At 33.2% G+C, this 135,191-nt stretch overlaps 2 protein-coding genes across 6 annotated transcripts; one reads left to right on the top strand and one right to left on the bottom strand.

The window, feature by feature from the left end:
* Window positions 1-3,467: 3,467 nt before the first annotated feature.
* Window positions 3,468-27,687, top strand: LOC127730986 (SCO-spondin-like). Of its 5 annotated transcripts, XM_052239679.1 has the most exons (9): window positions 3,469-3,599; window positions 10,522-10,580; window positions 13,432-13,560; window positions 20,195-20,335; window positions 20,599-20,739; window positions 21,654-21,794; window positions 24,024-24,152; window positions 26,261-26,401; window positions 27,510-27,687. In XM_052239679.1, the coding sequence occupies exons 2-9, from the start codon at window positions 10,535-10,537 to the stop codon at window positions 27,644-27,646; spliced, it is 1,005 nt and encodes a 334-aa protein (XP_052095639.1). In that variant the 5' UTR covers window positions 3,469-3,599; window positions 10,522-10,534; the 3' UTR covers window positions 27,647-27,687. The 5 variants fall into 5 exon arrangements, with proteins under 5 accessions (XP_052095643.1, XP_052095639.1, XP_052095640.1 ...); XM_052239680.1 differs by lacking the exon at window positions 20,599-20,739; XM_052239683.1 differs by lacking the exons at window positions 24,024-24,152; window positions 26,261-26,401; window positions 27,510-27,687 and adding an exon at window positions 22,426-23,361 and having other exon boundaries at window positions 3,468-3,599.
* A 21,373-nt stretch (window positions 27,688-49,060) lies between these two features.
* LOC127730987 (calcitonin gene-related peptide type 1 receptor-like) lies at window positions 49,061-106,884 on the bottom strand. Its single transcript, XM_052239684.1, has 14 exons — window positions 106,731-106,884; window positions 84,206-84,539; window positions 72,280-72,399; window positions 66,557-66,663; window positions 62,721-62,812; window positions 60,856-60,982; window positions 57,350-57,503; window positions 57,063-57,129; window positions 56,271-56,334; window positions 55,724-55,809; window positions 54,281-54,419; window positions 53,034-53,075; window positions 51,343-51,543; window positions 49,061-50,666 (listed from the first exon to the last, which is right to left on the bottom strand). Exons 2-14 carry the CDS (start codon window positions 84,330-84,332, stop codon window positions 50,628-50,630), a joined length of 1,365 nt encoding a protein of 454 aa, XP_052095644.1. The 5' UTR covers window positions 84,333-84,539; window positions 106,731-106,884; the 3' UTR covers window positions 49,061-50,627.
* Between the last annotated feature and the right edge of the window lie 28,307 nt (window positions 106,885-135,191).

Below are 135,191 nucleotides of genomic sequence, written 5' to 3' on the forward strand. Positions count from 1 at the left end.
AGACAGCCACGTGCCATCATAAAATGACAATATTTCTTAGTTTGAAATCATGTTTTAGATTAAAATTTATGTAAATCATCGTTTTACCTGTATAAAACGATTCTTTTGTATGCTGGAGCAGTCAACGAAATGGATGGTTATTCCTGGGGGCTCCCTTTAAAAAAAATGTTTTCAATTTTGACATTCTTTTCTCTTAAATGAACGAAAACGCTAACTACATGCTCAACACATGCGCAGCCAATCTCACTAGAGTCCAGTTGACGGTTGCATAAATACGAATTTAAATTAGGTTGAATTATTGGCTTGCAAGTAAATAATACATTAGCGATATGTTTTATTTTATTTTGACGAAATTGAAACAAAACGACTGCTAATAGCGAAATCTTTTTAATACATTACGCTTTTATAAATGTTTGAAACAAAGCAAATCATTTTTTTTTTTTGTTTATTTCATAGTTAATGCCCCTTTTAGAAATAGTTCATTCAAAGGCATGAACTTTTATCTTAAATTCCGGATTCTATAATAAACTCATTAAAGAAACAGGCTTAAAATTGTGAACGCCAGACGCGCGTTTCATCTACAAAAGACTCATCAGTGGCGCTTGAATAAAAAAATTCAAAAAGGCCAAATAAAGTACGAAGTTCAAGAGCATTGACATATAAACAACATCACAATAAAAAAGAATGTGAAATATCACTTTTAATAAGGTTTTTGTCTCGCCTTGACAAAGTCAAAAAGCGAGACATAGGTATGCTGTTTCCGGTGTCGGCGGCGGCGGCGTCAACAATGTATTAGTTTGTGATTAGGTCTAGTTTAAGGTGAACCACTAGTGGTTGGTGAATGATATTTGGTATGCAGTTGTATTAACACTGGCACATCTCATTTCCTTGTAGATTATTTGGCCCTGCCCCCTCAGTCAGGTCTATTGACTTTGAAACTTTTGCTTAGTTTACATGTATTAGTTTGTGATTAGGTCAGTTTATGGGGAACCACTAGTGGTAAGTCAATGATATTTGGTATGCAGTTGTATAAGCATTGGCACATCTCATTTCCATGGAGATTATTTGGCTCCGCCCCCTTAGTCATGGTCTATTGACTTTAAACCTTTTGCTTAGTTTAAATGTGTTAGTTTGTGATTAAGTCAGTTCAAGGGGAACCACTAGTGGTAAGTCTATTATATTTGGTATGCAGTTGTATAAGCATCGGCATATCTCATTTCCATGGAGAACATTTGGTCCCGCCCCTGCAGTCATGGTCTATTGACTTTGAAACTTTTGCTTAGTTTACATGTATTAGTTTGTGATTAGGTCAGTTCAAGGGAAACCATTAGTGGTAGGCCAATGTTAATTGGTATGCAATTGTATAAGCATTAGCACATCTTATTTTCATGGAGAATGTTTGGTCCCGCCCCCTCAGTCATTGTCTATTGACTTTGAAACTTTTGCTTAGTTTACATGTATTAATTTGTGATTAGATCAGTTTAAGATGAACCGCTAATGTTAAGTCAATGATATTTTTTACATAGTTTACAAGTTAATGTTTGTGTTTAGGTTTGTTGAAAGGGAATGACTTGTGATAAGTCTATGGTATTTGGTATGCAGTTGTATTAGCATTGGTACATCTCATTTCCATGGAGATTGTTTTGCCATGTACCTTCAGTCAAGGTTCAATGACTTTGAATATTTGCATAAATTACATGTTAAAGTATTGCTATTTTTATTTCAACATTTGCATTATCAAAAGTACAAAAAAGCGAGACATATCTCTGTGTTAACAGTTTATTACAAGAACATCATAACATCCAGACACAAACATTGCATTTATAAAAGAAATTGAATAAGATTGTAAGTAATTTGTTGCAACAACAACCTTTAATAATTTACAAACTATACAGAGAATACGTTTGTTGAGATGTAAAACGTTACTATAAACAAGGGTCAGTTCCCTTGGATAAATTTCGGCAGTATAATTATGATTACTTAAAAGAAGGATATTATTTAATGATTTCGAAAAATTCTAGTTGATGATTGCGGGAAAGTGTAGTGTAGAGAGTGGAAAAGTCGTTATATTAAACTCGAATTGAAAGGACCACCTAAATCACACAAACAGCTTTTTACACTTCAAAAATATAGATAAAAAGTAACATAATAAAAATTCAAATCGGAAAGTCCCTTATCAAATGGCAAAATCAAAAGCTCAAACGCATCAAACGAAAGGAAAACAACTGTCATATTCCTGACTTGGTACAACTGTTCTTCACAGAAAGGACATAAAGATTAGTGAATAACACTTTCTAGAAGCCGATAATAAACGATATTTTATGGGGGGTTTTTGTATGTAGTTTTGATAGCCAATAAAAAAATAACTACGAGCTCAAAATTCTTTGCTAATTTTATTAAAATCGAAATGGCGATTATGATGGTCTGACATTTCATTGAAAAGTTCGTATCCAAATGATTCTAATGAGTACTTATTGTATACCTCTACTTGTCAAGGTCATAGTTACTAAGAATAGAGTGAAATACGTGCAGAAAAAGGGTTTCCAGATAATTTTACAACATAACGATTTTGCCACATGACTCATCGGTATTAGGGATATTAATAAAAATTAGATAGGGCACAACTCAAAAACAAGGGTGGTTGATGCATATTTCAGGAATACTTTTTAATTAGCTGTAAATCAAATACCTTGTTCAAAATTTTAAAGAAGTCATTTACCTCAGAATTAGAAAGATGTGTTATTATTTTTGAAAGGGATGAAATTCTTCTCAAGACTGGTATTTTTTCGCAAATACTCCGCTGAACATGATATATCTGTTCAACAACACCAAACATCAATAGAGATGTTTAAGTTAAGCATTCGAATTTAAAATTACTTATCCTTTGCAATCAAGATGTAGCATAAACAAGAAACAGCTACATCTGATAAAGCGCACCAATGATCAAACTTGTTGAAGGATAAAAAAAACACGTTTTGGCACGACAAAAAGGGCACAAAAGGCAGATCATTGTGTACATGCACCGGTTATGGTGATAGATAAACAATATTCATCTTGTAAAAGAAAATACATGAAAAAAAACACTTGCTTTTAACCATTCAAAATCCAGGATAGTTATATAAGCTGTAATTATTTGAAAAATCATACAAAATACAGAGATGTACCTCATACCGACAATGTCAGTTGAAAAATGATATAATGCAGATTTTCTCACATAAAGCTTATGTTTTTCAGTTCTCTATTCGGAAAGAAAAAAAATATGCGATCTTAATACTTATAAACTGACATCACTTATCCATTGCACGTAATTTCTATCAGTAAAATTATTAAAACTTGAAAAACTTGAAAAATGTCAAAATCAATTAATTATAACCTTTAAAACCTATTGTGACGACTAAAATTGAGCTATCAATTTTTAAACGTTATTTTGAATTAACTTAATCGTCATTTAAATGGTCCCGTCTATTAAGTCATTATATAGAATCATGCGAACTATATAATGATGCTACAGATAATGAGGAATAAAATTTAACTTCGTGAGCTTCTGACTCCCATATATTTCTGCAAAGGGAATTATTTTAACATCTTTCACTTGTTAGGTAAGTAAGTAAACAATGGCGTAGGGAGAGAGAGAGAGAGAATTATTCTAACGTGTATTTGCTTTGCATTATAATATTATATGACTTATAAATATTTATATTATTCTAATATCCGTTATTTTTGTTTTACATAAAGTAAACTCATGCTCACTAAATAATTGTATGTATCACTAAAATGTGTGAGTGTTGGTTAATATCATAATATTCTGTCATGTATATAGACACCGTTTCTCTTGTATTCCTCATACTCGTCTCATTTAAGCGCACTGGTTATCTTTTTATTTGTCACAATTTAAAACAAAGAAAGAGATTTGTTAATTTACATTTTGATCGTAATTCCATGACCAGGATGTCCCCTGTCAAAATGTGTAAATCAATCTACGCATTTCTTTAGAAAAATGAAGAAAAAAAAGGGACTAACTCAAAACATTAGTTGAAGTTCGCATATTACATTTGTAATGTCCTAGTAAACTGTCATGATCCATTTATTCGTCTCATTACTTAATAACAATAACGGTAGTATTTTTTTGCTGCACCAAATGCACATTTCGACAATTATTCTCATCTTATTATTTTGTGTTCTTTAAAGAATGGGGTGTAACTAGAGATTGTTAAATAATTTACAACCTTCTACAGCCGATTCCAACGTAGATTCCTTGCTAGCTCAACCATGAAATCATTATTAGGTAAGGTACATCCAGCCTTTGTGTGGAGTCAATAGTTAAGCAGAGAACCAATCAGAATTAAGTGACAGAATTATAAACATTGTAAAACTAGTTTTACAAGTCTAGTTTTACAAATCAGTGTGAAAATAAGTTTTCAATCTAAATTTAAAATTCAAAGATAATTATAAGCTCATTCACAAGCATGTTGTAGGTGTGTTTGATTTGCCAATTTTATTTGGATAAATGGTGAAAAGTTAACTGAAAGCTGAAATTCCTAAAATGTTTTCTTCTTCGTCAGACATTACAAATAATAATATATTTTACCTGTCTGTTGAATTTGTTACTTCAAGTTAATAAAATGTAGTTGGATATGATTGACAAGTGCTGACCGTATTCACTTTTATACATACACATATGTTTACAATACACCCGCACAGGTAAAAAAGATTGGAAGGTGTTCAAAAGTACATATGACCTGATCATTCAATCTAGGTCAGATTAAATCTAAGTAGAGACATAAAAAATGGTCTTCATGGCTGCATTATTTATCTAAAACTAATTAGTAAGGTAATGTTAACAAACCAAGTGGATGTCCTTAAACTTTGCAATATTTTCAATTCTAAACTGCAGTTGTTTGCTGGTGTTTTTTTTTTCGTTGCATTTTTAACTTAATATATGCACTTAGTACTTCAACCGTGCATGATATTAAGTAGTATAATAATTTTTCTTTTCTGTGTGAACAAGGATTTGTATATCTCACTATACAAATCCTTGGTGTGAATATAAAAGATTTAAGTTCTAAAAAATATGCATATAACTATAAAGAAAATACATAACAATGATTTATGCGTGGGTATTACACCAAAAGACATTAATTAACTAAACTGCCTATTCACGGCGTAAATATTTAAAAAAAAAAACGTCACTCCGCTTCTGATTTATTGTAATAAAAAGATTTTTTAATTCAATCAAATACTAAGAAATGAAATTTCATTTGCACCTTTGTATGAAACATACATATCTTATAAATAATAAACAGGCCATTGATACAAATGTTTTCATTGGATGATAAAATAGCGCTTTGCTCCTCCCAATTTTAAGGTAATAATCATTTCATGGTTGAGCTAGCTAGGAAGCTAACCAAAGATTCTACCTTTAGCTACACACTCGTTGGAATCGGCTTTAAGACTATGGCTGATTTAGAGCATGAGGCATATGGACTTGTCAATTAATACTCGGGCTGATTCAGATCATATGGCATAGGGACTTGTCTATTAAAACTCGAGCTGATTCCGACCATACGACATATGGACTTTTCTATTGGACTAGGCCTGATTTAAAGCATACATCAAAGTGATGAATCTATTAAAAAAATTAAAACAACACTTTAATAAATTTCATGCGTTCGAAACTCTTTTATGGATTAAACTTCATCAGGAACGCTCAAAGCCGAATATTTGAAAGCCACGGATTTATAAGAACCGCAACAATTGAAGAGCTGTATGACCAAAAAGGAGCTAAATATAATGGTCAAAATCCATCTAAGGTCAGCTTACCTGAGGTAATTGAAATTTGATTTCTTAATAATTTATAAATTTAAGTAGAGTTTTATATAAATTATGTCAGTACCGAAGTACTGACTACTGAGCTAATGATACTCTCCGGGACTGATAGTCCACCAGCAGCGGTATCGACCCAGTGCTGTAAAAATGAAACAACACATTATAAATTGTATGCGCCCGAAGAGCTTTTCTGGATTAACTTTCTTCGGAAACGCTCAAAGCCGAATATTTGAAAGAATAGGATGTATAAGAACCGAAACAGTTGTAGAGCTTTATGGCCAAAAAGGACCTTAGGGACCGGTCAAAATTTCTTGATGCATGGGACCGGTGCAAACTGTAATGGGACAAGCACTTTTTGCAGTGTTTACAGGAATGGGACTCAATGTTTTTTCATTATTGGCAAGCATGGGACATGAACTTTTTGAAACAATGTCTGTATATGAAAAAAAAAATATTTGATAAATCTATAACAAACAAAAATAACATCATGAACATCTAGCAATGTGAATTAAACAGTTACAACATACCAAATTCATTTTCAAGATTTAGGGACCGGTCAATATTTATTGAGGGGAGGGACCGATGCAAAACGCAGTAGGACACACATTTTTTTAACTTAATTTTTGATAGGACTTCTACTTTTTTAGTTTTCAGCACTGATAGGACAGCAATATTGTTATGGCATATGTATGAATGTAGAAAATAGTCTATACAAATTTAATTACAACAAAATAAACAAGATTAATTGAGGAACAAACAAGTAACATATGGTGTAAATCAGCCCATCTAACTAAATTAAATATAGATCTATCAAAATTCCAGTTTTTTGGTAGTTTGGTTCATTGCTGTGAAATTAAAGAATTAAATTAATAGGTAAAAAAAATTTGATGAAATTCAGATAGTCATCTTTAACTATTTTTATAACTTTTTCAAATCAACTTGGATTTTCATCAAACTATACAGCTATCTTAGTTATATATTGATCTTACTGAATCCCAGGTCGTTATGTAGTTTGGTGTACTGCTGTCAAATTTAAGGATTAAATTAATCTAGGTAAAAAAAGATAGAATTTGCATTTTGGACTAAATTCAGATAGTACACTTTAATGTTTTTTATAACTTTTTCAAATCAACTTAGATTTTCATCAAACTATACAGCTATCTCAGTTATACACTGATCTTACTGAATCTCAGGTCGTTATGTAGTTTGGGGTATTGCTGTCAAATTTAAGGATTAAATTAATCTAGTTCAAAAAAGCTAGAATTTGCAGTTCAGACTAATTTTGGATAGTTAACTTTGAATTATTTTATAACTATTTCAAAGCAACTTGAATTTTCATCCAAATCTACAGCTATCTTCATTATATTTTTATCTTACAAAAAACAGGTTATTTGGTAATTTGGTTTATTGCTGTCAAATTTAAATATTTAAATTATAGGTTTCTATCTGAATTTTGTCAAAACTGAAAATTTTAGCCTTTTTTTACCTATTAACTAAGTCCTTAAATTTGACACAATACACCAAAACACAAAACAACCTGGTATTTTGTAAGATAAATATATAATAAAGATAGCTGAAAAGTTTGATGAAAATCCAAGCTGATTTGAAAAAGTTATAAAATTTTAAAAATGACACCTTTGTTTTGTTAAAACAAGAATTTAATATAATCATGATAATAGAACTTTCATAACAATCCTTGATAACCTTTTAAAAAAGGAAATGTGTTCGAAAGTTACAGTAAAAATTTATTTTAATCAAATTAAATAAATTTTTGTCAGATTTAAAGACATGGCATACATGAGGCACTTTAATAAGGTTTAATTACATCAGTACATGTGTGTTTTACAGGTAGAAAGAAAGCCCTACTTTTCTTAAACTCGTGTATCACTTATCAAATGTAGGACAGAAAGTCACAGGACAAAAAGTCACAGACAAAAAGCCACAGGACAAAAAGTCACAATTCAGTTTTGAGATTATTTTTCTTTAACAGAAAAACACTTATTTAAAAAAAATACATTTTTGTACTTTTCTTGAACTTTAGTATATAAAGCAACTTTGTAAACAAAATTTATATAAAAAAAGTATTTATAATGATCAAATAATTGTTATGAAAACAAAATGTCAAAGTGGGTTGGTACTTAAACGGCTTCATGGTGCCAAGAAATATATCTTTTGCATGAATTAAATTTAATAAATCTTTATTTATCAAGTCTAATGAACAATTTCCTCAACTGTAAAATAAATATATGTAATAAAAAGTAAATATTTAAAGATCTTTCTCTAAAATATTCAAACAAGTGTATACATATTATTTGTGACTTTTTGTCCTATCAAATTTGTGACTTTTTGTCCTGTGACTTTCTGTCCGTTTACCTACTTATCTAGTGAATTCAAAAGGCCTTGCGCTTTAAGTTTAACAGGATGTTGCAATTTTGAATGAATGTTATTTAGAATTTAATACTCTCTGGTAGGTGTGATCTTTTTGCCCCAAGCAGGAGGTATTGCTTTATACTTCACCACTCTAATCAGAAGGACAATTTTAATAATTTCTTTAATGTTTGATCCCTTTTTGATATATTCATATAATATATATCAACATGTCGAGACAATGTCGAGACTAGTCAAGTAAAATGTGAGCACAAAATCTGGTCTTTTCAGACTCTGAGCAGTTTATAGTGTAGACAATGAACAAATCCAAAGTGATGAAGAAGATGACCTTGTAATAAGAGCCTATGACAGTTCTGACAGTGATAATGACAATGATGATAATAATACTAAATGATGAATACAGTAGTAATAGTAGTATTAGTGGCAGTGAAAGTGAAAGTGAAATTGAAAAGGAATCTTATTTGCCTTCTTCAAGGAGGAGATCATTTAAAATTCCAGACAAATTCAAAGACTACTATACGTGATCTATGTTAATCTGATAAAAATGAAGTTAAACATAAAAAAAAAGATGTGGTATGATTGCCAATGAGACAACTCTCCACAAGAAACCAAATGACACAGAATTTAACAACTATAGTCTGTTTGATTTATTCATAGATTAGATAGGACATATACTTATTTAGTAGATATTTCATATAGGACAGAAACTTTAGTTGGTATATTCAGAGGGTAGGACATAGCTTTTTGTAAGTGAGAAATATGAATTACACCGATCCCAACCCCCCAATAAATATTGACCAGTCCCTTAAAGAACAGTGAAGGCAACAAAAAAAAACTTTGGAACAGAATAAACATGAAAAAATACTTTGATATAAAATTAAAAAAATATGTAAAAATTTGGTTAGATATTTTACATGTATAACTGTTTAACAAATGTAAAAAAAACGAATTCATGGATAGTGTTTCTGCACAAAAAAGCATGATTGTCAAATATATTTCTGTCCTCCCATAAAGCAGAATTTACCTACCCACTGTTAATTTAGAATAGTCAGATTCTAAATTAAGCTGCAATTTTTTTTGAAAAAATGTATTCTACCATACACTTCATACATGTTAATTGTTTAATATTGCATGTATCATTTATTATAGTCAATAACATATTGTCATCTGTTTTGGTTCCTGTGTTGGCAATGAAGTATGCTTATGTATTGTTTTGTTTACTTTATAACAGCAATATAGATACAGTTCACACATAGTAGCATTATTTTTCAGCTATCCAAATACATTGTAGCATAAAATGTAGCCACAACTTTGATCATGTTTTTTGTGCTTTAACATGGGACACACACTTTTTTATTAGGTAAAGTGCATGGGACAAGCATATTTTTATTCTGCCAGCAACCATGGGATCAAGAGAATTATTTCAGACAATTTTCTTTTTGCACCGGTCCCATGCATCAAGAAATTTTGACCAGTCCCTTAATATAAAAGCCAAATCCATGTAAGGTCAACTTTGTTTGTTAGTTTCTTAATAATTTATAAATTTATAGACGGTCAATTTAAGAAAAGTTTGATATAAATCTAGTCAGTAATTCATAATGAATTACTGACTACTGAGCTGATGATACTCTCAAGAACTTATAGTCCACCAGCAGCAATAGTTAAGACTCTGGCTAATTCAGGGAATACTAAATAAGGACTTGTCGTTTGCTGTCTTAGACGCTTGCTGTTTTAGAGCATAACGTAGATGGACCTCTCTTGTAAGACTCAGGCTGATTTGGAGCGTGCATTAAAGGGACCGGTATTTTTAGAACGTGGACCGATTTGGAAAGTACGTTAAAAAGTATTTTGTATAACTGAAAATGGCAAATTGGTTTGATTGCTTTCTCATTGACTTGTACCACTTATTCTTTTTATAGCTTAGAAAAGGTACTTTTCACGGTTTTAAATTTGGTTATTATGTAATATCATGAACGATTGCATTCACGAAAAAAGCACGTGGGTTTAAAACAGGCAGGTACTTAAACCCAGCTGTAAAAGACAATGAGATTCAAAACTATTTTATAGAGAAATTGGTTAACCCTTTATTTACAGAAGTCGTAACACTCTCTATGAATTATTCATATGCACACGTGTTAACCTTTGTTATCAATTAAAATTTCTTAACATTTCAGCCATATACCTAATGCCGTTCCTATATTTTTAATCGTATTTTTCAATATGTTTTATTTGTTAACACTGAAATTGCAAACTCCCTCATAGGCAAAGTTGATATTTTTTTTCTCTCCATCTTTCATTATATTTTAGATAGACGATAACAATGATAACAGCTGTTCTTGTGGTAATTATTTCTTTTGTTGAAGCAAGTAAGTTGCTAGTAAATGTAACAAATAAGTGGGATAGATATTTTGTTTTGTATTGTTTAGTTTGATCCCAAATAATGATTTTAAAAAATATAGGATAAGCCAGTTTAAACGTCAATGAGAGAGAAACCAAAGTAAAATATGAACTAAAAGTTGTTTTGTTAAGCTCTGGTGGATGGTTGTCTCATTGGCATTTATAACACATCTCCTTATTTCTATAAAAGTCTTCACATAATCCCCCATTCTATGGAGATATGTCCTAATATATATTATAACCATAATATCTTAGATAAGTTTTCACAACCACTGCTGGTGGACGTTAAATCTAGACCACGGTACACCTAAGATTCTATTTTGATAAATTATAATTAAGATAGTTACATAATTTAAATGATATTTGCAGCTGCCTTTCCTCGCTTATCATCTGTCAGATAGAATAAAAAAAAAGTTTATAAAAACAAAATCTATCCTGCCTTTCCTTTCCTTGTCACCAACAAATATTTACTGCATTTACTCAATTGAATTATTTTGTAATGTTGAGCACATCAATGTATTCCAAATAAAAGTAAGGAAAAATATACCTCACTGATTTATAAAGTGTTAGTCTCATTTAGAAAACGTTTGGAAATGGAACCGTTTAAGATACTATATGTATTTCTTGACATTAAAACTAATGCATTTCAATTATGTACATCAAAAATGATTGTTGCAAATTTTCAAATTTAAATACAAAAGAAACTTTGTGGATATACACGCGATACATGAGGGAAATACATTCCTTGATATTACTACTAAAGGGTCGATGCCTCTGCTGGTGGACTGTAAGTCCATGCAGGTATCACTAGCCCAGTAGCCAGAACTTCGGTGCTGACAGGAAAATTGGTTGATTTAAATCTACTATTAAAAAATTTCGATATCATGTTGACTTAAGGAATGTATATTCCTCATGCATAGCTCAGATTCCTTGTTCTTGTTTGGGTGTACTTTTTGTCCTTTTTTTTTTTATCTTATCAGCTCTTCAAAGTTTGTATTAGGGTTTGGACTTTCAAATATTTTGGCATCGAGCATTACTGAAGAGAATCTAATTATCTAAAATCGAAATGTGCATCTGGTGCAGTAAAATTGGTTCCGTTAATATTGTTAGTGTGGAGAAATATGACAGTTATATCGGCTACCTACATGATGACGCTAATTCGTGAAGGAGACGCTGAATATTTATCTATTAGGTCTTGATACTTTCCGATGAACTTTTAGAGAAAAGGGACGAAAAGTTCTTTCAAAAAACCCTGGCTCATTATTTTTAGGCAATGATTCCGATGTCGTTTTACAAAGTCTGAGTAGCAGCTGCAAGCTCTTAAATATCGTATGAAATGAGAAATGTATACTCCATACGCGGGGGAAGTTGGTATATTGCTGCTGAGGTGAGGAAAATTTATAATTTCAAAATTGAAATGGTCTCGTTTGTCCCCGAGGATATCACCAGCCCATTCATTAGTCAGCACTTCAGTGTTGACATGAATTATCATTGATATGGTCATAATTATAAATTAACTATTTACAAAGGAGTTGGTTCAATAACTTATAATTTTGGCCCTAAAAATCTGAAAATTTTTAACTACGACAATGTTCGTAGAATTTGATCAAAACATATGACAAAATGTCTTATTATTTATGCCGCGTGCTCAGCGGAGAAGCAGCAAATACCAATTTTAAAGTCCTTGGCTTGACCCGGTCGGGGGTCGAACCCACGACCTTTCACACTCGAGGCGAACACTCTACCACGAGACCACCGAGGCTGTTCAGAAAAAAAGGAGGAAAGCATTGTGGATTATTTCTTTTAGTAGAGTGTTTTTAATTTTTCATGTGGTAATTGGGTGTGAAGGGTGGAAAAATCGAAGGTTTTGATAGAATTTATTTCAGAGAATGATCGATATTAAAAAATTTCCAGAAGTTCGTGTCAGTTCTTTAGAATCTGAATTTTCGTGAAGATCGTTTTTATTCACAAGTATAATATGTTGCAGTCGACTCAAATCATTTGAAAGGTTTATTCAAACTTAAGAATTATTGTTCGTAACTTAGTCATACATGGATTCCAATTTTCAATCAAAGTCCATCACTGTTCCGTTGAGTTGTGTTCAAATACTTTCCAGATGATTAAGACATATTGTAGGTGAACAGAGTTACTTATGAACAAGGAAAACATACCATTAGTAGAATTCAACTAACCAAACCAAGTCAGTCATAGCTTGTTATATCGTTTCATTAGTTACAGTTCTCCTATAACGGACTGCATGCTTTTCATTTCATTTTTTGATTGGACAATATTTTATTGTGAATTATTTAACGTATTTATTTTATTTCCAGCAGCGGTCTATACTTAAGTGTTGGACAATCGTCCGGTTGGAAAATGAAAATATCATTCTAAACCAATTTCGGTAGAGCAATAACACATATGATATTTGAAGTCTTGTAAGCAAACCAAATTACAATTTATGAACTAAAAACAGCAAACGATCATTTAAATCATGCCAATGCACAAAACACTGTATACTAGATAGGTGATACTTATGGGAACTGGTAGTACACTGGCTGTGGTATCAACCTTGTCATCAAGCAAGCAAAATCAATGATCTTAAAATTATTTTTACGACGTTAAACCTTTTAAGGTTTACTCCAAGTTAATGATCTGAACACTTTGCTCTCTTCAGGACAGTAAGGCAATACCAAAAACATAAATCGACGAAAAAAATATACAATGAAAAGAAATAATAGATAACATAAAAACAAAAGCAAGTATATCTTTTAAATAATGTGTGCAATAAGAAAATTTCAATCTTTTTTTTCAATTTTTAAGGTAAAAATTGTCAAAGTGGTTACACAAAATGTAGAGACGGGATCCAATGTTTTCCTTTGACCTCTCTCTGTGACGGACGACACATGCATTGTACAGATGGCAGTGACGAAGACCCAGATTTCTGTAGAGGCAAGTCTCATATACAATATAAGAAATATTGAATAATGATGTATCTTTCTATTTATGATGAGAGCATGGTGAAGATTGCAGTTATAAACATTGAAACAGATTTCTCTAAGATTAACAATAAAGCAAAAAACTGACGAAAATCACCTTTTTAAAGGTTGAACACGAAGTGCCATGTTTTAATGAAATTAGTGAACGTTTATTTCAAGGCCATTACAATTGTGTTTAGAACTATGACAACAAAAACAAAAGAATAGTGTAAACAGTGAAATTTTCGCGCAGTTTTATTTTCGTTATTTTCGCGGTAAGAGTTGAAACGCCAAAATAAAACAGCCGCGAATAATTCAAGGAAAGTCGATTCATAAGCTAAAGGCCATACATGAACGTATATGAATAAAATATGTACACGACCACTGCAGAACACCGGATTTGCACACCACATATCGTTACCGAAAATCACAACTTTAGATGTATTTCTAAATGAAAGGCAATGTAAGAAATCACAATTTAACTCATCTTAGCCTAATTAATATGAAAGACATCTCAAGCAAACGGATACTACAGATATTGTTATATAAACAATTGTTTCAAATATGTACACAGCTGTCAATCAGTTTTACAATGATTACCTCATTATATCTGCTACACAGACTAATCAGATCAAAAGATCGATTTATTAATTCGCAGTAATCCTGACAACATAAAATTCATTCTTTATATGAGTCGATATGTCATTTGCTTTGTTTATTGTGTGTGTGTTTTATAAAGCAAACATGACTAATAACTTTAAACTACTTTCACATTAATGAACCGACAAAAAGGATTTCTGATTGATTTTATCACTTGATTTACGACACATGTAAAATTGCTTACCTTCCAAATCATTTGTTATAAAATACTTTTGTAGGGTACCGGGATATCGCGAATTCAAAACTGCGGTAATTTATATTTGGTTGGATAATCGTGAAAAAAACGGAGCGAAAATTTCCCGGTTTACAGTATTACAACTTTTGTTTTCCGACTTAAAAATTGATTATATTGACTTTGTTATCAGTATATTAAAACCATACTAAATATTATTGTTGTACACATATAAACATTCACGGTACTACAATCTGTCGATACCTATATTTTGCCATTGCACAAGGTCATGTTTTTCTCTGACTGTTAATGACGTTTTTACGTTAAATCCATTGGATGTTGGGTGTGTACTGATTGATATTTTAGTCATAGATACTTTGATTTTTTTTAGTTGTTATTGGCTTTGAACTTGATGTCAGTAACTGCTAGTACTCATAGATCTTTACTTACTGTCCCATGTTAGGGGGTGGGTTGGCGCCAGAAAACTAGTTTAACCCACCATATTCTATATGTACCTGTCCCCAGTCAGGAGCCTGTAGTTTAGTGGTGGTCGTTCATGTCTGTCATATTTGTTTTTCGTAAATTGTTTTGCTATAAATTAGCCCATGGGTTTTCTCAATGAAATTGTTTCATATTTTTCATGTCGGAGCCTTTTATAGCCTACTATACGGTATTTTTTTTCTTCTGATTGTTGAAGACCGTATGGTTGCCTATAATTGCTTTCATCCGCTTAATTAAAACTTTGATAGATAGTTGTTTCATTGGCAATCATACCACATCTCCTTATTTTTATATAAGAATATATAGCAATATTTAAGGGGGAGTTATGAAAAGTTTTTTAATTTCTGTTAACCTAAGCGAGTAATGCTTAAAAAGGGAATTAATTATTCCTAACATTACATTTTAAGCGTCTGTCTCGACCATTTTGATTGAGTTGATTGAACATGGTTAATTTAGAAAAATACATAGAATCTATAAAAATGGATTGCATTAAAATATTAACTTCAAAGAACTTTAAGAACTGGACTGAAATACCAAAATTAATTTTAAGCAAATTTGGAAACAATATATACTTTATCTTGATATAATCAAGGTTTCGATTAAAATAAAAATATAAAGACAAACACCCAAATAACTTCAGACTAATCCGCCAACAAGTTAATTGGAGAGATCAGTTGATTACATTTCTGAAAAAAAAAATTATTTCATAACTGAATAGATAGTAATATACAATGCATAATCTTTATCATCGATGAAAATGAACTATTACAGAAATTTTTATTAGACAAAAGCTAAATAAAAAGACAATTTGGATTACTGGATTCTTAAAATTAGAAAAAGCTATACCGAAAGAGTGGGTTGATATAGTAGCTGGAAAGTGTTCAAGGACAACTAATGCACTAACAGATTATGTATTTAATATTTATGACATAGATCACTGCAAACTGAAAATAACTAAAATAAAAGCAAGTGAAATTTACTTCATTTTTTCTTAAGCGGTCATCTCGGTAACAGACATAAGCGGTCATCTCAGTACCAAAATCTATGGCAATGAATCTATAAATTGGTCAAAACCATCAGGTCTCTGATAAAACGTCGGTATTCAGAGTCTCGGTATTCAGCACGAAAGAAGCTGTTAAATGTCTATCATCTCTTCACGATAAATATGTTATAGTTCTTGCGGACAAAGCTTTTACTACGAGTGTCTTGTAAAAGAATTAAATGGAATAAATGAGCACACAGGTAATCTCACATAAAAAAATATATCATTTGACAAGGATGAGATTTTGACGAATCATAAGTCCTTCATGGCCTCAATGAACATTTCATTGAACAGCAAATCTGAGGACTTACCCTGTTTGTATTGGAAACCTAAGCTTTACATAATTCCGTACAAACAATGGTACATTACCGGCTCATCTGCATGTTCTACAAAGGAATTTTCCATTAGATTGACAAAAATTCTGTCCGCAGTGAAAGAAAGTCTTCAGAAATACTGTGACATTGTTAACTCGCGTAGTGGTATTAATCATATGTTGATTCTTAAAAACTCAAAAGAACTTCTGGATAATTTTCTCGATCTTTCTCCGAAATTAATCCTTTCAAAACTTTTGATTTCTAAACCCTTTATACTACTATTCCTCATGTTATATTGAAAAATCGTCTTAAAGAAATAATCCACAATGCTTTTCAATATAAAAATGGTAGCGTACGCTATAAATTTATTGCTTTGGGATACCATACGGCATAATTGTTAACACTGAACAAAAAGGTAAAACATGCTACACAGAGGAACAAGTGATCATTATGCTGGAGGTTCTTACATATTTGACCTTTTCAACACATTGTCGGCATTCCTATGGGAACGAACTGTGTGCCTTTCCTTGCCGACCTCTTCTTATTTTCATATGAGTCGGAGTTCCTTCAGACACTTGACAACAAGAAAAATATCAAAAATGCCAGATCACTTAAGTATATTGATGATGTTCTTTCAATTACCAATCCAAACTTTTCGGATTGGGTTCCATTGATATATCCTCCAGAACTAGAAATCAAAGAGACAACAGACACGGTTTCCTCCGCCTCATTTTTAGACTTATACCTCAAATTTGACATAAGAGTTCATCTCAGTACCAGAATCTATGACAAACGAGACGATTTTAATTTTGAAATTATATATTTCCCCCACCTTAGCAGCAATTTACCAACTTCACCTGCATATTGGATAAACATTTCCCAACTCATTCAGTATTTCATAGCTTGCAGCTGCTACTCAGACCTTATCAAGCGCCACCAGTGTCTGAGCAGGAAGTTGATGAACCAGGGTTATGTCAAAGAAGGTCTCGTCCTTTTTCTAAAAAAGTTCATCGGAAGATTCCCATAACTTGTTGATAAATATTACGTATCATCTTCACAAGTAATACATGATGGTTTTGAAGTATAGATTCTAGGAACTGACGCAGTTTATCATCTCAATTACGTTTTATAGTGTTCTTTTTATTTGTCTTTGTATTTTTTTAACCTCTGCTGTTTATTTCATTTTTGGTAATATCCTTTTGACGTGGCTCGGGGTTTATACATCCTGCCATTGTGTTATTGTGCTATACCCGCCTATAGTAATTTTTATTGTATTCTTGTCTTTCATTTTTGCTTATGTGCTTTGTCTATATAGTGTCTTTATGCCATTTTTCTGTGTTGAAATAGTTATTTGTTTTTATAGTGGTTAAGATTATAACACAATGTTGACTGCTGTATCCAAATTTTTTACATTTTTACCTATTATGTCTGTTTGTTTTGCTCATACATTGTTGTCAATATATTCTTCCAAACAATTTTTTTTGGAAACAATGGAAAATTGTCCAGACTCAGACTGTAATCACTGTAACATTACAGAATAGTATAACCTTTTTTTTTTTATTACATGCCACTTTCTTGAAAAGTTTTGGAAAGAAATATCAACTTTGTTTACCCACAGTGATTAGGTTTTCAATACACAAAATACATTATTTGTCTGAATTTAGAACAAAGAATATCAATATATTTTCTGTATTCAGAACAAAGTTTTAAAATGGGCTAATTCTACAAAACAAATTGTTTAACACTGAAAGAAAATGTCTATAAGAAAAGATGTTTAGGTGTATTTAGATTATATGATTTTTTAGTAATGTGAACTTTGTGTATTAATTGATTTGTTATTTAATTTTTATATATTAATTAAGATTGTATGTACATTGCAATAGTTATATAATCTGACACTTATGTGTACAAGAACACAACATTTTTTTTATTGGTTACAGTATGACTTTCAATCTTTTAAAATTTATAACTGACTTACCTGAATAATAATCTAGATATAGCTTATATACAATATATTCTAAAATTGTTTAAAAACAACCGTTAACCTAAACTGGTTCGTTCAAACAATCGGTACGTCCAAAGCTTGAATGAATTATTTCTCCGGAGATTTTACCGAGGTTTGACGGTACTTTGTTACATAGCAACGTATATAATATCTAAAATTTTACCCGAACATGTTAACAAACAGAACAATTTGTTTCATGTTGTATAAAGCATAAAATTAATGCAAAAAAATCATATTCTAATGCATTACAAAAAGAAATGATACGTTAGATATTGAAAAAAACATGTATCACTTTGAAATAAAATAAAATTCCGCTCAACCTTATGACAATTTTTGGCGCATCAACGTCATGGCTGAACGTGACGTCATACAAAATAAAACCTTTCGTACTGATAGCTAAGGAGATATTTGTCAACTATAGATTTGACGGTAAAATTTAGCCAATGCTAGTATTGTTACATAAAATTGCTGGTTTGTAAAAAAAAAATACTCTTTTAATCATTATAAGTTGGTTTGCGACCACAATTCTTTGATTGAAGCATAAAATTGAATTTCTCCATGTTTACAGTGCAGAGTGCAGTATAAGACACATATCGTGAGGGTACCCAAATTGCACTTATTTTGACAGTTTTTTCACCTACAATTATTTATTATTAAGACAAAAGTTTCCACTCTGGGTTTATTTTGTAGATGTATCCTTATTTACTATATAGTTCCACCAATTTAGTTTTGAATCCATATTGAATCATAGAAAAATGGATTTGAACCGACCTCCAAACGATCCATGATTCTGTGATGAGGAGTACCCAAATTACATCCATGCTTAAATTCACATCCTTAAAAATCGAATAACAGATGTTTTGTTTTATTTCTTCAAATATTTAGAACAGTTTCCATATATTTTAATTTTTTCAGTGAATACTTCATTTGATGATATACTAGTATACAGTGAATGTTTTGTGCATATCTACATATATTTAGCTATGTTGAAAGACGTGCATAATGTCAAATCATTAAAATACAAATTGTTTAGTCTCTAAAAAAAAACTTGTAAGATTTCCGCTGCTTTTGATGCTACATAGGTACAATTTGGGTACTCGGTGCAATTTGGGTACTGTGACGTTACATTGATTGACTGATTGAAAAAAAAAACTCTCTTGACAAATCAGATTCTACAATAGATCGAATTCTAACGGCTGTCTATGAACAAAGTGAGCCTATAACCAGATTACCGTTACCATTATATTGACAAAATTGGGTGAGCAATTATAAAAAACGAGCCCTATCTTGGATAAGATATAAAATTCGGATAATCTCTTGTTTCTTTAACGTAAAATAATGATTTTATTCATTTATTGATGTTATATTAATATTTTTGTAAACGACTAACAATATGCCTTATTTACCTTAAGATTCCCTAAATTTTGTTATCAATGAAACGGGGACCTTCACTGAGATAGCTGTGTCATTTGGAGTAATTATCTACAGCGTATGAAATATTGTTGTTGAAAAAACAAAAAACTAAAAAAGAAGCAATTAATGAATATCTGTGAATGTCTTTGTGGTTTTACAAATATACATCAAAACAATATTCTTTCCCATTCGAGGCTTTTCATGTGTGGTATTGTGTTAAATAATGTTACTTAATTGTGGACATTTGATATTGATAAGGCTTACAATTATCGGCGAAGAGAGGCGAAAGATAACAAAGGGACATTCAAACTGATAAGTCGATAATAAACTGACAACGCCATTGCTAAAAGCGAAAAGGACTAACAGACAAACAACAGTATACAAAACACAACATAGAAAACTAAAGATTGAGCAACACGAACCCCACGAAAACCTGTGTGTGATACGTTTCATTTTCTTTTTTTTGTATTCAATATAATATTTACTTGTTTATGTTCTCAGAGCAATCTTGTGCTGATGGATACACTAAATGTGAAGATGGAGTTCACTGTTTTGAATCATCTGGTTTGTGCGACTCTAACGATTGGTCAACGAGGTATCATTGCAGTGATTTGAGTGATGAGGATCCTGAGTTTTGTAAAGGTAAGATAAAAAGTACCGACTGAAATCAAGACACCAAATTTCATACAGCCTTTCGTGCCTTGTCAATATTTCACAGTAGAACCCATGGTTTGATAGAAATTCAATGACATTATTATCCAATTTCTTTGAAATTATTTTTCCCGAGTCAAGGACTTTTCGTATAGAATTGTGCCTACATTCCATGACTTTTATAAATCTATGATGGTGTTGTATTTTCAACAAGAACACATATAAGTCATATGGCCTTTTTATTCTTTTCACAGTGCAGTCTTGTGCCGACGGTTATGCAAAATGCAGAGATAATATTCATTGTTTTCCATTAACTGGTTTGTGTGACAATGATACATGGCATTATACTTATCACTGTAGTGATTTAAGTGACAAAGATCCGGAGTTTTGTAAAGGTAAATATCGATAAATGTAGATTATGAGACAATTTCGCATTCGTATATATAATGTCATCAAACATATAAAATCGATGAACATTCTGTATTTGATACTTTCATTTAGCTATCAAAGTATATTTTGGACTGTATATAGATATAAGAAGGTGTGGTATGAGTGCCAATGAGACAACTCTCCATCCAAGTCACAATTTATAAAAGTAAACCATTATAGGTCAAAGTATGGTCTTCAACACGGAGCCTTGGCTCACACCGAACAGCAAGCTATAAAGGGCCCCAAAAATTACTAGTGTAAAACCATTCAAACGAGAAAACCAGCGGTCTAATCTATAAAAAAAAACCAAGAAACACTTATGAACCACATCAACAAACGACAACTACTGAACATCAGATTCCTGGCTTAGGACAGGTGCAAACAATTGCAACGGGTTTAAATAGGATGATTTTACAATGTAATGAATACATTTTTGAAAGAAACGCCAGCAGACTGGATATTTAACATGCTTGCTTTCACTTCATTTTAACTCTGGTAGATAGTTTTCTCTTTGACAATCATACCACATATCCTCATTTTTATTTCAAATATGGAATTAAAATTGATGAATGAATTGTCCGTCATTGTCCACTCTTGGTTTCTGAGAATTAATATTGTAATTCATCTAATGAATTGTATAAAAGTATTTTGATGCGGTACTTTTGACAGGGATATGTCCTATGAAATTGTGTTTGTTACAGACCATACGTGTGCTGATGGTTATGCTAAATGCAGAGATGGTATTCATTGTTTTCCATTAACTGGTTTGTTCAACGAAATTGATAAGGCTTACATTTATCGGCAATATAGTTACACACTTAAATATTTCTTTTTCTTTTATTTTTATTCAATATACATATTTACTTGTTTATGTTCTCAGAGCAATCTTGTGCTGATGGATACACTAAATGTAAAGATGGAGTTCACTGTTTTGAATTATCTGGTTTGTGTGACTCTAACGATTGGTCGACGAATTATCATTGTAGTGATTTGAGTGATGAGGATCCTGAGTTTTGTAAAGGTGAGATGAAAAGTACCGACTGAAATTAAGACAGATACAGCATTTCGCGCCTTGTCAATATTTGTCAATATTTGCGCTGGGATAAACATATAAAATCAATGAACATTCTGTATTTGATACTTTCATTTAACTATCAAAGTATATTGTGGACTGTATAGAAGGTTTCTACAATAGATATAAGAAGATGTGGTATGAGTGCCAATGAGACAACTCTCCATCCAAGTCAAAATTTATAAAATTAAACCATTATAGGTCAAAGTACGGTCTTCAACACGGAGCTTTGGCTCACACCGAACAGTAAGCTATAAAGGGCCCCAAAAATTACTAGTGTAAAACCATTCAAATGGGAAAACAAACGATGTAATGAATAAATTTTTAAAAGAAACGCCAGCAGACTTGATATTTAACATGCTTGCATTCACTTCATTTTAACATTGGTGGATAGTTTTCTCATTGGCAATCATACCACATATCCTCATTTTTATATTAAACATGGATCGAATTCTCCATCATTGTCCACTCTCGGTTTCTGAAAATTAATATTGTATTTCATCTAATGATTTCTATGAAAGTATTTTGATGCGGTTCTTTTGACAGGGATATGTCATATAAACATTTTTTTTTGTTACAGACCATGTGTGCTGATGGTTATGCTAAATGTATATATACCATCTTAACCCATTTAAATATAACGATAACAGATATGATGTTGAAAGTGTTGTCAGGAGAATTAATAAGTCAGAATGTTATATTTGAAACATTAACGGGCAGTTTTGTTATGTTTGGACGCTTTGTTTACCATATTCTATTTGTAAAAAGATTAAATTCCACTCTTTATTCTTCCCATATGTACTGGCAATAGTTAAATGATACATTGTAATAATTATTATACATTTCATATTGTTATACGCAAACTGACTTAAAAAATGGTTTCCGTTACTTTGTTGTTTCTAAACTTTTTATCTCGAGTGTTGAAGTTTGTGAATATCCCAGAGATAATTGCACAATGAAACCAGTTTTATAGATTACATCTATTTAAAGAGACTACAGTTAATATCATGCAAACACCCGTTTTTAACCTAACATCCTATTTTAAACCAACATTGTGATCATGGCTACCATATACGAAAGGCTAGGATATATAAAGAACTACTTTTGAGAACCTATCCTACTGCCTGTCGATACTTTTATTTTGGCATTCCACAAGGCATGTCTTTTTTGACTGTCCATGACGTTAACATGACGTTAATCTCTGATGCATGATTTTTTATTATTAATTGTTTTTGGCTTTTAACTAGCTTTCGGTAACTTCGAGTACTCTCAAATCGTACTTTCGTGTTAATTTGACCTGTTGATACAATTTGTAATGTATTTTTGTTATTTAATGTTTACTCATTCAGTGTTATATCTAGTCTCACTTTTTTAAATATATACCACCTTTGATAAGTGTTAAGTATGACGATAAATTTTCACTTTTGTGCTCGTACTAGTAACAACAAAATTATTTATTTTGTAAAAATTATTTCCATACTCCATGTTTACCTTATAATAAAATTATTTTTATTTACCTGTGTACGTTATTTTATTTGGCGGCATTTTGTCCAAGGTTATGGTTGTCTTTCTCATATTGTTTTTTTACATCTAACCCCCTTGTTTTATTAATTTTGTATTTACATTGTGGCATAGATCAAATTTATTCGTTCAGTGTATGTTCACTTGTTTTTGTTAATATGTCTTTTGAATGAGTTAAGCCATTTCAATTGATATTTTATAGTGTGTCTTTCTATGTTGTGATGTTACACTATTGTTTCAGGTAGGGTGAAGGTTGGGGCCTGTTGAAACGTTTAAACCCGCTGCATTTGTTTGCATCTCTCCTAAGTCAGGAACCTGATGTTCAGTGGTTGTCGTTTATCGAAGTGGTTCATAAGTGTTTCTCGTTTCTCGTTTTTTATATAGATTAGACCGTTGGTTTTCCTGTTTGAATGGTTTTACACTAGTCATTTTTGGGGCCCTTTATAGCTTGCTGTTCGGTGTGAGCCAAGGCTCCGTGTTGAAGGCCGTACTTAGACCTATAATGGTTTACTTTTACAAATTGTGACTTGGATGGAGAGTTGTCTCATTGGCACTCATACCACATCTTCTCATATCTATAAACATAAATCCTTAGGCTTTATATATGTGTTTTACTGAAAATGGAAACTAATTTTGTTTTGTTTTATTTTCATAAAGTAAAAAAGTGTCAAACTGGCTACGCAAAGTGTAGGGATGGCATCCATTGTTTCCCTCTGACCTCTCTCTGCGACGGGCGTCAAACTCATTGCACCGATGGCAGTGATGAAGATGTAGCATTTTGTAAAGGCAAGTATTGTGAATACAAATTCTTCAATAATGACATCAATATAACAAAACTAGGTGCTCGTGTCGATGGCAGTAATGACAAGTAATACATAATTCTGTAAATGGATCATCAAAACCGTTATTTGAAAACATGGAGCTCCCAAAAATGGATGATCCTAAAATGTTCAGTGTTCACTGAGTGAAGTTATTGATGAAATTAAAGGATTTCTGTCAAAGTAGTCCCTGTGACCAGGCATCATTAGTCTTGCAATATGCTTGTCATAATCATAAAGCAAACGCAGTTCTTAAAATACAACATTATGGGCTGCCAAATGTATTTGGATTATATATCTTTCTCATACATCTTGGTGCATAATGCAAATTTCTGAGGACTGATGTAGTCAAAAGGAAGAGTCCAGTAAGAGTACGTATCCAGGCCTTGACATTTAACCACTAAGTTTTTTTTACGAGGGACAGTAATATTTTGTTACAGGTATGGTAGCAGATAGTATACAGATAGGTGATGCAAGGTAAATCTCCCTTTCTAAAAATTACAAAGTGAATCAGTTTGTCTTGTGTGACCATGAAAATATTTCCAATGAATGTTACTGTGCATAACGCTGAAACCCAAAAATATGAAAAGACATGGATGAATGGGTAACCGAATACTTGAAGAGCAGACGACCAAAAAGAACATTAAATAGCCGAATTCCTCTACAGTTAAACTAAAGGAGCTGAATCTTTAACTTCTTAACCATTTTCCTAATCGAACAACGGATAATTTGGCAAAGGTAGCTTCCAAACAGTTTGTTTGTATTAAAGAGTATATAGATAATAAGTTCCCAAACACTTACAGAGATGCAATATTGAACTTGCATTATATTGATACAGAAACAGGGAATAGGTCTGCAATCAGAAAAATAATTGGTTCACATTTGAAAGCTACTGGCTATTAAAAATACATCTCCTCCAAATTTTTAAAATATGATGTCATTTAAAATTCAAAGCATCTAAATTGCTAGCACTTTCCTTTAATTCAAGTTTCGCTAAAGATTATATTCTCTAACCTGATGGTTCAAAATTTTGTGACTATGTTTATCGCATCTTTTACATTGAACTTGTAATAAAGAATATTAGATACAATTACGTCTGCTTCATATTGTAACTGTCATCAAGAAATTTGCATAGAGAATCGGTTGGGAACTATTCTTATGCCAAAAGAGATTATTTCAATTTTTCAATAGGGAACTTTCCGTTTCTTTATAGGAATATTCCGGCAGTACCCGTATATATAGAGTATATATCTCCCGTATAAGGAATTATCCATCATCTTTTCCTTTTTCTTAAAGTAACGTTGAAGTCATCCCTTTGAAGATTTACCGACACCATCAGGATTTGGTTGATCGTTGTGGAATTTTTGTGTAACATATTACAATGGATCGGTTCAAGTAGTCTAAGTCATCATTCCGTTCTTATTTCTTCTTTTGTTCCGTCATCAAATGTGACTTACATCGTATTGTTACTAGTCATAACCAACACCGCGGGTACCTTAAGGGAGACAAGAACTGTTAACCTTTCAATCCACAGCACTTGTGATCAACCCTTGTGACATTCATCTTTGGCAAAATTACCTTTAAATCAACTGGGACCTTCTTTATTTCACGAGGTATCATACCTATCCTAAGTCAGGAACCTGATGTTCAGTGGTTGTCGTTTGTTGATGTGGTTCATAAGTGTTTCTCGTTTCTAGTTTTTTTGTCTTGATTAGACCGCTGGTTTTCCTGTTTGAATGGTTTTACACTAGTAATTTTTGGAGCCCTTTATAGCTTGCTGTTCGGTGTGACCCAAGGCTCCGTGTTGAAGGTCGTACTTTGACCTATAATGGTTTACTTTTGCAAATTGTGACTTGGATGGAGAGTTGTCTCATTGGCACTCATATCACATCTTCTTATATCTATATAAACATTAAAAATGACTCGAAAGATATTGTCCGGAAACAGGTACGTTTTCTTTTGGTACTGCATTCATTAAAAGCCGAGTTCGGTTGCTATTAATAATATCCTTGAATATTGTGTTATCTTATGAATTGACAATGATATGCTTATATAAACTATTCGATTTACCCACAGACCAATCTTGTGCTGATGGTTATACTAAATGCAGAGATGATATTCATTGTTTTCCATTAACTGGTTTATGTGATAAAAATGATTATTATACGATGTATCATTGTAATGATTTGAGCGATGAAGATCCAGAATTCTGTAAAGGTAAGAATTAATAAAGAAGTTTATCAAAAACAATTATCAGTTCGCACATGATAGTTTAACAGTGGTAAATACAATGAAAACTTCCCTTTATGCTTATCTGTGTATAATAGTCATGGTGATAGCTCTACTTATATTGAAATTCCACTTATTTTTTTTTTATTATTCAATTTGTCACTTTTTGTTTCCTAAAATAAAAGCGAAAGATACCAAAGAGATGTTCTAACTCATAAGTCCAAACAAACTGGCAATGCCATGGCAAAAAACAAACAAAAAAACGACCAAAACAGTACAGTAAACACAACATAGAAAACTAAAGTCTGAGCAACACGACACCAACCAAAATTCGGGGGTAATCCCAGGTTCTCTTGAAGGTTAAGCAGATCTTGCTCCACATATGGCACCTGTGGTGTTGCTCAAATAAGTACAAATCGGATGATAAGTCTAATTCTGTAGGTCACATAGAGAAAAAGAGGACAGGAATTGTGGTTACGATACAATGTATTTTTTTTTAAATTTGATAACATTTGATAACATGCGTACCATTTTTATTGAATGATACGATGTAAATTTTTATCAACGTAGAATGCGTCTCTGAATAATTATTTCAATTCTTACTCAAAAGTTATTGCAGACATCTAGAGGTAGAGTAGAGTCTTCAACAAGACAAGAACAAAGTGTCAATACAATATGTGATGGACTAGATTTCCTCGAGGCAAGAAGAATTATGAATAATGAATATATTTCAGCAGGACTATACCAAATATCTATCATCAACATAAATGGCAAACACATGAAATTTGATTTTTAACTAGATACAGCTACTAAAAATTTTATTCTAAGCACACGCACGTGAGCAAGTGGCGCATAAAATTTATCAAGTGTTATGTGCATTTTTCCACTATTTTTCTTATATTTCAACCTTTTTTTAAATTTTTTTACATCAGTGGAATTACAAAATTTACATAAAATAAATCAATACTCTCATTATAGTTTCTATGATTCAAGCATTTTTAAAGTACTTAAACTGCTGATATGAAACTCCCTGTCGTTCTACAATCAACTGTATATCGGATAAAATTTCTAACGGCAATGTCACTTTTTTTAATAGGTAAACCATGTCCTGCAGATTATACCAAATGTAGAGATGGAGTTCATTGCTTCCCACTAACTGGACTATGCGATGGTTCCATAAGTAATTGTCTGGACCTCAGCGACGAAGATCCTGACTTTTGTAAAGATGATTAATAACGCAGACAAATTGGTTTTTATTAAATATTTGAAATGTTTTTCGTTCAATCTGAATTTTAGTTTTTTATGTATGAACTGGCTTGTTTGTTATCTCCGCAATGTCATTTATCATTGTTTTTTACAAGTATATTAAGGTAATCATATATAGAGGTAGGGCCAATATCCTTGGAATTTATTTCTCTCAGCAGCCATTTTCAGAAATTCTTTCAAACTTATTTTTGTAAACAGTTCACCAAACGAAAAACACCTGAATATAGACAAATTTTAATACAGTGTTTTGTTTATCTAAAGAAATGATGAGAAGGTTATCCTTAATATTAATTCGTTTGTTTAGCGACGTCCTTCGATGTTTAAACTGCCTTCAACAGTAACATGCAATACTGCATGACACCTTGATTTTATGGAAAATACGTGAAAATTGATTTACGTATATGATATAGACTCTTTACTTTTCATAACCTTTGCAAGTCCTCTCCACACAAAAAGGTACAATCTATACTACTAAAGGAAGAGACCGATTTCATTGAGTCGCAACTCCTCTGAAACCATACAAAGTCGGAAATATTTGTGATATGACGTATAAATGTAGTGTTTTGTACTTCCTAAATTTGTCATTGAAACAATTTTTTTTCCACAGAAAACGCCAAATTTTAAGAACATATTCGAGTTCGGAGACCGTTATCGATTCGTGTTTTATACGTTTTCGCGCATGCTCATTCGACGTACTGCCCGCAAAATCCAAGTGAAAGTAAGAAGAAATGATAGAAAATAGGACAGTTAGGCCTATAAAGATCCTGTATTGTATTGTAAATGCATCATTTTGCTAAATTAAATTAAACGACACGCACCCTTTTTTACTCAGGTTCAGAACTGTCCAAAAATGAAATGGGCGTTGAACGTGTCGAGTGATATTCCCCACTTTTTATGTGTAAACACAAGCACCCACCGTCCGGAACCCTCCCACTTTTTATGTGTAAACACAGGCACCCTTGACACTCTTTGTTTCAACACTTGCCCAATTGTACCGCGATTTTGCGGGTATCTTCTCGTCTCTTTTATTTAAACAAGACAACACATAGACAAACATAGTGATAACACAAAATTATTTAATTTTCAAAAGTGCATCACAGCTGACTGGGAAAATATTTCAAATAATATACTTACAATAATATTAGTATTAATTTGCTAGTGGATAGTTTTCTCATTGGCAATCATACCACATCTCCTTATTCTATATATTAATAACTAATAATGACAAACCACCACACATGTTGTCCATATATGAAATTCAGTATGTACAAATCGTTTAAGATATCTATTGATTATTGAGTTACATAAATTGTATATCATGAATGGATAGATAGGCATAATAACAAAAATACTTTTTAAACTACCTCCAGTCAGCTGTGTTGAATAAAGTAATAAGAATAACTACAGTAAGTAGTCATCCATGTTTGTACATTAGAGTCTTTAATACTAAACACTGCTTATTGTCGTAACTACAATCCAGTCCCCTTTCCCCGAATGGACGTACCGAATTAGACTTATAACCGGGTTTGTACTTACATTAGCAACACGACGGTTGCTACATGTGGAACATGATCTGCCTACCCTTCCTTAGCACCTGAGATCACATAAGATTTTTGTGGGGTTCATTCTTTAGTTTTCAATATTGTATTTTGTAAACTGTTGTTTGTCTGTTGATCCTTTTCTTTTTTAGCCATGGCTTTGTCAGTTGATTTTTGACCTATGAGTTTGAATGTCCCTTTGGTATCTTTCGCCTCTCCTTTATCCTAAAGGCCTTGCCCTTTTACAAAACCAATTGCTAAAATATTTAATCTAGTTGTAATTTGAAATCAGCTCTGCAAACTGATCAACTGGTAAAACAGTTTTTATGGCTAGTGAAAGTTTATTGGTATGAAGCAAGTGCAGTGTGATAAAAAATTATACTTACAATCCCATTAAATGCAAATAATATAGTTTTTTTTAAATATACTGTCAATAAGATTCCATGGGAGATAATCTGATACCCGTCCGTTGGTTGATAAAGTGTAATTTTTGATTTTGTCAGATTTGTGGACTTCCCCTTTTTAAATTTACCTTGGAGTTCGTTATATTTGTTATATTTTTTTGTAAAATTATTTTAAGATTATGCCAGGCAATGTGCTAAAACTCCTCAAGAATGGCAGGCTTATTATTTTGAACGCCAGACGCGCCTTTTCGTCTACGTAATACTCGTCAGTTATGCTCGAATCAAAACAATTGGAGTGAAAAATTTAAAACGAAGTTTTTAAGCAGTTAATCCCGAAAATTTCCTAAAAGTTGTGCCGAACAAGGCTACGTCAATCTGTATCCGGATGACAAGTCCACATTGGTCCAGTGTTTGTAAATTCATAACGCGAAATAACCGTAGATACTCTTTCCAAATGGGTTAAGGCTGTGAGGTTGTTGATACCAATTAAAATCTAAAAACTCAGTTGGTCTGTGAACTCTCATCCTACATCGATCTTCAAAGAACAAAATGTTTTTCAGCAACTGCTCTTTCTCTGTGACAGTTATGTTGTGTCCCAGCAGGTAAAGCCCAAAACAACATATTTTATGTGTGTAAATCATATTACATAACACTGCTTGATAATGGAACTAGGTATTGAAAATTCACTTGGACTCAAAATATACCGACACGATACTTACCAAAGAGGAAATCCTGAAGAATCATAGGTCTGTTATATGTTCCTTTGGAGTTACAAACAAAACAAAAAGTAGTATATTAACACCAATTTTATCTATTACAGTGTGAATCAGATGTAGTTACTCAAAGATTCCAAAGATCTGTTGTAGAACATATAATCTAAATCTGTTTAAAATTGAAACAGAAGAAAACTTTAACTTTTTACCCTTTACACAAGTATACAAACACCATTCCTAACTTAGAGACAGATTGAAAGAATAAGTCAAACTTTGTTTCAAAAAGAGAATTGCCAACGTCGATACAAATATCTTGTTTTGTGAGGTATAAAAAATACTTTGTAAAAAACATTTTGATTAAAATGAAAAGTTCTCCACAACTGACTTTGTCAAGATGCTTGATTGATCGAACTTGAAATTTAACGAATACCGAATATATTGTCAAATCTCCTTCATATATTGGCTTGCGTTTAGAAACTGACAACAAGGATCGATTCAAAATAACTTTATGACAAAAGAGATGATTTTAGTATCCCAATTGTGAACTTTCCATTTCTATGCAGCAAAATTCCAGCAACGGCTAATTATGGAGTATATATTATTCAGTTGATACGAAATTCCATAGTTTTTCTCATCATGATTTCCTTGATAAAGGGTATCTGCGTACAAGGGAACTATTAAACCAAGGGTTTTAAGTGGTAAAGTTGAAGTCATTCCTTCAAATATTTACGGACGTCATCACGAGTTGATTGACCATTACGGAATATCTGTTTCACAGATGACAACGGATATGTTCCAATTATCGTAACTATAATTTCGTCCTCTTTTCCTCGAATGGGACGACACCAAATAAGACTAACAACTGAATTTGTACTAACATGAGCAACACGACGGGTTAGACTTGTGGATCAGGATCTGCTTATCCTTACGGAGCAAGCACTTGAGATTACTCCCGATTTTTTAGTACGGTTCGTGTTGTTCATTTTTTAGTTTTCTATGCTGCGTTGTATAGACAGTTGATCTTTTTTGTTTTCTTGTTTTTTTTTTCTATGTTAATCTTTCCGAAATGTCTATGTAATAAGTAACACTGAATATTGTATTCATCTCTCGTGTGTTGTTCCCTTAATAGTAAAAACTAGTAATTTACTGATGTTCCGATCTCATAATCTATTACAAAGATATAAATCCAGGTCAAATTATAAACTGCAAGAATCTCTCATTTACTAACAGTGAAGGACTGAAATATTTTAATTGTGTCACATTTATTTAAACATTAAGGACATGAAGGACCCTCTTTAAGAAAATCATGAAACAAGTGAGGAATCAAATACATACTTCATTTCACAATAGACTATGAATATCATTGAAGGAATTATTCCCCAAAAGGGCCCTGTTTTGCCCAAAATATTACGATTTTGTACATAACTTGAAAAATGCATTGTCTTACCTAGTTTTGTATTAATTAAACAACTCGTATACAATCACATATTTTACTATCCATACTAAAACAGTAATGAGTGCATAGAGGAAGTCGGCAAACACTGGTCAATTAAAATCCTAACAGACCTCGAGGCGAGCTGGATTCGAACTCGCAACCTCAGAGTTAAGGGGTTGCCTTGAATATTATTCAAACTATTCAAAATGACAATATAATGCGATAAAATCGTTTTAATTTCTTGGCTACTGTCGCCTTAATCTATGATTGGAAAAGCTAAAATATATAGCGATCAAATGACATCAAAAATCAAAAGACTTATAGAAGTCAACTCACAATTCGAACAATAGACAAATTTCTATACAATATTTCAAGCTCTAAATCGCCTTAGCCTACAATAGTTTACTGATGTTCAAATCTCGTAAACCGATTAAGAAGAGACAAATCAAGGTAGCAAACAAAACTGAGGGAATTGCATGAACTCCACAAGGAGCAAAACCGGGTGCATCAAAAACGGGGTCTGTGAATAGATTGCCAAAAAGAATACCAAAGATCAGCTATCATAACCAATTATCTTAATAAGTTCCATTTAAACATATTTTATTTGTAATTTACATATAACAAAACAGGATCAGTAAGTAAAGACAGACGTGCGTACTATACACTCTTATACGTCTTTATGAGTATAAGATGCCAATAAAACTATCTGTTACAATATACAGAAATCGTTAACTTAAACTTAAGAATCATTGTATTATTTATCGTTCAAATCTTTCTGTAAATCCGTAGATCGTTATCGAAATAGCTATATATTGTAGTTAACTGATTGTACTGTTCGCTCCTTGGAATAACTTTCATTTCCTTTGAACAATGCAACACAGAAAGATGATTAAGGCACCTTTTAACAAATTATATTGACTCATTGATGTTCGACCTTTCCTTGTAATTTGTAAATCCTGCCTACTAAGTATTCTCGCGATGTAAATGCTATTTATTCTTGATAGTTTAAAATGAACACATCTATAAACGCTCTTACGCCGTTAAGAGCTTCCTGTTATCGTAAAACGTGTCTATTAACAAACAAATCAAAGAACACGACAAGGACATGTTTATAGTGATCTGGAATCATCATCTTAGTATATCCAATCCAACATACGATTTATGCAAGTCTGTTTATTCATGCAAACCTCTTTATAGAAAGGCGGAAGATATCAAATGAATATTTACTAACTTATAAATCAAAGACAAATGAGAACATCATGGCAAAATTAAAGATAACGTCCAAAATATGACAAATTAGTATTTGTGTATTTGTGCAGTCTGCCACTTACAAACTCCTATCCCCTTAACCAAATCTAGGGCCACGTACACCAAAATATGACAAATTAGTATTTGTGTATTCACGTACACCAAAATATCCGTAAGGAACATGCAAACATGCAGTCACATGAAACATTTAAGCTGTTTGCTGTGACAGCTGTGGACAGTGGTACCACACCAACTACCAACAAATAAATCAATCCATGTATGAAGTATTAGGAAATTGTAACATCTAATGGAAATTCATCATATGTGGCATGCTAAATTAAGCCACAACCTTCTTCAACACTACTATTAAGACATCAAACAGTTACCAAGGTTTGACCTAAGGAATGAGCCAAATGGTGTAGAAAAAATAGGTTCATCAAATTTCACATCTTCACTATTACTAATAAATCATATTCAATATAAAAATCTTCAAAACAAACCTAACCCAAGCAAAACACCACTGAGAATACTAACCAGAAATAGAACAAATAATTAAGTCTTATGACCCCGACATAATTAGGGCACATAAACTTTGCTCTCCGATGTAATATCACAATCAAAATACAAAAGTAACTGAATTTGACACAGACTGTGAAATAATCTGGGCAAAAGTAACATCCCCAAACAATAAACCATTATACTTAGGTGCGTACTACAGACCAGCTTGAGATAAATAAAATACTCTATGAATTACAACATGGATTCAGAGCAAAACAATCATGCGAATCACAGGTTATTTCTCTGGAACACAAACTAGCTCAAAACAATGATAAAACATACAAACTGATCTAGTCATCATAGATTTTGCCGAAGTGCCACACAAACGCTTACTTTACAAAATAAATCACTGGTGTGCCACAGGGTTCTATTCTTGGACCTCTTTTGTTTAACGTTTTTATATAAACGATAATTTTTATTTTATTAAGCAGAGCTCATTGTTTAACTACGCAGATGACTAAAAATTATCGTTCTGTAGTCCTGATTTTGACAAGCTAATATCTACATTAGAAGATGAATACAAACAATTGATTGACTGGTTTGAATTATATAAAATGCAAGCTAATCCTGACGAATTCCAGGTGTTAGCAGTTGGCAAAAAGATTTGAGAAGAGCCCATCAATACATTAGCAATCATACCACATCATCTTATTTTTATTTAAATCTAACAGAAACAAACGACGAATCAAAACCCAATTATCTTCACTACATAAAGTGGCCGATATAAGGAGATAGCCTAAAATAAATTATGGTAATAATTTAAATTACCAAGCTTTATTAAAACCAATTTTATTTTCTTTCATCCAAGTGAAATACCTATGGACTTGTAGAGTATCAACAAGAATTAATTGCCGTGAGAGCGGCCAATCTGATAAATACCCTTTCAAATACTAGTACATGCAACGGTGGTGAGCGAGCCAATCCTCATTCATCAATATTTATCTTGTCCAAGTATTTAAGCATCATAAGAAATTAATTGCCAGTTGTGGGAGCGGGCGAGGCGATACATGTCTTTCAAAATATAGTTTTTTATCGGATATTTTTTTTTTTACTATCAATGTACCTCCGAAGGCTTATGTTATAGGACTACAGTGTATCTGAAATGCTAAATGAGCTAAAGTGGCAAACCTGACAAGAATGCAGATTAAAACCAGACTTCAAATGGTGTGTTCACGTTTCTCCAACATTTTATATTTTTGTATAAAGGCAAATAATTTCTTGCTGGAGAAACGTGTTTTTTTGGAAATAGGGATGAATGAAAACTACCTGTAAATGGAGTGTCGTTTGTTGATGTGGTTCATAAGTGTTTCTCGTTTCTCGTTTTTTATATAGATTAGACCGTTGGTTTTCCCGTTTGAATGGTTTTACACTAGTAATTTTTTGGTGCCCTTTATAGCTTACTGTTAAGGCTCCGTGTTGAAGACCGTACTGTGACCTATAATGGTTTACTTTTATAAATTTTGACTTGGATGGAGAGTTGTCTCATTGGCACTCATACCACATCTTCTTATATCTATTTACAGTGAATCCAGCTCAAATTAACTTTCGAATAATTTGAATGATTGATAGTTGAAAAAAAGTCAAAATTGAAGAAAAAACAATTATTAAAGAGCACTAAATATACAAAGCAGTGATTGATAACGGAACTAGTTTTCAATGGTATAAAATTATCAACAATATTAGCACTGATGGACAAATACACTACACAATCTTGAAAGTATGCACAGGAAAATGCTGTAAATTGCTGACACAAAGTCATTAATAGTATTATACAAAAATTAAAATCTTTAAATTAAGCACAAAAGTAAAATGTAAAAGAGGTAAAGGTCAGATGAACCCTGCCAGACAAATATGTACAACTTACAATCATACCATACACCAAATATAGTCAGCATATTGCTTTGATATAGTATCTGAGAAACATTTATTGGGTGTAGTGGAAAATGCAGCTTCTCTGTGTAATGTTGACGAATGCTCGTTCTGTGGTGCTAGTTGGAGTTGATGTCTTCAGCTAGTTGAATAAGCGGTATGTCTGCTCACTTTTATTGGGTAGTAGACTAAAGACTAAGGACGAGTTGGTACATATCTGTATAGACCATTGCGTGTATTGTGTAGAGTTGAGCAAACTGTGAATGGTATCCTTCGAAGGAGTTATATTATTCCAATAGACCACTTTCGAGTTCATTCTTTACCGGAAAAAACTCGTCAATTATGCGCGCCTTTATGACATTATTTACCAGATAGAGGGGATCGCCTGTATCCCTGCACTATTAACGTTCATCAAGCGTCTTAGTGATCGTCATTGTGCAGGATAAACTAGAAATAATGTTTGTTTTGTAAGTACTTAATCACAATTCCCTAATGACAGTATAATGCTGATTGTCAATTATGAGAATTTAATTTGCCGAATAATTCGTGCAATATAGCATTATAGTTTTCCAACCACTTGCTCAACATTGGAACGGAAGTGACGATGCCCCTAAACGCACGAATGATGTTCACTAAAACCAGACGGAGTTTTTGACGGAAATGCATCGAACTCGAAAGTTGTCTATTTATTGATTATCCTGGTCAATGATTTATTTTTTTAAATTTCCCAATTTATAAATGACAATGCTATATTGAATCAGGTATATGCATTTAATTTTTACAGAAAAAATACAGGACTAGATAATATATTTAAATGGTGTTCTACATGGGGTTTTAAAATTTCTCTTAAGTAAAAAATGTGGTTATGATATTAACTAGAAGGAAAAATGTAAATATAACTTAATAACTTGGCAATTATATACTGGATATAGTTTTTAGCAGAGGCGGATTTAGGGTGACAGTGTGCCCGGTCCCCCTTATGGAGCTACATATATGGATAATGCAAGGATTTTTTGTATATGCCACTCCAAACGTTGCTTACTTTGTCCACCCAACCCCGCCCCCTTTTATCAAAACCCTGGATCCGCATCTGTTTACGATCAATTTTTGACAATATAAGCATATTCCAAATTTACAACCTAAGTGCATGAAAGTTATAAATTGTATGAAATTATTTACAGGAACCAGGTGGGGCGCAACCAGTCATACACTTAGATAACATTCAAACTCAGGCATTACGCAAATGTACCGACTGAATGAGATCTGATTCTTTGCCAAGATAAAATGGGTGATCCACCTTATAAGAATAAGAAGACAGATTCCGACTAAAGATGCGGAACAATACTGCTATTTTTTATTGTCGCTCTAAAATGGTTAAACAAAAACCTTTTTCAAGTTGTCATAAATATTTTTAATTTTGATTATAATCTGAAGTTAACAGTATCAGAAGAATTTTTACAAAATATCCCATTTATTTTTTAATTTATTCATCACTTTACATTTATATAAAAAAGTATAATATGAAAATTAAATGATACATTGTATACAGGTCTCACTATAACTTCTGTATATAACGTGTAATCGGGCGGGGGCGTTTTAATATTTGTATTCTCGGGTTCGTACCAGTTTCCTGGGATTTGAAGAGCAATGCAAAATTTCTAAAGTCAAACAGTTTACGCTAGACTACCAAATATAAACAAATACTACATAAAATGAATTTCAACACCTAACAACCTAACCCGAACCTGGTAAATTAAAACTGTTTAAAACCCTTTCAGTCTGATACTTGTTAAAACCAAATGTCTGGAACTATAGGCTGAAACCTAAATGTATGGATCTGGGCTGAAACCTAAATGTATGGAACTGGGCTAAAACCTAAATGTATGGAACCTTTTAGAAAAGTATGAAACAAATTTGAACTCTGTAAACTTTCGTATGAAACCTTATTAAAAAAATATGTCTATAACTGTCGGAACAACAGGGTAGCGCTAAGGCATGGCTTATCAGCAAACACTTACTGCAATAGTGAGAGATGTGAAACGCAAAACCTTAGCACGTGCCCTGATTGGACCTTTTGTACCGAACCAACTGTGTCAGCCTTTCTATATCCTGTCAGCAGGTTTCAAACACGTCACTTTGTTAAACTAAACCTCTGCTTCTTTTAATTATTTACTTTCCTGCTTTTCTGATCTGCTTCCTTCAACGTCTTTGATACAAATGACAAAGTTACTTACTTTTTAACGACCTTGACTGGCTATAAAGCCCTCGCACGGTCGGTAAAATTGTCAAAGTTCCACTGACAACTTTAAGGATGCACTAACTCATGAAGTTCTACTTTAAACATTCTTTCACCTTTACTAAATGTGCTTATTGTTTTTACTTAATTTGAAAAAATATACATATATGTAAAATGTAAAACTTGTAAAGTTTATAAATAAAAGAAAAAAAATGTAATTAAGCAACCTCACACAGGCATTCGCTGGAAAGTAATAAAAAAGTTGGTGGTTTTCCGTACTTCAAAAAGAAGAATAGTCCACAAAACACAACATAGATAACAAAAGACTGATCAACACGAACCCCACAAAACCGGGAGTTATCTTAGGTGCTACATTGATTATATCAATTTAACGGACTATATGAACTTTTTTTTATATTAACGCGGCAAAAAGTGAAATCAGGCAATTGCTCAAAACTTTGAATTTTTGAAATACTAAGGCTTTTCTTCCTCAGGAATAGATTACCTTAGCTGTATTTGGCAAAACTTTAAGGAATTTTGGTCCTATGCGCTTCAACTTCGTACTTCGACGAAACGCGCGTATGGCGCAAATACAAAATTTCAATCCTGGTATCTATGATGAGTTTATCTACAGCTTAATATGAAGCTTCATGTAAATGCACACGAAAAGACGCTACGAAAAATACATCACGATGTCTGATACTTAGATTTAATCAAACTTTGAAAGTATACTATCTAACCGAACAGGTGCAAGAAAATAGTGTAAAATTTCCAAAGAGATATATTTTTAAAGTTTGAGACCTCCAAAGAAAATATTTTTTTCATTTTTGTTTGTTTGTTTGTCGGATGTCGTTTGTACTCGGGCATCAAAGTACGTTCTTCAACACGGAGCCTTGGCTCACAGCGCACAGCAAGCTATAAAGGGCCCCAAAAAATGACTAGTGCAAAACCATTCAAACGGGAAAACCAACGGTCTAATCTATATAAAAAACGAGAAACGAGAAACACTTATGAACCACTTCAACAAACGACAACTACTGAACATCAGATTCCTGACTTAGGACAGGTGCAAACAATTGCATAACTGTTACTATTTATCGAAAGGACGTGGTTTACAAATACAAGCCTAACAGAACAGATCGTTATACAGATGCAAGTACCTAAACTTTAGGTGTAATACCAACAAATCATACTACGTCACATGCGGTTGCGTACGAAAAAGGGTCGAAAAAAATATTCCTTTGAATTTGACAGTTGTAGGAAATTAATCCTACATTTCATTGCAGTAAAAAAATTCTGAGTCATAAACATATATCTTGGGTGTTTCAAAGCACCATTCATTTTTTATTTGGTGTTTCTATAGAATATTTTTGAAACTTGAGGTTACATGGTTACTAAAGCTTGTACACAGGAAAAAGGGGTGACAATTTGATTGGTTAACTTCCAGTGATAGTTATTATCTTATATGCAATGAAATGTTATGTGAAATTTTGTCTGTATTACTGGACAGGATTATTAGTTACATAGTGTGGTAGTGACCTAATACGATATATATGGGGTCAGTAAATTCCATATGGGGTGAGAGCGACGCTCTCACCCCATATGGAATTTACTGACCCCATATATATCGAATTAGGTCACTAGACGCTCTCACCCATATGGAATTTACTGACCCCATATATATCGTATTAGGTCACTAGACGCTCTCACCCCATATGGAATTTACTGACCCCATATATATCGTATTAGGTCACTAGCAAACTATGTAATGAATTTATCTTACCGACTATCTTAACATGTGGTATTTAGACTAGTGGCCTATCAAAGTGATCAAGTCTTCATTGCCGTTTGTATTAAGAACCTACTTCCATTGGTCTATACAAAAACAAATGCCAACAATAACAACTATGTTTTATGAATTTATTTCAATCGTTCATCATCAATTTCTTCGTCTGTTGAAACCTTTAAGATTTTTCTTCAACACCATGTTATTTTTATAAAGGGACTTAACACCACTACTAACCGTGTATTGAAACAAGCCCCGCCTACTAACCTAATATGGAATATTCACGGTCTCCACGCGGTTACTTTTAACCAATCATAATCCTAGAAATGTATAGGAGGTAAGATAAAAAACTTTACTCATGCCAAGTATTTCTTTATTTGAAACAAGATAAATTCTGCACATTTTTTTTTAAAAGAGCAAATTTAACAAAGTCTAATAGGGAAAAAACAATGGTGGTATTACTCCTATTATGGGAAGCTGCACATGCACCTTTGACTTTGTATGTACTCTCATTTGTTAAAATTTCATGCTATATAAGTGAAATATTACAAAAACGAAATATTCTGAGTGGATTGAGTCTCAAACACCTTTTAAGCGTAAATTTGCCTTGAAACAGGACTCTTCTATGAATATTTGTAGACAGAGCAAGCCATACTCAGTGTTTTGGGGAGCTTTTTCTCCTTATTTCTTGTATTTTGCTATAACAGAAAACTTTTTCCAAAGTAATACTTTAATAAATATACAGTTATAAGTAAATGAAATTATTTTTGAAGCAGTAACAACAAATTATTCACTAAAAGGGAAGCTTTTGATGTCCCTCTCTGGAGCGCGGCGTAAATTTAAGTTTTACGTAAGGACTTATTAAAACATCCATGGAGTCAGTAAACTTTTATATGGATAGTTCATTCAGCTTGAATACTTCAATTACTAGTTTATTATCACTTTTCTTGCATAAATGTGTGAAAGCTACCACAAAATTTTGATTCATTGGCCTAAAAAATTGCAATTTTGAGGAAATGAGAGGTATAAATGGACCAAAAGGGACCTTATAATGAAGACAAAGAGGTCCATTAGTGGTATTAACATATTAAAGTCATCTTTTGTATCATATTCAACGGTTAGCAGGCAGTTGAGATAAATATTTGACAATTTATTGGTCTACACTATATTCTATCATGATGCGGCTTGATTTGGATTTTTCGAAGAAATTTTCCTCGAATCGCTGTAGATGTCGTCTTACATTATACTAGATTTTTCTCAAACTATTGAACTGATTATGACAAACTTGAAAGTAATGTTTGAAATAATCAGTATCACAAAGGAAATAAATCACATTCAGTTTATTCAACAAAAAAGTCTTCTTAAGGTGTAATGCCACCAAATCATACTATGTCACATGCGGTTGCATACGAAAATGGGTCTAAAAAATATTCCCTTGAATTTGACAATTGTAGGAATTTAATTCTACATTTCATTGCAGTAAAAAAATTCTGAGTCATTAATAGATATAAGAAGATGTGGTATGAGTGCCAATGAGACAACTCTCCATCCAAGTTGCAATTTATAAAAGTAAACCATTATAGGTCAAGGTACGGCCTTCAACACGGAGCATTGGCTCACACCGAACAGCAAGCTATAAAGGGCCCCAAAAAATTACTAGTGTAAAACCATTCAAACGGAAAAACTAACGGTCTAATCTATATAAAAACGAGAAACGAGAAACACGTATGAACTACATAAACAGACGACAACTACTGTAATCAGATTGCTGACTTAGGACAGGTGCAAACATTTGCAGCGGGATTAAACGTTTTAATGGTACCAAACCTTCTCCCTTTTCTGAAACAATAGTATAACATCACAACATAGAAAAACACACTATAAAATATCAATTGGAAGGCTTAACTCAATCAAAAAACATAAATTAAAACACAATGAACGAATAAATTTGACCTGTAACACCTGAATGCAAATACACAGTTAATAAAAAATTACAAGGGATAAATAATTAAAGTCAAAAGTAAATAAACAGGTTTAAACAAAGTTAAAGTATGATATCACTGTGAAATTTCAAACAATTCATAGAAAATCATCACTTTTGAAGAAACCTGCGTCATATTATACACAGGTAAATGAAAATAATTTTGTTGTTAAGTATACTTCTTCTTCTGTGTGTATAAAATCTTCCGTTTAGGAATACCAAGAAATTTCTTTAATATCAATAAAACTAATCTAACACTTGGTACATATGGGGTGAATATCAACAATAAAAATAAACATATATATTGAGTGTTTAGTAGCACCATTCTTTTTTTATTTGGTGTTTCTATAGAATATTTTTGAAACTTGAGGTTACATGGTTACTTAAGCTTGTACACAGGAAAAAAAGGGTGACAATATGTTTGGTTAACTTCCAGTGATGGTTATTATCTTATATGCAATGAAATGTTATGTGAAATTTTGTCTGTATTACTGGACAGGATAAAACTTTACTCATGCCAAGTATTTCTTTATTTGAAACAAAGATAAATTCTGCACAATTTTTTGAAAAGTGCAAATTTAACAAAGACTAATAGGGGAAAAACAATGGTGGTATTACTTCTTAGATGGATTTAATGTCTTAACATATTGAAAACTGCTAACAGAATGTGAACTGCCCATGAATCAGTTTCACTGAGCTATGTCATTTGGTCTCTGGTGGAGAGTTGTCTTGTTAGCAATCATACAACATCTGATTTTTATATGTTTGGTCTTACATAACTTAAGAATCATTGATTCATGATTTTCTAAACTGGTTAGTTAAGATTTACTCAGATTTTCAAATTATCGTAATGACCGTAAAAAGGTAGTATTAAATCTAAAAATTCTTTAGCAACTAAAATTTCAAGGATGTTTATAATTAATTATGTCGATCAAATTTAAGAGTTAGGCAATTTACATGTACCGATGTTTTATGTATTTGCTCATGTTTTATGGATAGACTAGATCACTGTGTAAATAGAAAAACGGTTAAAAACAAATTCCTTTCATAGCTCCGAATACTTAGATGGACTACCAAGTCAAGACACGTACGTTCAACGGATGTTCGTCCTAACGATCCGTAAAACAGACGTTAAGTACATTTCATTGAAAGCATACGAATAAATTCTCATCATATATGTAAAATGACTTCAAAGAGGAATAATTACTTTGCCAGGAAATAGCTGTTATATTCATTTCGCTCACGCAATATATTGATGATCTAATCATGGTATAGTATAATATCTAATTGAGACCATATAGAATACTTTACTGATTGGATGACAGTTCATTTATGACATTATAGAAACAAAAATGGAATTGCAAATTCACAAATCACGTTATTTTTTTTTTAAATGCTTAAAAATCCTGTTTTCTTTTCTTAACTTTTGTTAACAATGAAATCTTTTTGAGACATAACCGACAAAAGATAAAACTAATGCGAGAAAAAGAAAGAAAAGAATAATAGAAAAAGAAAAGCTATACTAAGTTATACTTAAAATAGAAAAATAACATAATATACAATAAGTAAACTTTCAAAATAAAATGTGCAAGTCTTCTTTACTGTCTGTATAATAAACATAATATATGACTATAAGGTATATGCAGCAAATATTGTGACAATGTTGCTAAAATGTAATCACTTTTCGAAAATTGTCGGATAAAATATACTTCGAAAACTATCGAGTGAGATATTCCGAAAAACTATCGAGTGATATATTTCGAAAACAAATGTAAAATGAATACATTTTAACGTTTGATTTTGTCAATTTTTATGGGCTTACCCTTTATGAATTTACCTTGGAGTTCGTTATTTTTGTTAATACTTTTTCAAATATTTTACTTACTGCATACTACATATATTCAATTGGGCTGCTACTTTGTTTCCAATTAAAATTCAAATCTTTTATTCTGCTTCGTTACATTTGTTTATGTCATGTCACGCAGCAATGTGAACGATCTTAATCATCTTCCTTTTTACTAAGTACAAAATCAATAATATGATATTTTTTTTTTGCAAAATAATCGTCATCAAATAAATAGTCGCTAAATGCTTTTCAATTATCATTCATAAACAATATGATTTGTGTTTTCTATTATGATAGTGTAGATTTATTTAAAACAATGTCACACGCCTGTGAATGAATTAAAACCCTTCTGACATCCTTGCAAAATTTTCAAATAGCACAGAATACTATTAAAAACCTTTGCGAGTAAGGATAAGTCATACTTTGTAAGAACAAGAACACTCTGAGTAGAACAAATAGTGCATTTTTAAAAAGACAATCGGCAGTCCTATGGGTACCACAGGGATGCAAGGTTTTGCCGCTTTTTTTTTTTTTTTTTTGTTGCTTTTGTTCATTTTATTCATTAGGGGAAAACTGTATATATGGGCTTCTCATAAAGAAGAAAAACAAGCCAGCATTATTACCTTAAATTGGGAAATTTTGGCGTCGGGATATTTTGGTGGTTTTCTCTCGAAAGGCATGTGTTTTATTTTGGTGTATGTTTTTTTGGTGCTTCATCCAATTGATATGTTTAAATTTGGAACAACAGAAGTGAGCAAGCTCATTCATATTTGCCTTTATTTACCCGTTTATTTACCAGTTCATTGACAAAGTATCATTGAATTTCTCAAACTAGAAACACGACAAAGTTAACTTAATGAAGGAATCGGATACGGATGCAATTGCAAATAATTCTGTATATCGAGGTTCAAAGCTGAAAGAAAATATGAAATAAAATCCTATACATTAAAATCACTTTTCAAATAGATTAATTAGGTTTTACAAATATCATATGAAATAAATTTTAATCATCTCTATTGCAGTACATGTTAATCTATTGACGACCAAGTATTTAAATTTTAATCCTTATACCCCTTATTAATTGAAGATAAAGGATTATAAGGAGTTTTGATATTCTAATTACCAATAACGGCATCTAATCAGTATATAGCCTGGCATATTTATGACATGTGTGAACAGAAATTCATGTTGTGTTTTCTTAACAATTTCAGAAATTTGACAATCAGGTAAACATTATATAGCGTTGTTGTCAAATTATACCAGGTATTTTTTTGCAGATTTGGCTATGTATATAATTGTAGGAAAGATATAATAACATAAAATGTGTTCCACAACAATTAACATTACGATATTGTCGTGCCGGTGCGCGATTTTGGCGTTTCAATTTTTAGTGTTTGATTTATTTTCGTGTGTTTAATTTTGGCACTTTCTTTTGAGGCACCAAATAAACCAAAATAAAACTGCAGCCAAAATAACCCAATTTACGGTATTAAACTTCACGTCCAATTATATAGATGATGTTCTTTCAGTTAAGTGACTATGTTGTACGAATCTTCCATCGAAATTAAAATAAAAGATATCACAGGTACAGATAAATCTGATAAATTTCTTGACTTACATCTAAAATGTAATTCCCCCTTCACTTTCTATGTTAAATTCTGCAATTTCAAGCAATCAAGCATTCATAGCTATCAAATAGAAAAGAAGGTTTGGGGAATCCATCCATGACACAAAATCAGTATATGCACATAAAAAAACACAAAAGGCAAAGGAATAGCGCATTTATTGCTGTTCTTTATCTCAAAGTCACAGTGACGACTTCAAGTCTAAACCTCCTGATTGCACCTGTGCTAGTTCCAAATTCACATATAATCCGGCTGGCCACGTTATTACCGGAGACCTCGACATTGTCAATAACACTTCCCTGCGAAATTTGTTATCCAAAATATCCGAAAAAAAAGGTCCGAAATATCGTGAGCCTAAATCCATCAATTGGAAATACAACTTCAAAATACTGATGGATTCAGTCGAGGATTATGCCAGGCAATGGGCTAAACGCGAGAAAGAAGACGTAGATACTCTTTCCGAATTGATTAAGGCTGTGAGGTCGTTGATACAAATCCGAACTAAATGGGTCTATTAATACCCACGCTACGTCAATTTTTAAAGACCCAAATGTTGCAAAACACTTGTCCTATCTCCATGAGAAATATGTTGTTGTCCCCGATGATAAAGCCCAAAACAACATCGTTTTTGTGTGTAAATATCATTACATAAACTGCTTGATAAATGAATTAGGTATTGACAATTCATTTGGAAACTCAACATATACCCTCACGACACATACCAAAGAGGAAATCCTGGATAATTATAGGTCTGTTCTATGTTCCTTTGGAATTTCAACCAAAGATGAAGAACTGGATCTTCCATCACTGTATTGGATACTTAAACTACATAAGTGTCCTTACAAACAACGGTATATTGTTGGGTCTTCCAAGTGCTCCACGAAACCTCTTTCTAAATTATTAACATCTATTTTATCAGCAATCAAAGCCGGGCTCCAAAGTTATTGTGAAACTACCTATTCTAGAGGTGGCGTGAATCAGATGTGGGTACTAAAAAATTCCAAAGATCTTTAAGAGTACATACAATCTAAGACTCTCTCATCTTGCAATAGTATTAAAACATTTGACTTTTCTACACTTTACACAAGTATTCCCCATTCCAAACTAAAAGAAAAATTGAAAGAGTTGGTATTACTTTGTTTCATTAAAAAGAATGGCGAACGTAGATACAAGTAAAATTGAGAATGGAAATGGGGAATGTGTCAAAGAGACAACAACCCGACCATAGAGCAGACAACAGCCGAAGGCCACCAATGGGTCTTCAATGCTGCGAGAAACTCCCGCACCCGGAGGCGTCCTTCAGCTGGCCCCTAAACAAATATGTATACTAGTTCAGTGATAATGGACGTCATACTAAACTCCAAATTATACACAAGAAACTAAAATTAAAAATTATAGAAGACTAACAAAGGCCAGAGGCTCCTGACTTGGGACAGGCGCAAAAATGCGGCGGGGTTGAACATGTTTTTTGATATCTCAACCCTCCCCCTATACCTCTAGCCAATGTAGAAAAAACAAACGTACAACAGTACGCACAGTAAAACTCAGTTTAAGAGAAGTCCGAGTCCGATGTCAGAATAGAAAACAAAAGAAAATAAACAAAATGACAATAATACATAAATAACAACGGACTATTAGCAGTTACTGACATGCCAGCTCCAGACCTCAATTAAACTGATTGAAAGATTATGTCTTCATCATATGAATATCAGGCACAATCCCTCCTGTTAGGGGTGTAATATTGTACCGTCATAAAATATATGAGAAGAACATAACCCGTGTCATGCCAACAACTGGTTTTAGAATAAATATGTTTAATTCCGATGCAAAGACCCTATAAGTGAATCAATATTAAAGCCAAAATATGCAATTTTTAATGACCTGACAATAGTATCGTAACTATATCCCTTCTTAATAAGTCTGTTTAAAGGTTTTGTTAGCTTTTGAGGTGAATACTGACATTTTTGTGCTTTGTAAAGAATATTACCATAAAAGATTGGATGTGAAATACCCGAACGTATAAGATGTCTGCATGTTGAGTTATATTTACGAATGATGTCCTTATACCGATGATAAAATTTAGTAAATATTTTACTAGTTTATGATATCGAAAACCCTGGTGTAATAATTTTTCAGTCATATATAAATTTCTCTCGCTAAAATCTAATACGTTGTTACATACACGAGCGAATCGTACAAGTTGAGATATATAAACACCATAAGATGGTGACAAGGGAACATCACCATCTAAAAATGAATAATTAACGATAGGAAATGAAAAATCATCTCTTTTATCATAAAGTTTTGTATTAAGCTTCCAGTTAATGATATAGATATCAAGATCGAGGAAAGGACAGTGGTCATTGTTAGTATTAGCTTTATTTAAAGTAAGTTCAACAGGATAAATTTCTTTAGTATACATACTGAAGTTGTCATTATTGAGAGCCAATATATCATCCAAATATCTAAAAGTATTGTTAAATTTTTGTATCAGATGTTGTTTCGATTATTCTTTGCTGATTTTAGTCATAAATTGTAACTTATAACAATACAAAAACAGGTCCGCAAGTATCTTGTCTTGGGGAGGGATAAATCCTACTTTATAATGAATCACTCTGATTCAAACAAAAAATTCTCTGAAACTGACATTATCAAGATGCTTGATTTCTTGATTGACAACATATTTGTTACGTTTGGAGCACGAGTTTTTCAACAGACTGTCGGAATTCCTATGGGAACGAATTGTGCCCCTCTTCTTGCCGACTTGTTTCTTTATTACTATGAGGCTGACTTCATACAGGAACTTCTTAGGAAGAAAGATAAGAAATTAGCAATATCCTTTATCTTTACGTTCCGCTAAATAGATGATGTTCTCTCACTAAATAATACAAAACTTGGTGACTATGTTGAACGAATCTATCCCATCGAACTAGAGATAAAGGATACTACAAATACAGTTAAGTCTGCCTCATATCTTGACTTACATCTAGAAATTGACAATGAGGGTCGGTTGAAAACAAAACTTTACGACAAAAGAGATGACTTCAGTTTCCCAATTGTGAACTTTCCTTTTCTATGTAGCAACATTTCAGCAGCGCCTGCATACGGAGTATATATCTCCCAATTGATACGATATTCCTGGGCTTGTATTTCCTATCATGATTTCCTTGATAGAGGATTGCTGCTCACAAGGAAGCTATTAAACCAAGAGTTACAAATGGTGAAGTCGAAATCATCCCATCGTAAATTTTACGGACGCCATCACGAGTTGGTTGACCGTTATGGAATAACCGTTTCACAGATGATATCGGATATGTTCCTTATGTTTACGAATTAGACTATTTACCGGTTTGTAATAACATAAGCAACATGACGGGTGCCACATGTGGAGGAGGATCTGCTTACCCTTCCGGAGCACCTGAGATCACCCCCAGTTTTTGGTGGGGTTCGTGTTGCTAAGTCTTTAGTTTTCTATGTTGTGTCATCTGTACTATTATTTGTCTGTTTGTCTTTTTATTTTTGGCCATGGCGTTGTCAGTTTGTTTTCGATCTATGAGTTTGACTGTCTCTCTGGTATCTTTCGTCCCTCTTTCATTTGATAACAAAATTACCCAAACATTTTACTAGCAGACAAAGTTACAAATATGCGTAGGAATTACTTTGTTTAAAATATTGATAGCTCCCTTGTATGTTTTTCTGAACGGACCCAAATTAGTGGTTCTTTAGCACGAGAGACTTATATATCAGTTTTAGGCCTTAGGATACCATGGTGGTCGTATGATCATTGTAGTAAAATCTTGACTGAGTCTTGATTCGCATGGTGGTCGTATGATCCTTGTCGTAAAATCTTGATTTGAGTCTTGATTCGCATGGTGGGGTAAACATAACAGGAGACACTTAACTGATCGAGGCAGTCGCTCTTTATCCTTATGGAGTCCTTGCAAATCCTTCAATTTTGGTTTTTTTTTATTTAATTTTTTTTTTGTATATTTAAAATGGATTTAAGAGATTTGAATATCGGTAAACGGCTGTTACATCCCTATTACTACCTAAATAATACCAGTAAAAGACTGCCATTGCAAAGGAGAAATATGATCGAATATAGTTTTCAAAAATACTAAATGAATCAAATATAACATACATTCATTTTGTATATATTTATGTTGTAACATGAATATGTAGATTATTCTTAACACCATAGTATATATATTGTAAACATGTTAATTATTTAAATTACATAACTATGTTATTGTCAAAGTATTCCTCTTTGTATAGGTATATTCAAATATATAAATATGGAGTATTGAAACAGTTTATTGTGCCCTTGCTTCTCATAGGACAGTATGTTATAACCACAATCCTAGTAAAGTCCGAGAAAAACAATGCAGTTTAACAAGAACAACAGTTAAATGATTTTTTTCCTTCGAATAATCATCTTTGTCATATATATCATACTGCATACTTACAATTAGTATTAATTATAATGCAATTATTTTGTATCAATGGTTTTGATTGGATGACAATAAGCGTAAAATTCTCTATCTCCCTGTCTGTAACTAAGGAGGCCGACATTTTGAATTCTGGAATGTATTGACATGTAATTTCTCCAATAAAACGCCAAAAAACTCACATTTTACACCTAGAAATCTTTTTTTTATCAAATTTTATTACATTTTGAGGCGGACAAGTAGCCAGAAAACGCCCGGTGTTTACGTTTGACGCCGGAAGCATACCTATGACGTCACCTAGTTTAGGCGCCAAAGAAGATAATATGATTTCGCGGAATTTTCGTTTAGTGAAAATTTTACAATGAAATAATGACTAAAATTGAATGATTTGTTTATTTTGCATTAGAATAGAGATAACTGTACATCTGTTTTACTGAATAGAGGGTTCCTACGCGTTTTACTGAATAGAGGGTTGCTACGCGTCGCCAGGTAAACTCAATTTGCGACAGTAAAACTACCGATGGACGTCCGCAAAGCTTCAAATACAATACAGTTATCTCTTAATCATCACCATGTTTCCTCGAACACTCTATCTCAGTGCAACGTGATTTTTAACCAAGATCATAGAAACTTGCAATTTATTCTTTTAAAATTCGTTTTATCGGTCACTATGTTATAAATTTCAAAATGGCAACTCGCAGTTTATTTGTGGATAACTTGACATCTTGTTAATATAAAAAATGCAGTAATTTTCAAATTTCTCTTATCGGGGTGGAGATGAACGCTAATATTTTCTGAGTGGAGGACATTTCTTTCCAACGAATGTTCTGTCAAAATTTCTTTAACTTCCCCGCCCCACCAACTTATAAAATAATTCATGTCTAAAACAATCCTTAAATATGATTAAAATTACATTTCTGTACATCTGTTTTACTGAATAGAGGGTTGCAATGAGTTTTACAAGAAAACAAGTTATAAAAGGTAAATCATGAAGCAAAATCAGACAGACCTGTTATTTATAAATTGTCTAAAATTCTTTAAAGTTACGATACAGGTTCATCTTCTATAGTAGATATGGACGGAATAGCAGCAGGATACGAACTCGATATTAGACAAATGTGTATGTATATGTGCTCTGCAGATATATTTTTCTATAATGTCTTGATTTTAACTTATTTGTAAAGCGCACAGTTAGCATTTCATTATAGTGCTGTAGTTTGTAGTTTATTTGCTTTAAAGGCACTTTGTTTTTAAACAAATTTCATACATCTGTTGTCTGGTCCAAAATATAATGCTGATCCTGAAATTACAAACAAAAATAGATTTTCTTCAGTGTCCAGGCTCCTATTGTCGGTAAAGAAGGAAGGCAAAACTTCGCGTCCAATTTATAATGTATTTGATTTTAATTTACCAATAATTTGAAAGTATCATGTTTATTTTTTACAGAACTGAAGTATTTTCAGTGTACACAGTCGGTTTAGATCTTGAAATATACTATAGACAACTGTCTATTGTTAAAGACAATATGACCCCCCCCCCCCCCCCCCCCCCCAAAATGTCCTTTGGTTTTTTTAGCCATAGCGTTGTCAGTTTATTTTCTACTTATGAGTTGTCCCTTTGGTATCTTTCGCCTCTGTAGTGGTTCATATTTTTGTCGTTTGGCTACTGTCTCATTAGTGTATATCCTTTTGCTCACATTATTATACAAAATCAATTGTCCGATAATTATTATTTGTATAAATATTTGCACAAATATTATTGCTCACATCAACTTTTAATCTAAAAAAGCCTATATTGTTTTTATATTAGTGAAAGTAGTGTTTTTCTATAAAATTATGTTATTGGACACAAAATTATAGTATCTAACATATATAGCTTTTACTAGTTTCATATTTAATTACAATGAATCGTTGATGTATACATGAAGAAAACAAATTCGTTTTTACTAATTCTTTTTATAAACATTACATACTAACCTCTAATTGCTGATGTTGAGTTGTTCCAGTAAGTTCAGGTTTACAGTATATTTTTTGGTTTGCCAACTGAATCGATCTTTTTCTATTTGCATTTGCGTCTGCTTGTTGAACGGCCGAATATATGAAACTTTTCCCTGTAGTCTCTGTACGACTCATACGTCGGCGAACCAGAACATATTGATTTTTCATCAAAAATAATACCTGCAAATTTAGACGAGCTATCATATGTCTACATCATAAATAAACCGTATGAACATTCAAAAGAATATTAATATTTTCGTTTTAGTTACAACCAGATGTTCTTGGTTTACTGCCTTGAGAAATGTTTAAAACAAACACCTTGCATTCCGGAAAACATTTCTACAGTACTAGGTAAACAATGATGTTTTAATAAATGACAATACATTTAGTAATAATTGCTATGGTTCTTGGGGGTAACTCCTTAATGTAAAAATGTTGAATATTGAATTAATATGTATGGAAAGATTCGAAAAGGTGAAGAACACAATGTATCCACTAAGGGCATTAATAATGGTGTGGAAGGGTTTCCAGAATAGAGTAATAATTATCAAAAAAGGAATTTAGAAATACGGCACAAAAAAAAGAACAGAGAATAATGGAAAAACATAAAGGAAAAGGAAAATCGTCTATGAATTAAAGATACAGAAATGAAAATCCCTCCAAAACCCTTACTTAGTGATTATCCATACGCTCTATAACGATGGGAGAACACATAAACCATAAAACAAGTAAAACAATCGACTCGAGTTTAAACAATTTGTGAAACCGTTCAACAGACACGACCACATATCTGACAACTGCATCCCTTTATTCATGATGTGGCAGCAACATTCACTGACGAGATTACTTTCTTTTTGCAGTCGCATTAATATGTAGTTCGATGGGGTAGTTTAAATGAGCCATCCACCCTTGATCAGTGAAATAACGAAAAATAATAAGAAAGACAACAATCATGAATATTTGTCCATATGACACGATACTCTGCTCACACTTTCACATTTCCGTGTTAAATGAACAATTTTTGGAATAGGAACAAACACCATAATTTGGCATACAGTTACAAAAGATCACATTATTGTTAACATATGTATAAATTGTCATGTGACGACAACTTCAGTGTAAACTACCTTAAACCACACTTGTTACCCTCAGAGTGTAATAATTTCACAATATCACATTTTTAGCGAACTTTAAAATCGGGGTCATCCATGTAAATACTGAGTTGCAAGTTAATGTTACCACTTTTTCAGGGTAAACTTACATGAGCAACACGTAGGTTGTCACATGTGGAGCAGGATCTGCTTACCCTTTCGAAGCGCCTGAGATCGCCCGCGGTTTTTGATGGGGTCCGTGTTGCTTAGTCTTTAGTTTTCTATGTTGTGTTTTGTATACTGTTGTTTGTCTATTGGTCTTTTTCGTTTTCTGCCATGTCGTTGTTTGTTTATTTTCGACTTGTTAGTTTGAGTGTCCCTTTGGTATATTTCGCCTCTCTTTTTTAACGAGAGTTTACCTCATAGCGGACGGACGACCGTGCCGTAGAAAAGAGCAGAAAACATAAAGCCACAAATAAGGCATTTAAAGGAATTCATGTTTGTGTTTGTGGTAAGATAGCTCCAATTCTGCACAATATTTTATAACGCGGATTTATAACAAAGGATAAAAGTACTAACCTCTCCATTCAAAAAGCAAAACAACAATGACACCAGAAAGCCCTAAAATAAACATAGTTTTAGTTATAACCTTTTCGGAATATAGATAGTTATCCAGTTATAATGTTTAACAAGTAAAGTACAAATGTCGTGAACACATATAATACTGATTCCCCTGCGAACATGCATGAAATGTATAATACAAACAAAATTGCATTATCATGAGGAATTGAAAAGTTTTAAATATTCATCATCAATGTCAGTGACACATTTAAACAAAACAAATAAGAGCATTAACAAACTTTTTGTCAATTTGTACGCGGAAAATATCGAAATGTAATCCTCTTTAAAACTGAGATCAGCATGAATAAAGCTGAACGACTTAATCCATTGTTAACAGGAGGGTGATCTTATGTAATTTACACAGGATTTTCTAGACGAAAAAAATTCGGCGATAGCTGCAGAAGATTATAGGTTTGAATTATTTTCTAATATAAACATGTCAGTGTTGAATCCCTGACTTTCTACATCTAGTTTTTACAATCTTCATCTAAGAATTTACAATCTACATCTAGTATTTACAATCTTCACCTAGTATTTACAATCTACATCTAATATTTACAATCTACATAATCAGAAATACATGTACCTACTCAGCTTATATTTTTACCGTTTCTTATATGAATATGATATGAATCTTTTATACTTTATTATCTTGGTTTTCAATTAAAGTCATAATTAATAGATTTATCTGTAAATTCACCGTTCATCAAATGTTAAAATCACTCAAAACACCAAGTTTTTCTAACCAAGACATGCCAACCTGTAGATAGATATGACAATCTAACTGTTGTATGATTCGAGTGCTACTGATGAGTCTTGCGTAGACGACACGTGCGGTTGGCATACCAAATCATAAGGCCGGTATCTTTGATTATTTTTAATATCTGTATATTCATTTTTGAGAACGATTCAAGTATAAACCCGGTGATAAGTCTAGTTCGGTAGGTCACATTCGAGGAAAAGAGGATGGGATTGTGGTTACAACAATTGGAACAACTGTTTCAATGCATTATTGAAATATTCTTAAATAACCCGCAACAACAAACGACGGTTGACAAGTGATTTCAAAAGCTCACAGTTCTTACTCTTATACTATCTTCTGTATATCCTTGATCAAGAATAAACCTGTTGTAATTATTTATTCAAAAATATATGCCAATATTTGCGTGTAAGAAATATAAACGATTATATTGAAAAATTAATACCTGGAATGATGCTAGAAAAGCTGATATCATATCATAAATATATTGTCCATACTCATCACTTTCGTCAGGTCGCAGTGGTATTGCAAAACACTGGACTCCTAATAAGGGGATTAAAATCAATGTAGCTCTCAGTGACTGTCTAAAATGAATGAAACAAGGTATCAAGATGAAACATACTGAGATCACGACTGCTCTGTTTGGAGTGATTTTCTTAGTAATTAATCCCGACTTATCGCTTATATCGACGTCCCCTGGTCTCTGGTGGATAGTTGTCTAGTAATAATCATACCACATCTCTTTAATGTTATATTTAAGAAATAATTCATGTAATCCATAGATTGGTTGATAATTTTCACATGGCCTAGATAGTCATATTCGAAATTATTTCGAGCGCAAGTGAGGGATACAAATATCTAATAAAACGTTCCAGGCCATGTGAAAAAGATAAAAAAAATATATATATCTTGTATGAATTATAGCGATTCTATTACGACAAATGTGGATATTTTTTTTTAAATGCTGAGAAAAAAAGAGGGCCGTGTGTGTGGCCGTTCTATTTTACGCCCTTTAAGATAAAGCTCAAAATTTCAAACACATGTATGGCTTGCATTAATTTTTTCTTAAGCTACTCTAGCAAAAAATGTGTTTAACCTTTATAATTCTCAATCCAAACAAATGCAATTTTTAATCTACAATTTGTTTTTCGATGGCTACTATTTACCGTCAAATCCAAAATTGACATGTCGAAACTAAGGAGTGACCCGCTATGTTGACTTGCTGAAATTCATAGATGTTCGAAAAACGCAATAGAATAGAAAATTAAACAAAATCTTCCTCAAAACTCCCTTTTATTAGATATATAGAATTCGGAGCGTTCAAGTAGCGGAATAACCTTCATCTTGAGAGTTTTCAATCGTATAACGTAGAGTTTTGACATGACGTTATCGCTCCAAAACCATTCTCGGAATTTTGCGGAATTTAACATTTATATTTTATACATTTTCCAAAGCTCTAACGTATTAATTGTTTTTGTAGTACATTAGTATAGATATAACAATTCTGAAGGTTTTTTTTTTCAATATCGACTTTGTCTCTGAACATAAGTTACGATACATGTGCATTTAGTTGGGAGGTAAATTTTATCAGCCTAAACTATGTACATCTCTAAGTCTGCGCCTAGTAAACATATATCGAGACTTTTATCAACTGTTGTTACAAAGCGAGAGCAGCACGTAATATTAGAATGAAAGCCAAAACTTAAAAGCGATCAAATCAAATAACAATTACCATATGACTAATAATATGTTACTGCTTTCCACTACACTTAAAAAAACTTATTTTTTTATATTTTTTTCCCTTAAATGATGCAGTCCTGAAATTAATTCACACCAAAACACACGTCAAGCATTTGATTATTAAAACATGTCTTACTTCTAAACATACCTGAATGGATTGGACTCTTGCTGGTTCATAGATCTGACCTTTGAGCACAAAATTCTCAGCACATTTATAAGGAAAATAAAATTTACCTGCAATTTTATTTTAGTTATTATAACAACTATATTTTATGTTTTACCACAATTACATTCTGGGAATTTATTCTTTACACATTTGTGAAATATGTAAGGATATTTTTTTTACTTAAAGAAAGACAATCAGTGCTTATATACCACAAAATTAAAAAAAAAAATAAACAATAAAACGCTTTTTTTGGCTTCAACGTATTTTACCAACAGTTTAATTTAATTATTACAAACCAACCGTTTTATCCTGAAATGTATATCCCAATATAGAATAATTGTTTATTAGTTGTGGAACATAAAATGTAACAGTATAAATGACTATTGCGTAGTATATTGTTAGTTATTCTATATACAGTTTGTGGGTTTGGGCTTTCCTGGTAAAAGTTAATCCAGAAAAGGACTTTGGATGCACGATATTTATAACGTGTTATTTCCATTATATTTATGAAATATCTGAAGCAACTTACAATCAGTGAAACTGCAATTGGACCAGAGAAAATATATTTCAAGTATGTATCTTTGTGCCAGCAACTAAAAAATGCATTAATAGATATAAGATATAAATTATAGTTTTAAACTTTCTATATTGTGGAATTCTTAAGGAAAGTTCATTACCGGAATTTTGATTAATGATTATTGCTTTCTTATCGTGTAGTGGCAAATTTTGTATGGATATTCAAAACAAAAAGAAATAAACAATTATTACAATTAGTTTTGGTTTGTAAGTTAAGGGATGAAGGGCGATAAATTTCGATATCACTGAAAAATTAGGATGCACTGGGTAGGGACAGAATATAAAGGCTTTGGAGTGTTTTGTTGGTTGGCATCTTATGCTACGTTAACCAACTAAACCATTGTTAGGTTTATATACATTAAACGTACTAATAAAGACAAACAGCAACAAACAACAAAACAAACACATATTCCAGATAGACTGACTTGGCACAAAATGTTGTAGGGTTGAACCAATTTTACGTGCACACAAACCCCCTTTTTACCCATCTAGACTTTATGTCGTAAAAGTAAACACACAACAACAAAAACCAGCACTATTCAGTTACCAATAGTACGATTGTGAACATTAACAAGAAAGTAAAAGACGGCTTATAATAAAACGAGATTTGTTATCAATAGAACAGGTGCAACTTTTAATTCCTGTCGTTGAATCAAAATCCTGATTTTTGCAAACTAAACCATTGAAAACAAATATATACTTTTAATCCTATATCTTATTTGAAACTATCAAGTATAACACTTACTTCTTATCAATCACTGGGTTTGATGATCTCAAAAATGAATAGATTGCACTTGGAAGCACTGGTATGCCTATGAAAAAAAACATAAATTATGAGGTGTTGCTTTTTTGTGTTGTAGATATATATTTGTATATGGATTTATCTTAATACAAAAAGTACTTCAAAAGAACAGGAAAATGCTGTCATTGTGGTAGGTATGTCCATTTCTGGAATCTTATTTTGTTAAAGTTTATAAATATTGAAAATGGTTGAATTTTATTTATAAAAGAGACCAGATTAATGTTGCTTACCCCATCCAGTTATATAACATATTATTAATAGTATTTTTTCTCTGGTGAACGTCATAACTAGTATGGTATGTAGATAAAACCCTTCACAAAACATCCAGGCATAATTGCACACTGTTGCATACTGGGCAAGGACATGTATAATCCGACACCAAACCTGTATAAACATTGAACAATATCACTTTTTACAAACAAAAAATGACTGAAACAAAGAAGTAGGTCTAATTTCCTCTAGATTTATTTCACACAAAGGCCATTGTCAAAAATCGTTCACTCTTTACTTAAATTCATAGTATCACAGTCCATTATGTGTATTTTAAGGTGCCAACAATATTATCGACTATTTCCAGATCACTACATATAAACGCTAAAAGATAGCTATAGCCACAATTTTGACAGATTTTGCAAATTTTGAGCATGTACCCCATAAAGTATAAGAAAAATTCTGTTGGAAGGAAAGATACACAATTTGACTAGCGACGTCCTTCAATGCCACATTTTATTAAAAAAACATGTAAAATTTACCATTTTGTATAAAATTGCTTTTAACGGCAAAGTGTAGCACTATATACCACTTTTGAATTTATGGAAACATGTAAAATTGTGCAACAATATTTAAAAATATACGCACTTTAATTTTCAAATTCCAGAAGAATTTTTACAATTTTAAATTTGGACCCTGCGAGAGAAACGAATACAGGTGAAAATTGGCCCTATTATATCATATTACTCCAAAGCTGCGAATTGTCAGTTTATATATCTACCATAAAAAAAAACTTTTTGAGTCTTACTAACAGTAGATGTATATTTAACTTTTATTTCTAAAAACAATTTATCAATCCGAGTTTTATTTTGAATGTAATTTCATTCAAGTGTCATGTATTAAAGTCATGTTCTTTTTTTTTCTTTTTTTTTTGCATATATAAAGACACATACTATGCAATATTAAATCTAAATTGATACTGTTTGTAGCTTGATTTAGGTCATAGTATAACGGATTCTAATGTCTATTAAACAATTTACTGAAGATATTGATTTAAAAGACAGTTTGATGATAACTAAGTCTTGGAAACATTGTGAAAGAACAACATATAAAGCATACTCTTTCTTAATGTAATTGTTTTAATGGTCTTCAATAGTGAAATAAAGAGTTTTGTTTTCAATAACATCATGTTTTATCTATGTACTAGAATTGTGTTCTTTTTAAAAAAAAGAAGTGGATGGTATACAGTGACCGTTGTGTCCGTTCATTTGTTTTGGTGAACGTCCGCACTTTGCATCCGAAAGTCCATCTAAACCTAGGATTAGGATTTAGTCCAACCTCCTCACTAATACTTTTTTATTTTATACAAAGCATCGATATTTAAGTAAACTTCCGTCTACTTCTTGTCCCTTTGATGTTAGTGTCACTGTATAGTGATTGCATGATAGTGTAGCTGTGATGCTGTTTATATATATATATATATGTGTGTGTGTGTGTGTGTGTGTGTGTGTGTGTGTGTGTGTGTGTGTGTTTAAAGGGAAAAAACCTGGCTTCTTATGTAATTTACACTTTGTCGTCATTTGCTACACTCATATGTTCAAACAAACATTATTTGTCAATAATATCCCCATAATACGATCACTATTTTATTCAGGGTGTTATTCATGAATTTATTTTATGTACTTTGCAAATCAAACATGACCTTATAAATACCAATTTTGAAAGAGTTGTGTTTAAGAACATTGAATGTCACTTTGGAGGCTTGAAACAAATAAATTCAAGTATTACTGTAGTTCCTCAGGTACAAAGTACATCTCGTTAATGTTCGTCGTCCATCCGTTTATTTCGAGCTTCTCGATACTAGTGGTCCAACGTTAATTGAAGGATTAACGCATGGAAATTCTTTTAAACAAACTTTTTATATTGTTCCGAAAAGGTGAAAAACATGACTGGAAGAAGCAATTTGGAATCTGGTGAGAGAATTGTAATGGTGATAGGTTCAATTTCCTTTTGATATAATTAACACCGTTTGAATAGTCCGTGAGTCAAAATTCTATAGGAAACAATACTTACTGTCCATCGGGTCCTTCGATGAAAATCTTTGAAATATTGCATTAATTTACATTTAATAATAGAGTCATCATAGAAACCAGGCTTAAAGATGTGTACGCAAGACTCGCGCTCCGTCTACGAAAGACTCATCAGTGACACTCGAGTCAAGAAAGTTTAAAAAAGACCAAACAAAATACGAAGTCGAAGAGCATTGAGTACCCAAGATTCCGAAAGGATTTGCCAAATATAGCTATTGTAGTCTATTCCTAGGTAGAAAATCCTGAGTATTTCGAAAAAAAAATGTAAACAGTTAATTTATAGATATGACCTTATCAATGATATGTGATTTTAATAATTTTAATTATTACTTTTAATATTTAAAAAAAAGACTCGTACGTTTATTTTTCATAGTCTTATATCTTAATTTCCCTAGATTTTATCAAGTTTTTTAGATTTTCTAAAAAAAAGTTACAAGGATATTACTAGACCTCTTTTTTGATGTGTAACTTCTAAAATCTTTTGTCAAAAACGTAGGGGTGGGGAGGATATCACATGTAAATATCCTCTTTTTTCGAATAAAGCCATTGCTACCAAACGAGTAAACGCAAATTTCAATTTTTGTAAACAAATTGTAAAATTTCTTCAAGAAATTTCAAAGACATGTGAAGGACCAATTTTTAGTCAATTTTAAGTGGAGTAAATATGCTTCATTTGATAGGACAATGACATTTCTTGATATTGGCCACGATACTAGGCCTTGAAGCCTCGCGGTTATTTGAACATTTTTCTCCTTTTAATTTCTAAAGAATGGTATTTCAACCTCTGCATATTTTGTGAGCTTCGATTACTATCTTCTGGATAATGTCATTAACCATCCTAATAAAAGTAGGAAATAAAAATTTCGTGCTGTTATGTGTCAAATGGTTTTAAGTTTCAGTTAACAGAGTGTAGCTTCAGTGTTTTTGTTCAATTAAAACGACAGTATTATATCAGCAGTGTATGACAGACGGAACATAAAAGCTTTTGAAAGTACTCATTATTTGCCACAAATAGCGCTTCTGTGGTAGTAGAAAATTACGGTCAGATGATCATTTACGTCTCTTTAATATTTTTTTAATTGGTAAAGCACAGACTTCGGCACTGCTAACATAACATGAACGCACTGTAATCATATTTTTAGAAATCGTGTTATTGAGAATCATTCGAAATCCTAAGTTTTTTCCACCCTATGCATAGATTGTCTTTTCCATGTACATCACAACATGTGTAATATTTAATTTTGAATAATTTTCAACATTCTAGTAGATTTGGCCATCTATCTTTTTTGATTTGAACGCCACTGATAAATCTTGTGTACACGTGTAAACGCACATTTGGCGTAATGTATAATAAACTCAATATCTGTGATGAGTTTTAATATCTGTTTTGTTCCTGGAAATCTAACCTTCAATTAATAATAAGACTTTATCCTTACCGGGTTATTTACGTAAACTTGAGGATCGAACGAACTCGTAGCATAATAAGATATCCACAGAAGGGCTGTAATGATGTAGGATATAAACAAATGCTTATGTATTGTCACTCTTGTACATTTCAGCTGTCTGGAATAATAAACATCTAGCATTAAAAAAGTTTTGTTTCACTAATATACAAAACAAATTGATCTGAAAATTAAAGTATCGTGACAATTCAATGTTTTTATCATGTTAAACAGTTTGATTTTTTCGTATATGACAAGTAAAAAATAAACCATGTTAAACTATGATAAATACAAGTAAGTGTGCAGACAGAAAAGATACATATAAACGATAGGTGAGGGAACGAAGTCTACACGAATGAGCATATTCTCCTTCTCATTATTATAACATATAACCCCCAAGTTAGTAATTGTTAATCCTTAATTCTTATTTCTATGTAAGATTTTTTCAGTCCCATGAAAATATGTTTAGCTCAAAGGAACAAGTATTAGAATAATAAAAGATTCTCTGTCTTAAAGGCATTTTTTTTTTTCAGTCAGTAATAATTTCGGTTTATGACCTATTTTTAAAGGACGCTTAAATATGGTAACATGCATGATGTCACAAATCTTTACTCTGATTGGACGAAATTAAGGGATTGAACAAAAACCAACAACAAAAGAAATATGCTACAATAAAAGGAAAAGATAACGGATTTAAAATCAAACTTAAAAATAAAATTATCCAGAACAATAAAAATAAATTCAGGTGAAGAAGGTGTCATTAACATCACTGTCAAATTGTTTGGATTTTGCAGGCTTAGCCTTAAATACATGAGTAGGTAAATATCACTGACACATATGACAGGTTGATTAGATCTACCAGGTCAATGAGGCTATTAATGGCTCGAGTGCTTTGAATATATCTTATCGACTTTGTGTACTTGCAAGTGCATTTTAAAACTTGCAAGGCGTAATAATAATCTCAAAGAGTACAAAATATTATACGTGAAATAAAGAATGTCAAAATGTATATATCGCAAATTGTATTACTTGTCAAAATCTGTATTATATAGGGATCACCTCCCTTTGGAGTCCGTCCGTCCCATTATACACCAAAATAGGTTGTATCTCTAATTGTTAAAGTTTTAATTGACATGTAGTTTTAATTGTCATTTCTTCATGGTTTTAAACTGTTTCAAGTTTGTTATTTATTATAGATTGTAACCTACTAATATCTTATGTTTATGTCTATTTCACAGCTATAGGTATTTTTTTATCTCTGAAAAAATCCTATAGATATGCATTTACTTAAGTACCATGCAATATATGTTTTAATTCCTTAGAGAAAAGAGCATATACTCAACTTTCAGAATCGTCAGCCTTTTGACATCGAACTGTGTTAATTTTTTTTTAGCTATGATAAAAAAAAACCTGATAAGAGTCGTGGTGTGTTTTAAACTCTATGCTCACATCTGAGTGCGTCAGATATCTTTTTTTAATAGTACTTGTTAAATATCCTTTTTAGGTCTTCAGTGGAAAATTTCGAAATGATTAAAAAATATTTCATGTTATATAACATATTTATCTCATGTAGAGAGATGCAGAATTCTTAGGTTCTAACAAACACTTATTATTTTCCATTAGCATCTTAGTAAAAAAAAAACATGATCATTGAATATAAATAAAAATGGATGTTCCAATTATATAAAATACATCTATCTAAATTATTTTGTTAGAAACGAAAATTATTTCAAACGTATGAGGTTACTTGTTCTATGTAAACTTTAGCTTTTCCTTTCTTTTTCTTTTCCCTTTCTATGAAGATTTAAAGTAAATCTGAAAAGTATTTTTTTATAACAAACAAAATTATAAGAAATCACCTGAAGCAAGTAAATATCAATAAGGATATGACCAAGCATACAACAGACAAACTGTAACCACTAAAATAAACATACAGCACGTTTTCTGCTCTCTACAAAATAAATAATATTAATCTCTATGGTTTGTTTTTTTTTTTTTATTTCATGATAAGGATTGAAAATATAAGAGAATAAACAACGTACCTTAATTACTATGCTATTGTCTTTGGTATTGCCAAGGATTCAAAGGATGCTATTTTCTTTGGTATTGCCAAGGATTCAAAGGATGCTATTTTCTTTGGTATTGCCAAGGATTCAAAGGATGCTATTTTCTTTGGTATTGCCAAGGATTCAAAGGATGCTATTTTCTTTGGTATTGCCAAGGATTCAAAGGATACATTTCTTTTTGTCAGGTAAAACGGTACGTAAACGTAAACGATGTTTAGTGATAATATAAATATGCAAGTCGATCACATAATTCAATATGCAACAGAAAAGGATTTACCATGAACTTTTTGGTAGACTATGCTGTTTGAAACAATCATATCGGTTTCGTCTTGAACAAGTTAGATTGGCTGTTTTGTTTTGGCAATTTTTTGTTTCAATACTCCAAAATGTTTTAGGTTTTTGGTTTTATGCATTTTCAATTTCGTCGAATGCTCTAATTATAAAGATGACGTACTCAAAATCAACATTTCAAAGTTAAATGACTATGTTGACCTCATCTATGTTATCGAACTTGAAATTAAGGATACCACAGATTAAGTGTTATGCGCTACATACCTTTACTAACATCCGTTCGTAAATTTTACGGACGCTATCACGAGTTGGTTTACCATTATGGAATATCTGTTTCACAAATGACGATGGATATGTTCCAATTGTTGTTACTACAATCCCGTCCCCTTTTTCTCCGAAAGTGACCTACCGAATAAGACTTATCACCGGGTTTGTACTTACACGAGCAACACGACGGGTGCCACATGTGGATCAGGATCTGCTTACACTTCAGGAGCACCTAAGATCAAGCCCAGTTTTTGGTTGGGTTCGAGTTGCTCAGTCTTTAGTTCTCAATGTACTGTTGTTTGTCTGTTTGTCTTTTTGTCTTTTTCGTCTTTAGCCATGGCGTTGTCAGTTTATTTTCGACTTATGAGTTAGAATGTCCCTTTGATATCTTTCGCCTTTCTTTTACATCTAGAAATTGGCAATGATGATCGATTGAGGCAAAACAGATGATTTCGGCTTTCCCATTTCTATGTAGCGACATTTTAACAGTGCCATGTGAATTATATATGTTCATAGTTGATTCGATATTGCAGAGCATGAGTATATTTTAATGATTTCCTTGATAGATTGTTTCGACTCGTTCTGTTGGTTGATAACGTTTGATTTGTCAGTTTTTATGGACTTCCCCTTTTTGAATTTACCTTGGAGTTTGGTATTTTTGATATACTTGTTTATAATTACAAAGAAGATATTGAAACAGGGGTTCATATTGGTAGGGTTGAAGTCCTCACATCGAAAACTTTACGGATGCCATCATGATTTGATTGACCTTTTATGGAATATCTGTGTTACAGATAACCACAAATGTGTTCGATTTGTCGTTCCAACAATACCGTCTTTTTTTCCTTGATCGTGACATCACTAAATGCGACTTATCATTGAATTTTAACTTGCAACATGACGGGTACAACAAATGAGCAAAATTGCCTTTTCAGTCTTTGGTTTTCTATGTGGTATTGGTGGACTATTAATTGTCTTTTTTCGTTTTTCTTGTTGTCCATGGTGTTGACTCGTTTTTCTTCGACTATTTCCTTATCATCTTCTGTCTATTTTTTGTATGGTCGATGAAAGTAGTTTGTCATATGAGAGATAATACTCACTCTGAATTTTCAATTTTTCAAAAAAAACTCAAAAAGTTAAATGTGATAGATTGGCTTTATTATTCTGAAATCAATTGACGGCATTGTCAATTCTCCAGACAAAATTTCCATCTGTTTCAAAATTTTAACTGTAAATAGAGAATATCATATGGCTTTTTCAATATCACACCCGTATCAACCCGAGATACCAATATAATCCCAAGAACTCTGCTCGAGAGACTATATTGGTTGAGGGTTGATACGGGGTGTGATATTGAAAAAGCCATATCATATCCACTTTATTATATACTTCAAGTAGATGTTTTCCCCCGTAAGTTGATGTAATACAGATTAGGGGTTTGATATAGCCTTTACCAGCGTGACTGATATCGATGACGTAACGTCATAGAGTTGTAGGGGTTTGATTAGTACCGATTATCAGGTTGTCTGCATATTGATATCGTAAAATATCAGCTGCAAGTCACAACATGAAGCTTTTGTCGAGTGAGCGCAGCGAACGAGATCAAAAAGGCTTCATATTGTGTCGAGCAGCTGATATTTTACAACATAAATATGCAGAGAACCAGATAATCGATTTATCGGGTTGTATTTGCTTATTTTGCCTGATAGAAACGAGTGTTTTCTTTGTTTCAACAGCAAACTGGAAGATGACGTGATAAGTTCGGGTCAAACTTATCAACGTCGGTTCATATATTATGACGTCGGTGATATGTCCGGGTCAAAGTTATTAAAACCGGGGCAACGTATTTATCGTCACAAAGCCGTGATATGCAATTTTGTTAAGAGCTGAGCAGAGTGACACAGACAGAGGGACGACCGATAAAGTTTATTTCATCAGGATGGTTGATACAGCACGATTGTCATTGATTGTATTACACATACAGTATACCTCTTTTTACTATTAAGTATATAATAAATATATATACTGCAATTGTTCGAAAATAAATAAATAAATAATTATACTCATACATTCACGGCGCTCAAAGTTGACTCCCTTCACCAATAGGGCACACAAGAGGGTTACAAAAATAAAATACTACTATATTCCTAGTACAAGAAAGTTGATGAAAACTATTATATATGTATATGTACTTTGTAAAAAAAATGGCACTTTTATACATGTATTTAATATGTCCTCTAAATTAAAGCTGTTTTGATATTCAATTCTGTTTGTATTCTACTGTAATTTTTTTTAAAGTGGTCTGTTTCAGACAAAATTTTGTGTGTGTATCAAACAGTACGTAAAATGTATGAACAGCCCAGCTGTCAGCACTTTCTGAGTTGACTGAAATATCATTTGTAAATTTACTATTTATAAAATGTTGAATTAATCGAAAAACGAAAGAGGTATTACCAAAGGGAATAAATGATTTAAACATATTTTGCACAATATTTTTGAATCTATGGTTTGCAATGCTCTTTAACTTCGTACTTAATTTGGCCTTTCAACTATTTTTATTCGCGCCACTGTTGAGTCTTATGTAGACAAAACGCGCATCTAGCGTACCAAATTATCAGACTGGTATCTTTTAAGAGTTTTTACTCTTATTCTTTCACATATAATAATAAGCAAAAACCAAAAACGAATTATTTTAAACTAAAATCCCACACAACTGAAAGTAGAATGGACTAATACTTTCATATTTTGATTGAATAAAACATAGAAACCTTGTTAGAAACCGCACAACTGTTTCGATGTTTCTTTATCCATATAAAACTACTGTACAATTAAAAATGTATAGGGATTTTTTTATAAATTGCATATTGAATCAAATCACCGCCGTACACATTTAGATCGTCATTAAGATATATTCACTTAAATACACTAAATAAAACCAGCTTTACGCTATATTTGTTTCCGTCAATGATAATGGAGTTGGTTTAGTCTAAGTTTTTCGTTGCTTCATAATAATAATAATAACAACTACAATGAAGTGTCAACATCCTTACAAAATAAAGTTACAGTATTACCCTAACTTTCTCTGTATCCGAACATGGGGAATAATTTGTCCATACTCTATCAGAGTCCGGATGTCTATACCAAGTACCATCAATGTTACAGTCCTTATATGGTAATCCTGTAAAAGCAAGTAAAATGTTTACCACTTAAACTAAGATAAATATTGTCTCTTGATTACTTTTTATGTCAAATTATTTCAATTCGTTAAAAATATTACGTTAGTCTTTCCAATATTTACATTCGTAGTGTGAATCCAATGAATAGATAATCATTACGTGACAGAAATTTTTAGTTTAAAAATATAATAAGGTTGTCACTTTGGATAATTATTAAAGCAGAAAATGTAACAATGTAGGTTTCTCATTCTTGTACCGTTATCGCAAACTGTCAATATTAAACGATAACACGTGCGAACCGATTTGTTTCATTCGATATTCACGCCATCTTGAAATTACTGCTAAATAAATATCGGTTCTGATTGGTTGCCTTATAATGCGTCTAAGGTACTATTAGCTAGAATGAGATATCGAATTGAAATCTGTCCCGGATAGGAGAAGATATTAAATACTGAAGGTATAGAACCACGCATTCTGACCCGGTCACAAAGAACATACAAGAAAGTAGTACTTATTTTAAACGAAATAGTTCATACGCATAGCTGTAGCTTTGTCAAAAAGAAGAAATTAAGGGTAATTTTGGTAACAAATGAAAGATTAAGGTCCTGGGATCACTGAAGAACACTTGTTGAAAGTTTCTCTTGAATAATATGAAATTATGATAGGGGGCATATTGTCCCGTTGCTCAGATCAGAAGTTCTTGTTTTTATATTAACCAACTTCCGGGAACCAGTGCGCTCTAAAATGCAATTACAGATACGCTGAATTTATCAACACAAGTCCGGATAAGGTTTAGGTATGGGATGAAATGACTGCCACTTTATTTGAACTTAAGACAAAATAGATGTAAAAAGTAAAATAACAAAAATACCGAACTCAAAGGAAAAATCAAATGGCAAAATCAAAAGCTCAAACTATCAAACGAATGGAAAACAACTTTCATATTCCTCACTTGGTACAGACATTTCCTTACGTAGAAACTTACAGATTAAACCTGGTTTTAATATGCTAGAAATTGCACAATTTAGCATAGAAAGCAATGGGGCTATGAATTAGTGGTTTTGTTCCTGAAGATGAAGAATAAATTACAGTATGGGTGTTCAAGACCCGACTAACAATTATTGCTTCTTGTTGAAATGATTTATGATCCTGCAAAGCACTCCGTTCGTTTTTAGAAAGGTTTTAGTTGCATGAATTATGGCTTCACTTCTTACACCTGATCAGTTTGTAACGATATAAACGGCAGTGAAGCATGACTAAACTATAAGGGATAAAAATCGTCTTGAAGATCAGAAATTATGATGCTAATACAACAATATAATGTTACAAATATATCTTTTGCCTCATTATTTCGGATTTGTTATATCTGATTTTCTTTACATAACCACCAGATATTTTGTCTACTGTTGTTTGTCTTTTAGTCTTGTTCCTTTTTTGCCATGGCGTTGTCAGTTTATTTTCGACTTATATCAATGGATATCTGATATATTTAAATTTGTTTGCAGACGATACCGTCCTGTTCAGAAAATCTGCCGAAACATTACAAGTCTTACTAGAAAAACTTTCATTTTATTGTAAAAAGTGGAATATTAAAGTGAGAGGTTTAGCGCTTTAAAACCAGGTTCAATCCACCATTTTCTACATTTGAAAATGCCTGTACCAAGTCAGGAATATGACAGTTGTTGTCCATTCGTTTGATGTGTTTTGACATTTGATTTTGCCATGTGATTAGGGACTTTCCGATTGAATTTTCCTCGGAGTTCAGTTTTTTTGTGCTTTTACTTTTTACTGTTAATACCGACAAGACAAAAGTAGTCGTTTTCAGAAATGGTTGGCAACCTGTTAATAACCGCTTTTTCTTTGACAACCAGGAGCTAGAGATTGTAAATTCATATGTATACTTAGGCATGTTGCTACATTTCAATGGAAAGTTCTTACACTCACAGAAGCGGATTTATCAGCAAGGAGCAAGGGCTCCTTCTTCCTTATTCGGCACTCTTAAACGAGTTTTTATTGAACATGGTCAAGCATGTTTTTGTTTAATAGTATGGTGGCCTCTATACTTAACTTTGCGTCTGAAATTTGGGGATTTCATCGAGCCAATGACATTGAACTCGTTCACAATCGTTTCTGTCGTTTTATATTAAAGCTTGGTAAAAATGTACCAATCGCCTTTTCATGTGGTAAACTTGGCCATCTACCTATGTTTATTTTAAGGAAACATAGAATTATAAAGTTTTGGTTGCATATAATATATGATAAACCCAATATTGTATATGATATTTATAACCTCCTACGCATTGATGCCTTAAATGGTAAGAGAAACTGGGTTTCAAATGTTCGCGATTTATTATTTAGTTTAGGTATGAATTATGTATGGATTCATTAAGAGAACATTAATGTAACATTTGAATATATAAAATGTCGTATAAATGATCAATACTACCAGAATTGGTTTGCTATTTTGAACGATTGTGAAAAACTGTGTTTATATAGGAAATTGAAAAATGAGTTTTGTTTAGAAGATTACTTAAAATATGATTTTAATAGTAATATACTCACTAAACTAGTACGTAGTGGAACATTAAAACTGAATATAGAAGTTTGTCGTTTTGACAATATTGTAAGAGAAAATCGAATATGTATATGCTGTCATATGAATTGTATTGAAAATAAGTACCATTTTGTTTTAGTATGTCCTGCCTTTAGATCATTGAGGCTACAGTGTTTACCAAAATTTTATTGTTCATGGCCAAATCATAGAAAGCTTGTATTTCTTTTACAGGCTAGCTCAAAGAATTTAACTAAAAAATTGTGTAAATTTCTTAATGCGGCATGGAAGCTAAGATTACAAATCATTATTGCATAACAGTTGTAGTTCTGTGCTTGTTATGACCTCATTGTGTTGTTCTCTGCATGTTTACTGTCATTATTGTCATTATATATTATGTTATTTTGCTCACTTATTTTTGTATTAATTATCTTTGTTGGATTAATTATGAAAGTAACATTTTTTTTAAATGAACTAGACAGCTTGGAATGAGTAAAGACAACGATGTACGAATTATAAGACATACAAGGGATTTTTGTTTCGCACACAGCTTGGGTTCTTTGATCTCAAGTTCGTTTTGACACATTTCCTATATACAAAATATGTGCTCTTTAAAATAATAGTGCAAAAAATTAAGGACATAACTGGTTTGTGATGCGAAGTTCGAATTGGATCTTGTTATGACTGTTAATGATTGTTCTGAAATTGTTAAAATGTATCAATAAAGATAAATACATGCAGATAACATGGTCTTCGGTTGTTTTATATCAAATACCTTGTATTCCTGGTACTCTACAGTACAGATCAAAGGAAAATAATTTTTTGGTAGCAGCAATACAACATAAATATTCAGCGAAATTTTCAACAAACTTTAACATACTCTTTTCAAATAATAATATACATCAAGACAACAAAATGAAATAAAAATCAAGATCGAACGGACTCGGGGAGATGGTATTAGGGCGAACAGGTACTAGGGCGAACACGAATCAGGGCGAACGGACCCGGATTCACAAAATACCTGCTCAGGAAAGAACTATTTGATACGGATATAAATTGGTGCTAAAGTAACTGCTACATGCTGATGTTTATGGATGCCTACATAATTGCTGGCTAATGAGTTTAAAAGTATATCAAAATAGTAGTACTTGTTTTATTTTGTGATATATTACAGCACTCTTATTATCATTGTTTAATCTTAAGTGCGTATTCTTTAGAGGACCTAATCAGAAAATATTTTATGCATAACTGCCATCGCCAATACTGGCAAAATAACGTCGTTGTCTTGCCTTTGTAATCATTCGTCGCATATCTGTCAATGTAATGACCTAATTATGTCGTAATTTTTAGCTTTTAATGGATTGTTTAAAGGGATTCAGATTCAGATTCAATAGTTTATTAAAGTCTCACCACATACATACAAGTATAAACACATTATAATATCAAGTACACAATATAAAAATTTAGAATGCATGTGCCATTCTTAAAAGAACTATGAGAGACTGTTATATACAATTATAAAACAACAGAATTAAAACATAATTTTGTTATTTACACAAAACATAAAAGTGCAATATCACCATGCACATTCAAGGATAAAACCTGTTACATGTACATAAAAAAATAACAATGATTTTTTAACAGTATAAGAGACTATTTCGTCGCAATAAAATATTTTGGCAGGTTTTGGCAACAGAACTACAAACATTTTCATTTTTGAACAAAAATATAAATTTTTCATCATCTGACAAAGTTAAAAACATATTATTATGTTGAATTATATCAATAAATAAAGACTGCCTTAAATCTTCATATAATGGACATGTTAACAGTACATGTTTTTCATCTTCTATATCATCACAACTGAAACATAATCTTTTATCTAAATCTAATCTTTCGTAACGACCAGTTTCAATTTTTAAAGGTGCTACTCCACATCTAAATTTCGCATATGCACTGCGATATCGAATAGGTATATTTTGCAATAAATATTGTTCAGTAGAGTATGAAAATTTAAACAATTTATAAGTTCTCAACTTATTTCCTTGACCATAAGAATCAAGCCTTGTAGTCCATTCAGTTTTATATTTATCAATAAATTGATTTTCAAAGAATAACTTTATTTTAAGGTATATGCTACTTTCAAAAACCAATCAAACAAAGTTCTAATTTTCTAAGCTTTTCCAAACTAATAGAATTTCACAGTATGCTACTAGCACCTTTAATACTATTCCATATGCACTAAATGAATAGATATAGGAAGATGTGGTATGAGTGCCAATGAGACAACTCTCCATCCAAGTTACAATATATAAAAGTAAACCATTATAGGTCAAGGTACGGCCTTCAACACGGAGCATTGGCTCACACCGAACAGCAAGCTATAAAGGGCCCCAAAAAAATTACTAGTGTAATTTTTAACCATTTAAACGGAAAAACCAACGGTCTAATCTATATAGAAGCCTTTTTAACGAGATAATTTAAAATTTAACTTTAAAATGAAATGGACCGTACTTCTAACAATAATCAAAACTATGCATTTAAAATTCTTAATAGATTTTATATCAAAAGCTTTTAGAATGAATAGGTTGTCATTAAATATAACGTCTTTATGTACTTCATCTATAAACAATAGCTTGCAGATGAATCATAATTAGATTACTGCAATTCGAGATCAATATTTGATATGCAACATAGAAATAGAAAAAAAATTAATATGTTATAAGAAATAGTCTAATTTAAAAACGGCATTTAAGAAAGAGGAGAATAAAAACAGTTCGAAAGTCATGATAGCCAAACAAATTAGATTGATCAAGGGACAAAGCTTCAGAGAAATTACTCATGATCATGCGACAATCGGTGATACTCATTTAAAAGGTTGCAATTTCATTTCCCATATTTTTCTTGAATTCACATCGTAATTAGTATATAGAACATACATGAGGCGTGTGAGTTAATTGTTAAAATACTCATGTGGCTTCAATGTGTGCTCCTCGATACATGATTCATAGTACATAATTTAATGAATGTATGTAAACTGTCGAGTACATCTATCTAATCAACATACCTAAGTGATGGCCAAACTGATGTTTGAGGAAGTCTGGACATTTACCATATGTTCTTGTTCCTGCTCTAGCATAGTCCCAGCAATCATACCCATCAAAAGTAGCATTACAATACAGATATCCTAAAGAAAACTTGGATAAATTAGGAGTAAATTGATAATATTTCACGTGAAAAATGATATTCTAACATTTATATATAATAACCTTAGGTGAATGTTAAATGATATTTTAATGATAATCCTCGTTTTTTATTTGATTTTTGCTTTAAAGTTATTTATGTGAATGTATTATAATGAAAAAAGAAAGAACAGATATCAGGAGGGCATTCGAAAATTAAAAAAAAAACAAGAATGTGTTCATCCACTCGCACTATCATTTTCTATGTTCAGTGGACCGTGAAATTAGGATAAAAACTCTAATTTGGCATTAAAATTAGAACGATCATATCATAGGGAACATGTGTACTAAGTTTCAAGTTCATTTGACTTCAACTTCATCAAAAACTACTTCGACCAAACACTTAAACCTGAAGCGGGACAGACGGACAGACGGACGAACGGACGAATGGACGCACAGACCGAAAAACATAATGCCCCTAGATGGGTCATAAAAAACAACGGATATCGAAAATTACAAAAAATTGAATTGTTTCACATTTTTCATGCCGGGGCATTTTATAGCCGACTATACACTATGGATTTTTCTCATTGTAGAAGGCCGTAGGGTCGCCTATAATTGCTTACATCCACTTTATTTGAACTTTTGTGGATATTTGTCTCATTGGCAATCATACCACATCTCCTTATTTTTTTTATTACATAGAAACCTAAAAACTGAGCAACATGAACCCCATCAAAAACCGTGGATGGACTCATGTTCTTCGGAAGGGTACACAGTTCCTGCTCAAAATGTGGCACCCTTCGTGTTACACATTCAAGAACAGAACAGAAGCGGTAATAAGTTACTGTCGGTAATGTCATAATCGTGATAACTAGGACGGTATGACACAGATATTCCATAACTGTAAATCAAACCATGATGGCGTCCGTAAAACTATCGAAGGTATGACTTCAACTTATCATTTGGAACCCTTTATGCAACAGCTTCCTTTTAAATAGTTACCCTCCAAGAAGGATTTTATGATAAGAAACTCAAGCCCTGGAAAATCGTATCATCTGGGTGATGTATACTCGGTATGCAGGCACTGTTTCAATGTTGCTACACATAAATGAAAAATCCATAATTGAATAATTGGAATAATCTTTTCTGCCGTAATGTTTAGTTCTCAACCGACCCTCATTGTAAATTTCTAGGTGTAAGTCAATTTATGAGACAGACTTACCTGTTTCAGTGGTTGTCGTTTGTTGATGTGGTTCTTAAGTGCTTCTCGTTTCTCGTTTTTTATATAGATTAAACCGTTGGTTTTCCTGTTTGAACTGTTTATCACTAGTCAGTTTGAAGCCCTTTATAGCTTGCTGTTCGGTGTGAGCCAATGCTCCGTGTTGAAGGCCGTACTTTGACCTATAATAATTTACTTTTTGAACATTGTGACTTGGATGGAGAGTTGTCTCATTGGCACTCATACCACATCTTCTTATTTCTATTAACTATATCTGTGGTATCATGATTAAAGAATACAGTCAGCATTTTTCATTTTTCTTTGAGAATTATCTGTATGAAGTGTGCCTCATAAAAATACAGGAACAAGCCGGTAAGGAGAGGTGCACAGATGGTTCACAAAGGAATGCCGATTGTCCTTACTATGCTCGAAATGTAACAAAAATGTTAACAATAAAAACAAATCATTTTGAAGATGTCAAGTATGAATTTTAAAAATCATTAAAGATATAAGAATTATAATTTTGTACTCCAGACAGGCGTTTTGTCTAAACTATCAATCAGTCACGCTAGATTCACAAAGGTAAAAGGCCAAATAAAATACAAATTTGAAGTTCATAGAGAACCCAACATTCCGAAAGGGTTTGCCAAATACACCTAAGGTAATCTATTCCTGCGGTGTGAAATCCCGATTTGTAACTTCCTAAATCTAGACATTTGTGTCTGCGTTAGCCATTCTGTTTTGTGAAATTCTTTTATTATGTCTTTGTGTTGTTAGTGTGATGAGTAGAGAACTCTAATGTTTCATACTATTACACGAAGAGAGGGACTGTGATTGTATGCATTCTGAAAGGCTTTTTGAATTTTAAAGTATCCAGATCTGATTCGCATCACCCCTAGAGTAGGCAGTTTCACAGTAACTCTGATGCCAAGTTTGTATTGCTGATTGGATCAGGTAAATAATAACGAAAGTGGTGTTGGAATTTAGAATGAGATAGATTTCCGTTATCAATACAAAGTCACAAAAAAGGGGAAAAAATGAGAATATACAGGTAACTGACAAAGATTTATGAGAATGACAAATTTTATGCTGATTTAAAACAAGATCAATACCGTGTCCGGACTATTGTCGATGTATGCAATTGATCGAGTTGTATATGAAAATATCACTTACAACATTGGATGCATCCGAAGCGTTTTTCAAGATAAACTTCATTAGGAACGCCCAAATACAAAATTGAAAGTATGTATAAAACCCAAAAATTTTGAAGAGCTATAAGACCAAAGATAATAATAATAGCTTAATCTATCTAAGGTCCATTATGCATTAGGAAGTTAGATCCTTCGTTTGATAATAATTTCGAAATTTTAGAAAAGTATGTTATAAATCATGTCAGTACCAGAGCACTGACTTCTGTGTTATTATACCCTCGGGGAATAATAGTCAACCAGCAACGGTATCCTCCAAGAGCTAGAAAATAAAGAAAGCACTTAAGTGTAATGCATCCGAAAAACTTTTCTAGATTTACCCTCATAAGGAACGCTCATATCAAAAAATTTGAAAGTCATGGATGTATAAGACCAGAAACTTGTTTAGAGCTATGTGACCAAAATGAGACCTTAATACTATAGCCAAATTCATCTAGTATGAACACACAAACTGCCTGGATATCGTAAATTCCCTAGTTCATTCTCGGGTTTCTTTGCGTTCTTTTACGCTCACTGATGATATTGTTTTAATAACCGGAACGAGTCATATTGAGGACCTACACCGGATGCATATTCTAACGCTGCATGTGGATAAATCTTAAGCTTTCAAATATTTGAAGTATAAAGAAGTTTTCTTGTATTGTCATACTTCAGGTCTGGCTATATACATTGTATTTAAACATAAATGTGTATGATTGCAATGTTGCATGTTGACATAAAAAAACTACCAATATTTAGCTCGTGTTTCTGTATTATGAACATATTATCATAACTCGTGGATACATATTGAAACACAGATACGGTAACCGAAAAAAAAAGAAACTCAGTACAAATTTATGGGGACAATTATTCAGTTAAAATTATATGCTGGAGGAATTTTGAAATAGTTGGCCATTAAGAATGAAAATAAAAATTCAGGCAGCATTGTCTCAAAAAAGTGTGCGTGTTAATACACCAGTTTTAGTGGAATTACCTCCTTCATTTCAAATAAAAGATTATTTGTTATAAGTTTTCAGGTAATAATTAATGTTAAATAGTCTACTAAAGCTACTCGGCGTAACTGAGAGAAGAAATATAATTTTTTCACAAGAGAAATGCAACTAAACCAAACAAAATTAAAAACCAATTGTTCAGAGAACAATTGAAGGTCTTTCCACTTCTTACGATTCATTTTGATATGAAAATATTAAAATACGGTTTAAAATGTCATATAAAATGTCAAATGAAACCTAAATGAACGCTGATTCCAAAATATGTGGTTTTGTTTTTGTTGAAATAAGGGAGATAATTTGTTACTTCCGGTCTGAAAAATGTCACTTCCGGTATTATTTGATAGTTTACTTGACACTGATTCCAAAAATATATGGTTCTATATACTTTTACATCAAATAAGTACTAAACAAAGCTACTTCCGGTTTACACAAAGTCATTTCCGGTTGGATTTTCAAGGTCATGTAAATTGCAACCTAATAAAAAAAGTCCCATGGCTTTATCGTGTTTAAATATGAAGTTAAAGCAAAGGTCAAAATCTAGAACGTCAAATTCAACTTTGACCTTGAGCTCAATTTCAAGGTCATAAACCAAGGACCTTTAATCAAACTACCCTAGGTCTTTATTATACTTGGTAAATGAGTGATACCACCATACATGTAATTTTAAATATAAAACGGGAGAAAACTCCACTTAACGGTCAACGTACCCTTGCAATTAAAATCTACGTGTTACGACATGTCGCAACTAACAATTTTGTAAAAATAATTTGTCTATGTCTTTTACGGTTTTTGAAAATAAGTGAAAATAAGCAAAAATCTAAATTTAGAATTTGACCTTGTCCTAATTTTCATTTTTTTGGACCAAGGACATCAAATCCATAGACCCTAGGTCTCTATCACTTATGGTTTACCAGTTAGAAATGCATATCACTTATATCAAATGCATAAGGGGGAACTTAACTCTCATATGGAGTCTCCAGATAGCTTCGGTCCAAATGGTCATCCTAATCCTGAAGACGTAACGAGCAATTTGGTAAAATAAATTTGTCGTAAACTTTTACGCTTGCGAATGAGTAGTGGCCACAAGAAAAACAGTGTTTGGGGAGATAACTCTTACAACGTAAAGTGTTCGGTTAAGCAGTGTTAGTTTCAAAAGCGTATAAACTGTAAGATATCATATTCCAAATATATAAGCGACATCTTATAAAACAATAACACAACGCAAGAAAAAAAATTAGGCGGAAGAAAAAAAAAATAATAATCAGAACAAAATCAATAGGCCTTTCCACGGAAAAGTGGAAAGACCTAATTAGTGTACTTGACGAAAGATACGTTGTTTGTACGGTGCGTTTGACATCTAACCTCACCTAATATGCAAGTCGATTGTTGTGATCCGTCCTACTCTAACTTCAAAACACCGGGATACTTGCATCTAATAAAGCAAAAACCTTTCAAATTGACTATTTCTACGTTTCCTTTTTTCATGGAATTATGATTAGATGTCTTTTGCTTATGTGTGTCGCTGAGTTGCTGTCTCATTGACATATACATCAACCAAAACCTCAGATACTTTCAATAAACTGTATAGTTATTTCTACAACGAAACTCATTGAAAATTACAAGCCGCGATTTGTGAACAAACACAACATCAACGTAAATTTTGCACCTAAACGACCGGATTCGTGTGATACTTGAATGATATTTTCAGGGGTTATTTTTTTAGGATGATATTTGAATGTACAAGCAAATGTAATCATTTGAATCTTCAATGTGATTTCATTTTCTGATGCAAAAAATTATCTAGTCCAGAGGACTAAAATTATTTTTACTGATCAAGGTCCGAGATAGTCTTTTAACATATGACGTCGAGGGTGATATTTTCTTTTTACTTATTTTGCTATTTGCTATTTTATATTTCATATTTGTTGTTTTTGCTATCAATGTGCCGCCCCAAAAAATCCCAAAAGGAAAAAGGAAAAAAGATGGAAAACTGTAACAGCTTCATAAAACATAACCTATATTATATTTTTGAGTTATTAGTCTGACAACCCCGTGCGTTTATATGTCCTTAATAAAAACAACGTAATAAGTGGGCGTACGGATGAACGTTTACCTGATCTGACCGAGTCAATAGGTGGCCAAACTGGACCAATGGATGGTCATATCCACGCTGTTATAAGTCTGATAATAAGGACAACTTTGACTGAGGAAGTTGGAACCTTAGTGGCAGAATAATTTCGAAATTTATCAACGGAGAATTTGTGAAGGTATGTTATACTGAAGCATAACTGATCATTACCTTACATTGAAGCCAAGTAAAACATGGTCGTCGAAATTTTTTTTTTGTACAAGGAGTGTTGTAAACTATCGGAAAAACAGAAGTGGCTGCACGGCGGATGTACAAATTACTTTCACGATATAACTCAATATGGTCAAGCCCCTGACCAAATATAAAATCAGTTTGACGAAGGTTTTCTACTAAAGATCTTTCGGACGGATGGAATGACAGACGGAGTGAGGCGGTTGTCGACGCAGGTAACAAAACAGATGTTTAGAAAAAAACAGTTTAATGGTTACAAAATATATAATAAGAAAAATCAATTAAGAAAACATACCATGTCCTTCGTGTATAAATTGTGTTTAACTTGAAAAATATACCCCACTTGTTGAAAATTTTATGAAAGGAAAAGTTAAAAGCAAAAAATCTCTCTTTATAAAAATCAGGAGATGTGGTATGATTGCTTATAAAAAAACTATCCACCAAAGTTCAAATGAAGTAAATGTTAGCAATTATAGACAACCGTACGACCTTCAACAATGAGAAAAACCAATATCGTATAGTCGGCTTTAAAAGGCTCCCACATGATAAATATAAAAAAAAATCAATTGAGAAAACTAACGGCCTAATTTACAACAGAACGAAAAACAAATATGACAGACAGGAATCAACGACAACCTCTGAACTATAGGCTCCTAACTTGGAACCGGCACATAAAGAATGAGGCGATGTTAACATCTTGAAGGCGCCAACCATCCCCCTAAACTAGAACAGTGGTGTATCTCAACATAAAAATAAACTATAAAAAAGTAATGTTAAGGGAACGATTCGAGCAACATTGTCTTAAAACTCAGTGAAATGACATCATCTTCATAAAGAACCAAACGTTAGCTTAAAGGTTAATGCTAGCATCTCATCAATTTTTTCGCGAAATCCCTGTATGAAATCTGCCTGAAACGAAGAAGGGAACAATCGATGAGTATATGGGCACTGTTGGTTCCAAAGGAGTATCAACCGTGTGTAGAGAAACACTCTCCTTAGATGTTAAATATGTTGATAAATATAACATAAAGCTTTAAAGGAAATCAGTTTCAGGAAACTTTGTGTTTGAATGAGAGCGGGACTTTTTTCTCTGATAAAATCATGATTTGTTCGTTGCAAAAATAAGACATTTGCATAAAGTTTTGCTATTCTTTTTCATGAAACAAAGTTGACCTTTTCCATCTGTCAGTCGAGGATTATTCGTATATATGGTAGAGAAGCCAAATGCTTTATATTGTTGCACGAAGATACGAACTAAAAGTGTATGCACTCTAAAACATTTAAGAATGTTTTTCAGTATCTACATCTGCCTTTGAGATATAAAGAGAAAACTGTTTAAACCCAGAAAAAAACATAATTTGATATGATTTTGGTATTATACATAGCATAATTTGTGTAGGTGAATCAAATCTCAATACAGACGTTTGAGAGACAATATACTAATATATTTAGCATATGTGATGTCAATCAAATATCTTTATAGTTACGTATATATCTATTAAGCATGCCCTCTTACGACTATTCAGTCTGCAAAACAGCGACAGTTTTGAGTGAGGTATCCAATTCATAGTTCAGACCGTATGCATACATAAAGCATTTGAATTTTAAGTGGAAATGATTTCTGCAAATTATAATTCTGGAATAAGGAATGAGTATGGTAGACTTCTTAATCCCATCGCAATTACGTATCATCTACGGATATCAATCAAATGTGACATGTTATCTCTGTAAAGATTAAAATTCAAAGTAGAAGAAAGTCATAGTGTCTTTGGCATATCCACAAAAATTATTGCTTGTCAGAAAACAGAAGGCAGTTATGCAAAACCATAGTCAGAATGTTTGTGACCTATCTAAATAAATAATTACTTGTCATAAAAAGCAATCCTTGCACATTTCAAAACACTGGATAAGTAGTTCAAAAATCATTACATCATTTATTTAATAAAAATTTCTACGAAATGAACATTTTAAATCTTTCTAAGCATCCAATAAGTCATAATGACTAGCAAGCTTGGTCAATATTGACCTAGAATTTTCAAGACTATGATGAAGGCAGAAAATCTAACTTCCCAAATATTAAAATACCGTAAAATACAGAAGCTTTAAAGATTGTTTATAAAAATAAAGTATTTATGCATCTACACGACACTTTAAATGTCATACTATACCAAACATCAAAAGTTAAGGCCATAACGAATTTCTGTTTATGATGACAGGATATTACTCTGAAGTGGGGTGAATGATTACAATTGTTATTGACTTACACTTTTACTTTTTAATCGGCGGCTTGTGTGATTTTAAGATCGTATTAAAAGGTCCATTAGCTACGAATTAAACAAAACAATATGATTGTTTTTGTTTTGTTTCAAGCATTTAAAAGGCGGAATATAAAAATAATATTTCGCCATTAGCAGTCAGTTTGGTTCAATTTCGTCGAGTAAGCCACAAAAACATCGCGGATGTATTATTGGTTTGTCTCCCTCCTACTCAGTTCTGATTCCTTGTCCGGATTTGGCTATCCTTTTTGGTTTGATCAGCTCTTAAACGTTTGTATAAGTTTTCGTTCTTCAAATATTTTGGCCTCGGGCATCACTAAAGAGACATCTTTTGTGGAAATGTGTATCTGGTGCAGTAAAATTGGTATCGATAATGTAATTGCAAGTCAATAATTCAACTCTTTTGAGTCCGTATGCATTCAACCTTTAATTTGGCCTTTAATTGGAGAAGGTTGCACATGTGTACGCATATGGTTCATTCATTCAAAGGAGACACCAGGAAAAACCATTTCGTTGAATCATCCGGCCCACAAAAAAAATCGTTCTTATACAGGTACAACGATGATATACATATATTGTTTATCTATATCATGATGTCAAACAGACCTACAAAAATCGTCCTTATAGGATAGCACGTGCTTTTCTGTTCATATAAATTGATAGTAATGTTTATATCTGGTAATATGACTGTCGGCAGTCGTGGGAGGTCATCTCGCTGGATAATAAGTTAGCGTCTATGCTTAAATACGCATGAAATGCTGATACATTATAACGAGTTCATGCATTGTTAATTGTTTCTTTTGGACATTTTGTAATTTGGGTATACGTTTTAGTATGCTGTCAATCAAATATGAGAATGATGAATATAAATGTGATAGCTAATCCACTTTTTAATGACATGTAATTGTTAATCATTTTATACAGTACATATAGGCAACAGTATTTTACCGATGTTCAAATCTCATCAATCGATTAAGAAGACAAATCAAGGTAACAAAATATAATGCGGGAATTGCATTTACTCCAAAAGGAGTAAGCGACAGAGTAAGGGTCTCCTGCTATGTATGCATCACCCGCTATGCGAATCAACACTCAGTCAAAATGTCTCAATCAAGGACCGTACACACCCCGTAAAGTTACATATTAGACGACTTTTTTGGTATTGAAAGACCTAAGACTGCGAAAACATGTTGCTCGTAAGTGATGGTGACGGTTAAACTTATGAAGTACCGATTTTAGTCATTCTTCTTTATTAATTGTTGGAGCAATTTTTGAGTAAGGATCACAACCCTGCTAATGACATATGTATAGTTAGAACATGCACGAGTGTAACATATCAATTGAGATATGTAAACGCCATATGATGGAGCAGATGGTAATTTAATGCTGAGTAATGACAAGTTGACAACTGGAGAGTGGAAATCATCACGTGTGTCATAGATTCTAGTTTGAAGTCGTTCATCAGTGTCAATATCAAGAAAAGATCAATAATGAATCAGAACTTCCATATTCGGAGGTATCCTTGATCTCAAGTTCACTGTGCTGTGTGTGATGAAAGCACTCACTGAAATGAGGGTAATTGATTGCCAGGACATCATCACTATATCTTAAAGTGAAAGTAAAGATATTTTTCTCTTTTTCTTTAAAAATGTATTATTGTATGAATTCTCCATATAAGTTCAAAAGACAAGTCTGCTAGTAAAGGTGTACACTTGGTACCCATTTGAATATCGACTGTCTGCTGAAATAGAAATCCACCAAACTCAAAAAACATGTTGTCGATCAAACATTAATATATCACTTTCGGTGTTTTTTTATTTCGGAATCAGTGCGATTCTGCACAAAAGACAGATTTTTCAAGTCCTCAAGCAAGAAATTTGTATCTGCGAATCCGCTTTTGGTTAAAAAAAAAAGTGCTCTGTTTACTGAGACGATGCATTCGATTTTTCAATAGAGCATGGGAGTAGCAGTGTAAAGAGTAGAACAATCAAAAGTTTTGATACTACTGCAATATTGTAAATAATGGGATTGAAGATTTTGCAGTAGATCTTCAAAAATTTTAAGAATCCACATCTGATTGGTTGAATATACCTCATCACAGTACTTTTGAAGGCCATCTTTTACTATACAAAGAATTGTGTTAAGAACTTTAGAAAATGTTTAGTCAAACATCCTGTTGACGACCCGGGCTAATTACCGTTCTTTATGATGGTTTTGTTAAGTTTAGGTATCTAGTATAAAGACGGGACATTGCCCTTAACTGTCCATTTTATGTTAATACTAAAGAAGAGAAGGACGGATACTAGTATATGACTTTCTAAAATCTCCTTTTTCGTGAATGATGTAAGGGTGTATGCGAGATTCTGAGTTTTGCTGTTAATTCGGATTATTTGGTTACATATTCCAAATAATGATTTTTGCATATAAAAACAATAATAATAGACGCTTTGTCTGCTGGCATGATAACATACGTGTCGTGAAGAGATGATAAAGCATATACAACTTCTGGCGTGTGCTCACTGTGCGTCGTAAATGCTTCTGAATGCATGGCCAAATACATTCGATCCTTTCAGATAAAGCCTCCAGTTTTGTTTCATCTGGCTCGCGCTTTATCCATAAAACAATCAATGTATTATGCTATGTCAGAAAATAATAAATACTGACCTCGACATGTTAACTAGGTCATTAGTTTTTTATCAAAACAGCAGAGGTATGATAATAGAAATAATTTAGCCCTTAGATTTCAAAAATTGGAAAATTCTGAAGACTTTTAAGATTATATTTATTTTACTAACAAATAAAATCGGATGCTAAAATGGAAAGTTTAATACAAAATATCACTTTTTGATGTGACTGTGATATCATGAGCATGTCAAAATTTACCAAATTTTCAAACATTTTAATGTGATGCTATTTTGGCAATCTTTTCAGATTGCACTTACTGCACGAAAAGATTTTGCCTAATACAAATAGGCAATAATGAAATTTAAAAAAAAAATGCTATCTGATAACGTAATGAGTCATGATTATCTAAAGAGTGTTATTTGATAGATTTATCACAAATTTTGATTTTCGATTTCAAGGGTAAAAAATGGCCTTAACATATCTTCTGCTTTCTTAAACTCGTATAAAAATTAAATATTACCACGAGACTAATAGCATAGATTTGGGCTCTCAGCAAATATGTTTGAATTTGCTCAGGCGGGTGGAAGTCATATGGTTACCATTTCGTTTATAGTATAGACAGTATATATTTTCTATTACCCTGAATGCATCTATAGGTAGATCAGAAATACAGCGGATACTACATCCTCACAGCAATTCAGGTCTGTAAAAATATGTCAATGTTTTGTCAGAAATCTTTTGACATTTGGCCGATTTGGCCTCCAATATTTTTTTTCCGAGCAAGACAATGACACAAGACATATATACTACAAGTTATCATGAATGGGCTACTGTAACTAGAACGTAATATTTAAATGACAAAGACACAGAGTTATATCAATGTTCTATTCTCATGGTCGAATTACAGTCATTATTCAGCAGGAGTGGAATTGTGCCCAAAAACAAATCTTCCGCTGCCCAACCCAAACCTTCCCATGCCAGCCACCATCATTTACCATATAAAGTTTTATAGATCGTGCTGATATTTTTTTTTTTTATGTAAATAGGTGTTTTGGCTAAGAGTATTAATTTTATATTCTGTTGTTAAGTAAGCCAATAAATACAGCTTGACTATACATTGCACGAAAAAAGAACCGCAAATAATCAGTAAAATTGTTACAAAACTTACCATCTGACGGATATGGTTTATGTAGAACAGTTTCATTACATTTCATAAAGTTTTGCCAAATTTCTTTCGTCATCATTTCTTGGAAAGACAATTGTTCCGTGTCACTAATGGTTCCATTGTATGCCATATTGAAATCTTGTTCTACTGTTCCATTTTAATGCTCATATTTCATAATATGTTGTGGTAAAAAATAATGTCATTCCAATTTTTTACATGACATTGAAATCATTGTTAGGTGTTCAAAGACAATTGTCGTCATTTACAGGAGCCAATAAACCTTTGTAAAGAGATAATGATCCTCATTGTTTTGTTGAATCAATTCTGACTGTAAGTTCTGGAATACAAAAACAGATACACCAGTAAAATGACATGTTAACTATTAATTTCTCAAGAAATGTGTCAAGGGATATTATTGAATAATATTTTATATGACATTATTTTTGTTTGTCATGATTGGAAATTAATGCATTAATGAAAATGAATAAAAAATTTTGCCACCAAATGTTACTGTTAATGGTCTGTTACTTCATCGTTATATATATTGGAAACAATATTTTATATTGATCAGGAGTATTTTGAAGAGAGAAAAAAATCCATAACACAAAAATAAAATATGAGGTAGGATCATGCCAATGCAGTGACTTCAAAGTACGGTTGTAGAGCAAACATAAGCTACCAGTAATAACTTTTACTTAACAAAAAGACAATATACACAACGATGTATTTTTTTTTTTACTTTTTTACATTTCTTACGAGCGGAAAAAAGACAATATACACAATGATGTCTTTTTTTAAACTTTTTTACATTTCTTTACGACCGGACAGGATGTTGATAACATCATCGGATGTTGCTAATCATTAAACTAGTATTTCTTCTCTAATAGTTATGCAAGAGCACCAGTCTTCAACATTCAATAAAAAAGTTTGTCCAGTCCATGCCGCACTTTGATCTCCAGGCAATACTACACTATATACTTCTACTCATATAATCCTGACGTCGATAAGTAGTTTCGAGACAAACGATCGACTGTTGTATACACGATAACGTTACAATGCTACATCTAGGGACATTCGTCAACGTTTTCTCGAAAGTAGTTATGGACTTCGGCCCTAAACTTTCATTTTTCCGCCATTATCATTATGGAATGATACATTATACATCCTTTTTATCAGACATAACTGAGAATTAATGCATTGATGATATAAATGAAAAATTTGTACATAGATGAAAAATGCAAGAATAGAATAAAGAAATTCACAGTAATCAAAACGAAATAACAGACTTCAGATTTCGTGCAGACCTTTGTCAGTTAGTTCTAAATATCTATATTTTTTTTAATTTATTTTGTGGCTTCAAATTAGCGCATTCAATACAAACTACAAAAATATCCTCAAATTTAGATCTTGTCATTCACATTTAAGTATGTGTCGCAGATAAAAGATCTTTTGAAACTTGATATATGTTAATGTTGGTTATGTCTTTTTTTGGGTAAGGTTATGGCTCGTATAACTTTTGGCAAAATGATATGTTTAGGCCAAATACGTAAATTTCAAAATGCTTTAGTTGAATAACTACATCATTATTAAATCAGGAATGAAAACACCCTCAATATCGTCAAATAAACAAACATTTTTTGGGAATGACAGGCATTCTGAAGAATTTAAAAAGTTTATTCGTATCCCTCGCAAAGAAAAATAAAACATTCACGGCAAAAGGTGCTCGCTGACTTACTATCCACCAGAGAACAAATGACGTAGTTGTCAGCAACTATAGCATTATAGGTTTACGGCCTTTAGGTAGACGATTATTTTTATGATATATATATAGTTATATTCTTATTTATCAAATATTAAACCAGTTCCGTTCATATCAATACATAAATGCAAATTATATACAGTCACACTTACAGCGTTGTCATTTCATTACATATTGATTCAGACGCATTCGAACGCATTGTGAGGGAATTGTCAAATTACCATCATACCTCATGATTATGTTGCCATACGTATTTTAAATTTGATAGAGTTCAAAGGTTATATATGATATATGGCTGTGGTCAGCAATTAGAAGCCAGAATGGTATCCGGGAATATGAAAACTATTTATCTTATTACATTCCAAATATTCTTAAATAAGACAATAACAGTATCTGACAGAGATGAAGATAAAAACTGTATATTCATTTGATCTACATATAAACTATCTGTAATTTATTTAAGATATCAGTAAAGTAAGGTACATTTATTTCTTTTTGGGGCAATCATATAAAAACATATATGACGCAGGTTTCTTCAAAAGTGATGATTTTCTATAAATTGTTTGAAATTTCACAGTGATATCATACTTTAACTTTGTTTAAACCTGTTTATTACATTGGTAGCATTGAATTACATTGATTTCCCAGTCAAATAAAAACCGATAATTTCACATGTGAAATAAACGTGGTTATTTCACTCTCTGACGTCATACAACAATAGGCGTTGTCAAGACGTCGATAACGTCGGATCAAAACAAATTGTGAATGCGTAGAAAAAAGATATAGTTCCTTACATTTTCTACATTAATTTCATTAAAAAAAGCCATTTGCCAATGTAATAAAAAGAATAACTAATCAAAGAATTCAAATATCGAAAAATATTCAACTCGTGACCGAACAACACTGATAATTAACTCATGCGCTACGCGCATTCGTGAATTAATGTGTTGTTCGGTCACTCGTTGAATATTTTTCTCTATTTGAATTCTTCGATTAGTTATTCTATAATTATTTACCTTTGACTTTAATTATTTATCCCTTGTAATTTTTTATTAACTGTATATTTGCATTCAGGTGTCACAGGTCAAATTTATTCGTTCATTGTGTGTTAATTTACGTTTTTTGATTTAGTTAAGCCTTCCAATTGATATTTTATAGTGTGTTTTTCTATGTTGCGATGTTATACTATTGTTTCAGAAAAGGGAGAAGGTTTGATCCCGCTGCAAATGTTTGCACCTGTCCTTAGTCAGGAATCTGATTACAGTAGTTGTCGTCTGTTTATGTAGTTCATACGTGTTTCTCGTTTCTCGTTTTTATATAGATTAGACCGTTGGTTTTTCCGTTTGAATGGTTTTACACTAGTAATTATTTGGGGCCCTTTATAGCTTGCTGTTCGGTGTGAGCCAATGCTCCGTGTTGAAGGCCGTACCTTGACCTATAATGGTTTACTTTTATAAATTGTAACTTGGATGAAGAGTTGTCTCATTGGCACTCATACCACATCTTCCTATATCTATCGAAATTTAAATGGAGCATCACTAAAATGAATTAGATATCTGATGTCAACATTGTCATTTCGCTATGAGAATACGAAATAATTTTTGGTTGACCTGCTTGGTAGTTCTGCTACGAAATATTCCGACAAAAAATATTGTCTTATCGTACACCATTTTGTAATAATATAATGTAGATTTACGGCATAACAACAATATATACATGATATACATTGTGTTATATTAAGATATATAGGTTTTTTTCAGAGACAAGTGCATCTATGTTCTATGAGAAGGTAGTGTAACTAAACATTTATCCATATACATCAACCAAAACTTAATATCAGCTAGCTTCTATGACGAAGTAGCGGAAAACAAACAATTATCCAATCATTATGCACATCAACTGTAAGAAGATATCCACGATCATATGAACAGGTAGTGTAAAATGAACGTGCAACTATCCATTTGTGAAAAAATTGAAATATTTTGAATGTAGCATTTAAAAGGGCTAATTAGTAAATCTTTTTCATTGTGCTTACACGCTTATAGTCTACGAGTTGTGACAGCATTTAACTTTAATACAAGATAAATCTTATACGAGCTACTAAATACTAAAATGTTACCATGTCTTTAAAAAGTAAAATTGTTTACTGTACCTGATACAAAAAAATACTATCTTTTAAAATGGCTTTAGTGAATATATAATTTCTTTACGCATGCCATTTGATGATTATAAAAACATTGACTAAAAGTTTAAGTTACAAATCATGCGAGATATGATGTAATAAATTAGTCGATTATAGATAACAGCATTGTAGATCATGTCTAACGAATATAATCTGCATAAAAAAATATGACACTTCCGGTGAATAAGGATATATCAAAATATAAAAACTGAAAAATACAAGAGAATCATCTTTGCAGGAAAGTGCATTGCACTGAGTAAAGAAGAGCAGCTTGATAAGAAACAATACGTACAGTGATTTTGTAAATGCCTTTCAACATTTTTCAAAATATCAAAATAACAATTTCGACGTTCCATCTCAAAACAAACCAAAACATAACACTACAATTTTAATCGACGTTAAATACGCAATTCATATATTATTAAATGATGAAATATAAACAGAATATAAGAAACAAATACTATTTTCTACCAGTAAGAAACAGTTGACACAACAACCTTCTGTTCTTCTCATATATTTTATGATGGTATGATACAAAACCCCTAACGGGAGGGATTGTACTTGATTTTCATATGATGAAAACATAATCTTACAATCAGTTTAATTGAGGCCTGAAGCTGGCATGTCAGTAAATGCTAGTAGTCATTTGTTAATGTATGCATCATTGTCATTTTGCTTAGTTTCTTTTGTTACCTATTCTGATATCGGACTCGGACTTCTTTTAAACTGAGTTTTACTGTGCGTATTGCTGTGCGTTTGTTTATTCCACATTAGCTAGAGGTATAGGGGAGGGTTGGGATCTTACAAAACATGTTTAACCCCGCCGCATTTTTGCGCCTGTCCCAAGTCAGGAGCCTCTGGCCTTTGTTGGTCTTGTATGTTTTTTAATTTTAGTTCATTTATATGTTTTGGAGTTTAGTGTGACGTCCATTTTCATTGAACTAGTGCACATGTTTGTTTAGGGGCCAGCTGAAGCCCGCTTCCGAATGTGGGATTTTCTCGCTGTGTTGAAGACCCATTGGTGGCCTTCGGCTGTTTTCTGCTCTTTGGTCGGGATGTTGTCTCTTTGACACATTCCCCATTTCCATTCTCAATTTTGTTCGTAAACTATGGAAAGAAGACGGAATAATGAAACAAAAGAAACATACCCTTGGTCATATACGACATAGATTTGTCGTAACGAAACGTCAACCAAATCATGATCTGTTTACTTTTTGTACTGATGACGTCAACTTAACCTTTACGGTACCTTGGTTCAATAGCTACCTAGTAAATAACATCCTTGTATTTTTAAAGTAATCCTGATAAAAACAGGTGCTCACGAAGTATTGAATCAAGTGGGAGATATATCCTCCTTATTTCGGTTCCAGTTTTCGTTAGGTTCTGAACTGTTCTTCGCTGTCGATTTTTATGTGTACAAGAAGGTAAAAGTCAAGATATAGAGAAACACGTTACTGCATCTATATATCATTATTTTAATAATTAAAATAGAAGCGACCAACATAACCACCAAAGTTGAATTATTCAATGAAAAGACATCATCTTAATAGCGGAACGAAAAGTCAAAGGATAATAATCGCGCCTCTTCTTTCTTCATTTCAGTGTTGAATGGGGTATATAGAAATGGTCTGAAGTTCTCATAACCGGCAGTCGCACATCATGCAAATAAATATATTTGTCGGTGGGAGAAGGTGCAAATTTCGTTCTAATGAAAATGCCGACTGTCACTTGAAAAGCACAACCATTAAAAGTCATTTAAAGAAGACGAATTTGGTTTGTTTTTTTTAACAAATTTCAATGTGTCCCTTCTTAATACAGGCCATTCTTTTTGTAAAACCACAACATTATTGCACAAACAATGGAAAGCAGTAAACCAAGTTGAAGTAACTCCAGGAGTGAACTTAATTTAACATGCTGATTTGAATGTACCAACACATCTACAGAAACCAACAAAATGTGAAATCGGTGAAATCACTGATATATAATGCTGTTTATACAAGTGCTTCATTGTAAATGTGTTATCATGCGTATGTTTCATTTTTAGAATTTGTCAATATTGTCTTAATTAATGGTATCATATTAATAATTGATTTCCAAAATTTGATAATCTCTTTAACTGTAAAATACATACTTTTAATGTTTAGAGTATGTTTTATATCCTGTAAAAACTGCGTAAGGCTATACTTTAATGCTATTAAAAGTCTAAAAATATCACTACTTATCACAAATCATGATGTCCTGAATATTAGATAATTCATTCGGATAGATATATATTTATGTTAATTATTTTCAAAAACGCATCGCTTAATTTCATTTAAAATGAAAGTATTCAATCTTAGACCTTTTTATTGAACACTGCATTCATCACAACTTACCACATGTAATTTACTTGAAGTTAGTAGGATTTTGTCAAACATTTACTAACTCTACTTTCCAATATTAGTGTTACTATGCAGAGTGTAGTGAATTGTTGAATTGTTATTACCCTGTAGGAGGGAACTTTATATATGTTAATGAGTGGTGAATATACAAAAAAGATAATAAATCGAACACATTGAAATCAACCCACAGCAATATATATTAGGCTGACATATATTGCTTTCAAATTTCAATCAAAGAGATACTGAATTTTGAATTGTAATTCAATATTCTATTTCAAAATTTAGACTATTCTTTTTATGCGAAAAATTATTGTGTGTGGCATATTATATGTATGTAATAGAACTGCCAGAATAATAATTCCAAATTAGTAAACTACCAATTAAATATGAAATGAAATACAGTGTTATATAATGGTTATATGTAAAGAGCCATTGATAATATGAACAATTTAAGCATAATTGATTTGACTTGATTTTAATCCCTTAGTTTTGCACATATTGAGAATCAACTGCAAATATTTTATAACACACGAAACAAATTAAAGAAGTTTTGCTAAAATTACTTTGACTATATCTGAAATTATTATCATAATTAGTATCGTTTTAATATTACGGATCATCATTAACTATTCAATTAAATTCTTCTGTTTTGATTTGTTATTTCATTTCCGCGCATATAAGTGACCATGAGGACACCGTGAAGAATTCAAAGTTTTTTTTGTGGGGCATTAAAGTAAGTTTTTTTGATTGATTGATTGATTGATTGATTGATTGATTGATTGGTTGATTGAAGTTATCGTATCGTACAATGGCTAATATTTTCTAAATTTTATGGACGAGAAGAAATTAACTGTTAATTTAAAAATAAAAGATCCATCAAAGTGGTTTGACTGGGATGAAGGACAGGAAACTCCCACTGGACAAAGAGACTACTATACTTCAAGCTATTTCCTTAGATTTTTAAATATTATGACAAAATAATGTTGAGGTCAGATCTTTGATCGTTTCGTTTAAATTTAACGAAAATTTTCAGAGATGTATAGCTTGAAATTTAGAAATGTGGTTCGTGATGCTCAATCTGTAGTATCCTGTGGTCCGTGATGCTCAATCTGTAGTATCCTGTGGTTCGTGATGCTCAATCTGTAGTATCCTGTGGTTCGTGATGCTCAATCTGTAGTATCCTGTGTTTCGCGTGATGCTCAATCTGTAGTATCCTGTGGTTCGTGATGCTCAATCTGTAGTATTCTGTGGTTCTCGTGATGCTCAATCTGTAGTATCCTGTGGTTCGTGATGCTCAATTTGTAGTATCCTGTGGTTCTCGTGATGCTCAATCTGTAGTATCCTGTGGTTCTCGTGATGCTCAATCTTTAGTATCCTGTGGTTCTCGTGATGCTCAATCTGTAGTATCCTGTGTTTTTTACTATTGTTTGTCTTTTCGTCGTTTCTTTTTGTCTGTTTTTCTTCGAATTGAGGTGTTTGATTCCCTCCTTCATATTTCCCCCTCTTTTTAAAGTAAAATAATATGCAAGTTACCAACTTAGTGGATCAAACCTGGTTTTATAGCTAGCTTAACCTCTCACTTGCATGACAGTCGCATAAAATTCCATTATATTGACAACAATGTGTGAACAAAACAAACAGACATAATAGATAAAAATGTCAAAAATATGGGTACAGCAGTCAACATTGTGTTATAATCTTAATCACTATAAAAACAAACAGTCAACAAAGAAATATAAAGTGGCATATAGACAAAGAACATACTAGTAAGCAAAAATGAAAGACGAGAAGACAAAAAATTACTATAGCACCATAACATAATGGCGGGATGTATCAGTACCGAGCCACGCCAAAAGAATATTACCAAAAATGGACTAAACAATAAAAGTTAATAATATACAAAAAAAAAAAGAACACTATAACACGTAATTAAGATGATAAACAACGTCAGTGCCTAGAATCTATACTTCACCAACAACTTTATCAACAAGCTCTTGGTATCTTCCGATGAACTTTTTTAGAAAAAGGGCGAGACGTTCTTTGACATAACCCTGGTTCATCAACTTTCTGCTCAGACACAGGTGACGTTTTCTAAAGTCTAAGTAGTAGCTGCAAGCTCTTGAATATCAAATGAGTTGGGAAATGTATATCCCATGAAGTTGTATATTGCTACTAAGGTGGGGGAAGTTGATAATTTCAAAACTAAAATCGTCTCGTTTGTCATAGATTCTAGTACTGAGATGACCGCTTATTTAAAATTCGAGGTATAAGTCTAAAAATGAGGAGGAGGAAGCCGTGTCTGTTGTTTATTTAATTTCTAGTTCTGGGGGATATATTAATGGAACCCTATCAGAAAAAATTGGATTGTTAATGGAAAGAACATTATCAATATATCTGGATGTGAAATTAAATGATTTGGCTTCTTTGATCTTCTTGTTTTTGACAAGTGTCAGTAGGAACTCCGACTCATATGAACATAAGAAGAGATCGGCAAAGAGAGGCGCACAGTTCGTTTCCATAGGAATGCCGACAATTTGTTGAAAAAAGTCTACTTCCAAATTCAACAAATATGTTGTCAATAAGAAACTCCAGCCTACTGATCACTTGTTCCTCAGTGTAGCATATTTTACCTTTTTGTTCACTATTGACAAAATAAGCCGTATGGTATCACAAAGCAATGAATTTATAGCGTATGCTACCATTTTTATAATGAAAAGCATTGTGGATTTTGACTTTTAGACGATTTTTCAGTTTGACATGGGGAATGGTAGTATAAATTTAAGGGTTAAAGCATTTTCATTTAAAATACAGTAATTGTAAAATAAAATTGTAGGATAAAGTCAGTAAAAGCCATGTAGTTTATCTTGTAATTGCAATGAAAACGAAATGATTAAAACAAAGAAGTTTTGCATTTGCTGGTTATATATGAACGCTTTTACTGAATCAGGTTGTTTAATCATAATATACCATTCGTTGTAATTACGAGCCGAAATTTTTAAAGATGAAAAAGGAGCATTTGCATAACAGTAAACCCATGGAAAAACAGCTCATACATACATAAAATGTCTCTAGTTAAACTGATTCACTGTAGTTCTTCATGTTTTATTTTTTTATCCAATTAAATTGTATTGTCATTATAAACACGTATAAGTAAAACATACAATATACTAATATAACACTCTTAAAGTTTCTTTCTCTCCGTCAGTTTAAAATGATAATAAAGTATTGGTATTATTGTCAAAGAGACAACTATCAACAAGGAGGTAAACAATGGCAATTAAAGTTTTACCTGTTGTAGGGATTCAGTATGTATCAGAGCTTGAAATAAGCACAAGTACTAGTGGTTATCAAGATTGGTGCCATTAACACAGTTTATGCTGTACAATAAGAACCTAATTCAATCAGGGTTATAACAACATTTAAACAACTATATCACTCGTATCATGGGAAAAAATCCAATATCCTGTGATGTTAACGGGTTTAACCTTTTTGATTTGTTCTAGATTTGGCCTTCCTGATGTCTTGATTCGAGTGCCACTGATTAACCTTAATATGTAAAAGTGTGCGCGTCGTGCATACTATATCATCAGTCTGGAATCTTTGATGAGTTTTTTTTTCAATTAAATAACAGATAATGAAATCATTATCGGTAAAAATTGTGTTTGATTAAAACTTTATTGTTCTTCGTGACATTATAAACAAGTCTAAATTGAAAACGACGTTCAAACCTATGATTGCGTTGGATAAAAACCGCAATTTTTATACGTGTGCATGCAAAACAAATTTCTTGGTAGAGGGGTCTAAATACAGCACAAACAACATTTTCCAAAAGATCAAAAAAGTGAAAAAGTATATTTTAACAAAACGCATTTGACTAACAGGTCGAACAACTGATGTTTTTAAACCCTGCTGACTGCCATTGGCGATTGCCAAATAAACGGATCACAAGATGTAACAAAATGGATCTTTAAAAATTAATATCTAATACCAAACAGAAAACAATAAACTTGCGGAAAAGATGGTATACCGCAAACAAAAGGTGCAAAAATTAGTACACCATATCCGGATTTCGACAATTAATGTCTCTTCAGTGATGTTAGGGATCGAAACAGTATTTGGAAGGCCATAAAATTTACCTCAATTTAGGATAGACTCTTGAATTTTAAAGAGTCGAAATAGGATGAACGGATCATATAAACCCGAAGGAAAATATAATTCAAGCACAAACGAAAAAATATAAACAAGTCTAAATTGAAAACGACGTTCAAACCTAAGATTGCGTTGGATAAAAACCGCAATTTTTATACGTGTGCATGCAAAACAAATTTCTTGGAAGAGGGGTCTAAATACAGCACAAACAACATTTTCCAAAAGATCAAAAAAGTGAAAAAGTATATTTTAACAAAACGCATTTGACTAACAGGTCGAACAACTGATGTTCTTAAACCCTGCTGACTGCCATTGGCGATTGCCAAATAAACGGATCACAAGATGTAACAAAATGGATCTTTAAAAATTAATATCTAATACCAAACAGAAAACAATAAACTTGCGGAAAAGATGGTATACCGCAAACAAAAGGTGCAAAAATTAGTACACCATATCCGGATTTCGACAATTAATGTCTCTTCAGTGATGTTAGGGATCGAAACAGTATTTGGAAGGCCATAAAATTTACCTCAATTTAGGATAGACTCTTGAATTTTAAAGAGTCGAAATAGGATGAACGGATCATATAAACCCGAAGGAAAATATAATACAAGCCCAAACGAAAAAATATAAACAAGTCTAAATTGAAAACGACGTTCAAACCTATGATTGCGTTGGATAAAAACCGCAATTTTTATACGTGTGCATGCAAAACAAATATAAAAGTCTAAATTGAAAACAACGTTCAAACCTATGATTGCGTTGGATAAAAACCGCATTTTTTATACGTGTGCATGTGAAAAAATTTCTTGGTAGAAGGGTCTAAAAACAGCACAAACAACAATTTCCAAAAGACCAAAAAAGTTAAAAAGTCTATTTTAACAAAACGCATTTGACTAACAGGTCGAACAACTGATGTTCTTAAACCCTGCTGACTGCCATTGGCGATTGCCAAATAAATTGATCACCAGATCTAACAAAATGGATCTTAATATTAGTTTAATACAAAACAGAAAACAATAAACTTGTGGAAAAGATGGTATACCACAAATATGAGGTGCAAAAATTTGTACACCATATCCGGATTTCGACAATTAATGTCTCTTCAGTGGTGTTAGGGATCGAAACGGTATTTGGAAGGCCATATAATTTACATATATATGGTAAAATCCAGTTTCCGTATACCTAAAGAAGATTGCACTATAGTCGATTTCGTTATTATGAAAATGTTGCATTTACAACAAAATATAGCATTTAAATTATTTTATGCAGTTTTTGCAACTATTAAGATGCATTTCTAGTATATTATTAATGTGTTGGTATTTATATTTATAGCAAAGGCATTTTTGTATTTGCATTTGCATTCACTTTGTCCAAAATTTAAAGAAATTGCTCTGGTATCCACCAATTTCTGGTGTACAAATTGCGGCAGACACATCGAATGAATTATATATATAAGTATGTATGTGTAATGATATTGCTATATCATCTTATCAATCTATTTACATTTATAGAGACTCCGCCTATCTTATCTTGATTGACAATATGAACAGTTACACGTGCTTAAAGTTCATTGACTTTATCTATATATAACACACAATATCGTGTGCAGTTCTATATCATGTAGTCTTACAATAAACATGTATTAATTATATGGATCAACTCAATTGGCCTCTAACGATGGTAACATAACATGGTGTCAGATGTAAAAATGACTTTTAAATAGTTAATAGCAAATGCTATCGTTATTGTTTGGTGGGGAAAAGATAAAAGAAAGAATGGGTGGTCATTTTAAGCAACCGCCAGAAATGGATTTTTCCCATGAAGACAACCTATCCGAGAAATGGAAAAGGTGGAAACAAACAACGAACTTATACCTAGAAGTAGCTATGGGTGAAAAAACAGAAAAGGAACAGTGCAGAGCTGTCTTATATGTCATTGGATTAGAAGGCCGAGAAATTTACAATACATTCAATTTTGGTGAAAATGAAGCTGATAAACTTGAAGTACTGCTGAAAAAATTCGAGGACTATTGCATCCCGAAGAAGAATGTAACAGTAATCAGACATCGTTTCAACACACACGTTCAAAATTCGAGTGAAAGTATTGATCAGTATTTAACAGACCTGAAGTTAATTGCCAAGAACTGCGAATTTGAACACTGAAAGGATGGACTCATTCGTGATAGAATAGTTTGTGGCACGAACTCTTCCAGAGTAAAAGAACGTTTACTTCGAGAGGATGGGTTGACACTGGACAAAGCTGTTGGTATTTGTCGCGCCGACGAAGAATCTAGAAAACAGATGAAAACGTTAAACGAGGAAGAACAAGTACACGCTTTGAGGAGGAAAACTCAAAATCAAAATACCAACCGCAATGAAGGCTACGCAAAGAAAGGCCGAGCAGACGAGATCATGAGAAGCGAGAGTCGAATTCGAGTTTCAGTTGTGGAAAGTGCGGAACAACTCACGAGAGATAAAACTGTCCCGCATACGGTAAAAAGTGCCATAAATGCAAAAAGCCGCATTACTATCAGAAGTTTTGTAAATCAAAGTTTTTGAAAAGTGTTCACGGATTAGATGAATATTCTTCATGCGAATCGGACGGAAAAGGAGCAGTAAACAGAAAAACGGAAATCAAAGAAAATGCTTGCTTTTCATCATTGAAATTGCAAGGTAAGACAGTACAATTTAAAATCGATACTGGTGCTCAAGTCAACATCTTACCGCTTTCAATTTACAAAGAAATTGTCAAACGTCAAATTAAGCAAAACTTCCACTTCTCTTACTAACTATTCAGGAGATAAACTCAAAATTGTAGGAAAATGTTCGTTGCATTTAAAAGACAAAAACTGTGAATTCTTTGTGACGGACACAAATCAATCTCCGCTATCAGGATTCAAGGCATCAAATGAGTTAGGTCTAATTCATGTTATCATTACGGTACAAACAGACGTTGACGATCCTGTCAAATCGTTTCCGAAAGTCTTTACAGGCTTAGGATATCTAGAAAAACCGTACCATATTAAAATATACTCAAGCGTCAATCCTGTAATAAACCCGCCGAGAAAGATACCATCCGCGCTTCGACAAAAGCTTAAAGTTACATTAAAAGAAATGGAAGACAAAGAAGTAATCCGAAAGGTCGATGAACCGATATACTGGGTGAATTCGTTGGTTGTTGTAGAAAAGCCGAAAACAGGAAAGTTGAGGATTTGTTTAGATCCAAGAAATTTGAATAAAGCGATAGAAAGAGAACATTTTGCGCTACCAACAATAGAGGACATAACCACACGACTGACAGGTGCTAAGTATCCGAGTAAACTAGATTGTAATAATGGATATTGGCAGTTACGCATGGATAAAGAGAGCCAACTCCTTACTACGTTTAACTCTCCATTCGGGAGGTACTGCTTCTTGCGAATGCCTTTTGGAATTAAATCGGCTCAATTAGTCTTTCAAAAACGAGTGTCACAATTGTTTGAAAACTTAAAAGGAGTTGAAACTGATATCGACGACATTCTAGTGTGGGGAACAACGCGAAAGGAACACGATGATATACTTCGCTCAGTTCTTAACAGATGTCAAGAGGTTGGACGTACGTTAAATGCCGAAAAATGCAAGTTTCGAGTCAAAGAGGTGACGCACATAGGACACACTCTAAGCGCAGATGGAGTAAGACCCGATCAGGAAAAAATACAGGCTATCAAAAAAATGCCGGCTACAACAGACAAAAAAGGGGTACTATACTACATTAATTACTTAGCAAAGTTTGTTCCGAACATGTCAGCAGTTACAGAGCCTATCAGAAAGCTATTGAGAGAAGAACACGAATTCATTTGGACACATGAACAGCAACAAGCATTTGAAAAATTGAAAGATATTATAACAAAGAATCCAGTATTAAGTTTCTACGATGTGTCAAAACCAGTAACTGTAAGTTATGATGCATCCAAATGCGGTCTTGGGGCAATGTTGATACAAGACAATAAACCTGTTGCATATGCATCAAGGTCATTGACAGATGCCGAAAGCAGATATGCCAACATAAAAAGAGAATTGCTTGTTGTGCTATTTGGATTGGAAAGATTTAATGATTATACGTATGGTAAACACATACATGTTGAATCTGACCACAAACCGTTAGAGATGATCGTGAGAAAATCTCAAGGGTGTGCTCCGCCACGACTACAGAGGATGTTATTGAGGTTAAAAATTCGATTTCTCACTGAAGTATATACCAGGGAAAGATTTAATAGTTCCAGACATGTTATCGCGATCGCCGATAAAGATCAACACAAATAATGAAGTGGAAAATGATATAGAGTGTTTCGTGAACATGGTCATAAGAAATACATCAATGTCTGATAGAAATTTATAACAAATAACGGAAGAAACTTCAAAGGATGGTACTTTACAAACACTGACCAGGTTAATAATAGACGGCTGGCCAGATGATAAAAATGAGGTTACAAAGGAGGTTTTTGAATACTGGAACTTCCGGGATGAATTATCCAACGTAAATGGAATTATTCTAAAAGGAGAAAAAATAATTATTCCCGCGAGTATGAGAAAGAATATGCTCAACAAACTACACGAAGGACATTTGGGAATAGAAAAAACCCGAAAATTAGCAAGAGACTATATATTTTGGCCAGGAATCAATGCACAGATTACTGACTTTATTTCAAAATGTAGTGTGTGCTTAGAAAGGAGAAGATCAAACACAAAAGAGCCAATGGCAGAAAGTGAAACTCCAGAACTACCGTGGATGACAGTTGGTACTGATATTTTTTATTGGAACAATAACAATTACCTAATCATTGTCGATTACTACTCAAGATATTTTGAAATTGCAAAATTAGAGAACATACGTGCGTCATGCGTTATAACACACATGAAATCCGTTTTTGCGAGACACGGCATACCGTCAAAAGTCCGAAGTGATTCAGGATCACAATACGTATCAGCTGAATTTCGACAATTTGCAGAATCATGGGGATTCACACACACAGTGTCTAGTCCACACTATCTACAATCCAATGGACTAGCCGAGAGATTCGTTCAAAGCGTCAAGAAAATGCTAAGCAAATCTAAACAGGACGGAAAAGATCCGCATATTGCTATGTTAAACTACAGAAATACACCGTTGGAAAATCTTGACTCACCAGCTCAACTCTTAATGAATAGAAGACTGAGGACAACTATTCAAACAATAAAGAACCGTTTGAAACCAAAATGCGGTAATTTGAAGAACACGCAAAGGAAAATGAAACAACAAAAAATGAATCAAAAACAATATTACGATAAAAGTTCAAAACCATTACCGGAACTACAACCTAATGACACTATACGATTCCAGCACAATCCTAAAGGAAAATGGGACCAAGGAACTGTCGTAAGAAATAATAACACTCCGAACTCATACGTCATTGAAACAACAGAAGGACAAATTTTCAAACGAAACAGAAAACATTTATTGAAAACAAAAGAAGACAAAATCGAACAAACATCTCTAGAAGAAGCAAATGAAAACAATCACAACGATTTTGACAATATAACTGATAAACAATCTTTAGAACCATCGTTTGTAGGAAGAAGTGAGAGATCCGTCAAAAAACCTACTTGACTAATAGAGGAGTGTTAAATTCAAAAGGAAATCTGAGTAGTGCCGTAAGGGACAGAATAATGCCCTTGCTCAGATTTTGCGAGTAGGAAAATGCAGGATAGTATATCCTGACCTTACGTTTGTATGAAATTATTTAAAAAGATAATCACAATTTATTAAAACTTGTCCGTCAAAATTATTTAATTTAGTATACGTTTTCTATTCATTGGAGAAAAATTTTTCTCTATTTTCTTTATTGATCAACATGTGATTTTCTAAAGTAATTTCGTATGATCGTTAAATTTCATGCTTGTCTGTAAATATTTATCGTAGTTAGTTAGATTCAACATACAACACAAACTGGCTAGACTTTGAATGTGACTTAATGAACTGTGTCAAATTTAATTGCTTGTCTCAAGAGGGGGGTTGTAATGATATTGCTTTATTATCTTATCAATCCATTTACATTTATAGAGACTCCGCCTATCTTATCTTGATTGACAATATGAACAGTTACACGTGCTTAAAGTTCATTGACTTTATCTATAAGATAAGATACATTTTATTTCCAATAGAGGACCAATTATAGGCATAGTCAGTACAATGATTTTTTTATATCACACAATTACAAAAGACAATACACAAGAAAATAAAAAAAAAAAGAAATACAACTGAAAAAAAAACATGAAATATAAATTGAGTTAATAATACATGTAGTCACGTAAACCAGTATGTTTAGTGTTTATTGACCATGCACCAGAAGCAGCATCACATCCATTATAAAAAAAGCTTTTGAGTCAAGTCCTTCCTCGTGGCTGATGCATATGAACAAATAGTATTGTTGATCATGTAGTTATCCAAATGCAGGAGCCACCAAGGGCAGGTACTAAAAGCACATAGTAATATATTGTGTAAAATTTTTGTGTAAAAATGTTTGGATTTGGATGCAGCCTCTAGCACAACTTGTCCCATCTCTGAGAGAAAAAAGAAAATACATAAAAAACACAAACAATGGTCTGAATTATGAGTATTTTTCATTCTGTTTTATGAAAGCACACATTTCATACAAGATATCCTTGTTTTCATTACTCATTAACCAAATAAACTGATCTTTAATTGTCAACATATCAAAATTAGCACAATATTTCTAGCACAAAGTATTAATTTACTTCTCTCATTATTTAATGAGGTACAATTAAGAAGAAAATGTAATTCATCTTCAACCTCAGAGCTTGAGCATCTGGGACAAGTTCTATCATGTCGAGGAATACCCTGATACCTTCCCTTTTCAATCTTTAGGGAGTGTGCTGAAACACGCAGCCTTGTCAGATTTTTTCTAACATCAACATGGTGGATTACAGATAAATATTTTTTACAGACAAAATTATTTTTATAAAGTACATAAGAGCATAGTTTACTACCAGCATGTATTTATAATGTCTGCTCCCATTCTTGTAAAGAATAGTTCTTAATAAACTTACTATTTACATTTAGTAAGTTTTGATTGTTCATTGGGTTTGCAGACTTAATAATTTTTAATATCACATTTAAACAACCATACCATGAAGGTTTTTTTTTTTTTGCATCAGATAAAAATATTGATTCATGAAAAGCACTATCTAGCAGTGGACATATGAACTGATTTCTTATTAACCTGTTATAGTATTAACCATAGCTTTTACAATATCGTAATATAAAGGAAGTCTGCCCAATTCAGATATATTTGTTGCTTTTGAGTGGACACCAAGAATATATTTACAGAATTTTAAATGCAGTTTTTCTACATGACATTTATCATAAATTTGATGAAAGGTTAACAAGCCATTCCTAAATTTAGATGTGAACGGATTGAACATTCCCCACACCTCACAACCATATAATAGAATTGGTTTAATTGTATGATCATAAACATGTACACTAGTTTTAACAGAAGGATTCCGTGACAATAAATCTTTTGATAATTTGAAGTATGCTTTTAAGGCTTTTTTATAGAGTTCTTCTTGCGCAAAGTAAATTGATCCTGATGCACAGAAGTGAATACTAAGATATTTGTATCTATTTACACATTCAAGCAACACATTTTTAATCTTAAATATATGATGGATATGTCTACCTGCCTTGTTGAATATCAATACTTTTGTTTTTTTGGTATTTACAGTTAGACACCAATCATTACAATATTGATCAAAAAAGTAAATCAAGTTTCTTTTGAAGTACTTCCGGAGAACTTGATAGTTAAATAATTTCATCTGCATACATTAAACAATGAACCGAACGGTTGTTCAAGGTTATAGTATCATCTATAGTCTGTAGGTATTTTGGTAAATCATTAGTAAAAATATTAAAAAGATTAGGACTAAGGTTATCGCCCTGTTTAACATCAAACTTGGCACCATAACTTTCTGTTATGTTATTATTTATCTTTATGCATGATCTGCTGAATGCATACATATTCTTTACAATGTTATAGAATAGAGATCCAACACCTATTTCCAAGAGTTTCAATTTAATACCAGTGTGAATAACGGTATAACACACTGGGGTTTTATATCATGTGCAGTTCTATATCATTTAGTCTTACAATAAACATGTATTAACTATATGGATTAACTCAATTGGCCTCTAACGATGGTAACATACCAGTATGCAAAAAAATAACAATATATTGCAAATGCAACATCAATGTTTAACGTTATGCAAATGTTCGTTTTTTCGTTTTGAACCTTCGGGCTTATAACCGTATAGGACGCCATAGTGTGTCGCTTATAACCGTATAGGACGCCATAGTGTGCCGCTTATAAGTTCATAACATTATAACATGCATTGTAGCTATACATTGCATTGTATCATTAGTTAAATAACATTTTATTTAAGTAGGAAATATGTTTGAATGAGATGGCTTTTTTAACAATTTTTATAATTTTTGTTCTTTATAATTTTTAAACGAACGACAGAGACGTCATTCAAACATAAAATAATCAACAGATACCATCAGAACTATGATGTACACAGGAGTAGAGCGAATATACCTATATAACCGGTAAATCTTATTCCATAAATTTAGTTTCAAAATGCTTGTTGACCCCGTTACTTACAGCTGCATAATAATGAAAGTATGAAATGCCCAGTTGTCCATATTCTCATTTTCAAAACATCTTTGACTTATTACTACAATTCTAAGTTTTTACAGCATTAAGTCATGTTAAGATGATTTACCCACATAAAAATAGTAAAAATGGCTTAAACAAACACTAGAATCTACTAAAAGTATTTCTACATTTATCAGCCATTCACTAACTAATTTGATTTTGGGTGTCAATTAAACAACATTTTCAAATCATTATATTGTTTTAATCAACACTCTCTACTGGAGAATAACATCTCAGTTTGCTTCTTGATAATTCTGTCGATGAAGTGAACGCGGAGAACGTGTAAGACAATCACAGGGGTTGGGGTTGTAGGAATATTTAGCATCATTTTAGGTCACACAAGTCCTCCCCTCTTTCTAAGTCAGGGTTGCTTTTGCTTCGGTTCAATGTTATGCCAAAAGACCCAGAAAATAACAGCTCTAATATCATGAGACGTTATGAGTATTTTTTAATTTAAATTCCTGCAAATCATACGTATTTTCGAATTTTTATGACATTTTTAATGCATTTAAAACTCGTTAAACTGCATCTGAATATCGAATAAAAATATTAAGTGTGTTTACCTCCAGAGATACATTCGATTAGAAATTTATGAAACAGGTATATAAATGTATAGAATGTACGTTAAAAGCGGCGAAAAATATGCATTTTTTTCACTTAAAATTGCAATTTCTCGAAAATCCTTCCTGGGATTTTTTTTTCTTATGATATTGTATTAGTTGGGTGAAAACAGAAAGATGTTAAAACATTTTACCGATCACTTTTTGATATGAGAAAACAGATTCTTTGGGGTAATGGATATATACATTAAATACTGAAATAAAAGCATGTTCTTTCAAAATTGGGTAACAAGTGGGTTTGTATATATTAACGACATATTGGATCGTGAGGAAAAGATATCAGAAAGTATTGATAAGTTAATTTTAAAGTAAAACTGAATTGCACCGTATAAGATGTAAAAGCTTCCATCTCAAAAGCTAATAAATGAAAACTATCTAAAGAATAAAATAAACATATTTAAGGATAAATTGAGATGGCGAAATAAACAAATAGAAGCAAAGATATTTATAATAACATGCTATGTAATATTTTAGTAGATTAAAAGTATACAAAGTGGAAATGTTTTAGATGTAATTTTGGTAAAACAGAGGAGAAAGACTATATACATTTCTTTAGAACATGCTCATTTTTCACCACCTTCTAATAAAAATAAATTTAGAAAACAAGAAATCACGATACTACAAACTGTCGATACCTATATTTTGGCATTGCACAAGGTCATGTTTTTCTCTGACTGTTTATGACGTCTTTACATTAAATCCACTGGATGTTGGATGTATACTGATTGATATCTAAGTCTTAGAGACTTGATATTTTTTATTAGTCGTTTTGGCTTTGGGCTAACTGTCTTTAATTGCGAGCACTTTCAGATCTGTACTTTGTGTCTTTTTTGTTGTTAGGGATGTATAAATACCCTTCCACGTCCGGTCTGCGTTTGTTTTTTTTTGTTTTTTTTTGTTGGATGTTTTTCTGCTTTGTATCGATCTGATGAGTTAAGCGCTTTCCAACTGATTTTTATAGTTTGTTCTTATGTTGTGCTGTAACACCGCCGTCCCAGGTTAGGGGAGGGTTGAGCGCCCACAAACATGTTTCACCCCGCCAAATTCTTTATGTGCCGGTCTCAAGTCAGGAGCCTGTAGTTCAGTGGTTGTCGTTTGTTCAAATTTATCTGTCATAATTGCTTTTCGTTAATTGTTTTGTTATATAAAAGGCCGTTCTCAATTGAATTGTTTCATATTTTTCATGTCGGGGTATTTTATAGCCGACTATACGGTATGGGTTTTCCTCGTTGTTGACACAAACATGTTTAACCCAGCCACATTATTTATGTACCTATCCCAAGTCACGAGCCTGTAGTTCAGTAGTTGTCGTTAGTTCATGTTTGTCGTATTTTTTTTCGTAAATAGTTTTGTTATAAATTAGGCTGTTAGTTTTCTTAATTTAGTAGTTTCATATTTTTCATGTCGGGGCCTTTATAGCCGACTATACGGTACTATACGGTATGGGTTTTTCTCATTGTTGAAGGCCGTACGCGGTTGCCTATAATTGCTTACATCCACTTCATTTGAACTTTGGTGGATAGTTGTCTAATTGGAAATCATACCACATCTCCTTTTTTTTACATCAGTAAAACATAATATTTGGGTACAAAATATCAGATCTGGGGTATTTTTGCTTTAACTATTTTCTGACGGTTTTTGGTTTTAGCCTTTACAAGTCATACTATGTTTCAGAGCAACAATTGAAGTTCTCAGATGTGTATGATTTGTTTATAAAAGATTATATTTACAGCGGGTTATGAATGAGGACAAAACGGTCTCTAAAATATATATTTTTCATAAGACTTTTATAATAGAATAAGAAAAATACATAGTCACAGTTTATGATATTCATATTATTTATTTGTAAAAAATAAGATATTGTATTGCTATAAACATTTCCGTTTCAACGATATGAAAAGATTAGGGGGTCAGCGTACTCGTTTTTATCTCTGTCCAAATCAATGAAGCCAATCTAATTAAAATTAAATCTCGGCAATCGCCACGTAGCGACCAAAAAATTAAAAAAAATGAGCGAATGCGGAGATTTAATTCTAATTAGATTGCAATTAAGCACGAAAATACGATTTTTTTTGGAAGGGGGGGGGGGGGGGGGGGGGGGGGGCGCCGTCACGACGCTATGATTATTCTGTCGTGTAGACCCTTTTGCACGCTCCATATCGATTAATTGATTTCTACTGGAGAGAAAAAAATCCGGTGACCCCGGAATATGTTCATATTAAAACGGAAAAGTTTGCATCAATAACATATCATTTCTTATCAAAATTATGTGGAAGATTTTCGAGAAACACAATTTAATATGAAAATAATGCATATTTTTGGACATTTTATACATTTTTATACCAATTTTACTTTTTTTTAACTGTCTGAATCTTTGGAAGTATAAATGCTGTATTTTCGATATTCAGAAGCAGTTCAACGACTGCTAAATGCATACAAAATTTAATCAAAAATAAAAATATCACTCAATTACGTATACTTGTCCTGAACTAAACACGGCTTAACGAGACGTCTAATCTCAATACTATCCGGACTAAGGATACATGCAAGGTCCCCCTATTCCTATCATATGCCCTTGAGGCCTATACTGTTGGGATCAACCACATACAAGACGAAACTATAGTTCCTTCAATGCCTGTAAGATAGAAATTTGCTGTGAAGAAAAAGAGAAAAACACTTACCAGTTGATATTTGTTCCTTGGGTGAAGTAATGTTGATATTAAGCCATAGAAAATGTCATTATCTGGTGATTAATAAGTATCCTGTTTAAACTTTATTAAAACCAATCCTCTTTAGACATCTGACTTCCTCTCTTTATTACCATATCTGTTAATTTCACTGTATTACCATATCCCATCAACCTAAAAATAGATCAAATTTAGATTTTTTTAACTTTTTTCTAAACATTTAACTTGGAAGTTCTTATTTTTGCATTCAGTCAGGTGTAAGAGTTTAAAGACCTGCGGCACATTTCATTATCAAAAGGTAATGTGTCAGAATATTTAAGCCGTATATTAATTATGTCTCAACTTAGAACTGGTTGAATTATATTTATAAAATAATCTACCTATAGTATGAAGTGGGGTAAAATGTTTGTCTATATAATGTCAGGAGAAGATCGACAATGCATGTACAATCAAGGATATCGTCAGATGTATAATTGTCTCAATACGTCTCATTTACGTCCATCAATCTCTATACAGGAAGATAATTTATCGGTTTTAACTTGGTGAATGCTCTAAATTTGCATTACATTTAAAGTACAGCTATTATTGAAGAAAAATAATTACAATTGTACTTTATTTATTTTCAAATTTTGTCTATATATGTAACATTTACAGACAGAGTGCATTCTCTGTTTTAGAACCGATTGATTTTTCAATTACCCCTGGTACCCGGCTGTAATCATGATTTAGTTGTAAAGAATAAATCACAAACCACAATTTCCAGTTTGATTAGGCGAAAACTTTAGTTGTAAAGAATTTTTCACAAACCACCAATAAGTCGCGATGACAACGAATCCTGACTTGTTTGACTAAAGCTTCAGATGAAACTGCTAGAAGTTTATAATACCATTCGCTGAACAGAATCTTATCAATTATCAATTTTAACTACTGATAGATTTAACTACTAGATTGTTTTCCAGCATGTAGTTCACAATTGATTCTCATTGCAGATTAGTATACAACACATGTGTTTTATGCGAGAAAAAAAAATCTAACAAATATGTTATATAGATTTATTGGTTATAGCCTATGACTGGTTACAATGAAAGGTTGAATATAATGGGTACCCGAAAATGAAAACATTCAGGCTTGGTTTATTTGTATTTTTCGGAGTTTAGTGTTGTGTCCAAATTCCAATTTCATATTTCCTCGTTAGTTTTAATCTAGCGTCGTAATACAGTACATGATATATAAGGCATGAAGATGGAATTGTTACAGATCAGCTGAAATATCTATTGTAAAGGATCATACAAATTAATGCAAGATACAGTCACAGAAATAATTATATTTATAAGTACGTCTGAACCAGTGACATATATATATATATATATGAAACAAAATGTTCTGTTTAAACAGAATATAATGTTAGAATATTTACAGTATTATTATAGTTAAACATTTAGATATAACTCATCGTACCCGGTTGTCATTCGGTATATCGAGAAAAATGATCGTGAAAGAAAAAGTAACCGTGGTCAAGTATTGCGATTGGATCGTGAAAGATCTGGTATAGGATCGTGAAGGAAATCTTATCGAGACGACACATGCAACGTTAGTAAATAAACTTATGTAATCATATTATAATGACAAAGAATGGAAAAATAAAAATGTCTGTCAAAATGGTTCAACATTATGATCAGTATCCAAAAAAAATATCGGCTTAAAAGTACATCGTTTTTACAAAACTACAAAAGGCAGAAAAAACAATTTTTTTCTTCTTCCGCCACTTTTATTACTTGCGTGTAATTTTTGTTTCGCAAGATGTCGCTTAGATGTTTGGTATATGATATCGAACAATTAATGCGCCTTTGAAATTGACCCTGTGTAATTGAAGGAGTTATCTCCCCAAACACTGTTTTTCTTGTTATTGTATCTCCTCCGTAACCAAAAAAGAAAACGACAAAATTCTTTTTTCATATTTGTTGGTTACATCTTCAGAAATTTTTGGCTGATTAGGATCAAAGCCATTCGGTGAAATCTTATAGGGGTTATCTACTTTTACCATCTATGTTTTTGATCTATGAGTTTGACTGTCCCTCTGGTATCTTTCGTCCCTCTTTTACCAAATAAATTTGTCGTTATGTTTTTGTAACTCATGAATCGTTAGCCGTATAAACCTAGAGTCTTTTTATTTGAGGTCCTTGGGTTCTAACTAAGAAAATGAGGTCAAGGTCAAAGGTCAAGGTCAAGTTCTCAATTTTGACATGTGCTTGTTTTTGCATTTTCTCTGACACTTTTTAAGATATATATGAAAAAACTGGTTTCTCGTTTTTTATATAGATTAGACCGTTGGTTTTCCCGTTTGAATGGTTTTACACTAGCAATTTTTGGGGCCCTTTATAGCTTACTGTTCGGTGTGAGCCAAGGCTCCGTGTTGAAGACAGTACTTTGACCTATAATGGTTTACTTTTATAAATTTTGACTTGGATGGAGAGTTGTCTCATTGGCACTCATACCACATCTTCTTATATCTATATAAGGTCTTTTGCAAAATGTTGGGTGGCATATGACCTTGAAAAATGTCAACCGGAAGTGACCTTGAGTAAACCGGAAGTAGTCATTTTTGCACTTATTTCATGGAAAAGTACCTAGAAACCATATATTTTTTGAACGGGCATACATTAACCTATCATTTGAGACCGGAAGTGACATTCTATAAACCGAAAGTAGCAAATTATTGTCTTATTACAGGCATAAGTATATACAAACTATATATTTTTGGAATCAGTGTGAATAAAGTTATCATTTGAGAGCGGAAGTGATATTTTCTAAACCGGAAGTAGCCAATTATCTCCCTTTTTAGAGGCATAAGTATATAAAAACCATAGATTTGTGGAATCATTGTAAATACAGCCATCTTTTAAGACCAGAAGTGACATTTTCTTAACCGGAAGTCGGCAATTATCTCCCTTATTTCATGCAAAAAAATAAAGAAACCATATATTTATTGAATCATTATGAAGAAACCTATGATTGCACGCCAAAAGTAACTTTGAGTAAACCAGAAGAAGCTTCTTATTAATTATTTAGAAAATTGAAGTGGAAAGGCCTTCAATTGTTCTCTGAACAATTGGTTTTTAATTTATATTTGTAATTGGTATAACAAAAGATTGAATTTGCATGACTTATTCCGCTTCATTTTTGTTTGTGAATAGGGCAATGATATTTCAATGCCATTGGGTCTGATTATTTGATAATACCACACCGACTAGTTTTCTTATAACAATTTAAGTCCGTCTGTCCGTTCTGCATACGTTTTATATCGTTTGAAAAGTGAAGATTGTCTCATCTGACTCTAATTTATTTTTATGCACAGTCATATCTATAAAACGAAGAACCTTCACGGTTGATATTGTAAAAATTGGAAAATTAAACATTGTTTTAAAAACACGAAGGAAAACAACTATCATATTCCTGACATGGTACAGGCATTTTCATAAGAAAATGGTAGGATAAATATATATACTTGAGTGATGGGTCAAAGAACCTTTTTCGAGTGACGGCATATATTTGCAGCTATGTCTAAGATGTAGATGTATATCTGGTTTCAAGCTAGCTAATACCCCCACTTGTATGAAAGTTGTATAATGTTCCATAATATTGCCAATTGGGTGAGCAACCAAACAGAAGTAATTGGTAAACGTGGCCATATCTGGGATCCAGCAGCCAAAACTGTGTAAACATACATCACAGACATACAACACCACTGAATTTAACGTTCAAACACACTTACAATTAAATCAAACATAGACGCCAACAAAAAAGTTTTGTAGTTGATAATACAGTCTGTATAGTAAAGCATAATTACGGAGCCCCTTAAGAGACTTTTTAGTTCGTGCGCACGACTTTCAAACTTGTGCGCATGACTTTCAAACTGATATATATAGTTGTCTGGTGATCCGTTTATTTGACAATCGCCAATGGCAGCCAGCAGGGTTTAAGAACATCCGTTGTTCGACCTGCTAGTCAAATGCGTTTTGTTGAAATATACTTTTTCACTTTTTTGGTCTTTTAGAAAATGTTGTTTGTGTTGTATTTAGACCCCTCTACCAAGAAATTTGTTTTGCATGCACACGTATAAAAATTGCGGTTTTTATCCAACGCAATCATAGGTTTGAACGTTGTTTTCAATTTAGACTTGTTTATATTTTTTCGTTTGGGCTTGTATTATATTTGCCTTCGGGTTTATATGATCCGTTCATCCTATTTCGACTCTTCAAAATTCAAGTGTTTATCCTAAATTGAGGTAAATTATATGGTCTTCCAAATACCGTTTCGATTCCTAACATCACTGAAGAGACATTAATTGTCGAAATCCGGATATGGTGTACAAATTTTTGCACCTCAGGTTTGCGGTATACCATCTTTTCCGCAAGTTTATTGTTTTCTGTTTAGTAATAAATTAATTATAAGATCCATTTTGTTACATCTTGTGATCCGTTTATTTGGCAATCGCCAATGGCATTCAGCAGGGTTTAAGAACATCAATTGTTCGACCTGCTAGTCAAATGCGTTTTGTTAAAATATACTTTTTCACTCATTTGGTCTTTTGGAAAATGTTGTTTGTGCTGTATTTAGACCCCTCTACCAAGAAATTTGTTTTGCATGCACACGTATAAAAATTGCGGTTTTTATCCAACGCAATCATAGGTTTGAACGTTGTTTTCAATTTAGATTTGTTTATATTTTTTCGTTTGGTTTGTATTATATTTGCCTTCGGGTTTATATGATCCGTTCATCCTATTTTGACTCTTTCAAAATTCAAGAGTCTATCCTAAATTGAGGTAAATTATATGGCCTTCCAAATACCGTTTCGATTCCTAACATCACTGAAGAGACATTAATTGTCGAAATCCGGATATGGTGTACAAAATTTTGCACCTCATGTTTGCGGTATACCATCTTTTCCGCAAGTTTATTGTTTTCTGTTTGGCACTAAATTAATAATAAGATCTATTTTGTTACGCTTGTGATCCGTTTATTTGGCAATCGCCAATGGCAGTCAGCAGGGTTTAAGAACATCAGTTGTTCGACCTGCTAGTCAAATGCGTTTTGTTAAAAAGATTAAGTTTCAATTATATCATGATATATTGGAATGTGACCATTATAGATATAAAATGTGATTTTTTATCTTAATCAATCTCATAGGATTGTTTGTCGCCTTTTGTGTTTTCTTAAAAAGTACTGCATTTTTTCATTAAATTAGTGCACAGTATTATAAAGGCAGTTGAATCATTTTGACAGACATAATTTTTTTTCTGATTTGTTTCTACTTTTACAGCAGATTTTTCACAAGACTTTGAAGTAGAATTACACTTAATTGCATTCACGATCAGATCGCAATGCTTGACCACCGTTAGTTATTCTTTCACGATCATTTTTCTCGATATACCGAAGGACACCCGTGCAAAACCCTTAACAATGTTGAAGAATACAACAAATCACTTCTGAGAATTGTATTAACCAAATGAATTTCAGATATTTACAAGCGATTTAACAAATTAAACATTGACTTTCCCATAACTTCCTTGAAGGACATAACTTCAATTAAGACAAATATATTATTTGCACTACATCTATATTGAGATCCCATTATTATTTTGAAAGCATAATTATATATTATACTCGCATTTTATTTAAATCAAGGAGGGGGTGGAATGCTACAATCTCCTTGTCCGTCTTTCGTCTGTATTGATGATGGTTTGAAACTTAAGTTGGCACGGTAGTATTTACATTACGGAATTTAGGTTGGTCAATGTATCTGAACAGTGTGTTTGGGCAAAAAATACAGTATCTACTGAACATACTTTCCCAAACTTAGGGATGAATCAGGTGTAGAAAAATATGAAATAATTTTACATACAGGTGAAAATGAATTTTTGAGAATTTTTAAGAATTTTGTATTCACTGCATGATAAAAGACATAAAAGCACTAGTGGCCTTAGGTATAGCAAAAAACGTAAACGGTCATCATACATATTCAAATTAATTCTTGAATATCATAATGAAAGTACTTCAGTTAACTGTGTGTATGTAGAATTTTGAGCAGTGTTAGAAAGTGGGGAAAATTCTAAAAAGGCTATCATTATCCCTATGGGCCAGGAAATACTACCGTGCAACCTTTATAATGACGAGTTGCACAGTGTAAGCCATTTTCAGATCTACCGGACTGTTACTTCCTGTTTGACAATACCTTATTTTTTCTTATACCCACTGAGCATGAAATTTGCCATAAATGTCTAGCTACGAGTGAGGACATATCGAGCAACTTTTTTATTTTAATGCAATGAACTGTTTTAATACTGTTTTTGGATATGACAGTTCCGTAACTGGATTTTCAAACTTTTGATTTACAAATTAGGAAATATAATATACATGTGTATTAGCAAACGTATACTGTAAATGTTCCAAAGCAAAATTCTACCAGTATAACATTAAAAGATTATTTTTTTTAAATTAGAAAGAGTTTCAACAGTAATGTGAAGAGCAGAAGTACATCGATTTTATTGATATATGTAAAATCGTTCAAAATCTTTATATAATACTACTGAGACCATCAACTTGTTTGCGTCATTTTAATTTTGGTGTGTTCCATAACTCCTTGTTCATAAAATATTATTCACTTACGCAGTGACAAATATACGTGAAAAGTAAAATATGGAGCGCTTATAAATTTACAGAAAAGGTTTTGTTCATAAAGTAAATAATAGTTAACAACCTTATTGGATTTTGTACACTTGGTATTTGCAATATTTTTTAAAAAGCTACAAAAAGCTATATAATTCTTTTTGTGGAAATGTACAAAAGCGTATTTTCTATGAGTTTAGTGTCACCAAAGATCCCAGAGATTCTGTCGTCTTATTTACTATATTTTAGCATAAAAAGAAGGCAGAAGATACCTAACTACACGGAATAATAAAAAAATCTTAAGTCAAAGAAAAACCTACAATACCGTGGCAAAAAACAAAAACCACCCAAAAAAAACAATAGTCTACAGCCCACTACATTAAAAACTAAAGTGAGCAACATGAACTCAAACAAAAGTTGTGGGTGGTCTCAAGTACTCCGGAAGGGTAATCAGATCCTGCTCTGCACAAGACACCCGTCGTGTTGCCTATGACAAGTACAAATTTGGTGATAAGTCAAATTCAGTTGTGTTACAATCGAGGAAAAGATAATGCAAAAAATATAACAAAAATACTGAACTCAAGGGCAAATTCAAAAAAGGAAGTCATATTAAAAATGACAAAATCAAACGCTATCAATCAACGGAACACGTGAATAGTGTGATTCTAGCCGTCGATAACAGCTGGCGTTAATATTCGTGAGGCCAGCCTTCAATAATATTCATGGGCCGTCAATAATATTCATGAGATGACTTGCGTTCGATGAAGTGTTGTAAGAAACTATGATGGATTATTATGATTAAATAACGTTTTTTGTTTATATTTGATATTGTTTCAAACAGGCAAGTCAATGGGTGTCTTCTTCGAGGTCCGCGTTTACTTAATCAATTATAAATAGGAACTATCGGTCTTCTGCAAGGTCGCGTCTTTAAACAACATTTAAAATCAAAGTACATAGAAAATGTTAATGCTTCCATAAACATCGAACCAAGAACCGATCTATTCAAAATTCTGTGATTAGTGAAATGATGTAAACTGCAACAATAAATAAAGGATGCTTAAATATAGAAATTTAACGATAACTATCAATAAAGAAACTGAACGAAAGAGATGAAATGTGCTTAATTGTGAATCTTGAAAACGGGACATTCCACCGGACAAATTAAAACATTTCTGACTTCTCGAAGTATTCAAATATTTAACAATTATACATTACATGTAAACTGAAAGAAATAAAAAGGAATTAATTGCCATAACAAATATAGTCCAATCTCAAAAGTACTTCATACCGTACATGCGATCGTTTATATTCCATTTTAAACAGACCAGACAAACAAAAACATTTACAATTTAAGAAAAAAGAAGATGAAATAAAAACTGACCGTAACTTTATTTGTGACCTTTCATTGTTCAAAACTACGGAGACCAATCAGAGTCTTAAAATATTCAGGTAATTGCCATTCAGAGGTAGGCATTTCCTCTTAAATGGCCTATAGCACTTATGCACTAGACCCGTACGAGTTTGTCAGCAAAGAGTTAAAAGGAGAGTACCCTGATATATCACAAAGTCAAAATTGACTAATGCCGGCTGGCCAAACTAAGAGATTATCCACGTGGGCCATGATACCAGAGGAAGAGGAAGGCATTGCCTTCAAAATGACCCATAGCACTTATGCCCTAGACCCGTACGAGTTTGTCAGCAAAGAGTTAAAAGGGGGAGTAAGTACCCCGGTATGTCACGAAGTCGAAATTAACTATTGCCGGCTGGCCAAACTAAGAGATTCTCCACGTGGGCCATTATACCAGAGGTAGAAGTATGTATTGCCTCTAAAATGGGTCATAGCACTTATGCCCTAGACTCGTACGAGTTTGTCAGCAAAGGGTAATGGGAGTACCCTGCTTTATCACAAAGTGAAAATTAACTATTGCCGGCTGTCCAAAGTAAGAGATACTCCACGTGGGCAATTATACCAGAGGAAAAGGTAGGTATTGCCTTTAAAATGGCTCATAGCACTTATGCCCTAGATCCGTACGAGTTTGCCAGCAAAGGGTAATGGGAGTACCCTGGTATATCACAAAGTGAAAAATAACAATTGCCGGCTGGCCAAACCAAGAGATTCTCCACGTGGGCCATGATACCAGAGGTAGAGGTAAGCATTGCCTTTAAAATGGCTTATAGCACTTATGCCCTAGACCCGTACGAGTTTGTCAGCAAAGAGTTAAAAGGGGGAGTGGATACCCCGGTATATCTCGAAGTCGAAATTAACTATTGCCGGCAGGCCAAACTAAGAGATTCTCCACGTGGGCCATTATACCTCAGGTAGAGGTATGTATTGCCTCTAAAATGGTCCATAGCACTTATGCCCTAGACCAGTACGAGTTTGTCAACAAAGGATAATGGGAGTACCCTGGTATATCACAAAGTGAAATTAACTATTGCCGGATGGCCAAACTAAGAGATTCTCCACGTTTGCCATGATACCAGAGGTAGAAATAGGCATTGCCTCTAAAATGGCTCATAGCACTTATGCCCTAGATCCGTACGAGTTTGTCAACAAAGAGTAATGGGAGTACCCTGGTATATCACAAAGTCAAAATTAACAATTGGCGGGTGGCCAAACTAAGAGATTCTCCATGTGAGCCATGATACCAGAGGTAGAAGTAGGCATTGCCTTTATAATGACCAATTGCACTTATGCCCTAGACCCGTACGAGTTTGTCAGCAAAGAGTTAAAAGGGGGAGTGGAGTACCCCGGTATATCATGAAGTCGAAATTAACTATTGCCGGCTGGCCAAACTAAGAGATTCTCCACGTGAACCATGATGCCAGAGGTAGAGGTAGGCATTGCCTCTAAAATGGCCTATAGCACTTATGCCCTAGACACGTATGAGATTGTCAGCAAAATGTAAGGGGAGTACCCTGGTATATCATAAAGTCAAAATTAACTATTGCCGGCTGGCCAAACTAAGAGATTCTCCACGTGGGCCATTATACCAGAGGTAGAAGTATGTGTTGCCTCTAAAATGGGTCATAGCACTTATGCCCTAGACTCGTACGAGTTTGTCAGCAAAGGGTAATGGGAGTACCCTGGTATATCACAAAGTGAAAAATAACAATTGCCGGCTGGCCAAACCAAGAGATTCTCCACGTGGGCCATGATACCAGAGGTAGAGGTAAGCATTGCCTTTAAAATGGCTTATAGCACTTATGCCCTAGACCCGTACGAGTTTGTCAGCAAAGGGTAATGGGAGTACCCTGCTTTATCACAAAGTTAAAATTAACTATTGCCGGCTGTCCAAACTAAGAGATACTCCACGTGGGTAATTATACCAGAGGAAAAGGTAGGTATTGCCTCTAAAATGGCTCATAGCACTTATGCCCTAGACCCGTACGAGTTTGCCAGCAAAGGGTAATGGGAGTACCCTGGTATATCACAAAGTGAAAAATAACAATTGCCGGCTGGCCAAACCAAGAGATTCTCCACGTGGGCCATGATACCAGAGGTAGAGGTAAGCATTGCCTTTGAAATGACTTATAGCATTTATGCCCTAGACCCGTACGAGTTTGTCAGCAAAGAGTTAAAAGGGGGAGTGGATACCCCGGTATATCTCGAAGTCGAAATTAACTATTGCCGGCTGGCCAAACTAAGAGATTCTCCACGTGGGCCATTATACCACAGGTAGAGGTATGTATTGCCTCTAAAATGGTCCATAGCACTTATGCCCTAGACCAGTACGAGTTTGTCAACAAAGGATAATGGGAGTACCCTGGTATATCACAAAGTGAAAATTAACTATTGCCGGCTGGCCAAACTAAGAGATTCTCCACGTTGGCCATGATACCAGAGGTAGAAATAGGCATTGCCTCTAAAATGGCTCATAGCACTTATGCCCTAGACCCGTACGAGTTTGTCAACAAAGAGTAATGGGAGTACCCCGGTATATCACAAAGTCAAAATTAACTATTGGCGGGTGGCCAAACTAAGAGATTCTCCATATGGGCCATAATACCAGAGGTAAAAGTAGGCATTGCCTTTATAATGGCCTATTGCACTTATGCCCTAGACCCGTACGAGTTTGTCAGCAAAGAGTTAAAAGGGGGAGTGGAGTACCCCGGTATATCATGAAGTCGAAATTAACTATTGCCGGCTGGCCAAACTAAGAACTTCTCCACGTGAACCATGATGCCAGAGGTAGAGGTAGGCATTGCCTCAAAAATGGCCTATAGCACTTATGTCTAGACACGTACGAGTTTGTCAGCAAAATGTAAGGGGAGTACCCTGGTATATCATAAAGTCAAAATTAACTATTGCCGGCTGGCCAAACTAAGAGATTCTCCACGGTTGGCATGATACCAGAGGTAGAGGTAGGCAGAGCCTCTAAAATGACCTATAGCACTTATGCTCTAGACCCGTACGAGTTTGTCAGCAAAATGTAATGGGAGTACCCACGTATATACCAAAATCAAAATTAACTATTGGCGGCTGGCCAAACTAAGAGATACTACAAGTGGGCCATTATACCAGAGGTAGAGGTAGGCATTGCCCCTAAAATGGCCTATTGCACCTATGCCCTAGACCTGTACGAGTGTGTCAGCAAAGTGTTAAAAGAGGGAGTGGGTACCCCGGTATATTACGAAGTCGAAATTAATTATTGCCGGCTGTCCAAACTAAGAGATTCTCCACGTGGGCCATTATACCAGAAGTCGAGGTAGGCATTACCTCTAAAATGGCCCATAGCACTTATACATTCGACCCGTACGAGTTTGTCAATAAAGGTTAAGGGGAGTACCCTGGTATATCACATAGTCAAAATTAACTATAGCCGGCTGGCCAAACTAAGAAATTGTCCACGTGGGCCATGATACCAGAGGTAGAAGTAGGCATTGCCTTTAAAATGGGTTATAGCACTTATGCTATAGACCTGTACGAGTTTGTCAGCAAAGGGTAATGGGAGTACCCTGGTATATCACAAAGTCAAAATTAACTATTGCCGGTTGGCCAACCTAAGAGATTCTCCACGTGGGCCATGATATCAGAGGTAGAGGTAGGCATTGCCATTGAAATGGCTCATAGCACTTATGCCCTAGACCAGTACGAGTTTGTCAGCAAAAAGTTAAAAAAGTAAAAAAGGGAGTGGGTACCCCGGTATATCACGAAGTCGAAATTAACTATTGCCGGCTGGCCAAACTAAGAGATTCTTCACGTGCGCCATGATACAAGAGGTAGAAGTAGGCATTGCCTCTAAAATGGCCCAGATCACTTTTGCCCTAGACCCGTACGAGAGATTCTCAACGGGGCCAATCATACGAGAGGTAGAAGTAGACGTTGCCTCTAAAATGGTCCAGAGCACTGATGCCCTAGACCGTTACGAGTTTGTCAGCAACGGGTAATATGAGTACCCTGGTATATCACAAAGTCAAAATTAACTATTGCCGGCTGGCCAAACTAAGAGATTCTCCAAGTGGACCATGATACCAGAGGTAGAGGTAAGTATTGCCTCTAAAATGGCATATATCACTTATGCCCTAGACCCGTACAAATGTCAGCAAAGAGTTAAAATGGTAAGTGGATAACCCCGGTATATCGCGAAGTCGAAATTAACTATTGCCAGCTGGCCAAACTAAGAGATTCTCCACGTGGGCAATCATACAATGGGTAGAGGTAGACATTGCTTCTAAAAAGGTCCATAGCACTTATGCCCTAGACCCGTAAGAGTTTGTCAGCATAGGGTTAGTGGGGTACCCGGTATGTCACATATTCCAACTTTACTATTTCCGGGTGGCCAAACTAAGAGATTCTCCACGTAGCCATGAAACCAGAGATACAGGTAGGCATGGCCTCTAAAATGGCTTATAGCACTTATGCCTTAGACCCGCACGAGTTTGTTAGCAAAGGGTTGGGAGGGTACCCTATATATCACGTAATCCAATTGCTATTTTGACAAATAATGTTTGAGCATGTGCATAATCTTTACCACTTAAATGCACATCATTTAATTTACTATCTTCTTTCGTTCTTAGTTGCGTTTCTTCCAATATATTGTTGCAATCTAAATAGTCATATGGATATACATCTTTTTTGTTCCTAACTTATAAGAATCACCAATTTCTGTTTTTATTGTTTTAAACTGGTCCTGAGTAAAATTTTCAGCCTGAGTGTCTAGTGACTTTGGCGTCAGTCTAAATGAGTCAATAAATATAATGTCTATGTTTCCTATATTCTTTGGAAAAAAATAATACATTTCTCATCTGTGTTTGATGTGAAATTTATCTTTACCTTGCTTAATCACAACTTTATCAGAAATATGCGACTAACCCGTCCAAACCGTGAAATGGAATTGAAAGAACTTTGAAAGTTGATATTCCAAACTGCATTTCCTGTGAGCTGCATTGCGATATTTATCAGTTAAATGGTCATGGTGGTGAACTTTATCATTTTTTTAATTCTCTTACGCATATATTATATTATTACACTTGAATCGAAAGATAAATAGTCTTCATTCTTCATCCTCAAGCATAAGACCCTGATGGATTTGGTTGGCATTGAACTCTCAACGTGCGGTTGTAATTTACAAAATGGAATTGAATGAACTTTGAAAGTTGATATTCCAAACTGCATTTCCTGTGAGCTGCATTGCGATATTTATCAGTTAAATGGTCATGGTCGTGAACTTTATCATTTTTTTAATTCTCTTACGCATATATTATTTTATTACACTTGAATCGAAAGATAAATAGTCTTCATTCTTCATCCTCAAGCATAAGACCCTGATGGATTTGGTTGGCATTGAACTCTCAACGTGCGGTTGTAATTTACAAATTTTATATATGCACCTTCCTCTGGTAATTCTGTTTTTACAGACGGATGCTGGCTGCAGTACTTGCTGTGTTTTTCTAAGATGTCCTGACTTACACAGTGTCGACACCAAAAAGTGTTATTTTCCATGGAAGATACATGTGATCCTAAATTTGAGACAAAGGTCTTGATCCAACAGTAGTGTTGACTTTCATTATTGGTTACAAATAAAAGATCTAGTATTCGTTTGATCCTTTACTTTTCAATATTCATAAGGGAAATGGTTCCTCAACCTCCTTATAACAAAAACGTTTTATACTAGGATCATATCTAATCTTTCAAATTTATCAATCATCTTGAGTGACACTGAATATTCATTGGACCACTTTTGGTATTTACCCTCTACCTTAGTATTATTTTGATCTAACTTCTCATTATGTAGCGCGTATAAAATTGCCTATTGGAAATACATTTGATCCTTATGATGAACATTAAATAATAGCTTTCTTTTTGTGCTAATTTTTGTGGAAGTTGTATATAAGAACTCCCTACTCATGCTACTAGCGGGTTAGTTTTGATTTAGTTATTTTTATAATATTTAAACAATCCTTTTCCATTCTCAATAGTTTTAAATTTCGTTTTGTTAAAGGCATCTTCTTTGGAAAATTTTCTTTTGCATTTTGTTTCAATTAGTTTGACTGAATAATTATTCAAGTTTGCTGTACCTCACAAATCAATCCTCCTTGGCAATTTGACAAAGTTCTTTTGCCCTTTTGGCTACTTTAGTTTAAATATCCATAGGAGTAAGGTCTTTATCCTTTCTGGATTCCTATAATGGGTTTGTTTCTGTGCCTCTTACATAATCCAATGGGACCTGGTTTCTTTTACAAAACCTGTTTTTTTTTGTATAAACGGCGCTTTAAGCGTTGTTATTGGTAGTTGTATCTTCTCAAATCTAACCCTTCTTCAAGCACCACAAGTTGTACATATTTCTACACTTTGGTCTTTTTGTAGAAAAGTATGTCCATGTTCTGATTTAATTTCAGACTATGAATTAAGATTATATAAAGATTTGTGTTGTTTTCCATTTTACTTCTTGTTCAACTTTTTAATGGCATCCATTCCACTTTTTTTCTTTGTACTGATTCATTTCATTACAAACACCATATTTATAAATGGTGTTTGTTATTTTAGGTATTGATTTCATGTTTTATTTACTCGTAATACTTAATGAAAATACTATTTTCAATTTAAATGTAAAAAAAACATTTTGGGGGCATTCGCAAATCACTTCAATCATTGCTTCTACTTCTTACTTTCCAAACCTAGATCCTTGGTTTCTTACCAGTGTAAAAGAAAAATATTCCTGCTTTTATTTTTTAGCAAATTGTAAACCGTCACTTCTTATGTATGCCTCTTTCAAGTTTGTTTCCTTGTTACATAATGCTTACCAAGTAAATCCAATACTTGCAATGTTCTCCAATTTGGTCTTTAACTGTTAGAATCTTGCTCATCCCAAACTTACCCTTAACTTCTTCAACATTCAAAATTTTATTTAAGAAAATTCTAATCGAGAGATTCCTCCACTGAAATGCCTCACAATTTTGTTCTTTGGTTTTCTCTTCCAACACGTATTCCCTCGAAAATTCATCATCCTCCTCCTCAAACACAATTCTGTTGGTTTTTTTTTGTTTGCCACATTCTAATTATGTAGTTAAACAATGTTTTAAATATAATTGACACTTGTCTAGTTCGTACTCTGGTACCATTTTGTAATGTGGAAATCTCTTAGTATTGTTAACCGGCTAGAGTGCAAGAACTTGGGGGATTACCATGATCTCTATCTAAAATCTGATGTGTTATTATGAACAGATATTATGGAAATGAAAGATTTGAGGGATGTTTGTACAGGAAATTATAAATTAGATCCCATGTGGTATTACACATCGTCAGGATAGGCTTATGATGCAGGTCCATTACTAAAGTTAAACTGGAATTGCTTTCGGATCCATATATGCTGCTTATGTTTGAAAAACCAACCAGAGCAGGATTTGCCATGATTACATGGTAAAGCTTATAACTCATATATGGTTGATAATGATAAAACACAAATAACTTAATACTCAACTTATTTAGATGATAATTACCATTTTTATGCACGGACTATAGCACAACCTTACCTAAAGGAGATTTTGATTGTGTAGATCCAGATGTTAAACTGTCCAGATGGTACTAATTATGAATACATGGTTGAATGATATTTTGAATATCCAAAACACTTCATGATACACATACTGACACTAGAAAATGTTGAAATTAATAACGTTGGCAAACGAATACCAACATAACATAACTGCGCCAAGTATGTGCTCCATTAAATTTATCACTAGAAGAAATGACATTGACTAGGTTCATAGTATAATAAGTTTTGTTCAATGCGTATGGCTTGATAAATATATAGATTCATATACAACTCTTAGATCTAAAGCCATGTCATAATTAAAAAAAATGATGATTTATTTTATATTTTGAAAAACTATGGAACATATTTGCAAGAGAGTCGATGTGAAATTGGTCGTTAGTGAAAAACAAGCACTTAAATTCGTGGGTAAACAAGTTTTGACAGTAGAGTTATTTTTACAGAACAGTTAATAGCCGTTCATATGAAAAAGACTCCGGTTAAATTTGGTAAATGTGGTAAAACATTTTTAATTTGGGAGTTGTATTTGAGATCTTTCAAAAACACTAGTTATGACTTTCATTACAATTTTATTTGCAAACTAAATGATAACAATGCTAAGCATTTGTTTACTGATACATATATTCAAACGGGTGATTTTCACAAGGATATATCCATCCATGTTCAAGACAGATTTGATACTTCTAATTATCCAAATAACAATTTATCAGAAAGGGCAACTGGTGTTAACAAAAAAGTAATTGGCATTTTTAAAGAAGAATTTGCTGGTAAAATACTGACCCAGTTTGTGGGTTGAAGGGCCATTATGTACGCCTACATAGTAAAATATGAAAATATGAAGAAATCAAAAAGTTTTAAGAAAATGTGATTATGAATTATGTTACTTTGAAGGATATAAACCATATTAGAATCACATCAGTAAATATAAAAATTCATGAATATTAGTAAAAGTCATCTTCACTTTACTGAGGACATTACTAAAATTGGTTTGTCGGCTAAAGATGAATAAAAAAATATTCTAAATATCCCGAAAAAGCTGATAAATTGATTTGTAATTTGACTGCAGTACCATCGGTACATACAGCTACTAGTTACGCTAAGTCTTCCAAACATAACATGTTTTGTGGTGGGAATTTAAATGGGTTCTATAGATATAATGACAATGAGTTTTTAATGTAAAATACTATATGACTGCAGAGCTTTCCACTTCAACTGATAGGAATGACTCGTATGAAGAGAAGTTTAAAAAAACAAATACAATAACAAAACTTTAAACAAATACGATCAACACCTTAAATAACTTACAAAAACAATAGAGAGGAAAGTGGACATTCTGACTGCACTATGCAACAAAAAACCGATGCACTGGTATGATGTCGGCAGTGGAAGAAAACCCCCATGAAAACCTGGACAGCTTTAGGTTATTTGTTTTATGAAGTTAAATGTCACGAAAAAAACAAATTTAAATCTTTAAAGTATCCGATTGTTTGATACATGAGTTGAATATCGCGGGATAATCTATCAAATGGTCATAAACCTCTTTTACTCAATTCCATGGTCACCTTCGCAATATTTTTTCAATGCGGTATATATCTGTATTAGTCTTCTGAAGTTCAGGCTCGTAAAATGATCATTGGATTTCTTCATCGTTGAAATATTTGAGATAGTAGGTTGGTGGCTGATTACTTATCACTTAGGAAATTGTAAACTTTGCTTCGATTCAACTTGTTTTGTATCCCTTTTCAAACATTTCTTTCTGGTGATTTACACTAAAACACCCACACTAAATTTAGATGTTGCATAGATGTTCAAATAAGAGGTTTAAAAATACTCATATCTATTTTTTTTTCTCTAAATGTAGGATTGGTAATACGATTTCGTTCACTTCGACATTTTTTGTCACACACATAATTTCGTATGAATGTATACTTGTGTTTAAAATAAGAGAGATCAAGTCGATAGTCCGAAAAGGATTTTTTATTTGGAAGCAGCAAAAAAACTCTGCTGAAATCTACTCCTTCGATCGGATTGGGTTTGTATGTATTTCAAAAATCGCTACAACAACCGATCAACCAACTCTAGTATCTTGAACACTGGTTTGGACGAAGGATTTTCTAAGACTCATCTTTATCAAAAATCAAGTATTCCTATTTGCTACCGGATTTGGTGAACAGTACACATTTACCACCTCCGAGACAGCCGAATGGCATTAATTCCCAATTCTTTTAACAAGACAGGAACCAATTCAAATATAAAAAAAGTATCTGAGCAGCCTCAGTGTGGTGCAATCGTAACTAAGGGAAATATTTGCACTAACCTATGTAGACCAAATCATTACAAATGTCTCAGACACTTAAAGATAGCTATACGACCGACAAATATGATCATGAAATGGCTACATGACTGGAAGTGATATTCTTGAGATATATATTCAAATTCAAAGACTAGACACCGTTCAACGCCGCGCCGTTAAACACTGCGTCATGTGAATCCAATAATGATTTATTTCCCATTTGGTAATAGTGGTAAAAATCTAAGTCAAAGTTTAAAATCTCAACATCACAAATATTTGACTGAGATATAAAAAGTTATATAGGAATAGAATTTACGTACATGAAGAGTAACTCTTTGTGAGATTGGTTTTTTTTTAATAGACAAGCAACTTAGATAAATAAAGCATCTCCTTTTTTGAGATAGAACATTTCACTACAAACAATGTAGTTTTACAAATTTAACCTTACATTTCAATTGGAGATAAACCATGGATTTTTTTTTAACTTTGTAATATGCCCAATTCTGTACTGCTGGATTTGCTAACAATTGCTCATTGATTGAGTTCAAACCATACAACCATTTAATCATAGTACTGCTACGATAATTTTGAGAGCAACTATTGAAAAGCAAAAATACATGAGAAATAGTGGAGATACAACACTGAAAAATAGTGTTCTCTGAACTAACTACATTGTAGATGAATAAGCTATTATAATCCTATGGGAGTGTGGAGATAAAATAGTGTAGTTCTGACAAAAACACGTAGAGTGTAGAAATCTCGTATTATACTTGTATAGGGAGATAGACAATCCCACTTTGATCTCAAATATTTATAGCTATCTCCATGTTTACCAAAAGTGGATATATAACTCTATACGATTCATACGACGACTGATCAGCCTTTTTCAACAGCTTCCAAAACAATGCAAAACTGTTTAACATGGTTTAGCATTGTTCAACAGCGTTGAACACTATACATAATTGACTTCTTCTATTAAGATTTCTGATCATTAACAGCGTAATGCACTTGTAAAGGAAATGCACGAGGCCAAGCAAAATATTCGAACAAGCAACTATCAACCCCGAATAGACAATATTGGAAACCTTACTAAAGTGTTTAATCATGTGGATAAGGTGCAAAAGGAAGCTGCTTCTCAAGATTGCAATTCTGTAAATATAGACAATGCAATTTCCCATAGGAACTCCTTTTACGACTAAAATTGTAACACTTTTACTAGGAAGTTTCGTAAAAAATTATATCCTAGAATGGAAAGCTCATATGCATTACTATTTTTTTCAAAGGTCAAAATATAGAGCTGTGCGGCATATTTTCAACATTTATATACCCCGAACTTCTAACTTATACTAAAATATTGTACTACCCATCCCTTCACTTTGGGTCTTCCACAGATTTTCAATTTGGCCGCTATTCATGTCTATTTATAATGGTAACATTCCAAAGTTATGTCTCTTAGAAACATAGAGATCATATCTGGGAACCAGTAAGTAAACAAAACAAAATATCTATGAATATTATATATCTCCCCAAAAAAGGCGTGGTTTATAAAACAGCTGTTTTTACAAAGTGCAACCTCAAATAACCTAAAAATTGAAGACATTCCAACCATGCAGCCAGCTCTATCACCACATCAAGAGTTTTCCAATCCACTACTTATTTTAGAGCATCTCCAGAGTTTTCACATTCAATTCTATTTGACAAAACCACAGACGCACTCCTGAAACTTCTTACTCAACAGTAAATCCTACTTATCATTATAGATTAGACAGAACACACATTTGAATTGAAATCTGATAATCGTGGTATTCTCATTGAAAACTCCTCTTTAACAATTGTTTGGAATGATATATTGTTGTTCATTGTGTTATATGATGGAACACCAGGATGGCGGGAACTTATTAAGAAGAAACGTGCCTATTTCATGTATTTGGAGTCGTGTTACTGTCTTCTGATTTCAACAACTTTTTGGATCGATTAGAAGAAGCCAATCATAAAGTAAATACATTGACTACCCACAAACCCTTAACCCGTTACTGACAAACTCGTAAGTACTATGGGCCATTTTAGAGGCCATGCCTACCTCTTCCTCTGGTATAATTGCCCACGTTGAGAATCTCTTAGTTTGGCCAGCCGGCAATAGTGGTTGTTGTGAATTAGATAAGTTTCAGTTCAGTCTATTTTATACTCTTTTATTTGGTTAACGTTTTAGCGCCATTTTACGTAACAATAGGCCCCCAACGTCGTCACTTGCCGACGTCTCTATGTATAGCATTGACTCCAAGTAAATCATACGAAGTTTCGAAGACGTTCTTGAGTTTATAGCCATTACTCGCCTTTATTATCAACACGTTCAAAGCAATGGTGCCGTGACGAAACGGAAGAATACGGAAGATGAGTGCCGCGACAACGAAGATGAAGACCAGACGAGCTGGACATCGGGGAGTAACAAAGTTGCTGAAGAAAGTAGAACCGAGTTCGGAGGAACTTTTGCAGGAATATGACGTGAGCGAACTTTCTACTATTCGGGGACTTATTTGTAAGAAGCAGGAAACGATCGATCAACTGAGCGAGAAGATTGTTGAGGAACTATCAGAAGATGAAGTGAACGAAGAAATAGAGGAAACCGACAGATACACGTATGATATAGAAATGGCAGTAACCAAATCACAGCCAAACAGTCAAGTAAGTCATTGCTTAACCCAAATGCACACGAATTTATGAATACGAATAATCAAGAAAGTCAACCACATCCCAGTTTCATGCACACAAATACATCAGCGTCCGTTTTTTCAAACTCCAGCATGTACCACAAACTTCCAAAATTAAATTTACCAACGTTCGGCTGGAATATGTTGGAATGGCAACCCTTTTGGGATTCGTTTAGTGCTGCCGTACACGAAAACCTGTCTTTAAACGACGTGCAGAAATTTAATTACTTAAAATCTCAACTGTTCGGAGAAGCCACCCAGTGCATAGCAGGTCTACAAATAACTAACACAAATTACAGACAGGCACTACATGTACTAAAACAAAGATTCGGTCAACCACACAAGATAGTACATATATACATGCAGAGTTTAATCACCCTGCCTAGTCCAACGTCAAATATTACACATTTGAAAATATTCTACGACAGCATGGCGAACTACATCCGTGGCCTTGAAGGTATAGGGGAGTCCCACGAGTCGTTCGGAAGCCTTTTAGTGCCCATAATATTAAATTAACTACCCAGGAACATACGAGAAAACATGGTACGTGCCACGGAGTCGCCTGCTTGAACTTGCCAACGTTACGGCAAGCTATACAACACGAGATTACGATTAAGGAAGTGGGTCAGTCGGTAAACGGTGATGATATAGAGCCAAATTCAACACCCACGTCAGCATTCTTTACGGGTACAAATCGCTACGCTAATCAGAAAGGAAAATGAGACATAACCAAGAAGCCGTGTATCTTTTGTCAAGGAGTTCACACCCCATTAGCTTGTAAAATTGTCATGGAATTTGAAGAGAGAAAACGCATTGTAAAGGAGAAACAGGCATGTTTCAATTGCTTAGGAAATCATAGAGTTGCGGATTACAATTCCGAGAAAACGTGTAAGAATTGTAATAAACGACACCATACAAGAATTTGTTCAAAGAATGAAACACACCCGCAGACTAAGTCTAAACTTACAAAAGATAATAGCACATCTAAACGAGATACCAGCGCTGCAGTCGCATTCATGCATTCATCGACATCATCGCTTAGATCTCAAGTATTATTGAAAACCGCGATATCACCTATCACGTGTGACAAGACAAAGTTTACATCAGCTAATATATTATTCGACGAAGGAGCCCAGCGGTGTTTTATTACTCAAAAGATGGCCGATTTATTGAACCTGAGACTACATAAGAAAGAAGCGATTAAAGATATCCGGTTTTGGCGAATCGAACAAGAAGGTTAGAAATCTACAAATTGCTACTATCTATCTAAAAGGTCACACGAACGCGCTAATCCCTAATGAAGTTCTTATAGTACCACAGATTTCTCATCCAATACATACGTACGCAAGGAACCAGTCGAGTTTTCCGCATTTGAAAGGATTGAAGTTAGCCCACCCAGCTTTACAAGACGAGGAATTTGAAGTATCAGTTTTAATTGGCGCTGATTATTACTGGGATATAGTTGGAGACAGAGTTATAAGAGGATCCGGACCAACCGCTGTACAGTCCAAAGTCGGATACTTGCTATCAGGACCTATTCAATTGAACTTGTACATTATTAATCCATCAACGTCATCGATCATGAACATTATGACCCCGCACAGATTAGAAGAATGTGAAATACATAAGATTTGGGAAATCGAATCTATAGGAACAGAAAAAGACAGCGGAGTGAAAGCGAAAACTGACTTGCAAGAAATGAACACTTACCAAGAAAATAATATTCATTTGAAAGACAGTAGATACATCGCCAAGTTTTCATGGAAACCGGAACATCTGGAGTTGCCTAGTAACGAGCTGATCGCCAAAAAGAGAACACACAAAGTGATAAACCGACTTGCTAAAGAACCAGAGATGCTGAAAATATATGGTGACATTATCAACGACCATGAAAATAGAGGTTTTATCGAGAAGGTTGAGACCCCGGATGAAACTACTAACCGAGTGCATTATATTCCGCACCACCTGTGAAAAAAGATTCATCGACTACACCATTGCAGTTGTCGCCAAGATTCAGAATCGCCCAGCTTGAATGGGTGCCTTTCGTCTACTCCTCCACAGCTTAATAAGCTACATACTAACAGGATTCCGCTACGGGAAATACGCACTGACAACCGATATTGAGAAAGCAATTAGACGAAGAAGACTGCGATTCCACCCGATTTTTTCTGGCTTAGAGATCCAAGTAACCCCAAGAGTGGACTTGAGACTTATAGATTCAAGGTAATTCTATTCGGAGCGACATGTTCGCCATTTATTCTTAACGCTACATTATTGAAACATTTATCGCTGAAATACTCAAGCGTGATTTGTATGTAGACAACGTACTTACAAGTGTTGATAAGGAAGAAGCCGCCTTAAATTTCTTTGAAGAATCTAGAGAACTCATGACAAATGCAGGATTAAATTTGAGAACATGGAAGTCTAATAGCAATCGACTTAGCGATAAAGCTACAAAGGAAAACGTACTTGATAAGGATAGCGAGACGAAAATTCTTGGAATGCGTTGGGATGCGAAGTCAGACAGATTGTCATTTTCGAAACAAATTGAAGATCATATAGATATTGACAACTCACAAGCGACAAAGAGGGAAGTTTTGCGAAAATTGTCCTCAATTTACGACCCACTCGGAATTCCTGGACCAGTGACTGTAAGAGCTAAGTTACTTATACAAACATTATGGAAAGAGGGATACGGTTGGGACCAGGTGTTACCTAGCAACATAGTTAAATCATGGTGTGAAATCCTAGATGACATTAGAGATGTTACCGTTAATACGAAAATCGCACGCCATTATTTTACAGATCAAAATGAGAACGAAAGCAACGAGAAAATAACACTGCATGTCTGTGTTGGTGCCAGCCAACGTACTTATGGAGACAGTGCCTACTTGTGTAAAGGAAACACTTCTTCTCTCGTAATTGCGAAAAACCGGATTGCTCCGCTCGCCAAAATGACATTACCAAAGCTAGAATCGATGGCCGCAGTAATTGGAGCTCGAGTGGCTAAACAACTCCCGAAAACCCTAGAACCAAAACGCACAGTATTATGGAGTGACAGTCAGATCGTACTGCATTGGATTTCATCTTCAAAAACATTTGGATGATTTGTTCAAAATCGTGTGCTAGAGATTAAAGACATGACACAAAATTACGACTGGAAATACGTACCAACTGAATCAAATCCAGCCGATTTTCAACCTCGAGGAATATCATCAACGCAATTCAAAGATTCGACTCTGTGGATGCAAGGACCGTCATTGATATCGGATGTGAACAGTTGGCCTACGTGGACCCCGCAAGTGAAACAAGAGACTCTTTTGTTGACGACAACAGATGACAGCGAAAAGGTGAAACCGTGTGAATTGAATGGAATTTCGAAAATAATCGATTTATCAAGATTCTCGTCATTGAAGAAGTTATTACGGGTTACATGCTAAGTGTTGAAATTTGTGAATCAATGTAAAAGTAAGCGACCGTATAATCTGAGGAAAAATTCAAGACACGAAAAATATATTACGAAAGATGAAATCGAGTGCGCAACTCGTACGTGGATTATAGATATTCAGAATGAAAAATTCAGTAGTGAAAAGGAACAACTCGCAAACCAGTCACAGAACAAGAATCTACCTTAAGTAAGACAATTGCGCTTGTTCATAGACACAGAAGGTGTAATTCGATGCGCCGGGCGCAAACAAAATTCACAGTTAGACGAGTCTGCAAAATTTCCAGTGTTGTTACCGAAGAAAAATTAATTTACGGACTTAATCATATTGAACGCGCACCTGCAGATGTTACATTCAGGAGCTGGACAGACAATTACACAAATCCGCCAATCATATTGGATACCGTCTATTAGACAGTGCGTAAACCACATCGTACAGAAATGTGTAACGTAACGAAAAGTGACAGGAAAAGTATTTCCACAGCAAATTTCACCTCCGCTACCGAAGGATAGAGTCACCGACATGATTCCGTTTACGACAACTGGTGTTGATTTCGCTGGACCACTCTTCGTTAAGGAAAATGGACTTATGACGAAAATGTATATTTGCCTATTCACATGTGCGTGTATTCGTGCCGTACATCTAGAGCTTGTTACAGATCTGACAATCGAGTCATTCAAATTAGCGTTTAGACGATTCCTTAGAACAAGAGGAATTCCTAGTACCGTGTATTCCGACAACGCGCCAACCTTCGTTTCCGCTTCACATGACATCCCGAAGGAAATGAACATTCAAATTAATTGGAAATTTATTCCGAAAGCAGCACCGTGGTACGGTGGTTGGTGGGAGAGACTAGTTGGAATTACGAAAACGACATTGAAAGAAGTGCTCGGAAAATCACAAGTCAATTCTGACGTATTACGAACCATTTTAATAGAAATCGAACGTGTAATCAACGATCGTCCGATTACGTATGTGTCGTCCGACATCCGAGATCCAGAGCCGCTGACGCCGTCACATCTACTACAGGGAAGAATATTATCACAAGAGAACAATTTTAATTCAGAGGACAATAATTCGAACTTAAATTCCACAGAGCGAAAAAACGTTTGAACCATAAAGTAACTTTAATTGAACACTTTGCAAAACGATGGAGAATGGAATACCTCACCGGATTAAGAGAATTTCATCGCGTCGCCGGAGACCAAAGCGCACATGTGAAAGTCGGTTCCGTCGAACAAATCATTGACAATTCACCGAGAATGATGTGGAAACTAGCAGTTATAGAAGATGTGAACACCGGGAATGATGGAGTAGTTAGAGCAGTCAAACTTCGTACATCAAATGGACTGATTACAACGAGGCCAATTGTGAAACTGGTGCCACTGGAAATATGAACTGTAATCGGTTAAAGTGTTTTTCAATACCCTTTTTTGAACCCTACATGAACAGTAAATGCATTTTGCGGCCCCAAGAATGTTGTGAATTAGCTAACTTTTAGTTCAGTCTATTTTATACTCTTTTATTTGGTTAACGTTTTAGCGCCATTTTACGTAACAATAGGCCCGCAACGTCGTCACTTGCCGACGTCTCTATGTAAAGCATTGACTCCAAGTAAAGCATACGAAACTTTAAAGACGTTCTTGAGTTTATAGCCATTACTCGCCTTAATTATCATCACGTTCAAAACAGTGGTATTGGACTATGTGATATACCGGGTATCCCCTACCCTATGCTGACAAACTCCTACGGGTCTAGGGCATAAGTGCTATGGGCCATTTTAGAGGCAATGCCTACCTCTACCTCTGGTATAATTGCCCACGTGGAGAATCTCTTAGTTTGGCCAGCCGGCAATAGTGATATTGGACTATGTGACATACCGGGTATCCCCCTACTCTATGCTGACAAACTCCTACGGGTCTAGGGCATAAGTGCTATGGGCCATTTTAGAGGCAATGCCTATCTCTATCTCTAGTATAATGGCCCACGTGGAGAATCTCTTTGGCCAGCCGTCAATAGTAAAATTGGAATATGTGACATACCGGGAACCCCCCCCCCCCCCTCACCCTATGCTGACCAACTCCTACGGGTCTAGGGCATAAGTGCTATGGGCCATTTTAGAGGCCATGCCTACCTCTACCTCTGGTATAATTGCCCACGTGGAGAATCTCTTAGTTTGGCCTGCCGGCAATAGTGGTATTGGACTATGTGACATACCGGGTATCCCCCTACCCTATGCTGACAAACTCCTACGGGTCTAGGGCATAAGTGCTATGGGCCATTTTAGAGGCAATGCCTACCTCTACCTCTGGTATAATGGCCCACGTGGAGAATCTCTTAGTTTGGCAAGCCGTCAATAGTAAAGTTGGAATATGTGACATACCAGGTACCCCCCCCCCCCCCCTCACTCTATGCTTACAAATTCCTATGGGTCTAGGGCATAAGTGCTATTGGCTGTTATGTTGAGTTCAAAGGCTCTGATTGATTTCCGTAGTTTTGAAAAATGATGTGGCATCGAAATAGTAACTGGTAGTTTGCATTTTTGTTTTTTTTTTCATTAACTGTAAATCGTTTTGTTTGTCCGATCTGTATTTAATGGAAGAAATACGATCGTATTTACGGCATGTAGTAATTTTGAGATGGGACAGATTATGGAATGCCCATATGACAATTACGTCCCTTTAATTCCTTTCAGCGTACGTGTAATGTTTATTTTTTAAATAGCTAATGGCAAATATTTAAATACTTCGAGAAGTAAGAGATAATTATCTATAAGAACCGTATTTTTTATGGATTGTTTGAGTGACTGTCCCACTTTCAAGAAGCATATGCATATTTCATCGCTTTTATTCAATTTTTTTATTTACAGTAATCGTTAAATTTCTATTTTTAATCATTCTGTTATCTATAATTGTTTAAGTTTACGTTATTTCACTTATCACATAATGTTGATTGCATGAATCGTTTCTGGGTTTTATGTGTCTTTTTATTTAGTTTCATTTAAATGGTGTTAAAAGACGCGGACCTTGCAGAAGACACCTATTGATTTAAGATTTTATATTGCTATAAATAGCAGAACCATATTGGATATTTACGGCAAAAACTTATTTTATTGTCATAATATATTAATTACCCACACCACTTCATCGAACGCGGTCTGATCTCATGAATGTTATTGACGGCTAGCCTCATGAATATTAACGCCGGCTAGCTTCACACTAGTCAGTTGACTAAACTTAAAATAGGGAATCTGAAAAAATCTCTTTTGTCGTATAGTTAAGTTATCAACCGACCCTCATTATAATCAAAATACGGGGCAGACTTTCCTCTATCATATATGATGCTACATAAAGATATTGTCGCTCTATGTATATAGAATGGCGTGAGTATGATGTATATTTTCTCTTGTTTGAATAAATATATATTCCATTCATCCCTTTCCTTGTTCTAAATTTTACCGATGAATACCCATGAGTATTCCATACACGACGGATTAGAACTGCTAATGTCTTTTGTACCAATTGCTTAACTTTGCTTTGTCTCATGGTGAGTTTAATTTTTTTGTGTTAAAACATAATATTTGAATATGAAGTTTTCAATTAATTTTTTTTAAAGAGATGTTTCTCTTCCCGAACATTTAAGTCCTCCGTTTTTTGTGGGGTTCGTAACGCTTTATCTTCAAATTTCTGTAAAGTTTTTGTGAACTGTTTATAGTTTCACTTGCGAGTATTGTCGTTTCTTTCTTCTTCAAATTGTGAATTTGTTTTGTCCTTTGATGTTTTCTGGGGTTTTTGATTAATGTATTGATAATGCCGACAAGCAAACAAATTACACACAATCCTTTTTTTCAAGTTGTAATGATATTGAGATATTCGTCATGTTAATTTTGTAATAAATCATAATCATGTTACATAATTGCACGGAAGATAGAGGTAGCAAAGTAATTTCCTGCTTGCAGATTATATTACAATTCATTTTGTCCGAGAATTATTTTAATTATTATAATGTACTATTAAATCATTGCCCTAGCAGTCTTTATTGAACATACCGATTCAATTTATTTAATGCGGCTAAACTGGGAGATTTCTTTTACAACAATTATGAAGATATATAACTTGTAATCCGGGAAGTCTCTCTCCTATTCTACTTTCCTGTTGAGACGTTTTATCCTCTCTTAACGGCACCATAGGAATTATCATATTCCCGAGTTATTTTAATCGACATATAATGTTATTTATCATATTCTTGTAGAAAATAATGGTATAATTGTACCCCTTGATAAAACTAATTTATACATATATTTATTCAATAAATTTGAAGAATTATCTAAGCCGTGTGATATGACT

This window comes from Mytilus californianus, unplaced genomic scaffold, assembly GCF_021869535.1.
Source record: "Mytilus californianus isolate M0D057914Y unplaced genomic scaffold, xbMytCali1.0.p SCAF_2, whole genome shotgun sequence".
In the NCBI taxonomy this organism is placed as follows: Eukaryota; Metazoa; Mollusca; class Bivalvia; order Mytilida; family Mytilidae; genus Mytilus; species Mytilus californianus.

What these genes read in the sequence shown, in the direction of transcription:
- LOC127730986 (XM_052239679.1), top strand. Translation starts at nt 10,535, where the DNA reads ATGATAACAGCTGTTCTTGTGGTAATTATTTCTTTTGTTGAAGCAA. An exon ending in AGACCCAGATTTCTGTAGAG is followed by an intron (nt 13,561 to 20,194) that starts GCAAGTCTCATA and finishes TTATGTTCTCAG; the next exon opens with AGCAATCTTGTGCTGATGGA. An exon ending in AGATGTAGCATTTTGTAAAG is followed by an intron (nt 24,153 to 26,260) that starts GCAAGTATTGTG and finishes ATTTACCCACAG; the next exon opens with ACCAATCTTGTGCTGATGGT.
- LOC127730987 (XM_052239684.1), bottom strand. Translation starts at nt 84,332, where the DNA reads ATGGCATACAATGGAACCATTAGTGACACGGAACAATTGTCTTTCCAA. An exon ending in CTTTTCTAGCATCATTCCAG is followed by an intron (nt 53,076 to 54,280) that starts GTATTAATTTTT and finishes TGTTTATTTTAG; the next exon opens with GGCTTTCTGGTGTCATTGTT. An exon ending in CTCAACATCAGCAATTAGAG is followed by an intron (nt 50,667 to 51,342) that starts GTTAGTATGTAA and finishes TTGTAATTTCAG; the next exon opens with GATCAGCATTATATTTTGGA.